This window comes from Rhinoderma darwinii, chromosome 1, assembly GCF_050947455.1.
Source record: "Rhinoderma darwinii isolate aRhiDar2 chromosome 1, aRhiDar2.hap1, whole genome shotgun sequence".
NCBI lineage: Eukaryota > Metazoa > Chordata > Amphibia > Anura > Rhinodermatidae > Rhinoderma > Rhinoderma darwinii.
The window spans coordinates 394,406,043-394,550,221 of NC_134687.1; the positions used below are offsets into that span (position 1 = coordinate 394,406,043).

At 42.8% G+C, this 144,179-nt stretch overlaps 1 protein-coding gene across 6 annotated transcripts; it reads right to left on the reverse strand.

The window, feature by feature from the left end:
- Positions 1-5,565: 5,565 nt before the first annotated feature.
- Positions 5,566-100,451, reverse strand: CDC14B (cell division cycle 14B). 6 transcript variants are annotated; one of them, XM_075828832.1, is made up of 14 exons: positions 58,107-58,661; positions 55,333-55,423; positions 42,809-42,884; positions 41,817-41,909; positions 38,752-38,828; positions 36,723-36,789; positions 35,723-35,785; positions 35,496-35,583; positions 29,443-29,673; positions 29,095-29,233; positions 25,262-25,424; positions 24,115-24,218; positions 8,009-8,116; positions 5,566-5,790 (listed from the first exon to the last, which is right to left on the reverse strand). In XM_075828832.1, the coding sequence occupies exons 1-14, from the start codon at positions 58,153-58,155 to the stop codon at positions 5,664-5,666; spliced, it is 1,476 nt and encodes a 491-aa protein (XP_075684947.1). In that variant the 5' UTR covers positions 58,156-58,661; the 3' UTR covers positions 5,566-5,663. The 6 variants fall into 6 exon arrangements, with proteins under 6 accessions (XP_075684947.1, XP_075684951.1, XP_075684946.1 ...); XM_075828836.1 differs by lacking the exon at positions 58,107-58,661 and adding an exon at positions 100,251-100,451 and having other exon boundaries at positions 5,567-5,790; XM_075828831.1 differs by lacking the exon at positions 58,107-58,661 and adding an exon at positions 99,981-100,451 and having other exon boundaries at positions 5,567-5,790.
- Positions 100,452-144,179: the final 43,728 nt, after the last annotated feature.

Below are 144,179 nucleotides of genomic sequence, written 5' to 3' on the forward strand. Positions count from 1 at the left end.
AGCCGAATATAAAGATTATGAAGACAATTTGCCTATGCATTACACTGCTCTGGTTCCAACAGTCATTCCTTAAGCCAATATAAAAAAAATGCATACTAATATGGGAATTTTCATTAAAGGAAAAAAAAATTTAAAAAAATATGCTGTGGAGACATTGTTTCTGGCTCCAGCAAGTCATGTCATATGTAATTCTAAAAGAAAAGAAATCTTTCCTAATAAGGGTATGTTCACACGCTTAGCAAAAAAGTCTGAAAATACGGAGCGGTTTTCAAGGGAAAACCGCTCTAGATTTTCAGACGTTTAAGCAACTAGCGCTTTTCATGGCCATATTTAGAATGGCTCCAAAGACGGCTCAAGAAGTGACATGCACTTCTTTTTCGCATGTGTTTTCTTACACGGCCGTTTTTTAAATAAGCCGTGTGAAGATACCCTCATAGTAATAAAATGTTTTTGTTTTCCTGAAATTATTAGGTCGGAAAGTGAGGCTCTTTTGAGGTGGAAATTTAAACACAGAAATGTATTTAAAAAAAACAAAAAAAACAACACACTACAAAAATATAGTGTAATGACCTTTCACACCCTGTGACACATTGCTATACATCGATTTAGTAGCATAGGGACCAACCATCCCCATATATAGAGTGCTGGTGAGGAATCTATATCTGATAAGGGGTTGGCATGCCAATACAGAGATCACATTAATAATTTTTCTGTACAATAAAATACTATTTTTCTTTATTGAAGTCTGGAGAGGTATATTTTATACATTTCAGGAAAATTTTGAATTTATGTAATTTTTAATCCTTGCAAGGTTATGGTTGCAGTCCAATTTGGGTACATGAAGCAATTCTGATCTGTTCAAGAGAGGGCAATCTTTCTATTGATCTTTCCTTCGTTGAGGATAGCTGGCCCTAATCTTCGGTTCTTGATCCTTCACTTATTTCCCTTATTTTGACATGCAAAGCACCTCGTTCCATGTGGAATGATAGAGGTGTATCCTGTATCATTCTCTGAGGACCTTATATGAATAATCCTTCTAAGAGTAGTCTGGTATAAGGGGTCTCTACAGAACGGAGAAGTTTATACTTCTTATAGTAACGGATATAGCAGAGCTGGTTTTGCCATTTATCCCAATTATACTAAGATGTATTATCTGTGGTTCGGGCTACAGACAAACACGCTGAATTATTTGTAGGCGTTGTTAAGGAGAACTAATAATAGAGGTCAGCCCCCCGCACACAGCCGGCTGTGGAGAATCATTCTAAAGTATGGGAGCACCGTCCGTAAAATCAAAAAAATAGGACATGTCTTATTTTTTACGGATGCTTTCTACAGCCCGCAGTAGCAGTCTTAAAAAAACAGTTGTAGGAGTAGACATCTTTGGCTACTTGTGGTGGGGAAAAGCCCATTTAAGCATTAATAGCATTTTAATGAGATCTATAGTCACTATCAGTGGGGTTTAATCTGTGGAACCAGCACCGATGCCCCTTTTCCACCTCAAAAGAGCCTCACTTTCCGACCTAATCATTTCAGGAAAAAAAAAAAAAAAAGGCAGCAGACACCGATATGCCGATAGGGTAGGGATGATCCCATCGAAGATCTTGTGCTCAAATGGTAGAAGGCTTTTACTTAAGTTTAAAGTTTCATGGGGCACATTTTCTTTGTGCATGGCCACCAGATTTATGCAGTAAATTTTAGTAACGCGGTGGTTGAGAACGCATTGTAGTTCCATAGTTACGCCTGCAGATCATACAGCCCTAGAGGATATTGCATTAGAGTAAGATGAGATTACTGCTTTTTAGTTTTCTTCTGTCATTATCACAAAACTATTTTGGCGGATTTAAATTGACAACATGCCTTACAATTCTAATGGTTAAAGCAAATGCTGGAAATGTACATAATCTAACACGCAAAGGCAAATAACAGGTCTACACCTCCGGCTAGATGTAATCCCTGTACCAACATTTCACATGCACCAAGGCTAAGCACACAAACACTTTGGATGCCAAAACCAAGTTGGCTTGTATATAAACTTGATCCTTTTTTTTAAATATATTTTTCACAATAAAAACTTAATACAAAAGGATCCAGAAAACCGTAACAAATGTACAAACAAAAGCCCAAATATAAGCATTCTAAACAAGGGTCTTCTGAAGGCATTTGCTTTATGCTTGGCGAGGGAATAAAAGTTATGACAATCATAACAACTACAATTAAAAGCATTAAAAAAAAATAAAAAGATGTTATAATAAATAATTATAATAAAATGACATACAAAAGGCAAGATCTACCGGTATCCACTTTGAATATTTTAAATACGAACTGGTGCTGACAATTTGGCATCGGATGTTTCCACAGAGGAGTTATTGTGGGTGTGATTGATCAAAATCTCTATTGTGCAATGACTGGACAAATTGGATGGTTCATGATTGGACAGGGAGGTCGAATTTGAAACTACCCCTTCAACAAAACAGATACTGCCCCTTGGCATTTTGCAATTATTCCAAAAGGCTGTATACAATATTGATTATGGATCACTTCCTGTGAGGTGCGGAATTGCCAACTAGAGAACACCCACAATCCAGGTAAATATAGCCTTTTCTATGTGATGTAATTATTATTATTTTTTTTTTTAAGGAGCCTTCTGGTTACTACAAGTTATCACTTATCCCCTGGATAGATAACGAGCAGATTGGAGGGGGTCCGATCATTGGGACCCACACCAATCGCCAGAACAGGTGTCGCGTGCACGCCCCCAAGAGCATTTTTAGTCAGTGCAAAAGACTTTGGAGCATTGGTCGAGCATGCTCCCTTACCGTTCCATTCACTCAACACTTCTGGCTACGGCTTGCGACTCGGGAAACGGGGGAAACAGGACCCCTCTTCTGGCGGTCAGTGAGGTTCCCAGCGGTCTGACCCCCCCACCAATCCTTTAGTTATCTAATCCATTGAATAAGTGATAACTTGTAGTATTTAGGATTACCCCTTTAAAAGTGAATGACATTGCCAAGCATAAAAGCAAATGACAAAGAAATAAAAAATTATTTAGTAAATGTTTTAGTAAATTGTATTCTCCATAATATAATAATTCTGAAACATCTTTTCTTAGAGCTCTATGTTATGCTGTTCCTCTGTTATTCCTCCTAGAAAGTTTATAAATTGATATAAACAGGTGTTACCAGATGGTGGTGTATTCCTACAGACTGTCAATGTCGAATCAGTGCTATTAGACTATGTAGGGACATGCCCCATGACAAGCGGAGTTGTAACAACCATTTGCCAATTTATTCATACGTTTCTAGGAGGAACAACAGAAGTCTGCATTGTGCCATTCCTCTAAGAAAATACATTCCAGAATTATTTCATGGGAAATACAAGCAGTTCCTAAAACAGACATGTCAGGGGAGGTGACTGGCCTTTAAGAAGATCCCTGGTGCCTTGGAAATCCGTCCATTGCGTTTATACACTTGTGTATAGGTAGAATACTACTCCATGTTGCACAGGTACTAGAGTGGTGCTGGGGACTGCATTGCATACACAATATAATAATTATGTATTGTTGGTTGCATTCCCTCTCCTAAAGAGGACCTATCAGCTCTCCTGACATGTCTGTTAGTAAATACTTGTATTGCCTATGAAAAAGACAATGCTGGAGCGCCCTTCTTTAATAAAAAGCGTGTGAATAAATGGATAACTGGGCGTTACCATTCCCTGTGCGAATAGGGTGTGTTCCTACAGTCTGTCCAATCAGCAGTGACAGCCTGCGTAGAGACACTATTCACGCAAGGAACGGTAACACCTACTTGGTAATTTATTCACACATTTCCAGGAGGAATAATAGAGGATCAGGACAACGCAGAACAAAGGATGCTTCAGCATGGTTGTATCTATTTTAGGAAATAAAATGTCAGGAGAGCCGACAGGTCCTCTGAATACCCAGTTTTCATTGCCATCAGGCCATCAATAAAAATGTAAAGAAGCAGAAACAAATCATATCCCATTCTAGGCATCTGAAATTCTAATACTACTGGGAACATGTTGAATGGCAGCCGTTTTATACATTTATATTTAGAATAATGCCCCATTGTTAAACAGTGAGGGCAGAGTAGTTATGTGTGTACACGGCTGTACTGCCGTTATTGCATCTGTATTGCGAGTGCAACACCCGGACCCTTCCCTAGATCTATTGAACCAAAGTTACCTCACAATAGCATCCTATGGTGATCGGAATTCCATGGAGTTCTACTGAACCGAATTTAGGTGTTGCAATCACAATATGGATGCTCAAATATGGCCGTAACTAGAAAGTGGTCGGAGGCTGAATTTTTAAACAGAGTAGGTAGCAGAGCGATTTGTTAGAGGGAATAAGAGAACATAAAATGTTAGAGCGATCAGATCTCTTTAGCGACCTTATAATTGGATACGAAGGGACATTGATCCACTTTTTAAACTCAAGTATCGGAATCAGTCATCTTACCAAATCCTTGTCACAGAGAAGACATAATGTAAAAATAAATTCAATAAAAAAAAACAAAACGCACATATCTGGACTTTACTTCACCATAACAGTAAAGCAGATTGAAGTGGGTAGGGAAAAGCCGGGACGAATAAAATCTTGTGCCCTTTTAAAAGCTCATTCTTTGATGAACAGCTCAACATACCAACTACATGATCGAAGAGATTTCCAGTTAGTTGGAATTCCAGTAAGGAGACCTGGTCCAGCCATCTTCGGACTTCCACAGCAATTGTAAGAAACCCTTTGGTTTTGCAAGCTATAAAGTATTCGGGTTACACAACGGAGATATATCTATATACACACACAAACTTATACAGAACGTTTCCTTTTAAAACAAGGAAAATCATCATTGGGTGAATGACAAGACCAGGGAATGTGCTGCATGAATTCCTAGTGAGATGTCCTACAGCATGGAAGTGCAGTGCTCAGACCTTCTGAAAGGATTGCCATCACAATGTACACGTCACGTAGGCATGACCTGCTGCATGCGCAAGACTCCACATCCGGGTACCGAACGGAAACCTAGAGAGCGCTAAACCACTAATCTGGTTTCTTCCTCTTGGTGGGGGAGGCAAAACATGGTCCAATGTTTGTTTTTTTTGGGAAGGTGGGTAAAAGGCAGATTTCAGTTACATTCTCTTTGAGAAGTCCATTTTCTTCTCCGTACATTTTCATATTATTCTGGGAAGACCATCTTCTGTTCCAGCTAATCTGATGACAATCCATGACGCTCTATTTACCGCAACACCGTCCGAGCACGTGGAACAGTATGGCTGTTAGAAAAAGGAAAAAAAAAAAAGAAGAGGTAAAAATAGATTCCGACACCAGCCTGCGATTTATACACAAACGAGGACAAGAAAATAAAATATATCTAAAATATCTGTGACTTCACATACACAAAACAGAAGTAAAACCAACCACACACACACACACACACACACACACACACACACACACACACACACACACACACACACACACACACACACACACACACACACACACACCCCAAGCCAACACACGGGTGACGTAAACGTAAAAAAGTCTAATGAAAGCAGCCAAGACACGGAGGTTTTTTTTTAAAAATTTTTTTGCGGATCAATCACGGCGTGCTGTGTTAGTGGTAAAGCGGTGCAGACAAGATGCTTTAATAAGAGTGAAAGAGCTGGTCAAGCGCATTTTGCAGGCAAAGAGCAGCAGAGGCCGGGGAGTACCATAATTTCATTAAGCGCATTTGGTGCAAAGCAATCCTTTTCTTCCGCTCAGGAATCACGCTGTGGGGAAAGTAGAAAGAATGGTAACAAGAAATGAAACAAGCAAGAGGCTTCATGTTAAGAGGAGTTAGAAGAGGAATGATTAAAGATCAAGGCATGAGGCACAAGAAGCACAAATTTGATTGGCTGTCATTACCGCTAAATAATCTTTAGTCTGACACTCGTAGATTGTTTATGGCGATCCGTAACTATTACCAACACTACTCATGTTATATTTCCTGCACACTTCTAGCTCTTCAAAAATATATAGAACTATCTCTGGTCTGAAAGCAGCAAAATACATTTCTAACCGGCCCTTTAGTGGACATCAAAGGGGTTTTCCCATCAGGGACATTTATGACATATCCACAGGATATACCATAAATGCGGTGCCCACCTCTGGGACCTGCATCTATCTCTAGAACGGGGCCCCCTAAACCCCGTTCTAGCTTTCTGTGTTCCCACTGACACTTGTGATTTTACGACCATATAAGAAGAAAACCACGTAGCTCGCTGAGTTACTCGGTTTCCGTGGCTTCAATAGTAGTGAATGACCGTTACGGAAAAAACGTAGCATGCGAGCTACACTGTGTCCGTAACTACCATTAAGTTCTATGGGACTTACGGAAATAACACAGCTCAGCAAGATACGCAGTTTTCTTCTTCATGGTCGGAAGTCACACGCTTCAGCCGAAACAGAGCGGTAGAACGGGGTTTAAGGGGCCACATTTTAGGGATAGGTGCAAGTACCAGAGGTGGGACCCGCATCGATCTGACATTTATGACATATCCTGTGGATATGTCAAATCTCCGTGATGGGAAAATCCCTTTAAATATATGAAAACGGTTTTCTAATATCTTATGTGTATTTCTACAAGCTACAGGCCCAAAGCCTGAGGCTGCACCACTGAAAGATTCTAATGACATTTCTTATTCCAATTTTCGGTGCAATGTGCAGTGTTGTTATGAAGATCTTGGATTCACATCACCAAATACATCAAAAGTCATTCTGTAATCTACAATTTATATAGATTGGTTTTAACAGACAAACAGGCTTTACATTTATAATATACACTAAAGCGCATAGTCTGCATTTCTTCTGGTAGGTTTTCTTTAAAGATTATACTTAAGAAATGCATAAAATAGCAATTCTCTAATATCACAATTTTTACCTTTACAAGAAGGATTACAACACTACAGGGCCAGGGGGAAATCAAATCCGCTGCCTACAGGCTCCACTAGCACAGTAAAGTCATTATATATAAAATGTCTAACATCTAAATATAAAACATTAAAGTAGCGTTAAACCAAAAGGTTTACATCTAAAGACCAGTAAAGGAAAAAAATCTATATATGAAAAAAAAAAAAAAAATCTTAATATGATTATTTTGATTTTGCTACACATTCCCAGATCCAACACCCTTTCTGTAAAAGACAAAACAATAAAAAAACAGGCTAACCAATTATCCATATACAACACCTAAAAATCTTATAGTCCTATGGGACAAAAAGAAAGATGCGGAGCTGGAACATACAGTAATTTTCATATAAAAAGCTGTTGAAATGGCTGAAGTTGTTAGACGTGTCTTTTTTTAACCTATGTAAACGACCAGGACTTGTACAGAAAGCCTGTGAGTCCTGCTTCCCCCGCCCACACAAAGTGATTGACATCTTTTCCTTGATTGGAGCGGTCAATCACTTTGTGGAGGGGGAGGGGACTCACAGGCTCTCTCTAGGAGTCCTGGCAGATATAACATGTAAATCATAGAAAACGATATATCCCTGAGCTCAGGATATCCCCCTCTACCCTATACTGCACTCCGATAGGGGAGAATAGGAGACCTTACAGATCAGCTGACTTTTGTAATATCAATCACTATAACTTTATAAGGCATTTCTGAATGTACCGCATCTTCTTATTGAATATATTCCGGATCAAGAAGACTGCTCGCTCAAAAGTACTACGCGTAACTACATACGGGAGTGAATATATCCAGAGGGCAGAATTCAAAGAGGTTACAACAAAAGTAAAAACAAAAAAAAAAACCTGGATACTTTGATATTTTTACATAACTTATCTTAGTAACGGAGTATTATACGTCAACTGGGCCAAGCTGTTTTTTCCGACAAAACATATCTGAAGACACTTTACCAGTGCCTTGGAATGACAATTAGCTGCATGGTTATAGACATAAATCCAATACGTACACCAGGTGCGGGTATGGCGGTACAAGCTTACCCTCTCAATGTGCTGTCTCCTGTAGAAGACCTGGTTGTCCTTTTAGTAATGCATGAGCTCTCAGATAAATCTGACCTGGGATTCTGCACACTGGACTGCAGAATTACTCTGGAAAGAGTTCAAAACAGAACAGATTGATGTGGCCTGTATTAAATACTCACATCAGTATGCAATGACCAAACACAAACATCACGTCATCCTAACAAATGGAGGAGGAGATCTTGTGGTCTCATGAAGGATTACTGATCGCAGATTTCACACAAAGTGGTCAATCTTATGTACAATAAAAAAAAGCAGCAGCTATGATGGTATTTTTCCTCTGAGATAGATAGATACAGAAGACAGATGGAGCAGCACTGTAGTGTCGTAAAAAAAATACATGAGTGCACCGCTTCACACAAGCGACCCCTCCTTATGAATTACAGAACATCAAGTACCGAAGAAGCAGCACTTTAAAAAAAAATGGATTTATTCACCAAATTTTCACCTTTTCCACGAAGGCATTTTCAAGTTTGAAAATGCCTTCATGGAGGAGGTGAAACATTGATGTGAAAATTTGGTCAATAAATTCAAACTTATTATTTGGAGGTGTGTGTGTGTGTGTGTGTGTGTGTGTGTATACACACACACACACACACACACACACACATACCTCATCAAGTAGCAAAGAGAAAGCACTCGGGAAAAAATAAAAAATTATATATATATATATCAGCAAGAATCAAGTTGAAAATGTTGGGTACTTTATTGCCCGTGCACCATTTCAGCTCTGTCCACTAGAGCCTTTCTCAAGCTCTAGCGGACAGAGCTGAAACGTTGCACAGGCAATAAAGTACCCAACATTTTCAACTTGATTCTTGGAGTTGCTGCTCATTTTTTTTGATTGCTGTATACTTGGGACATTGGTCTGTCCCACAGGGCCTGCACCCATATGCTTCTTATGTATGTATGTATGTATATATATATATATATATATATATATATATTTTTTTTTTTTGGAGTGCTGCTTTTTTGCTACATGATAACATCTGCCTATGTTTATTTATATATATATATATATATATATATATATATATATATATATAATCATTAAGTAGCAAAGCAGCAGCACTCCAATTTTTTTTAAAAAAAAGTACATACACATACACACACACACACACACACACACACACACACACACACACCTCAATGAATTAGAATACCGAAAAGTTTTTCAGTAATTCAATACAAAAAGTGGAACTCCTATTGTGTAGATTCATTACACACAGAGTGATCAATTTCCAGCATTTTTTTTTTCTTTTAATGTTGAAGAATATGGCTAACAGTTAATGAAAACCCCAAATTTAGTCTCCGAAAATTAGAATATTGGGTAAAAGTTGAAGATAGATTGTCGCCTCATGGTGTCACACTCTAATCAGCGAATCCACACAAAACACCTGCAAAGGTTTCCTAAGCCTTTAAATAGTCCAACATTCTGGTTCAGTAGGCTACACAGTCATGGGGGAAGACTGCTGACTTGACAGTTGTCCAGAAGACAATCATTGATACCCTCAACAAGGTGGGTAAACCACAAAAGGACATTGCCATATAAGCTGGCTGTTCACAGAGTGCTGTATCCAAGGATATTAATGGAAAGTTGAGAGGAAGGAAAAAGGTGCACAAGCAACAGGGATAACCGCAGCCTTGAAAGAATTGTCAAGAAAAGGCCATTCAAGAATCTTGGGGAAATTCACAAGGAGTGAACTGCGGCTGGAGTCAATGCTTCAAGAACCACCACACACAGACGTATCCAGGACATGGGCTACAACTGTCGCACTCCTTGAGACAACGTCAGAAGCGTTTTACCTGGGCTAAGGAGAAAAAGGACTGGTCTGTTGCTCGGTGGTCCAAAGTCCTGTTTTCATATGAAAGTAAATTTTGCATTTCATTTGGAAATCAAGGTCCCAGAGTCTGGAGGAAGAGTGGAGAGACACTCAATCCAAGTTGCTTGCAGTCCAGTGTAAATTTTCCAGAGTCAGTGATGATGGTTTGTGGAGCCATGTCATCTGCTGGTGTTGGTCCACTGTGTTATATCAAGTCCAGAGTCAACGCAGCCGTCTACCAGGAAATTTCAGAGCACTTCATTCTTCCCTCTGCTGACAAGCTTTATGGAGATGCTGATTTCATTTTCCAGCAGGACTTGGCACCTGCCCACACTGCCAAAAGTACCAATACCTGGTAATAACCAGTGTCACTGCGCTTGATTGGCCAGCAAACTCGCCTGACCTAAACCCCATAGAGAATCTATAGGGTATTGTCAAGAGGAAGACGAGAGACACCAGACTCAACAATGCAGACGAGCTGAAGGCCGCTATCAAAGCAACCTGGGCTTCCATAACACCTCAGCAGTGCCACAGTCTGATCACCTCCATGCCACGCCGCACAGATTCAGTAATTCATGCAAAAGGAGCCCGACCAAGTATTGAGGGCATATACTGTACATACTTTTCAGTAGGCCTACATTTCGGTATTAAAAATCTTTTGGGAAATTGGTTTTATAGAATATTCAAATTTTCTGTGAGACTAAATTTTGGGTTTTCATTAACTGTTCGGGTATGTGCATATGTAGTGCTTTGAGACGTTTTTCGGGCCATAAACTTCCAGAAAAATCGGAAGCAGAACGCCTCCAAACATCTGCCCATTGATTTCCATGGGAAAAACGGCGTTCTGTGACGACGGAGCAGTTTTTTTTACCCGGACGTTTTGAAAAACCGCCGCGTAAAAGAAGTGCATGTCACTTCTTGAGACGTTTTTGGAGCAGTTTTTCATAGACTCTATAGAAAACCAGCTCCAAAAACGCAGCGAAAAACCAGACTTTGAATTTAAAAAAACGTCTGAAAATCAGGAGCGGTTTTCCCTTGAAAACCGCTCCGTATTTTCAGACGTTTTTGATTTTGTGTGTGCACATACCCTTAGCCATAATCATCAACATGAAAATAAATGCTGGAAATAGATCACTCTGTGTGTAATGAATCTATATAATATACTATTTCACTATTTGAATTGAATTACTGAAATAAATTAACTTTTTGATGATATTCTAATTCATTGAGAAGGACTAGTGTATATATATATATATATATATATATATATATATATATATATATATATATATATATATACAGAAACAAAAAAAGGAAGGATCCAGCAGCACCGGTTGAAGAGTGTGGGTGCAGGCCCCAGGGAGCAGACCAAAGCTCTCAATATCTACAGCAATCAAAAAAGTAGGCAGCACACCATCGGAATTAGTGAAAAAGAGGGTACTTTATTAACCCTAAGCACTTAGGGTTAATAAAGTACCCTCTTTTTCACTAATTCCGATGGTGTGCTGCCTACTTTTTTGATTGCTGTATATATATATATATATATATATATATATATATATATATTGGTTTTTTTACAATACATTGTTTTATTTATTTATTTTTTGAGTGCTCCTTTGCTACTTGATGACACACACACACACACATATATATGTTTATTTTTTTCATCTTGGCGTTGCAAGGTTCACCACATCCTTAGGGCTCACATGAACTCTGTACAAAACAAAATATCTAAATATATGTATTGTATATGGAAAAATTCATCATTCTGGGCCCTCCTTTCAGTGAGGTTGAGGATTCTAATCAAATATGGATTTTTTTTTTGCACGCTCTACAGACAAACTAATAATAAACACAGACCGAAAAAACAATCTAATATGACTTAGAACCAAAACCAGATGAGACTTCTTGGATTCTATGCATATCCATTCTACGGTTAGGCCTTGTTCATACGGCGCTCAAAAAAACCCAAAAAAAGACAAACACATGAAAAACGCTAGCATTTTTAAAGCGCTTTTTGAAAAACAGGCGTTTACACACCAAAAAATAGCACACAAAACGTGTCAATTAGGACTCCTATTGACTATGGGAATTGGGTGCGTTTTCGGCGCCAAAGAATTGACCTGACTTCTCTTTTCACACGATGCATTTTTTTTAAACATTTAAAACAGAACGACTAAACTTTGGCTACTCGAACTTCTAAATTACTAATATATGACCAGGTTTACTTTTTGGGTAGAAACCTGGTTTAAACGAAGAACCCCTAGAATTAACCGCTTCCCGACCGCCCACAGTAAATTCACGTCGGCACTTGCTGGGCTCTGTGCAGCACCAACGTGAATTCACGGTGGGTGTTAAAAGCGCGATCCGGGTGTCTCAGAGTAGCGCTGACACCGGGATCGCGCTGTTATCCCCTACCTCTGGTCCTGGAGACATGAACGGGAGCTAATTGGTACAGGTCCCGGTCATGTGATCGCAGGGAAAGTTTGATGTAGCAACAAACTTTCCCAGGGACCGATTGTGGGTGCTGCAATCGGTTATAAGGCAAAACCGGAGGCCATACAACAGCCCCCGGGTCTGCCATGCACGGCAGCCTATGAGAACCAGCCGGAGGCCGGTCGTCATAAGCTTCCTGTCAGTGTGACTCTCAGCGTCACACTGACAGTTTATAATACGTTACACTACCTAGGTAGTGTAATGTATTATAGCAGCTATCAGTGCTGCAGGTCTTCAAGTAAAACAAGTAAAAAAAAAAAAGTTATAAAAATGTTTTATAAAAGTGTAAAAATAAGTTACAAAAAACGAAAAAATCTTTTTTCCTATAATAAGTCTTATCATAGTGAAAAAATGAAAATGTTAAAAAAAAGTACACATTTGGTATCGCCGCATTCACAACGACCCAAACTATAAAAACTATAATATTATTTTTCCCGCACGGTGAACAGCGCAAAAAAACAAAAACTAAAAACAATGCCAGAATCACTTTACACAGCTTTTTTGACGGAAAAGTAAAAAAGTTATGGCTCTCAGAATATGGTGACACAGAAAATAAATTATTTTATCAAAGTGATTTTATTGCACAAACGCCACAAAACATAATAAAACGATATACATATGGTATCGCCGTAATCGTATCGACCCACAGAATAAAGTAAAATGTCACATGTACTCTAAAATGGTACCAATGAAAACTACAGATTGTTCCGCAACAAATAAGCCCTCACACGGTTCCGGTGGAGAAAAAATAAAAAAAGTTCTGGCTCTCAGAATATAGCGACAGAAATTGTGCAGTGTCCAAAAGCAGATAAGATCAGGCGCCATTTATCAGCGCGACATCGGCCACATATCTGCGGATTATTATTTATGTACCCCATTATTATACCCTTATTATGCCCTGATGTTCTCCGCACAGATTACATATGCCCCCACATTATAAACTGAAATACCAGCAAAACCCCAAACAGAACAACTGCCAAGCAAAATCTGCGCTCCAAAAGCAAAATGGCGTTCCCTCCCTTCTGAGCCCCACAGCGTTACCAAACACCAGCTTACGTCCACATATGATATTTTATATCCGGGAGAACCCGCTCAACATTGTATGAGGTATTTGTCTTCAGTGGCACAAACTGGGCACAACATATTGTGCATTAAAATGGCATATCAGTGGAAAGTTTTAATTTTCACTTTGCACCATTAAGGCCTTCGCACACCACGACTTAATTGCATGTCGTGGTGCGGGGGGTTATATATGGAGCGGGCTCATGCGCTGCAGGTGTCAGCTGTGTATTACAGCTGACACCCGGGACTAATGGACAGGAACAGCGATCGCGCGGTTACAGAAGCCTGTAAAAATGATATTCTACTGCAATACATTAGTATTGCAGTGTATTGTACCAGCGATCTAATGATCGCTCGTTCCAGTCCCCTAAAGGGACTTTTGGGAGGTTTCCACTGTTTTGGTACCTCAGGGGCTTTGCAAATGCGACATGACACCCGAAAACCATTCCAGCTAAATTTGAGCTCCAAAAGCCAAATATTGTTCCTTCCCTTCTGAGTCTTGCCGTGGGTCCAAACAGCAGTTTATTACCACATATGGCGTATTGCTGTAATCAGGACAAATTGCTTTACAAATTTTGGGGTGATTTTTCTCCTTTATTCATTGTAAAAATTAAACATTTCTATGTTTTTTCAGAAAAATTCACCAAAAAACTGTGGGGTCAAAATGCTAACTATACCCCTAGAAAAATTCCTTGAGGGGTGTAGTCTTCAAAATGGGGTCACTTTCGGGGGGGTTTCGACTGTTTTGCACCCTCCAGGGTGTTGCAAACGCGACATGGCACTGAAAAACAATCCAGAAAAATCTGCGCTTCAAAATCCAAATGGCGCTCCTTCCCTTCTGAGCTCTGCCGTGGGTCCAAACAGCAGTTTAGTACCACATATGGGGTATTGCCGTAATCAGGAGAAGTAGCTTTACAAGTTTTGGGGTGCTTTTTATTCTTTGCAAATATTTTTTTTTAGATTTTTTCAGAAAAAAAGTAGATTTTCACTTTCACAGACAAACTCCAATAAATATAGCAAAAGACCTGTGGGGTCAAGATGCTAACTGTACCACTAGATAAATTCCTTGAGGTGTGTAGTTTCCAAAACCCTGTCACTTTTGGGGTATTTCCACAGTTTTGGCACTACAAGACCTATTCAAACCTGACATGGTGCCTAAAATATATTCTAAAAAAAAGGAGGCCCCAAAATCCACTAGGTGCTCCTTTGCTTCGGAGGACGGTGTTTCAGTCCATTATCACAATAGAGCCACATGTGGGATATTTCTAAAAACTGAAGAATCTGGGCAATAAATATTGAGTTGCATTTCTCTGGTAAAACCTTCTGTGTTACAAAAAAAAAAAAAAAATACAAAAAACTGTATTACAAATGAATTTCAGCAAAACAAAATAACATTTGTAAATTTCCCCTCTACCTTGCTTTATTTCCTGTGAAACGCCTAAAGGGTTAAGAAACGTTCTGAATGCTGTTTTAAATACTTTGAGGGGTGCAGTTTTTAATATAGGATGATTTATGGGGTCTATCTAGTACATAAGGCCCTCAAAGCCACTTCACATCTGAACTGGCCCCTGTAAAAATAGCCTTTTGAAATTTTCTTGAAAATTTGAGAAATTGCTGCTAAAGTTCTAAGCCTTGTAACGTCCTAGAAAAATAAAATAATGTTCAAAAAACGATGCAACTATAAAGTAGACATATGGAATATGTGAAATAGTAACTACTTTGTGTGGTATTACTATCTGTTTTACAAGCAGATACATTTAAAGTTAGAAAAATCATAATTTTTGCAAATTTTCTCTAAATTTTGGTGTTTTTCACAAATAAGCAATGAATTTATTGACCAAATTTTTCCACTAACATAAAGTACAATATGTCATGAGCAAACAATCTCAGAATCGCTTGGATAGGCAAAAGCATTCCAGAGTTATTACCACATAAATTGACACGTCAGATTTGAAAAAATGGGGCTGGTCCTGAAGGCCAAAATGAGCTCGGTCCTGAAAGGGTTAAGAATGCAGCTCGGGGTTAGAATTAGGTATAATGGACAAAGAGTCAGTCAAGAACAGCACAAGATAAAACATTTTAGGCTACATCCAAACTCCGTTCAGAACCAGAAATTTTCTGCATGCAGCACTATTCTTCCTGTCAAAACACTGCAAATTACACCAAAATCACTGCTAGAAATTTGAAATAAATAAATCCCCCACGATTGGCTTGCAGATAGATAGCGGGTGATCGACTGTCCTGGGCAGCCTGCCTAATCTAATAGTATGGGCGTGATTAATAGGCTGCAAGCCGACATGGTGCACTATATGTAACCGTGTGACTGGCACCCTTGTATAAGCTTTATCTGTATGCAATGATAATACGAAGCAGCCACCCCCATCATGAACAGCAGGCGTGAGAGGGTGTTCAACAGTATATTGCACCGCTGCAGTCTCCCTCTATGTAGCATTGTGGTTTGTCTGCATCCTGCTGAGATCTGGTGTGTACACCTGCCCTTGTATGCTTAAGTATGGCCTTTTTTTTTAGTGAATTGAAATAAATATAGTTTTTTTTTCTGTGATTTGTTTGTAATATTAGTGTAGGGACTCGCAATACGATGAGGACCCTTGATGCGGGCGGCGAGCTTGTGTATTTTGGACAAAATAACATGTTTATCATGAATTCTCTTTTCAGGATGCAGCCAGACCTTGTAATGCTGGGGGAGAATAGTGTGTCAGTACTTTGTGTGGTGGTCGAGCCCGCCTGATGGAATACTATGGGCGTAACTAATAGGCTGTATACCAGCATGGTGCATTACACATAACCATGTGGCTGGCACTCTTATCATTGCATACAGATATAGCTTCTATAATAAGCAGTCTCATGAATAGCAGGCGTGCGAGTGGCTGTTCAGTATTTTGCACCTGTGTAATCGCCCTCCATGTAACATTGTGGTTTGTCTGCATCCTGCTGAGATCTGGTGATTAAGCCTGCCCTTGTATCAGTAAGAGTGTGTTCACACGCAAAGTCAAAAAAGGCTGAAAATTATGGAGCTGTATACAGAGAAAACAGCCTCTGATTTCCAGCTGTATTGGAGGCGTTTTCTGGAGCAGTTTGGCTCTGTTTTTCCATTGACACAATGAAAAACAGCTCAAGAAGGGACATGCTCTTTTTTTACAGGGTGTTTTTTTTTTTTTTAAACGGCAGCATAAAATAACGCTGTGTCAGAACGAAACGCTGTTTTTCGAATTGGATTCAATGGGCAGATGTTTGTAGGCGTTTAGCTAGCGTTTTTTCAGGCGTATTTCGTGGCGTTTTTTGCCCCGAAATACGCCTGAAAACACAGCATGTGAACAATTCCTAAGTATGGCCTTTTTTTTCTGTGATTTTTTTTTAAAGCAAATATATGTCCCTTTTTCTGTGGTTTGTAATTAGAATGTGTAGGTCTAGCCCCAGCCCAACTGGGCTATATATATATATATATATATATATATATATATATATATATATATATATATATATACACACACACAGTGAAGGAAATAAGTATTTGATCCCTTGCTGATTTTGTAAGTTTGCCCACTGTCAAAGACATGAACAGTCTAGAATTTTTAGGCTAGGTTAATTTTACCAGTGAGAGATAGATTATATAAAAAAAAAAACAGAAAATCACATTGTCAAAATTATATATATTTATTTGCATTGTGCACAGAAAAATAAGTATTTGATCCCTTTGGCAAACAAGACTTAATACTTGGTGGCAAAACCCTTGTTGGCAAGCACAGCAGTCAGACGTTTTTAGTAGTTGATGATGAGGTTTGCACACATGTTAGATGGAATTTTGGCCCACTCCTCTTTGCAGATCATCTGTAAATCATTAAGATTTCGAGGCTGTCGCTTGGCAACTCGGATCTTCAGCTCCCTCCATAAGTTTTCGATGGGATTAAGGTCTGGAGACTGGCTAGGCCACTCCATGACCTTAATGTGCTTCTTTTTGAGCGACTCCTTTGTTGCCTTGGCTGTATGTTTCGGGTCATTGTCGTGCTGGAAGAACCAGCCATGAGCCATTTTTTATGTTCTGGTGGAGGGAAGGAGGTTGTCACTCAGGATTTGACGGTACATGGCTCCATCCATTCTCCCATTGATGCGGTGAAGTAGTCCTGTGCCCTTAGCAGAGAAACACCCCCAAAACATAATGTTTCCACCTCCATGCTTGACAGTGGGGATGGTGTTCTTTGGGTCATAGGCAGCATTTCTCTTCCTCCACACACGGCGAGTTGAGTTAATGCCAAAGAGCTCAATTTTAGTCTCATCTGACCACAGCACCTTCTCCCAATCACTCTCAGAATCATCCAGATGTTCATTTGCAAACTTCAGACGGGCCTGTACATGTGCCTTCTTGAGCAGGAGGACCTTGCGGGCACTGCAGGATTTTAATCCATTACGGCGTAATGTGTTACCAATGGTTTTCTTGGTGACTGTGGTCCCAGCTGCCTTGAGATCATTAACAAGTTCCCCCCGTGTAGTTTTCGGCTGAGCTCTCACCTTCCTCAGGATCAAGGATACTCCACGAGGTGAGTTTTTGCATGGAGCCCCAGATCGATGTAGATTGACAGTCATTTTGTATGTCTTCCATTTTCTTACTATTGCACCAACAGTTGTCTTCTTCTCACCCAGCGTCTTACTTATGGTTTTGTAGCCCATTCCAGCCTTGTGCAGGTCTATGATCTTGTCCCTGACATCCTTAGAAAGCTCTTTGGTCTTGGCCATGTTGTAGAGGTTAGAGTCAGACTGATTCATTGAGTCTGTGGACAGGAGTCTTTTATACAGGTGACCATGTAAGACAGCTGTCTTTAATGCAGGCACCAAGTTGATTTGGAGCGTGTAACTGGTCTGGAGGAGGCTGAACTCTTAATGGTTGGTAGGGGATCAAATACTTATTTCTCTGTGCACAATGCAAATAAATATATATAATTTTGACAATGTGATTTTCTGTTTTTTTTTTTATATAATCTATCTCTCACTGGTAAAATTAACCTAGCCTAAAAATTCTAGACTGTTCATGTCTTTGACAGTGGGCAAACTTGCAAAATCAGCAAGGGATCAAATACTTATTTCCTCCACTGTACATATATATATAGCGCGGTTTTAATGAAAGTAGAAAACGGAGACAAGATGGTGAGAAGCTGGAAATCTTTGTTTAATCTTTAGTTCAACTAAATTAATTTCATTTCAAAACTGCTCCACTAGCCAAAAAAATTTATAAAATAAAATTTGCCTAGTGTCCAATTTCCAGCAAGACCGCATTTTCTTCAGTATATGCAAAACCGCTCACACCAGACAAAAAAGTAGCCCTTTATTTCATGTATTTGTATGGCGTCCTACAGGGCGTTGTAAAGAACATTTTAGTGTATATTTGACGCTATACTCATATGTACTTGAAGTCTACATCTCTTCGGCACCACAGCTAGAGGGAGAATAGAATTGTTCAAAACATCTCAAACTGTACTTTACAGTTCACGCGTAAGGGAAATAAGAGACAAAAAGCAGATACGATTTTATAGTGGAGTTCAGTACATTTACAATAGAATTAGTTTACGTTCTCATTGAATATAAATTTGGCTCCGGAACACCGCAAACCAGGGAAGCAGCAGACATGGCCCATGCACTTACACACAAAACACAGAACATGACGAGACACTTACACTGGCCAAGGGCCACGGTCCTGAAGGCTATTATGCTCTTAAACCATCAAGACAGATTAGCACGAAGGGTAGAGGGGAGCCACATACAATCCACCAGGTGACAATGGCACACAATGCAGAGAACAGCATAGCTAGGGCCCATCTAAAAGAAGGGGAGAAGATGAAAAAAAAAAGCAAAAGAAAAAAAAAGCAAATGGAGAAGCAAAGCTTGGTAAGCTATAGAGCGCGCGCGCGCATACACACACACAACTGCAGTGTCACATAGCAGATCACAGGCTCCAGAGGTCATGCAGCATCCTCCTTCACTGGACCAGGCTCAAGGGAACGCAGAAATGCAACAGAACAATTGTGAAAAGGGCAAAGTACAGCATTCTCTTGGAGTACGCCTTATGAGAGTCTGTAACAGGACCCAACCTCCACTGGCAGAGGGTGAACTACTTCGATATTTTCCCAATAGATGAAGCCATTAGACCTAGAGATGGTCATACGTCTATGTTCAGGAAGTGTTCAGGATTACAATAAGAAATCCAAACTCATACACCCCAACGTTACTTCCAAACTGAAAGGGTTTAGCTAATGTACTTTTGTAGAAATAAAACTATACAGAGGATATGTTTGCTCTCCTGACATGTCTGTTTTAGTAAAAGAATTGCTTTCCCCATAAAAAAAAAACAATCATGGAGAATCTTTTCTTAGAACTCTGCATTATGTGATTCCTCTGTTATTCCTGCTGAAAATGTATGAATAAATTGGCAATTGGGCATTTCCATTCTCCTTGTCAATAAGTTGTACCCCACACAGTCTGACATGGTCAGCACTGATTGGATAGTGTCCGACTCTGTGGAGACACACCCCATTGACAAGGGGAATGGTAATGCCCAGTAGTCAATTTATTCATACATTTCCAGGAAGAATAATAGAGCAATCACATAATGCAGAGTTGTAAGAAAAGAATCATTTCATATGGGATACAATTATTTACTAATACACAAGTCAGGAGTGCTGCAGGTCATTTTTAACATCTAAACAAATAACTGTGGCACTAGGGATGCCTCTGTGGCCAAAATTCATTCTATTTACGGAGACCATGAAAAATAGAATCAATCAGGACTACACTTTATGGTCTTGCAGGACACTAGACATAACATTGCTTAAAGGGGTTGTCCGGTTTCAGCAAATGAATACTTTTTTTTTGTATAATGTAAAGTTATAGAATTTTCCAATATACTTTCTGTATTAATTCCTCCTGGTTTTCAAGATCTCTGCTTGTTGTTATTCAGTAGGAACATTCATTGTTTACTTCTAGTGGATAAAAGTTTGTCCATGGTCATGTGGTGGGATAGTTACAGTACAGATCTCAGATCTGTGTCTTCTAATGAGCTGAGCACCTGTGTATCCATTTATCACATGACCATGGACAGAATTTTATCCACTGAAAGTAAACAAATGTTCCTACTGGATACCAACAAGCAGAGATCTTGAAAACCGGGAGGAATTAATACAGAAAGTATGTTAGAAACATTAGCAACTTTTAATTACACAAAAAATAACATTCATTTGCTGAAACTGATCAACCCCTTTAAAGATGTGTTTATAAGAGGACACTGACAGCCCAGAAAATAGGAGCATTTTAGTCAGAGTTTGTAAACTAGATCATTGATAGATCTACTATAGAGGCGTTACTAATATGTTCTCGTCATACATTTATACATTTCTGAGGAAAAATATCATCTATAGATCATGATTAGTGCAAACACAGCTATTTTACGTCAGCTTTCATTCTACGATTGCAAAACAGGGATTGGAACAGAAAGCTTTTCACTTTTTCATTTTTGATCCTTGCCCTGGCCGGTCCTCCGTTTTTAAACGAGGAACAAAACAAACCACACACAACACGTGACATTTGTGTTGTGTGAACTGCGCTTTACCAGGCAAATGCAGATCATCGTACAATACAAAAGGTTTACTCTATCATAGAGCACAAAGTATTACTTTTATCCTCTGTTCACAATGGCTTCATAGTTCAATTCCATCGGATTTCCATTGTGCGCTTAGCTATTTTGTCCAACGGAAAAAATAAGCCGAAAACCTGATGGCAATGTAACCAGAGCCTAAGGCTTCGTTCACATCTGCGTCATGGCTCTGTTCCGACTGAGCTTTCCGTCGGAACGGAGCCCTGACTGACACAAACTCAAACCAAAGGCTTCGGTTTCCATCAACATTGATTTCAATGGTGACGGATCCGGTGCCAATGGTTTCAGTTTGTCTCCGTTGCGCAAGGGTTCCGTCGTTTTGACGGGATGAATAGCGCAGTCTACTACGGTATTCATCCCGTCAAAACGACGGAACCCTTGCATAATGGAGACAAACTGAAACCATTGGCACCGGATCCGTCACCATTGAAATCAATGGTGATGGAAACTTTTGCTTTCAGTTTGTGTCAGTCAGGGCCCCATTCTGACGGAAAGCTCCGACGGAACGGAGCCCTGATGCAGATGTGAACGAAGCCTAACTGGTAGTTTCTGTTGCTTGTACAACATTCAAGCACAAATATTGTAAGCTGCAAGAACAAGCAATGAGTGTTGCAAGACTGATCAGAAGATTAAGATAAATATGATCTATAACTGGAGTTTAAAAAGTTAGAAATATATAAAACATGAACAAGTTTTCTTGAACTTTATTACATATATAGTGCTTAAAAGGGTTTTCACATCAGAGACATTTATGACATATCCACAGGATATCCAGAACGGGGCCCCCTAATCCCCATTCTACTGCTTTGTGTTGTGGCCGAATCGTGCGATTCATGAATTCATGATAAAGAAACCGCGTAACTCGCGGAGCTACGCTGTTTCCGTAAGTCCCATAGAACTGAATGGTAGTTACGGTAACAGTGTAGCTCGCATGCTACGCTGCTTCCGTAACGGTCATTCACTACTATGGGAGTTATGGAACCAGCGAGTTACGCTGTTTGCTTAATTCATGGTCGGAAATCACACGATTCAGCCCCAACACAGAGCAGTAGAACAGGGTTTAGGGGGCCCCGTTCTAGAGATAGGTGCCGGTCCCAAAAGGTGGGACCCGCATCTATCTGACATTTATTATATATTCTGTGGATATGTCTCTGATGGGAAAACCCCTTTAATGTACCAAGCAAACAGTCTGTAAAAACAAGATATTGAAAGTATTTATTCGATGCACCAAGATGCTAAAAAGGTACATAGACACTGGACAAAAGCAATGGCAAAATTAGCAAATTTTGTAAGAAAAATTAGTCGGAATGTCTGATTTCTGAACAGACTTCCACACAAACTACATCAGATAAATTGTATTTTTTCACTGGTGTATTGGCCATTATTGTGTTTAGTCAGATTGCCAATTGAGAACGCCACAACGTGGGTTACAAAATATAACTTTATTTTGACCTCATGATGTATTTTTTCACATGCAACTACAATGCTGTTCTTTGCGGCGTTTGCAAGACAAAACGCCCACACCATCTGCTTTTTTTTTTTATCTTCAGTCTATAAGTACCTTACATGATCAATAGCCAAGCAAATAGCAAATAAGTGGCCAGATATAATTTATAAGAGCAAATGATAATACGATATCAAACGTGACGGTCATTAGAAGAACTCTTATGTGTGTCAACTTGTATTTTTGGTTTATTAGTTCTTCAGGAGAATCATAGAAATTCTAAATATCATATCAACTTACTGGCAGATATTACATGACAACATTTAGGCTATGTTCACACAGAGTTTTTTGCAGGCAGAAAATTCTGCCTCAAAATTCTGTATGGAATTTTGATCTGCCTGCACGCCGTTTTTGCCCGCGGCCATTGAGCGCTGCGGCAAAAAAAACGCAGTGAAATACGCTTTCTCTGCCTCCCATTGATGTCAATGGGAGGTCAGAGACGTAAGCTCCCGGGCACATCGCTTCTTTTTCCCGTGAGACGTTTTTTCTGCTCGCGGGAAAAAACTGCCTCCCATTGAATACAATGGGAGGCATTTTCTGAAGTTTTTTGGCGCGTTTCCCGACGTAATTTAGTAAAAAAAAAAAAAACTGTGTGAACTGGCCCTAAAAGTCACTACAGAAAAGTGAAAGAACAACTCAATGCAGCAAAGTATAGGGTTACCTCCAACGAAAATTAGTGTATCTGTTCTCTGCTTAGAACGAAAGGTTTATTACTACTATCAAATGTCACGGCATACATGTATAGAAAAAAATTATTATCCTAAAAATGAAACTTTAGTGTAATTCTAGTTAATGGCTAGGTGTTGAATAAAGTGGGTGCTGCAAAAAAAATTAAAAAAATTTCGCAAAGCAAATATAACAATTAAAAAAAACTAGTATGGGAGATCTATTCCTTAAAATGTTGAACACTTATTTGCATCCTGTGAATGGAAACCACCATCTTGGACATATCCACAGGATATACAATGAATGTCTAAAAATAGGTGGGTCCCACGTATTTTTAGAACGGGCCCCCTAAACCCCGTTCTACCTTGCACGACTCCCGCTGCCTCCCAGCCACTTCCTGATTAGGTGGTTGAGTTATGGTAACAGCCGAACTCGCTGAGCTACAGTATGGTTTCCGTAACTCCCATAGAAGTGAATGGGAGTTACAGAAACAGCGTAGCATGGCGAGCTATACTGTTATCGGACCTCGGGAGCTACGGAAACCACGAAGTTTGCCACGTTACGCAGTTTCCAGAACTCTTATCCACTTCTATGTGAAGCAGCGTAGCTCAGCAGTTTCCGTATCTCCCGACCACCTAATCAGGAAGTGGCTGGGAAGCAGCGGGAGACTAGCGAGGTAGAACAAAGTTTAGGGAGCCCCGTTCTAAAGAGAAGTGCGTGTCCCAGATGCCATAAGTGTCCAAGATGGGGAAACCCCTTTAAGCAACAAACAGTTGACTGCCCTGTTTTGAGTAGTCCATCAATGTACAGGGGACTACATTTTAATCCACATCCGCATTAATACAGGTTTACTTACGATAATGGAGCTGCAGAGGATGTTCTTGTCTGTCTCTTACTTTTCAAGACACGAAGTTTATCACCCTGTGTCACGCTGATGGTCTCATCATCATCGTCACTGTACTGTTTATGAAGACATTATTAAAAGTAACCATTAGATAAAGAAAAAAAAAAAAAAAAAAAGATAACAATATCATAGTATATCAACCGGAACATTTTCACACTATATTTCACACTGTAACGCAGCTTTAAAGAGGCTCTGTCACCAGATTTTGCAACCCCTATCTCGTATTGCAGCAGATCGGCGCTGCAATGTAGATTACAGTAACGTTTTTTTTTTTTTTTAAAAATGAGCATTTTTGGCCAAGTTATGATCATTTTTATATTTATGTAAATGAGGCTTTCTAAAGTACAACTGGGCGTGTTTAAAGTTATGTACAACTGGGCGTGTTTAAAGTTATGTACAAGTGGGTGTGTACTGTGTTCGTTACATCGGGGCGTTTTTACTACTTTTACTAGCTGGGCGTTAGGAATGGGAGTGTATGATGCTGACGAATCAGCATCATCCACTTCTCTTCATTACCACCCAGCTTCTGGCAGTGCAGACACACAGCGTGTTCTCGAGAGATCACGCTGTGATGTCACTTCCTGCCCCAGGTCCTGCATCGTGTCGGACGAGCGAGGACACATCGGCACCAGAGGCTACAGTTGATTCTGCAGCAGCATCGGCGTTTGCAGGCAAGTAGCTACATCGACTTACCTGCAAACGCTGATGCAGAATCAAATGTAGCCTCTGGTGCCGATGTGTCCTCGCTCGTCCGACACGATGCAGGACCTGGGGCAGGAAGTGAGTGACATCACAGCGTGATCTCTCTCGAGAACACGCTGTGTCTTTGCACTGCCAGAAGCTGGGCGTTGTGAACAGAAGTGGATGATACTTCTATACACAACGCCCAGCTAGTAAAAGTAGTAAACACGCCCCGATGTAACGAACACAATACACGCCCAGTTGTACTTTTACTTTAAACACGCCCAGTTGGACTTTTGCAAGCCTCATTTACATAAATATAAAAATTGTCATAACTTGGCAAAAAATGCTCGTTTTAAAAAAAAACAAAAAAAACGTTGTGAAGTCTTTGACATGTGCACTCTATCCATAGACTTACTAGCTCAATGTCTTCTTTGCCAGTAGCTTTGTCCAGATCATCACGAAGTGAAATATCATCCACCCCGGAGAGAATAAAGGTTACTGCTACGGTGTTGCCATTTTCTTGCTCGCTCCTCTTTTTACGATAAATGTCACCTTCATTCCAAAGACTCATTTGCTTGCTGAAAAATGAACATCATCACAGATTATTTCAACTTCATATTAAATGAATGCAATTGAACAAGTATAATTTTTAGTGAAGGGAGCAGTCTATATGCGCGCTAAAAACCTTAATAGAAACAACTAATAGGCTGGCACAGCTGTTTAACGATATAATGGTGTCTGTTTTTTTTGCCACACCGAAAATAATCGTATTACCTATAGAGAAAGTAGAGTGGCAAAAAGAACTCAAACAAACAGGTATGTAAAAGTAGTAACAAATGCTTTATTTGAATAAGGCTCTGTTCACATCTGTGTCGGACAGCGTTGGTGCTGGTCATGTGACGGTTGTGGGGCGGATGTGTTTATTTGCTGGTTCTACTAGAACAGCAGCACACTTCTCTGATCCGGGATGCAGACATTTGTTACTGGAGGCTGAAGATGCTCCAGAGTGCAGTATTTTATCCGCGCATGTCATGGACGTCCAGGAAACGAGTGCATGCGCAGATTACCATGGACAAGCCTCATCACATGACCCTCCATCTACTGCCATTTTATGGACAGAGCAGCGTGCTGACGAGGAGGAAGGCCTCTCTGTTACCAGGGAGCGTAGCTTGCTGGACAAAGGAAACCATGCAGAACTTCTAAAGAATATATATTAGCAAGTGGTCTATATTCCTGCCTCACACACATTTAATAGTAGTAGATACAAAAAGCCAACCCCTTTAAATGGCCGCAATAAAATAAAACAACTAATTTGTTTATATACTAGCAATATTACCAAGGTCTGATTTTGTGCAAACCATACATTAACCCCTACCCAACATTTGAAGTATCCATACAGTACGTCACAGCCAGGTAGGGGGAAGTATAGAGCGGGCTCGCGGGCTGAGCCCGCTCCATACAATGCGGGTGTCGGTTGTATGTTACTGCCAATAATTCCCAGTAATGAGCGGGATAGCGCTAGAGCGCGATCCCACTCGTTTAACCCATTAAATGCAGCAGTCAATAGCGACCACAGAATTTAAATCGTTAGACAGGGGGGGGGGGGCCATCTATGAGCTCATCGCGCCCCCTGTAATGCAATCGCGTGGGTGGCGATGGTAGCTATGGCAGCCTGGGGGCCTAATGAAGGCCCCCCAGGTCTGCCATCTTTGTACTCCTATTAAGCCCCCTTTTCCCACTAAAGCATTGTTAAAAAAAACAATAAACATAATTGGTATCGCTGCATCAATAAAAGTCTGAACTATTACAATATATCATTATATAACCCGCACAGTGTACGCTGTAAAAAAAATAAATAAAAAATAAAAATATGTAAAATGCCAGAATCGCTGTTTTTTGGCCACCTCATCTCCCACAGAAAATGGAATAAAAAGTGATCAAAACCTCGCATGTACCCAAAAACGGTAGCATTAAAAACTACAGCTTATCACGCAAAAAATAAGCCCTCAAATCGACAAAATAAAAAAGTTGTGGCTCTCAAAATTAGGCGACACAAAATAATTTTTTTTTTCAGTTAGTAGTTTCCTTGTAAAAGTAGTAAAATACAGGGAAATTTTTTTTATAAAATATATATATATATATATATATATATATAAAAAATTTGGTATCGCCGTAATCTTATTGACCCACAGAATAAAGTTAACACGTTGTTTTAATTGCACAGAATCGCAGTTTTTTTCATTTTCTACAATTTTTTTCCAATTTCCTAGTACATTATGTAGTACAACAATTGCACTATGAAAAACGACAACTCGTACTGCAAAAATCAAGCCCTCATAGGACTATATCGATGGAAAAATTTAAGAGTTATGGCTTTTGGAAGGTGGGGAGGCTGTGGCGGGAAGGGGTTAAAACCTAGATAGAAAGGACCAAATAAGAACTGGGTTAAAGGGCCACAGAAGTTAACGTCGTGTCGACGTGCGCCATAATGCGAAGTCTCCAGCAGGAGCATATTTCCACTCACTGATGTATTATTATGGAGCCGCCACTGCGCAGGCACAGGGTGGGTATACAGCGGACGACCGTAGTCACACTCCTGCCTGAACAGTGGAGATCAGTGAAACCTCTTATGTCCATCACATACACCGTGATCAATTCTTTCTCTGCCTATTAGAAGTTAAAAGACTAACATATTTGTACACAAACTGCTAGTCTGCATACAGCTACGTCAGTATAAAATGAAAAAACAAGTGGCGATACAAATTAAACCAAAAAACGGTTTGGATCCTCAAAGGGTTAAAAGACTTGCCTTACAATTATGTAAAACCAGAATACCGTATCTTTCGGACTATAAGACGCACCCAGGTTTTAGACAGAGAATAGGAAAAAAATTGTTTGTTAAAAAATTTTTTATTCTGTTTCACCACATTGTGAGAGCCAAAATGTTTTTATATATTTTTTTTTCATCGATTGAGCGGTGTGAGGGCTTACTTTTTGCGGGACGAGTTGTAGTTTTATTGCCACCATTTTTTGGTCCATACAATTTTTTTGATCACTTTTTTTATTTTATTTCATATTTTAAGCACTAAGGTGACCAAAAAACTATTTTGATGTTTTAAACTCCGAGTAGTGAAGGGCAGTTACGGAAGCAGCGTAGCATGCAAGCTACGCTGTTTCTGTAACTACTGTTCAGTTGTATGGGAGTTACGGAAACAGCGTAGCTCAGCGAGTTACGTTGTTTCAGTAACTCCACATGTAATCAAGGGGCCGGGAGAGCACAGAAAGCTAGAACAGGGTTTAGGGAGCCCTGTTCTAGAGATAGGTGCGGGTCCCAGAGGTGGGACCTGCATCTATCTGACATTTATGACATGTCCTGTGGATATGTCATAAATGTCCTTCATAGAAAAACCCCTATAAATGCTGCGGTCGCTATTTAACAGGGGCTACATGTGAGATCGCTGGGACCGCCAGCAATAAGGAGAACAGGGGAGCGAAAGTCACCCAGAGCGCTACACGAGAAGCCTGGACTTCCAGGTTCTGTGTCCGGCTTATCTGTTCCGCAGCTCCATAGAGATCAATGGAGAGCCGCTCGCGCATGCGCAGAAGAATCCCATTGATCTCTATGAAGCTGCCGGACACAGAACGCGGAAGTCACAGCTTCTCATGCAGCGCTCTTGGTGACTTTCGGTCCCCGTTCTCCTTATCGATCACACATGTATCCTGTGGATAGGGGATACATGTGTTTTATGGCACAAGCCCTTTAAACTGCCAGGAACAGCGAAATTGCTATTCCTGGCCGTTATAACAGCGTGTCAGAAGCTGACACCTGCAGTGTATGGAGCGGGCTCAGCGCGTGAGCCCGCTCCATACATCACCCCCCTCCAGCTCCATGATGTGCCTGCACGTCATGGGTTGGGAAGGGGTTAAATAATGAAGCGGTCATTGCGCCCGGGCGATGCCAGGTCCCTTGACTGCGGGCTATAAGACGCATGGACTTTTTAGCAAGATTTATTCTTACTAAAAAATGCGTCTTATAGTCCGAAAAATACGGTAATACAAGTTGTAATTCCTGTGTAACGGAGTAGAAAATGCTAAATTATGTTATGCCCTTTCAGGCTTGGGAGAGGCTGCATTTATCTATATTGAACACGGATTAGTGGTCTTACTTTTACAAACACTAGGCAAATATGTTGTGGCAAAAAAAACAAAAAACAAAAACAAAAACAACTTTCCACTGGAAGAACTTACTCAACGAGGAACTGTTGCTGAGGTCCAATAACGGAGCCGGGTCTACATATTCGTATCCAAGCGATGGTTTCTGCAGCAGTCATTCTATAATGCTTCATCATGTAACATGCTATCAGCGTGCCTGTCCTTCCTAGACCGGCTGAAAAAACAGCAGAGGCATATAGACTCAAAACGGGCAAAAATAGTCCTTCAAGGACCACACGATTATTTACAGAAGAAAAAAAAAAAGTAAAAACTTTCACTAAGGAAACGATATGAATATGCAATGGACCCTTTCCTCAAGCTGAATATATGGTACATTAGCACATTTACCAGAGGAAGTCTAGAGCTTGGAGCACTCGTACGCACCTTTGCAATGTACCGCTATGGCGCCTTCTGCATTTTCACAGATATTCAGGAACTTCTTCACAATGGGGTCGCTCGGTGTACTTCCATCAATAAAGAACAGGTCATGATGTTCAAAACCAGCATCTGTAAATCGCTTTGCATCGTACATCTTTTTATTCAGGCGAACTACGGTAGAAACTTCATGTTCTCTGAAGTACGGGAAGTAAGCATCTGGAGCGTGATGAGGGTACCCTATGTGAAGAAAGCACAGTTGTAGCATTATCAAGTCCTGTCTAGATTCAGGATCACAGCATGCAGCTCTTTATTATGGAAGTCATTATACAAAGCTTTCCTTTAGCGCACCGTGATGTAATAGTACGACACGGGAGGGCCGTAATTCCCACTTTGTTCTGTCGAAATCCAATTTTAATCTTGGCACAAAATATACAGCTCCTGTTCAGAACCGTATCACTGTATGCGGCCTTACGAACCTTAGCTCTGCATAGGAGAAGAACTATTTTCCCCAGTTTGAATGCACACTGGAGGATCTGTTTTCTCATAGATACTCTGTATTTAAAAGCTGGAGTACTACTTAATTTTTAAACTAGCCTGGTTTATAAAAATTAATAAAATCTCTGTCCATAAAACTAAACGCACACAGGAACCATGATGCTGTGCCGCATCCTTTGTATAGCGGATCCAAACGGCGACCAACCCTAACGACTAATAATGGGGTTCCATCATAGTTTCAAGCACTAAATAGCAGATGCCTTGGCTCCAGCAATTCAAATTTTATCAATTTCCGTATGCTAATCCCGTTCTTACTGACGCCCGCAAGAACTGAAAGATACAAGAGTGAAAAGCACTCAACCAAAACACTGAGATAAGCCACTTAGATTGTTATTGCAGATTAATCCCTTCCCCCACTACGCCGTACATGTACGACACGGTGATGGCGTGGGCTCCGGAGCAGAGTCTGCGCCATTAATAGCCAGGTTCCCTGTAACGGCCGGGATCGGACCTAGCTTAGATTGCCGCCATTTAACTCTAGATGCTGGAGCCAATAGTGGTCGCGGGGTGCCGATAGGCCACCTGCTGCCATGGCAACCTAACAAAGGCCCCCATGTCCGCCATGAAGGTGGGTAAAATACGGACAGGCAGGTATAATACACTGCACTACACTGTAGTGCAGTGTATTATGTAAGAAACTGTTCACATCTGCGTTGGGGGGGGGGGGCGGTCCCCATCACAGAACCAGTTCAAAATGGTGTCCGTCATGCAACAAATCCAGCGCTTCCGGTATTTTTGTTTAAATGAAAAAATTCATAAATATAAAGAGCAAACTTGAAAGCACACCACACAAATCACCTATTTTACACAACATAAAAAAAATTTGGTATCAGCACGTCCACAACACCACGTTCCATAAAATTATCACGTTATTTATCTTGATTGTAAACAGTTTCTAAAAAAAAAAAAAAAAGCAAATGGCAGAAGTGCTTTTTTTTTTCAAGTAATAAAAAGTGATCAAAAAGTAATATGTACAACCACGGAAATACTGGACCCAGGTAAATGGCAAGCAAAATGAATCACCAACACCACCTAATTGAGAGAAGGCAAATTAAGCCCCTTTTCCAAAATGAACCAATTACACGTAGGTGCTTTATAAGTAAGATTATAAAGAGCCACACACATTCAAAAGTCCATTTCAAATCGGATACGGAAAGTGGTCAGTGCTTCTGAGTGGACTAACAACTGCTGAGGTCTATAAAGTAGCCCCAATACCCCTGGGGTAGCGATATATGGCAAAACTTGTCTTTGAAGAATTGATCTAAAATTTTCTGGAAAGCCCCCAATCTGAGAGTTGCGTTCCTACTACGTAGCGGACTGCAGCCGCTATCTCCAATACCACTCAGCGTGGCTTCTTTATAGATACTGCAGCCACTATCTCCAATACCACTCAGCGTGGCTTCTTTATAGATACTGCAGCCACTATCTCCAATACCACTCAGCGTGGCTTCTATATAGATACTGCAGCCGCTATCTCCAATACCACTCAGCTTGGCTTCTTTAGGCTGGATTCACACGACCACATTACGTCCGTAATGGACGGAACGTATTTCGGCCGGAAGACCCGGACCGAACACACTGCAGGGAGCCTGGCTCCTAGCATCATAGTTATGTACGATGCTAGGAGTCCCTGCCTCGCTGCAGGACAACTGTCCCGTACTGTATCATGTTTTCAGTACGAGACAGTTGTCCTGCAGCGAGGCAGGGACTCCTAGCATCGTACATAACTATGATGCTAGGAGCCCGGCTCCCTGCAGTGTGTTCGGTCCGGGTCTTCCGGCCGAAATACGTTCCGTCCATTACGGATGTAACATGGTCGTGTGAATCCAGCCTTATAGATACTGCAGCCGCTATCTCCAATACCACTCAGCGTGGCTTCTTTATAGATACTGCAGCCACTATCTCCAATACCACTCAGCGTGGCTTCTTTATAGATACTGCAGCCGCTATCTCCAATACCACTCAGCGTGGCTTCTTTATAGATACTGCAGCCGCTATCTCCAATACCACTCAGCGTGGCTTCTTTATAGATACTGCAGCCGCTATCTCCAATACCACTCAGCGTGGCTTCTTCATAGATACTGCAGCCGCTATCTCCAATACCACTCAGCGTGGCTTCTTTATAGATACTGCAGCCACTATCTCCAATACCACTCAGCGTGGCTTCTTTATAGATACTGCAGCCGCTATCTCCAATACCACTCAGCGTGGCTTCTTTATAGATACTGCAGCCGCTATCTCCAATACCACTCAGCGTGGCTTCTTTATAGATACTGCAGCCGCTATCTCCAATACCACTCAGCGTGGCTTCTTTATAGATACTGCAGCCGCTATCTCCAATACCACTCAGCTTGGCTTCTTTATAGATACTGCAGCCGCTATCTCCAATACCACTCAGCATGGCTTCTTTATAGATACTGCAGCCGCTATCTCCAATACCACTCAGCGTAGCTTCTTTATAGATACTGCAGCCACTATCTCCAATACCACTCAGCGTGGCTTCTTTATGGACACTTCAGCAGTTGTTAGGCCCCATGCACACGACCGTAAAAATCGTCTGTAATTACGGATGACAATTACAGACCAATTCACTTCTATTGTCCACGGACGCCTTCCCGCTTATTTACAGGAAGGTGTCTGGGCCGTAGAAGTGTACCGCAAAAGATGGGACATGTCCGATGTGTTGCTTTTACAGGTTAGTGGGAGTGGCTATCATTATTTAAACACACCTGGGCACTTCCCTTCTTCAGCATTCTCTGACCTGGTCGCGTCCTGTTTGGAACGGGTTTTTTACCCTCCTCCTAATCTGTGAGTATGGCCTTTTCTGTGGTTTTAATTACATTCTATGTCCCATTTTTTTGCATAGCTTTTACAGTCTGAGAACGGGCTGGAAATGCGGACGGCGGCCGTGCCCGCTATCGCGGCCCATGATTACAGGCACAGCCGTGTGCATGAGGCCTTCGTCAACTCAGAAGCACTGACCACTCTCCGTATTAGAGTGCATTGGACTTTTAAATACGTGTGGTTTTTTATAAGTAATATTCAATAAAAGTTATATTTTATTAATGCACCTACATGTATAATTGGGTAATCTATGAAAAGGGCAATTCGGTGTGATCAAAAAGTAATATGCACCCCAAAGTGGTACCAACGAAGACCACAGGAAATCCCACAGAAAACAAGCCCCTATACAGCTCTGTTGGCAGAAATAAATAAAAATTATGGGTCTTGGTATGCCGTTACACAAAAACGAAAAATCGATGTGTCCTTAAGGAATCACAATATTTTTTTTTACATTTTTTACTTGGATCTACTATAGGCATGTAAGACCCCCTGCACACTGCCGTAGCCGTGCGTACAATCAGTGATTACGGAACAGACGGGCCGCGGGCTGTCATTTGCAGGCCGTTCTCACATTATAAAGTATAGGAGCACGGTCCGTACATGCACAAAATAGGTCATGTCCTATTTTTTTGCGAGTCATTTATGCGGCCCGGACACTTACCCGTAAATATACGGGAGGGTGTTCGTGGTCCATACAAATTAATGGATAAGTATTTTTATCCTTAAATTACGGATAAAATTGACGGTGGTGTGCACGAGGCCTAAATCTCTAGAAACATCAAGGGACTAAAACCTCAGCTTTCCTCATGCTGACACAGTTAAATGTTCTTCATTAGCCCCTCCCCCAAGAATTCTTTCCACAAGCATGTACTCAGAAATATGAAGACACACCTGAACCCAGGGCTAAACAAATTACTGTAGACTGAAGGAGCCAGTTAGATGCGGTTAGTAGCCACGTATATTCACTCCCATAGGCATCAATAGAAAACAACCAAAAAATTAGACACCAAATTTTTAGGTGGATTGACATCTGGCATATTCCTTTTAGGCACAGACTTGCGTAACACGACAGCTTCAAGAGCAACAGTAGTAAAACTCGTGTTTCAACTCCACATCTCTCTCCTTAAGATCTTGTCCTTCATAGGTAGAACGTACAAATCGCTGTCAAAGCACTCCGTGCAGAATATTTTTTCCAATGCAATTGTATCAGAAAGAATGACGTTTAGGCTGAACGCCATGTTCACCAACCCTCAAGCCATTTTTTTCAACACTTGCAGAGTATTAGGCTACATTCACACGACAATGATGTTCTATGGGTGTATTCACACGGCCGTTTTTTCAACAGCCAGTGACTATTGGCCGTCAAATAATAGGACATGTCCTATTTTTGGCCATTTTCACGGCCAGACGGCCCCCATAGAAGTCAATGGATAAGTTTTTAATGGCCGTCAATACATGTAACAACCGTTAAAAACGAATGGGTGACATGGGGATTCAAGAGGCAAGGGAACTATTGGCTCCCTTGCTGGCTATCTGCGGCGCGATGACGCTGAATGCCCTTCACACTAACCGATGCAGCGCCGTCTTATTCAGGTATGTCTTATTCAGGTATTCTGAATGCAGCGCCGTCTTATTCAGGTATTCTGAATGCAGCGCCGTCTTATTCAGGTGTGTCTTATTCAGGTATTCTGACTGCAGCGCCGTCTTATTCAGGTGTGTCTTATTCAGGTATTCTGAATGCAGCGCCGTCTTATTCAGGTATGTCTTATTCAGGTATTCTGAATGCAGCGCCGTCTTATTCAGGTATTCTGAATGCAGCGCCGTCTTATTCAGGTGTGTCTTATTCAGGTATTCTGAATGCAGCGCCGTCTTATTCAGGTATGTCTTATTCAGGTATTCTGAATGCAGCGCCGTCTTATTCAGGTATGTCTTATTCAGATATTCTGAATGCAGTGCCGTCTTATTCAGGTGTGTCTTATTCAGGTATTCTGAATGCAGTGCCGTCTTATTCAGGTGTGTCTCATTCAGGTATTCTAGTCTTTACGGGATCTGCAAAGGTGGCTCAATGACATCATCGCTCCGTCTTCACAGAACCAGTGAAGACTAGAGACCACACCTGAAAAAGACGAGGCTGTGTGGCATCGTATACAGGGGAGGCTGTGTGGCATCGTATACAGGGGAGGCTGTAAAAAGGGTCTAGGTGAACATGTGACCTTCCTTTTGAGTGTTTTCAGGGGGCTGGGACAAAAAAAAGCCTGACAAATGAAATTCATCGTTTTTTTTAACAGACCAAGAAAAACGGACAGACGGACTGGAAATGGATGAAAATTAGGAGACACTGATGCAAAACGGCCAGTTTATCCGTTTTTAATGGCCATTTTTTTCCACTGTCATGTGAATGTAGCCTAAGTATGTCATTATAAAGCCATGCCTACCTTTACCACAAATGAGAACATGAGGTAGGACAGGAAACCTCAGTAACTGCGACATGATGGGAAAAAAAAAAAATCTTATGTGTTGCCCCAGCATAATAGGTATTATTGTAGGCCGAGCCCAGGATGCTATATAAATATACTGTATATAGCTCAATGTGTATTACTTAGGAAAAAAATATCCACTACAGAAACCAGGAGAAAAAAAAAAAAAAAAAAAAGACATACCATTTTCAATTTTACTTTTTTGATGGGGTCCGCTAAAAGCTAGAAATTTTTCTGGTACTATCCAGTTGAAATCTCCATTTTCAGCTCTCTGACAGAGAAAAAAAAAAAAACAACCAAAACATGCGTTAATGAAAAAACAAAAGTGTTTCCTTCAGGCGCTTCATGTGATTTAAGTTACAATTTAATACAATTCCAGATTTTGTAAAAATCTTTTTATCAAACCTCACCTCATAGTGTTGGTATTCCTCCAGATCAAATATTCTAAAATCAAAGAATTCATACTGCACAGCCTACAATAAACACAAGAAACAGTGTAATAACACAGGGAAAACATTAAGGCCCTGTTCACATGGCGGATTTTGCGGCAAAATCCGCTGTGGAACTATCCCTGCTGTCAGCCTACCTCCCTTTGACTTCAATGGGAGGTTTGGGCGGAATCCGCCCAAAGATCGAGCAGGACACTTTTTTCCCGCTAGCTGAAAAAAAAAATTAGCTAGTGGGAAAAATAAGCATCCGAGTCCCATTGAAATGAATGGGAGGCGGAATTTTGTGGCGGAATCCACCACAAATTTCCTCCGTGTGGTCATACTCCAAGAAAGGCAACTGCATTATAAGAATTCTGTTAAATAAGACATCTAAACCAAGTTTCCCCAGCGTAATAAAGGTGTACAGGGAAGGATGATGTGAATCTCATGAAATAAACCAATACAAATTGTAAAAAAATATCTATTTCATACATTGTTTCATTCATATCGGAACCAATTTATATTCACAGCTATTGAAAGCGTTTACACATGATTCCTCTTTAGAATTATGGGGGGAATTTATCGAACATTCTGCTGAAAAGTCGTTAAAATGGCCCAAAACGCCAAATTTGTCAGATAAATGTATAATTTACGCCAGAAAACTGAAATAGAGATTTCACTCTGTGGTGTGTAACAAGGTAGAGGCCCATAATGAACCCCGTGCCTTGCCCCTCAAATTAACCTGCCCCCCAATGAGACTACCACCCCGTCCGCATTACGTTATATGTGACGCAGCACTCAGGATGTGGAGTAAGCGGCGCATATAACGCCCTGACCTAGTATAAGCCACCCCTTGCTGAGGGGACCCGGTAGAGGGAAGTGAAGAGGAGCAGTGAAATGAGTTTACTTTTATATCCGGAAGTGGGGAACGGAGGTTCAGCCACCATTCACATCACAGTACTAAAGATTTTTGACAGCTCACCTTGTGTAAAGCATGAAAACAGTCAAGAAGCGTTAAATGAAAACTACAGGTACCAAAAGAAGCATCCCTGGAACATAAAGCAAGAAGTCATTAATAGTCCACTGCACCCAGATCTACTCCAAAGTATTAAAGGCAATGTAAAGCTTTCTTCTTATAAAAAGGTCAATCAGTGTGCTTGGTGCAATTTTATAAGTAGATTTTTTTAAAAAACAATTTTTACTTTTTGAGATACAGATGCTTTGTATTCTGTATCCAGAGCAGCTGTACCTTACGCTGAATCCTGTACCGTTCAAGTCCGCGGGGCTGACGGGTTCAGTGTCAGCGGGTCCCGCGTGTCTCTGACTTAGACGTGATCGATTACTGATGGATCCTGCGTGTCAGACAGATACAGGTTTCATCGCACGATACAGCTGCTCTGTATACAGAATATCTGTATACCACGATCTCAAACAGTTAAATTAAAATTTCAAAGGCGTACAAAGCCTTTACTGGTGCAAACATTTTGTTTTGTCTGCTTTAAAGGCCACCCAGTAGAAGGCCTTATTTACACGAGCGCTGCGCATCTCCGACGTGAAAAACGGCAGTTTTCCACGTCCGAGCTGCATCCGTGCACTGCGCTGCAAGACGCGATGTCTCGCATCCCCCATGGATGAGTCTTTTGAGGTAATTATTTTGTTTGTTTCATTCAGTTTTTATTTACTATTGAAATCAAAGAGAATTCCAATGGAACCGTTGCTTTCCGTTTAATGTTTCGATCCTCTCTACCTCCGGCGGAAGAGAGGTAAATGTATAGTAACTGTAGTAACTTAGCCTGAACTTTAAAAGAGCATTTTTTTGCGCAGTAAAAACCGCATAAAAAAAAAAAGTTTAAAACCGGCACACATTTTACTGTGAAATGCAGCGGTTTTGCATGGCAGCTATTAAATGTGTTTTTTTTACAGATGAGATTTTTTTTTTATTAACATGTTCCATCTATAAAAAAAAAAAACCCCGAAAGTGTGGGGCAACTGGCAATCGCAATAAACCGCTTGCAGTGTTAAACACATTATTTTTTAGACAGTTTTTACAATGCGGTCAACAATGCATGTAAATGCACTCCAAGGCCTTGTTCCCACAGCGTGTATTTGATGCCAAAAAACGCATGCTTTAAGCTTCCCATTGACATCAATGGGAAAGCGCATTGCCGTGAATACGACGCGGCTTTTTACACGCACATGTTTCAAAAACGCGTAGTGTAAAAAAAGAAGCATGAGGTCAATTCTTGGCGCACCTAATTCCCACAGTCAATGGGAGTCCTAATTACGTGCCCAAAAAAACACATCAAAAACACCTGTATTTAAAGAGATTTACAAAACCGCTAGCGTTTGAGACGTTTACACTGCGTTTTTTTTAGTGCAGTGTGAACAAGGCCTTATAAGATCTGACAGCTATACAAAGTAACGATTCATTAAAGAGTGCCGTGTTCTTGAGAGATCACGCTGTGTCGTCACTCACAGGTCCTGCATCGTGTCGGCCACATCGGCACCAGAGGCTACAGTTGATTCTGCAGCAGCATCGGCGTTTGCAGGTAAGTCGATGTAGCTACTTACCTGCAAACGCTGATGCTGCTGCAGAATCAACTGTAGCCTCTGGTGCCGACACGATGCAGGACCTGGGGCAGGAAGTGAGTGACGTCACAGCGTGATCTCTCGAGAACACGCTGTGTGTCTGCACTGCCAGAAGCTGGGCGTTGTGAAGAGAAGTGGATGATACTTCTCGTCAGAACGCCCAGCTAGTAAAAGTAGTAAAAACGCCCCGATGTACGCACATAATACACGCCCACTTGGACTTACTTTAAACACGCCCACTTGGACTTTTGCAAGCCTCATTTGCATAAATACAAAAATGGTCATAACTTGGCCAAAAATGCTCGTTTTTTAAAAATAAAAACGTTACTGTAATCTACATTGCAGCGCCGATCTGCTGCAATAGCAGATAGGGGTTGCACAATCTGGTGACAGAGCCTCTTTAAACATAACATTATGGTTACCTAAATGGAAGGTAAGTCACATTTCCCATCTGCAAAATTCTGTACGTTTCTTCTGGGAGTTTCTTCAAGTATAGTATCTATGTAATAAAAGTACAGAAACAGAGCGTACATAAACTTTGAGAATACTTTTCAGAATAACCTGTTGTGTGTGTGTACATAGGGAATAACACGATTTGTGGCAATTATAGGACTTGTATTGTATTCTGTATTATTTAGCAGTTTTCCTCTCTTAAAGGAACAGTGTCACCACAATTTTTTTTTTTTAATATGTTAAAGATGTTAGTGCTTTATTAAAAACGTTTGGATTAATTTGTGTGTTTGTGTGTTACTTTTTCTTATTTTTACACTTTTTCTTCCCTATGGGGGCTGCCATTTTTTTTTCCATTTCTGTATGTGTCGATTAACGACACATACAGACATGGAATACGGCAGCTCCAGTCCCATAGGGACTGCGAACGGGGCCCGTTCCATCCACTAACATGTACGCCGCTGTGTGGGAACGGCGCATGCGCCGCTCCCACACAGTTCAATTTGAAATGCGCGCCGTCCGGCGCCATTTTCCTGTGGACCGGAAGTCGCGGCCGGACAGTAAGATTACTACTTCCGGTCGCGGCTTCCGGACTTGTGCACATGGAGCAGCGGCAGCAGACGGAGCGGATGGACCGGAGGGAGCGGCGGCGACTGGATCAGGTAAGGGATTTCTATGTATGTTTGTGTTTCAGTGTGTGTTTACTACTGTATGTAAACCTTCTACACTGTGTGTTAGCTCAAAAAATGGCGACACACAGTGTAGGAGGTTAGACCGTTCAAACCCCTCGTTTCTCCCGGCACTAGCCAGGATAAAGGAGGGGGGGGGGATGCTGAGAGCTCACTAGAGCGAGGGCTTTTTACCCAATTTTGCAGCATAAAGCAATGTGGTTGCTTTACCACATGCAATGCTGCAATTTTGGGAATGGCTCCATCTAGTGACCAGCAATGGGAAATATTATAAATTAGAATCCAATTTATAATATTTCCTGACTCGTGAAAAAAAAAAAAAATTAGAACAATGTTTAATCACCTACACACTAATTGTTTAACTAAAAAAAAACAAACATGTTTTGCTGGCAACACATTCCCTTTAAGGCTCTCTCTCTCTAATTCTCAGTTGTCTCTGAGCTAGTGGGTGGAGCCTAACAGCTATCATGTCTTCTATACACTGAACAAATAGAAGAGAGCATAGAAGAGAAGTAGTAATGAGCAGTGTAGCTGTGAATCCAGCACTGGCGTGAGATTTAAATCTAACTATGAGCAGCTGCAGCACATCCGTGTGTGGGTCTTTCTCCTCTCACTCTGTTCCTGCTCCCCCTCCTCCCCTCTCTATAGAGTTCTATGGGCAGCTGTGACCTGATCCCTCAGTGAGCCCGTCTTGTCTAAAGGTCCTTTGACACAGCTTGATATTGGCCGTGAAAAGGAGTGCTGATCGATGACAGCTCAGCGTTTTCCGCTAGTTTCCGATCATAAGGAATTCTGATCGGTTATGTATGGGGACAAACCATCATTACTACAATAGTTCGTCCCCATACAATTCCAGTACGTTTGCAGCAAATCTCCCTGTTTACACAGGGAAATGTGCCGCTGACTAGCGACCATTTTATTGGTCACAAAAGCAAAAAAATAAAAAAAGGAGCAGATCAGCCAATGAACGAGCATTTGCACAGGTCCATGATCGTGAACGATCGTACATATAAATGCTCGTTTGCCCGATCATTGGCCCGTGTAAAATTTACTTCAAAAGGGGTGATCCGGGGGACCAAAAGTTGCATTGCAATAATATATTTAAGTGAAAAGTAGTAACTTACTAATGTACTTTAGTTTAAAATTCGGTACTAAATCGTGCAGTTCAAACCTCGTGAATTGTTCCCGGAAGTCCTGGAGCTTTTCTAATAATGACGTACCAACACGGCTCCACGTGACGGAGGGCTTGCTTCCTGTGCTGTTCGTGTCGGCGTGTTATCAAGAACATGACCGCAAGGGGCTGTCACATTGCCTATTGCTGGAGTCTCCGAGCAGAGCATCAGCTAGCGCTTTGCTCGGGATTCCATTACTGCTCCATACGTCCATATTTGGTCAGTGAATTCTGGGGTTTCCCATCACTGGAGTTCACAAGCAGAGCATCAAGTAATGCTCTGCTCGGGCACTCCAGCGATAGAAAACCCCTGAAGTCACGGACCATATATGGACAGTGACGTTGGCAGAAGTGCTGGATTCCCCGGGTAGAGCATTAGCGGATGCTCTGCTCGGGAACTTCAGCGATGGGAAACCCCAGAATTCACTGACCAAATATGGACGTCGGGAGCAGGGCTGGAGTCCCACGGAAAAAGAGCTAGCTGATGCTCTGCTCGGGGACTCCAGCAACAGGCAATGTGACTTCCCCTTGCGTTCATGTTCTTGATAACACGCCGACACGAACAGCACAGGAAGCAAGCCCCCAGTCACGTGGGGTCCATGTCGGAGTGTCATCAACAATAGAAAAGCTCCGGGACTTCCGGGAACATTTCACGAGATTTGAACTGCACGATTTAGTACCGAATTTTAAACTAAAGTACATTAGTAAGTGACTTCTCTTCACATAAATACATTATTGCAATGCAATTTTTGTACCCCGGATAACCCCTTTAAACAAGATGGAGAAAAAAGTAAAGTAAGTGAACAGTTTAGGAGGAATGTGTGTGGTGTGGGGGGGGGGGGGGGGGGTTCATAATTGAAGGGGCATTTTTTCTCGAATATGATATATTACATAGTTTGATAATTATACTATTAATTTATGCAAAGTTTGTGGAGAGTGCAGTGCTTATATAACGGCACAGATTTTTTTTAACTTTATTTAGGCAGGGGTTATGTTGTGTCCTATTAAGAAGCCACTTATTCTGTTGATAACTTGTATCTAAAGTCTTATGATTCCACATATTTTTATTTTTTTAAATTAGAATAAATATGTACAAGGCAAACAAAATTATTTACAACATTGTCATTATAAAAAATCTTCCAACACGGTGTCCATCATGTGTAATGTTAGTACTTACAGCAAAACTTCCTATTAAAAAGGCAGCGTTGGCTTGTTTTTTTTTGTCACAGCTGGTGTAATGGACAACTTTCTTCTTTGTCAAAGAGAAGGACTATATAAACAAAACAAAGTTACATTTGTCATTTTTAACAGAAATCCTTTATTTTCATATGTGAATGAGACTATGAAAAACTAGAAAGGTGAAAAATGAAGCAATGTATTACAGAATCGAAAAAAAGTCATCCAATAATGTAGGGGAGCAGCTATAAATAGTAAAACATGCAGAACGTAAAAATAAATCACAGGAAAAACGTCAAATCATAGAAAATAAAAGCCTATTAGGACTGTCCTGATTCTATAAACCAGGACAGCCCTATGTAAGAGCAGCTCCCACTTTGGTGGACTCAGCCCATCGACGCGTTTCATTATAAACCATTCATTTGAATAGCTGGCATGTAACGTTACACTGAAAATGTATGGCCAGACGCAGCTTCTCATGGTGTTGGCGATACCGAGCCATAGAATTTGCCATCCAAGATCATTACATTAGAGAGCGCCTCCGCCATTTCATTCAGAGCACCAGCTAGGGCCCAAAATCACTATAACTATTTTTTAGGAAGGGCTTTACCCCCCCCAGAACCAATTCCCCTAATAAAACTTCACTTTTTATGTTCAGTGTATCATAAGGACACCCTATATACACCAGTGACATATCAAACTTTAATTTAGGCAAGCAGTTCAATAATACCCCCACTTTATCACAAATACAACTACAGTAGAATAAAAAAAAATAACAAAAACATAAAAGTAAAATATATCTAGCATTTCGGCTTTGTGTTATGTAATACTTTACATCTCTGTGCTGTTCACCAACCCCTATAGTGAGATCACAAAAATGGTGGTTTTCAAAGGAGCGCACATAAAAGCCTCATGAGAAGCCCGCTACCATGCTCAGAAAGAACCCCACCCAGTTCAATGCAGAACTACGGTCATCTCAGTTCTGCAACTCACCTTCAGTTTTTTATTTAGCTTGCAGCAGTATTTGTACAGCATGGCCAGGTTAAGAGGTCCAAAGTCAGAATAGAAGCTAAAAGAGAAAATACAAAATCACTGACAAGTGAACTTAAATCGCATTCTAATAAACCGTTAAAAAGTAACTAGACCTACACCGTGTCCCAAATTATTGTGCACATTGGATTTAAGTGTCATAAACATTTAATTATTAGTTTTCAATTAAACTCATGGATGGTATTGTGTCTTAGGGCTCTTTGGATCATTGTAATCAATCTCAGAAACCTGTGATAATTAGTTTGCCAGGTGTGCCCAATCAAAGGAAAACTACTTAAGAAGGACGTTCCACATTATTAAGCAGGCCACAGGTTTCAAGCAATATGGGAAAGAAAAAGGATCTCTCTGCAGCCGAAAAGCATGAAATAGTGCTTGGACAAGGTATGAAAACATTGGATATTTCAAGAAAACTTAAGCGTGATCATCGTACTGTGAAAAGATTTGTGGCTGATTCAGAGCACAGACGGGTTCGTTCAGATAAAGGCATAATGAGGAAGGTTTCTGCCAGACAAATTAATAGGATTAGGAGAGCAGCTGCTAAAATGCCATTGCAAAGCAGCAAACAGGTATTTGAAGCCGCTGGTGCCTCTGGAGTCCCGCGAACCTCAAGGTGTAGGATCCTCCAGAGGTTTGCAAGTGTGCATAAAGCTATTATTCGGCCACCCCTAAACAATGCTCACAAGCAGAAACGGTTGCAGCGGGCTCAGAAATACATGAAGACTAATTTTCAAACCGTGTTGTTTACTGATCAGTGCCGTGCAAACCTGGATGGTCCAGATGGATGGAGCAGTGGATGGTTGGTGAATGGCCACCATGTCCCAACAAGGCTGCGACGTCAGCAAGGAGGTGGCGGAGTCATGTTTTGGGCTGGAATCATGGGGAAAGAGCTGGTAGGCCCCTTTAGGGTCCCTGACGGTGTGAAAATGACCTCTGCAAAGTACGTAGAGTTTATGACTGACCACTTTCTTCCGTGGTACAAAAAGAAGAACCGTGCCTTCCGTAGCCAAATTATCTTCATGCATGACAATGCACCATCTCATGCTGCAAAGAATACCTCTGTGTCATTGGCTGCTATGGGCATAAAACCCTATTGAGAACCTTTGGAGCATCCTCAAGCAAAATATCTATGAGGGTGGGAGGCAGTTCACATCAAAACAGAAGCTCTGGGAGGCTATTCTGACATCCTGCAAAGATATTCAAGCAGAATGTAATGACGGGGTAGGGAGACAGACAGGTGAGCCCTAATATACCCGCCACTCAGTCCCTGCCTACTTGCACGACTCGTCCTAGGCGACGGCGTACAACTGGGCGATGGTCCCTACGCTCAATATGTGCACGACAAACAAACAGACAAGGGTACACAGAAGTTAAGGGAAATGGGGCAGTTGCCCACGGCAACACCGTGAGCAACAAGAGTAGTGCGCGAGCCGAGTCAAACCAGGAGTGCACGAGGTACCAAACGCAGAGCAGGAGTGTAGTCAGTAAAGCCAGGGTCAATATGAAGCAGAGGTCAATAGAAATAGCTGGAACAGCAGAGCCAGGAAACAAGAGAGAATCACAGGCAAAGACAAGAAGCAAATGAAGGTATAAATAGACCGAGGGCGGGAGCTAGAACAGTCTGGCCAGGCTGCGATAGGTTCTCCCACTCCTCAGCCTACCAGCCTGAGTGGTAGCAGATCGAGTCACTCTATCAGACCTAGGGCAGATGCAGACTGATTAACCACTGGCGTCAACACAGAAGCTGTGTCTGGTAAATCCTTTACACAGAAACTGTCCAAATACTCACAAATTCAATGGATGCAAGAATTGTGAAGGTGATATCAAAGAAGGGGTCCTATGTTAACATGTAAATTGGCCTGCTAAGTTTTTTTTGGATTGAAAGAGCTTTTGATTTCTGCAAATATGACCTCCTGATGCTGAAAATTCAACAAATTACCATTTTAGTTCTCTTTACAAACTTTAAAATGTTTTGATCTCTGTTGTGCATAATAATTTGAAACAGTGCATTTCGAGATTTGTTCAATAAAATTTGCATTATACTCCAACGGTTGATGGCTTGAAGATTATACTGACTGTCATTTGCATCGACTATTTAGGAAAATCAGCGAAAAATAACATTTGCATAATAATTTGGAATGCGATGTAGAAATGAATAAGGAAAAAATTGCGGATAGTATATAATGCATGCTTTCCTATTGGCCAATGCACACGACTGGTTTCCATGGTCCGTGCATTGACCAGACCGCAACAAAATAGGACGTCATTATACGGTCCAGGTTCATTGAAGTCAATGCACATCATCTGTGTGCACAGTCCGCGATTGCGGACAGCCCGCATTAATCACGAACCGTAGACACAGTACGGCCGTGTGCAGGAGGCCTAACAACTCCCCTGCTAGTGCATGCAAGAGGACCGGGAGCACACACGTCTTTTATTTGATTTTTTTTTTTACTCTCTATATTAGGAGATCGACAAATAACTGTATTAAAAATACAGTTAACCCCTTAAGGACGCAGCCTAGTTTAGGCCTTAAGGCTCAGAGCCCATTTTTCAAATCTGACATATTTCACTTTATGTGGTAATAACGTCGGAATGCTTAACCCCTTCCCGACATTTGACGTACATGTACGTCATGGAAAGCATTGACTTCCCGCAAAATGCCGTACATGTACGTCAAACGTTTGGCACCGGCTCAGAAGCTGAGTCGGTGCCATCATCGTCGGATCTCAGCTGTATCTTACAGCTGACATCCGACTGTAACGGCGGGGACCGAAATTAGCTTCGATCCCCGCCATTAACCCCTTAAGTGCAGCGCTCAAACGCGATCGCTGCACTTAAGGTGTTTGCAGCTCATCGGAGCCCCAGCAATGAAATTGCCGGGGTTCCGGTGGCTGCAATGGCAACCGGAGGCCTAATACTGGCCTCCCGGTCTGCCTAGCACCGAAGCCGGTCAAGATCCGCCCGGCGGCGGATCCTGATCGGCTTCCGTAGCTGCCGGCAAGATGGCGCCGGGTCAGGAGCTGATCCGGCGTCATCAGCGGTGGAGGTCAGCTGTACTGTACAGCTGACATCCACCTGTAACGGCAGGAACCGGAGCTAGCTCCGATCCCTGCCATTAACCCCTTCGATGCAGCAATCGAAAGCGATTGCTGCATCGTAGCGGTTACAAGCAGATCGCCAGCCCTGACAGGCAAGCGGGACTGGCGACTGCTGTTATGGCAACAGGAGACACAATGGTCTCCTGCTCTGCCATTACGGAAGCCGATTTAGGCCCCGCCGGGTGGCGAAGCCTAAACGGCTTGCTGTCAGTGAATGACTGACAGATCTAATACATTGCACTACATAGGTAGTGCAATGTATTAGAAAAAAAAATATCTGACCGTTGGACCTTCAAGTCCCCTAGTGGGACTTGAGAAAAAGTGTAAAAAAAGTATAAAAAAAGTGTAAAAAAAAGTGCAAAAAATAAAAGTTTTAAAACAATAAACGTTTCAAGTAATCAAATAACACACAATCCCCCTTTTACTCTTATCAAGTCCTTTATTATTGAAAAATAATAATAAACCATATGTATTTGGTATCGCCACGACCGTAACGACCGGAGGTATCAAAATATTATATTATTTATTGCACGCGGTGAACAGCGTAAAAAAACCCCGTAAAAAACGTTACCAGAGTTTCTGTTTTTTGGTCACTTTGCCCTACAAATATTACAATAAAAAGTGATCAAAAAGTCGCACGTATCCAAAAATGGTACCTATAAAAACTATAGCTCGTCCCGCAAAAAACAAGCCCTCATACAACTCCGTCGACAAAAAAATTAAAACGTTATGGTTCTCACAACTTGGCGACAGAAAAAAGACATTATTTTTACAAAAGTAATTTTATTGTGCAAAAAGTTGTAAAACATAAAAAAGTTCTATAAATTAGGTATCGCCGGAATCGTACTGACCCACAGAATAAAGATAACGTAATTTATAACGCATGGTGAACGCTGTATAAAAAAAACCTAAAAAAGCTGTGCCAGAATTGCGTTTATTATTTTTATTTTTTTATACCACCTGACTATGCCCCTTATATACTCCGCCCCGCTTACATGTACCCCCACATTATAAAACACCAGCAATACTCAAACAAATATAGTACCAAGCAAAATCCGCTCTCCAAAAGCCAAATGGTGCTCCCTCGGCCCTGAACCCTACAGCGTCCCCAAACAGCAGTTTCCTTCAACATATATGGCATCGTCATACCCGGGAGAACCCTTTTAACAATTTTTGGGGTGTGTGTCTCCAGCGTCATAAGCTGGGCATGACATATTTGCCACTGAATGGCATATCTAGGGAAAAATATACATTTTTAATTTGCACCATCCGCAGCGCATTCATTTATGGAAAAGACCTGTGGGGTGAAAATGCTCACTACACCCCTTAATTAATGCCTTGAGGGGTGCAGTTCCATAGTGGGGGTCACTTGTCAGGGGTTTCTTTTTATTATTTCACATCTGAGCCTCTGCAGTTGTGAACCAATACTTTGTAAATCGCCAAATTAGGCCTCCACTCCGCATGGTACTCTTCACTTCTGAGCCCTGTCATATGTCCAGACAAAAGATTAGGGCCACATGTAGGGTGTTTCTAAAACCGGGAAACACCGCATAATAATTAGAGGGCTGTCTTGTTATGGTGGCACAAGCCGGGCACCACATATTGGCATATCTATGGAAAAAAATCCCATTTTCACTCTGCAACATTGAGCGCACACTAATTTCTACAAAACACCTGCAGGGTTAAAATGCTTACTACACCCCTTGGTAAATGCATTGAGGGGTGTAGTTTCCAAAATGGGGTCACTTCTGGGGGGTTTCCACTGTTTTGGGCCCACAGGTGCCCAGAAACCAATCCAGCAACATCTGCACTCCAAATGGCGGTCCTTCCCATCTGAACCCTGCGGTTTGCCCAAACAGCAGTTTATGACCACATATGGGGTATTGCCGTACTCGGGAGAAATAGCTTTACAAATGTTGGGTTCTTTTTTTCCTTTATTTGTTGAGAAAATAAAAAAATTTGCGCTAAAGCTACGTCTTATTGAAGAAAAAGGACTGTTTTTATTTTCACTGCCTAATTCTAATAAATTCTATGAAACATCTGTGGGGTCAAAATGCTCACTACACCCCTAGATGCATTCCTCAAGAGGTGTAGTTTCCTAAATGGAGTCCCTTTTTGGGCGTTTTCATTGTTTTGTCCCCTCAGGGGCTTTGCAAATGTGACCTGGCCTCCGCAAATCATTCCTGCTAAATGTGATCTCAAAAAGTCAAATAGTGCTCTTTCCCTTCTAAGCCCTGCCGTGTGTCCAAACAGCCGTTTATTACCACATGTGGGGTATTGTTTTACTCGGGAGAAATTGCTTTACAAATTTTGTGGTGCTTTTTCTCCTTTAGTCCTTCTGGAAATGAGAAAAAATTAGCTAAACCTACATTTTCTTTGAAAAAATGTAGATTATTATTTTCAGGGCCTACTTCCAATAATTTCTGCAAAAAAACTGTGGTGTCAAATCGCTCACTATACCCCTAGATAATTTCCTCAAGGGGTATAGTTTCCAAAATGGGGTCACTTGTGGGGGGTTTCCACTGTTTTATCCCCTCAGGGGCTTTGTAAATGTGACATGGCCTCCGCAAACCATTCCTGCTAAATTTGAGTTCCAAAAGCCAAATGGCGCTCTTTCCCTTCTCAGCCTCGCCGTGTGTCCAAACAGCATTTTATTACCACATGTGGGGTATTGTTTTACTCGGGAGAAATTTCTTTACAAATTTTATGGTGATTTTTCTCCTTTAGTCCTTGTGGAAATGAAAAAAAATTAGCTAAACCTACATTTTATTTGAAAAAATGTAGATTTTCATTTTCACAGCCTACTTGCAAAAATTTCTGCAAAAAACCTGTGGGGTCAAAATGCTCACTATACCCCTAGATAGTTTCCTCAAGGGGTATAGTTTCCAAAATGGGGTCACTTGTTTGGGGTTTTCACTGTTTTGGCACCGCAAGAGCCCTTCAAACCTGACATGGTGCCTAAAATATATTCTAACAAAAATAAGGCCCCAAAATCCACTAGGTGCTCCTTTGCTTCTGAGGCCGGTGCTTCAGTCCAGTCGCACGCTACAGCCACATGTGGGATATTTCCTAAAACTGCAGAAACTGGGCAACAAATATTGAGTTGCATTTCTCTGGTAAAACCGTCTGTTATAAAAAAAATTGTATTAAAAATGTATTTCTGCAGAAAAATATGGAATTTGTAAATTTCATCTCTACTTTGCTTTAATTCCTGTGAAATGTGTAAAGGGTTAAGACATTTTCTAAATGCTGTTTTTAATACTTTGAGGGGTGAAGTTTTTAAAATGGGGTGACTTTTTTTGGGTTTCTAATATATAAGGCCCTCAAAACCACTTCACAACTGAACTGGCCCCTGTAAAAATAGCCTTTTGAAATTTTCTTGAAAATGTGAGAAATTGCTGCTAAAGTTCTAAGCCTTGTGAGGTCATAGAAAAATAAAAGGATGTTCAAAAAACTATGCCAATCTAAAGTAGACATATGGGGGATGTTAATTAGCAACAATTTTGTGTGGTATAACTGCCTGTCTTACAAGCAGATACATTTAAATTGAGAAAAATGCTAATTTTTGCAATTTTTCGCTAATTTTTGGTGTTTTTCACAATTAAATACTGAACATATCGAGCAAATTTTGCCAGTAACATAAAGTCCAATGTGTCACGAGAAAACAATCTCAGAATCGCTTGGATAGGTGAAAGCATTCCGGAGTTATTACCACATAAAGTGACACATGTCAGATTTGAAAAATGAGGCTCTGTCAGGAAGGTCAAAAGTGGCTAAAGAGGGAAGGGGTTAAACCTATCCATGCGATTCTGAGATTGTTTTCTCGTGACACATTGGGCTTCATGTTCGTGGTAAAATTTGGTCGATATATTCAGTCTTTATTTGAGAAAAATTGCAAAATTTAGAGAAAATTTAGAAAAAATAGCATTTTTCAGAATTTAAATGCATCTGCTTGAAAAACAGACGGTTATACCACCTAAAATAGTTATTAGTTCACATTTCCCATATGTCTACTTTAGATTGGCATCGTTTTTTGAACATTATTTTATTTTTCTTGGACGTTACAAGGCTTAGAACATAAACAGCAATTTCTCATATTTTTAAGAAAATTTAAAAAGCCTTTTTTTTAAGGTACCTGTTCAGTTCTGAAGTGGCTTTGAGGGGCCTATGTATTAGAAACCGCCATAAAGCACCCCATTTTAAAAACTAGACCCCTCAAAGTATTCAAAACAGCATTTAGAAAGTTTTTTAACCCTTCAGGCATTTCACAGGAATTAAAGCAAAGTGGAGGTGAAATTTGCAAATTTCGTTTTTCTTTCTGAATTTCAATTTTATTCTATTTTTTTTCTGTAACAAAGAAGGTTTTACCAGAGAAACACTACTAAATATGTATTGTCCAGATTCTGCAGTTTTTAGAAATGTCCCACATGTGTCTCTAGTGCGCTCGTGGACTAAAACACAAGCCCCAGAAGCAAAGAAGCACCTAGTGCATTTTGGTGGTGCTTTTTTATTAGCATATATTTTAGGCAGCATGCCATGTTTGGAGAGGTGTTGAGGTGCCAAAACAGTAGGAATCCCCCAAAACTGACCCCATTTTGGAAACTGCACCCCTCAAGGAATTAATTTATGGTTATTGTTACCATTTTGACTTCGTAGTTTTTTCACAGCGCGTATTTGAATTGGGCTGTGAAATTAAAAGAATGACAATTTTTCCAATAAGATGTCATTTTTGATCAGAATTTCTTATTTTCACAGGGAACAAAATGCCCCATTTTGTTGCCCAATTTGTCCTGAGTGCGGCAATACCCCATTTGTGGTGATAAACTGCTGTTTGGGCCCATGGGAGGGCTCAGAAGGAAAGGAGCGCTATGTGTTCTTAGGAGCCCAGATTTTGCTGGATTGGTTTTCGGGTGCCATGTCGCATTTGCAGAGCCCCAAAGGTATCAAAGCAATGGAAACCCACCAGAAGTCACCCCATTTTGGAAACTACACCCCTCAAAGAATTTATTTATGGATGTTGTGACCATTTAGACCCCACAGTTTTTTCACAGAATTTATTTGAATTGGGCTGTGAATTAAAAAAAAAAATATTTTTTCCAATAAGAGGTAGTTTTGGCTCAAAATTTCTTATTTTCACAAGGAATAAAATACCGCATTTTGTTGCCCAATTTGTCCTGAGTGTGGAAATACCCTATTTGTGGTGATAAACTGCCGTTTGGGCCCATGGGAGGGCTCAGAAGGAAAGGACCACCATGTGGCCTACTGGGAATTTTCTGGTGCTAAGTCGTGTGTGCAGAAGCCCCTGAGGTATCAGTACAGTTGAAACCCGCGAGAAGTGACCCCGTTTTAAAAACGACACCCCTTAAGGAATTCATCTAGAGGTGTAGTGAGCATTTTGACCCCACAGGTATTGTGTAAAAGATAATGCGCAGCAGATGGTGCAGAGTGAGATTTGCAATTTTCTATATATATATGCCATGTCAGTGTCCGATATATTGTGCCCAGCATGTGCCACCGGAGACATACACCCCATAAACTGTAATGTGGGCTCTCCCGGATACGGCAATACCCTACATGTGGCTGTTATTAGCTGCCTGGGCACACGGCAGGACTCAGAAGGAAAGGACCACCATTTGGCCTACTGGAGCTTTTCTGGTGCTAAGTCGTGTGTGCAGAAGCCCCTGAGGTATCAGTACAGTTGAAACCCGCGAGAAGTGACCCCGTTTTAAAAACGACACCCCTTAAGGAATTCATCTAGAGGTGTAGTGAGCATTTTGACCCCACAGGTATTGTGTAAAAGATAATGTGCAGCAGTTGGTGCAGTGAAATTGGCAATTTTCTATACATATATGCCAATTCAGTGTCCGATATATTGTGCCCAGCATGCGCCACCGGAGATATACACCTCATAAACTGTAATGTTGGCTCTCCCGGGTACGGCAATACCCTACATGTGGCTGTTATCAGCTGCCTGGGCACACAGCAGGGCTCAGAGGGGAAAGATGAGGAGGGGTAAGCTGTGCGAAGTGGATCAGAGCGAGTAAAACTGGGGTAAATTAAAAATAAAGGGATGGATGATAAATTTTAAAACAATCTTTCATACAGAGCTCTGGTTTTTCGGGACACGCGTCACATTGATATATTGTGTCCTTCCTTATCCCCCTCTTATAGCAGACTCTGCACCTCTTTTGACTTTTTCCCTTCTTGCCAGTTTGGGGAACTTCTCCTAAAAAGTGTTGCCCTGGTACGATGCCTGTGGCCCCGCTTCCAGAAGTACTGTAAGGCTTCAGGACTTGATCTGACAAGTCCACCACTCCCATGTACCTATTGTAGTCCAGGATGCAGTCTGGTTTGGGGGTCTCTGTACTGGTACCTCGTACAGGTACATGGGTATTGGTGTGGCATCTCCCTGGTCTTGTACTTGACACACAATATGTTGCTGCTAGATTGTGCCCTGCTCTCACCCCTTCTGAGCGTTTGCCCTGCAGAGTCTTAGGGAGGCCTCTCAGGTTTCTTCTAGCAGTGCCGCATGCCGCAGGACTTCTGGAAGCGAGGCAGTTGAAGAGTGGGAAGCTGGTATAAAAATTATCCAGGTAGAGGTGGTAACCCTGGTCCAGCAGTGGGTGCACCAAATCCCACACAATTTTTGTATTAACTCCCAGTAAGGGGGGGCATTCTGGGGGCTGAGCACTGGTGTCCTTCCCTTTATATATCCTAAATTTGTAGGTATACCCTGATGCACTCTCGCACAGCTTATACATCTTCATGCCATACCTTGCCCTCTTACCCGGCAGGTACTGGCGGAATTGAAGCCTCCCTTTCAAATGTACCAGGGATTCATCTATAGAAATACACTTCTCGGGGGTGAATGCTGGGAAAACCGGCTCATTATGAGTATAATGTAAGAAGCGAAGTATTGCCTCATTTTTATTTTATTCTTTCGTTTCCAGCTCAGTTCTGAAGTTGCTTTGAGGGGCCCATATATTAGACACCCCTATCAAACACCCCATTTCAGAAACTAGACCCCTCAAAGTATTCACAACAGCATTTAAAAAGTTTATTAACCCTTTAGGTGTTTCACAGGAATTTAGAGCAAAGTAGAGGTGACATTTAATTAATTTAATTTATTAGGCACCATGTCAGGTTTGAAGAGGTCTTGTGGTGCTAAAACAGTGGAAACCCCCCAAAAGTGACCCCTTTTTGGAAACTAGAGACCTTGAGGAATCCATTGTAGTTTTCTTGGGGTGCATGCGACTTTTTGATCAGTTTCTATTCTATTTTTAGGTGGCGTGGTGACTAAAAAAACAGCAATTCTACTATTGTTTTTTATTCAATTTTTTTTACAGCGTTCACCGTGCGCTATAAATGACATTCACTTTATTCTGCGGGGCGATACGAATACGGCGATACCAGATGTTTATAGTTTTATTTTATGTCTTATGGCGTTTGCACAATAAAATACATTTTGTAAAATATCATTTACTTTGTGTGTTACCTTATTCTAAGAGCCAGAACGTTTTTATTTTTCCATCAGGAAAGTCGTGCGAGGACTTATTTTTCGCGTAACGAACTGTAGTTTCGATCAGTATCATTTTTAGGTACATGCGACTTTTTGATCTCTTTGTATTCCATTTTTTGGGAGGTGAAGTGACCAAAGAATTGTGATACGGTTTATTATTATTTTCTCTTACGGCGTTCACCGCGCGGGATAAATAATGACATCGTTTTGTAGTTCAGGACGTTACGGACGCGGCGATACCAATTATGTATAGTTTATTTGTTTGTTATATATTTTTATTAATAATAAAGAACTGATAAGGGAAAAAGGGGGACTTTTACTTTTATTACTTTTAAATCTTTTATTTTCTTATTTTTACACAACTTTTTTTTACTTTTTTACACTTTTTTTACTTTGTCCCACTAGGGGACATGAGAGCAGGAGGCTCTGATCGCTATTCTAATACACTGCACTACATACGTAGTGCAGTGTATTAGAGCTGTCAGCTGTTCGCTGACAGCAAGCATAGTGGGTCCTGACTTTGTCGGGACCCACTAGGCGTCCGTCGATGGCGTAGCCAGAGTCCATTGTTAGGATTCTGGTTGCCATAGTAGCCATCACGGCCCGCTATCGTGTAGCAGGCCGGCGATGGCAGCTTAACCCCTAAGAAGCCGCGATCGCTATTGAACGCCGGCTTCTAAGGGGTTAATCGGCGGGGACCACCGCGATCGGTCCCTGCACACTAAGCTGTGAGAAACAGCAGTTATCACAGCTCAAGCACGCGCCGGGATTAAATGGCGCCGTGTTTACTCAGGTCAGTAATAGTACTGACCTGAGCGCGAACGTTCTACTTAGCAGGACGTACTATTACTGACCTGAGCGCGAAGGGGTTAAACAATCCAAGTAATTTTTGCTTACTTTTATCCTTAGCGCCGGGAAAAATCAGCTGTTTTTTTTTTTTTTAAAGTGGTTTTGCACCACACACTTTTTTTGCGGCAATTTTTTCCCCCTATTTCTTCAAGAGACAAAGTGAAATTCCGCATGCGTTTTTGCCGAAAAACGCGTCAAAAAATAAATAAATCAATCTCGCAGCAAAAAAAGTGTTTATTTCCATCTCCCATTGATTTCAATGGGGTTTTTGAAGCTTGAAAACGCCTCAAGATAGGGAATGTCGATTCTTTTTCCCGTGAGCGTTTTTTTTTGCTCACGGTAAAAAACACCTCCACCTCCCATTGAAATCAATGGGAGACAATTTCGGCCGTTTCTTGCCGCTGTAAAAACCGCAGCAAAAAACTGTGTGAACAGGGCCTTCGACTACTACATATGATTCAATATGGACTGGGGAGGTGTCCGTTCATGCAACATTCTAATATACTTCATAGAGTACCTTCAAGCCAGAGGTGGACTTTCAAGGTCCTTCCATATGAATGGTCCTCAAACACATGTTGAAGCAGTCTGCACAAGCCAATGGTATTATTTGTACAAACCGTTTCAAGACAAGTTCTATCTGCAAATTGGCGTCATCGGACAAGAAACAAACAGGTGCAACAAAAGTCATTACTCCGCTGTTCCTGCAAGGATCGGTCTTACTCATTTTATCAAAGCAGTAATCCAACATGACAAGTAATAATCCTGATATAATGAATTCTAGACTTGACATCCATTTCTTTTTAAACATTAGTTTGACTGTATGAGCGTGCTGCGGACATTTGTCTTTTTGTGAGCGTTACAATGTCGGTTTGGTCTGTACAGAAAACTATAATGATGAGAGGAGAATAATAATAAGTGCAAATGAGGGTGCCATCTTCTGAACCATACTAGATTCTGTTGCTGGAGTACGACAATATAAAAGAATCCCTGGGTTGACTTACTTTTCATACAGTAGCTCATCGTCGATGGAGAAATAATGTGTACTCGGAGTGGTCTTTGGTTTGCCGCAAAGGATGGCGAAGTAGAGACGCTCTGAAAAGTAGCAGAGAGGAAAATGGGTTACATGGCATCAGAGTTAAATGGTGACGTTTTATTGGAATCTCTCAGAGTGGCATGGTTCTACAAATACATGCCATCACACTTCTTATTCTAGGTCTTCAGGTGGTGGATAAGAGGGCCATACATGCCATACGCACTACTTCAACAGTGCGCTATATCAGAAGAGGCAGCATTTCCTACCGAGTCGCTGTACTGTAGCAAAGAACACAACATTTATTCTAAGTACAGTGCGCCCATGACACACCTCGCCACACTCCCGGATTCCACAAACCGTACAAGATAAACAAGGCGCACATCATGAAACAGCCTATTCATGTCGGTGGAGGCAACTACTGTTCACTTTACTTCTGCAATGCACTGTTGGCCTCGCGTATAAAGCCAGAGACCGTAAAAAATTATAGCCGATCCCTAGGAAACCAATGAGATCACAGCGGATCGGAAAACAAACAAGCGCGGCTCTGCTGAACCCAATGTACAGCATCATAGATCCCTGTAGTGGTCCTGGTGTTACATGCAGAATGTGAACAGTTAAACATACGTACAATACGCTGTGAAGTTATGGTTTTAAGCCAAAGCCAGTAGCGGTAAATACGAAAGTGTTACATTTCTATTTTTGTTTTGCTCAAACCAAAAACTGCACCTTTGACGATTCACAGACTCGCCTCGAGCCATATAGCTTTAAACAAGGTAAAAATGGAAGCAGTAAAAATTGGACCTTACATACACCAAGTAATGCGGTTACTGTGGAACTAGAATAACATAGAAATGAGTATTTTCCAGTGAACAGAGAGAATACAATGTTACTATTGATTTACAAAATAAAAATAGCCGGTGTGTTTACACAACACGATTACAAAAGGGAACAATGATCAAATGCAAAAAGGATGAATAAACTGAAGAGGAGAACCTGAGTGACCTCCGCAGGACACTGGGGATAGTGTTAGGCCCCATTCACACCAGCGGGAATCACGTCCGTGTGCTGTGCGTTGAAACAACGCTCAGCACACGGACCCATTGATTTCAATAGGGCCATTCACACATGCGTGATTTTTCATGCAGCCAAAGTCCGTTGCGTGAAACTCACTGCATGTCCTATATTGGTGCGTTATCACGCGCCTAGCCGCCCATTGTAGTCAATGGGTGCGTGAAAACCACAGATAGCACACGGATGTGGTGCGTGATTAGCGCATCAATTCGGTTGAAAACGATAAAAAAAAAAAAATGGATGTGCTTTGTGAGTGTGTGAATAACGCATGCCCCTTGCAAAGCACCCGGATGCATAACACACCCGGACCAGATTCATGCGCGTTTTTTACACTCGTGAATTGGATACGCTTGTGTGAATGAGGCCTTAGAGGGGTTACCAATGGCTCATTTATATTTTGGCAGTTTATACATTTCATCAGTGAGTTCTATTACACAACACTAGATTATTATGGAAGTGCGTGTTATATTTGTAGTTGTTGCTTCACCCTCCAACTCCTCAGGTAAACTTGTTAGCACTGTGAATTCCCCCCTCTTTCAGTGGTCTGTGTGCCACATAGTAAATCATTGCTTGTAATTCGGGTGAACGCCACGTACACGTCGTACCTACACGCCCGATCCACTAAGGCCACGTATACAGGTTGTGGAACCAGCAATTCATGTGAGTGGGGTATTTTATGAAAATATCTGTCCAGTATAATAACGAGGCCAAGTTCATTATGGATGCTGAAAATCCACACATCAGCTCCATTGGACTTCAATAGAGGCAATCCGCACGCCAATTTGTGGCGAGATTCAGCTGGGGGATTAGCTTCAAAATCCACGGTGGAATGGCTTAGTGCAAATCTAAACCAAGTTAGCATACCCTGAGGGTTTCATCTGATCAGAAGTGGATCTTTGGGGTCATACACAAATACGGGTAGGGCGGTTTAGAACGATTAGTAGTTTCTAATGGAGAAATGCTGGGTCTGGAGGCTGCGTTACTATGGAAAAGATGTGTCAGAGAGAAAAAAACAGCACAATATCCTCCTCCCAACACACAAAGTACTAAAATACACAACCGACATAATCCCCCTCCACGTACACACATAGGTAAAGAGTGTCAGGGGGTTAATGGTGAGAAATGTACAGTTTATGGACCTCTAAAAGGCCAAGTATGATGAATATGGGACCCCGCAAAAGAACAAAAAAGGAACCATAGTAACAGTAGAACAAAACAAACATAAAACACAACTATGGCGCTCAGTCACCAGACAGTACAACAGGCCATGTGCAGGTGACCTTTACTACCAGAACAGCACAGTGGCTTCAGGTACAGCCAATCACATTCCAGCTTTTATTTCTACACTGCAGGTAGGAAAACTCAAGAAGCCATCTGATTGGTTGGTTTTAGAATCAACACTTGCCTGTGCTAGTTTATATACAGCAGCCGCCATCTAATCACTGGGTGACAACACTCATGAAGGGTGAAGTTTACCACCCATCCCCCTCACCAAGCTTATCTTTCTACACATCAATGTATTTTACCCCAATCGATATAAAAATGGCACGATGATAAAGCGATTTAGAATGTCTTATCCACACACATAAAATGACATATACAGAGATAAATGTACCATCTGATCTATGACAATGGCGCCCAGCCAGCAGATCTAGTGACACCACTGCTTACCATCGAATAGGTCCACCGCACCAGGCGGGAGGTCGTGCTCGTCACCCATGCTGAGACGTAAGGTACAGGCTAGAGTGTCCTGAATTCTAATGCTGCTTAGCAGTGGGGGGTGGAGAGTTAAGAAGTAGGACTGGCTGGCACAGAAGCTGGCCACAAAGCCTCCCCAGCCATGGACTCCTCCTGTAGATCGCTAGTGACCTTTGCGCTGAGCCTCTCCTTCCAGCCAAGAAGCGGTTAGTAGAACGGCTTCCGCTCAAGGTCCGTGCCAATAGTAGGTGGCACACAGCGCCTATGCTGCACGGAGCCTTCTAAACGGGAGGCAACTTTTAGCACGCACTTGGCAAGTTGCCAGTGTGAGGATCAGTGCCACGCAATATACAGCGACGATCAGGAACACAGATGAGGGTGCGGGGAGGACCACAAGACAACGGCGATGCCAGCACGCCCTGGTAACACCAGTCCAGTTTGTTATGGATCCGAACCTAGGGTACGAGGTGGTGTAGGGAGGCGGGGCTGCTTGGTAACCCTGCCCGACCCCCGCCCGTTGATTGGACTTCGAGCCAGCCGTTGTTAAAAGGAATGCGGCTCACAGCCAATAGTGAGCGCACAAAAGTTTAAATGCCCTGAAAAGAGGAGGAGCCTGTCCCGCCCACGTATAAAAACGCTCCGAACTCGCGTACTAGTCCGTACTGACAACTGAGGTCGCACAGCCACTTATAGTGCCAGCCTCCACCACATTACCAGTCCAACAGGTAGAAATGTGGTCCAGTGCAGATCTATCTCCAGTTCAATGTACACTGCGTATCTGGATAGGTCTAGGGCCACATTCACACAGAGCAGGTAATGTGGTGAACATTTTACATTCTTATTTTTTAAACCAAAACCAGGAGTGTAACCTAAACACAGAACAGGTATAAAGGAAAGATTTACACTTTTTCCTCAATGCAGGAGTGCATAGAAGTGTCAATATTTGTATCGTGCTTGTTCTGGGTTTAGGTTCCACTCCTGGTTTTTGCTTTAAAAAAAATAGAACTGTACATATTTAAAAAAAAAAAGAAATCACCAAATTAGGCCCCATTCACATCACGTTTGTGCTATCTGCCGGGCATATACGTTTTTAAACACTAAGAGTATTGAAACGTATAGCTGGGCATATACGTAGACTATAAGGGGTCAAACGTAGATCAAAATAGCATCCGTTTGGTCTATGTTTGTCATGGTTTACGTTGGAATACTGTTGTTTGGTAAGTACTGAAAAGCGCAGTCTGCTACGCTATTCTGTACTTCAAAAAAAAGGTATACGCGACGTAACGTTTTTTTATGGCATTGATATCAATGGACAACGTATGCAAACGTAATGCTATACGTTTGTATCGGTTTACACACAGTAAATCTATCTTTTTTTTTTTACTATCCGTATTCACTTAAAAAAACAAACTTTTTTTTTTAGGTAAAAAATGGACAGAAAAAGTATAACGATGTATGAATATACGCTAAATGTACACGCTATAAAAAATAGATGTAAACAGAAAGTGTTATACGTTTTCAATGGTCCACGTTTTTTATTTAAAAAAAAAAAAACATGCACCCAGTGGATAGCATAAACGCAATGTGAATGGGGCCTTATCTGTTCCGTTTGATTTATTTTTTTTGTTATAAAAATATTGACCAAAGCGGCCTATAGAAATAAACACAACAGTGGTCCATGATATCTGCACATATATCAGCAGGCCCCATGCAGACAAACGTAATAACGCCCGTAATCACGGGCCCATAGACTTCTATTGGCCACGGGTACCTCCCCGTATGCTTACGAGAAGCTGCCCGTGCCGTTGAAAAATATAGAACACGTCCTATTTTAGGCCATAATGACAGCACGGGCAGGCCCATAGAAGTCTATGGGGCTCCCGTAATTACGGGTGACTACGTGTGTGCACCCGTAATTACGGGAGTGTTGCTAGGCGACGTCAGTGGATAGTCACTGTCCAGGGTGCTGAAAGAGTTAAACGATCGGCAGTAACTCTTTCAGCACCCTGGACAGTGACTTCCGATCCCAATATAGATCAACGTGTAAAAGAAATAGGTCATACTTACCCAGAACTCCCTGCTTCTTCCTCCAGTCCGGCCTCCCGGGATGACGTTTCAGCCCATGTGACCGCTGCAGCCAATCACAGGCCAATCACAGGCTGCAGCGGTCTCATGGACTGCCAAGTCATCCAGGGAGGTCGGGCTGGATGTCGAAAGAGGGACGCGTCACCAAGACAACGGCCGGGTAAGGGCTTATTTAGATGAACGTGTAATACGTCCGTGCAACATGCGTGATTTTCACACGCCTCGCACGGACCTATGCTAGTCTATGGGGCCGTGCAGACTGTCCGTGATTTTCACGCAGCGTTTGTCCGCTGCGTAAAACTCACGACATGTCCAATATTTGTGCGTTGTTCTCGCATTACGCACCCATTGAAGTCAATGGGTGCGTAAAAATCACGCAGCCACGCATCATACGGGGATGACACACGGAGCTGTTAAGTACCTTTTGGCGCGCAAAACACCAAATTTTTTGCGCGTGCAAAACGCACACGCTCGTGTAAATCCGGCCGAAGTATGAATTTCTTTTACTACGGAAAGGGCTGCCCCTTCTCTCTATCCAGCACTGATCGAGAGAAGGGGCTGCCGATTAGTGCAGTGCAATTTTGCAGCGAAAACGTGCCCGTAAATACGGGTGGAATACTGGTGACACCGGACCCGTATTTACGGGCACAGGTCCGTAAATACTGGTGCAATACGGGTCGAATACGTGTGACCAAGGACCCGTATTTACGCCAGGAAAAAAATACGTTCGTGTGCATGAGGCCTTAGGCTATGTTCACACTACTGTCACTCCTCCATTTTCATCCATCAAGTTGAATGGTAAAAACATCATAATGGACTGCTGGACACAAAAAAAACAAAAAACAAAAACCTTGTTGATAAAACATGGGCATCTGATTTGCTATTAGAAAAACTCCATTGAAATCTGCATGAAGAGCAGCCGTTTTTAACGGGGAGGGTTTTCTGGGACCACCAACAATCGGCTGATATTTACCCTGCAGCAGAAGATGCCATGGCAGCCATTCAGATGGAGTTTTTCTTTCATAAGTGAAGTTTCTATTGGGTTTTCTCCCTTAGAAGTTTACGGTATATCCACGACACCATGCGAACGGACTCTACTGTTTCTGTAGCTCCCATAAGAATCAAAACAGAGACCCACGCCAATGCTTCGCCCCATCCAGGTGGAGAATGAATGGATAGGTAGCGGCCACCTCAACAGGTGGGGCAGGGGTTTGGATGACGCCTGTTCTTGTGATAGGTGCCAGAGCTGGGACCCACATCTATCTGACATTTATGGCTTATCCTGTGAATATGTTTAAGGTGTGGATACCCCTTTAATACTAATAAAGAGAACGCCAAATAAGAAAACATACATTAATAATGGAGTTGGCACCCATGCCCTCCTACAAAGTAAATCATGCACAATCAGGAGCAATCCATGGCAAATCCACAACCAAATCACATTGAAGAATCAATGCTCGTGTGATTTTGCGGCAAGCCCTGAAATCTGTGGATTGTTTTCTGCAATGTGTAATGCACCTAACAATCCGGCACTATGCATTGCAACCCTGAGGATTAACTTTAAAGCGCTTTTTTTTTTTTTTGTAGGATTTCATGTTAAAAGATGGATTTAGCCTAATATGGACCTAAACTCGCTCCTCATTTAAGCCGAAAATAGATGATCCAATATAAAGAAAAAAAAGCTTCCAAAAATATTTTCATAAAAAAAGAAACTGCTTTTCCCCTTGTATCGCGCCAGTGTAAAAGCGACCCGAGTGCTTTTTCGCACCCATATTACAGACGCAACACCGGGAGCTGCCGCGGTTCATTAGAAGCGGAGTCCGAGCGCCACAGAAGTCCAGGTTGCATCCGTATTACGCTGGTCGGAAAGCGGCCTCAGGGCTACGGTCAATGAAACGCAGTTGTACATTGTAGCCTATGGGCTACGTGTAATACACAGAGCGGCTCTGGATGCGGTAAGTCAGCTGCACCAGTATCATCTTCTGTTCAATCAGAACAACCAAAAGAAAAGAGGAACACAATCTCCGCAGACAATATTACCAGTAGAATGGAAAACACACAAAACGTTTGCCGAGTTCAGCGTGGTAAAACCCATTCCGTATAGAAGTCTTCGTATCTTGACCCCAGTAAAAACTTTAAGGCCAGGTTCACCGAACGGTGTATTCACACATGCAGGTTTTAATCAGTTTTTTTATGCAGTTATTGAAGCCAAAACCAGGAGTGGATTATCATTGAGGGAAAGTATAAGAGGACAGATACTACGTCTTCTCTTATGTGAATCCACTCCTGCTTTTGGCTTCAAAAGTTGCATAAAAACCCCCAGAAAAAAAACAGTTTAAAACCTGCACATGTGAATACTCTTAGGCCACCTGCCCGCACGGGCAGATTTTGTTGTAGAAATTTCTACGACTGAAAATCAGTTCCATTCAACCGAATAGGGTTGTTTCTGCAGCAAAAACAAATCCTGGTAAATCTTCCGTGTGTGTATGGGGCCTTCGGGTCTATTCACACAGTGCGGTCAAATTGTGGTTTATTGCCACAATTACAACAAAATGCAGCATTTTGTTTTTTTGCAAAATTATGGCAAAGCCTCTGCATTTTGTCTATAATCATGGCAATAAACGGCAATTTGACTACACTGTGTGAATAGACCCGAAGGTTTCTTTTTTGGGTTTAAAAAAAAAAAAAAAAAAAAAGATACACATGGAAAGACACCTGCAATTTTCCAGCGTTTTTATTTAATGATGTCTTAGGGAACATGCGTTTTTTTAAGTTATATTTAAAAGCCTATAGAAGTCTATTAAGAGAAAAAAAAACCAATATCAAACTTCAAAAAGCGGACCAGCCAATCCACTGACCACAAAAAAAAACAAAAAAAAAAAAAACTTTGTGTGTCTACCATTCTCATTTTAGACTGCATGCAAATGCTGAGTTTTAGCAAAAAAAAAACACAAAAAAGGAAAAACTGCCTATGGCCGGGTTCCCACGGGTTGGATACGCTGCATAAAATTATGCAGCGTTTCTGACCGTGCATTGTCAGAAAAATCGCACCACATTGTGGTGCGTTTTTTTTTAACAGAATTTCCACTGCGGAAGAAAGCCGTTCACACTTACCCCCTCGGTCTTCTCTGCGCATAGTCCGGCCTCCTACGATGACGTTGCAGCCTGTGACTGGCTGCAGCGGTCACATGGGATGAAACGTCATCCCAGGAGGCCGGCCTGCAGCAAGGAGGAGAGCGTTCTGGGTAACTGATTTTTTTTGTTTGTTTTACGGAGTTGGGATTTTTGCGGCGTAATGGCTGCAAATACGCTGCAAAAGTCGCAACACTTGTGTATTTGTTGTGGGAGTTCCATCCCCATTGAATTTCATGGGGGAAAACTTTTCAACGGAAAACCAACAAAAACGCTGCATAAATTGACACGCTGTGGAATTAATAAATTTACCTGCGGTGCAGAATTTAACGTTTACGCTGCGTTTTTTTTCCCCGCAGAGTGGGCATGAGATATTCTAAATCTCATCCACTTTGCTGCTATTGTAAACGGCTACGCTACATGGGAACCCGGCCTAAACGGGGTGTGTGCACCTTTAGGGCACATGCACATGATGCGTATTACGTGTGGATTTGCTGTGCATTTTTTTCTGCAGCATAATACAGCACCGGCAAAATAAATGAGATTTCGGCCGAGTTCACACGGGGCATAAAGTTACACTGCAGATACCCCCCAGTGGCCGCAGGGAATTCTGGGCAAAAACCTGCACCAAACTGTGGTGCAGTTTTTCGCCTGGAATGTAGGCTGTGGAAAGCTGCAGCATTTAGCCAGCCTGCTAGCAGACTAGCCTCCTGGGGTGACGTTTCATCCCCGGACATCGCTGCAGTCACATGGGATGAATTATTATCCCAGGAGGCCGGCCCTCTGACATTATCCAGGCCGGCTTCCTTGGATGACGTTTCATTCCATGTGACCGCCGCTACAGCCTGTGATTGGCTGCAGCGGTCACCTGAGATGAAGCATCATCCCAGGAGGCCGGCCTGGAAGAAGACACAGACTGCTGGATAAGTATAAGATTTAGTTTTTATGCAGTTTTGCGTTGCGGTTATTTCAGGTTAAACATTTTTCAACATGTGTCACCTATAAAAAAAAAAACAAAAAAAAAACGTGAATGCCTGCTAGGCTATGCCAGAGGCATGACCTAGCAGATGCCTGTCCGTTTTACACGGACAGGCAGTAATACACTGCAATACAAAAGTATTGCAGTGTATTATAATAGCGATCGGAGGATCGCATATTAAAGTCCCCTAGTGGGACTAGTAAAAAAAAAAGTTTAATAAAAAGTGAAAAAAAATAAAAAAAATTAAAAACCCACTTTTGCCCCTTACAAACTGCTTTATTTTTAACAAACAAAAAAAAGTAAAAAAGTTACACATATTTGGTATCACCGTGTCCGTAACGACCCCAACTATAAACTTATTACATCATTTAACCTGCACGGTGAACGTCGTAAAAAATAAAATAAAACATGCGAAAACTGCTGTTTTCTTTGAATCCAGCCTTAAAAAATATGTGATAAAAAGTGATCAAAAAGTCGCATCTACTCCAAAATTGTACCGATAAAAACTACAAGTCGTCCCGCAAAAAAAAAAAAGCCAAACAATAGCATCGGCGAAAAAATAAAAAAGTTACGGCTCTTCAAATACAAATAATTTTGAAACAAGCGTTTTTACTGTGTAAAAGTAGTAAAACATACAAAAATTATACAAATTTGGTATCGTTGCAATCGCAACAACCCGCTGAATAAAGTTAGTGTTATTTATATCACACGGTAAACGGCGTAAATTTAGGACGCAAAAAGAGTGTGGCGAAATTGCTGTTTTTTTTTCTATCCCCCCCAAAAAAAGTTAATCAATAAATCCTATGCACCCCAAAATGGTGCTATTAAAAATTACAACTTTTCCCGCAAAAAACAAGACCTTATACAGCTATGTAGACGCAAAAATAAAAAGGTTATAGCTCTTAGAATGTGATGATGGAAAAACGTAAAAAATGGCTTGGTCATTAAGGTCTAAAATAGGCTGGTCATTAAGGGGTTAAGGTACAAACAGGCCCGGTCATTAAGGGGTTAAAGTGCCAGTCTCAGCCGAAGAGTAATGTTTTTCAATAAAGGTACGCCAAGTTTTAAAAAAAATTTGTGGATTTTTCTTTGTGACGTTCTAAATCAATTTGATCATATACTAATAAGGTTTTGAGAGTAGTAAGTACCTCCGATAGCTCTGGAACAGGTCTGTAACCAATGGCGCAAGATGCATTTCTTGACAACCAGTAAAGCAATATGAAAATCACTTTTTTAGCTAATAAAGGCGGTCCGCCAGTATCCGTGTCCAAAGGTATATAGTGGAACAGTAATTCTTGCGGATCAGGCGGCAACACCACATCCCAAGTATCCTTGATAAATTGCAAGGAAGTTCTCCAAAATTCCCCTATTTGTGGGCAAAGACACATTCCATGCAGGAGATCTGCTTTATGCAAGTCAAATCTAGGACAGCTACGTAAATAATGTGCCGATGCGTCTTTATATGAGGAGTTAAAAGCATACGTTGCCCTGTGCATAAGGCGAAAATGCATCTCGCGCCACTGTTCATTCCCCATTGCCTTTCTCACTTTCTCCCATCCCTCTAAAATTTTATTGGAAAGTTCCGGATCATCTAGCTCCAAGTCCGAAAACAAGCAGTGCGAAAAGAATTGAGATATGGCAAACTAACAAATCAAAGACTTGCAAGGGATATTCCCATAGCGACCTGACCCACCAACCCATCAAATGCTCCACGTACCTCCACCGCACCTATAGTGCGAACTTTGGATTTGCAAAACGGTCACCTGAACAAATTGCAGAAACTGGTTATTTCCCAAATTATATTTACTAGAAAATTTGTCATCTCCCGTCATCTACATTCATGAGAGCACCCAGGACATGGATTCCCTCAGATTTAGAAAATAATTTATTCTGATGCCCTTGCAGAAACACAGTATTATCCCATAGCGGAAAATATTTAGAAAGACAATAAGGAAGGCCATACATCTTCCGGATCGCCTTCCAAGCACCAAGTGGTAGCTGTATACCCCCGTCAAATTTAGGTAAGGACAATTTCTTATATGCAATCCTCTGTCTTTTCTTCTGCCACAAAAACTGTACGAATGCAGTTTGTAATTTTTGACTATCTAGATGTTTAATCAATAAAAGGTATAGGGATAGAGAAAGCGAGCAAAACGTATCATCTTTAGGAGAGCAGCTCTCCCAAACAAGGACAACGGCAGTGACGACCAGCGATGTAATTCTTTGTGAATTTTCTCAAACAGGGGTAAATAGTTGAGCTTGTACAATGAGGAGGACAATTTCCCTATATTAATTCCCATATACGTTATATGAGATCTGGCCATTTCCACCGACGTGTGTAATGACGGTCTCGACCGTGAGTCCGTCAGATAAAGTAATTGACTTTTTCTAGCATTTATTTTATAACCTGACAACGTGCCGAAATAATGCAACTTCTCCGGTACTCCTCCCAGGTGACCTTAGAAATAACAGAAGATCATCTGCAAAACAAGTCAATTTGATTTCCTGATTACCTACCAGAATACCTTCATAATCATTGGGGGACAGAAAACGTCTTGCCAATGGCTCCAAGGCCAGGTCGAATAAAAGTGGTGAAAGGGACAACCCGGTCTCCTACCTTTCTGTAAGTGAATAGGAGCTGATAAAAATCCCGAGGTAAACACCTCCTGGGCTTGCGGGTCTAAATATAGCGCTTCTAAATAATTCCAAAACGGTCTAACATGGAATCAACCAATCCCAGTGCACATTATCAAAAGCCTTTTCGGCATCTAGCGTTAAGAGTGCTGGGGAATTATTGCCATCAGTAATACTAGACTTTAATGCATCTTGTACAGCAAGAACTGTACGTATATTTGTGACCGCTGACCTACCTTTAACGAAACCCACTTGATGCGGCCCAATCAATTTAGGAAGGAACTGAGCCAACCTATCAGCCAATATCTTCGATGATATTTTAACATCTTGGTTAACCATGGATGTGGGGCAATAGGAGTCTGGGTTAGCCGGGTCTTTGCCTTCTTTATGTAAAACTTTAATATAAGCTACATCGCCCGATTTCAGAAATTCTTTATTCCTTAACATGCGGTTATAAACTGGCAATACGATTGGTGTGACCTCGTCATTCAGAGTTTTATAAAAGTCACTAGAAAAACAGTCTGGCCCTGGCGCTTTATTATTGGACAGTGACTTGAATGATCGATTTTATCTCCTGCTCCGTAATTAAAGCATTCAAGGAATCCCTATCCGAATCCGAGGGAAGGCAAGGTGAGAGAATCCAGAAAAACCTTACACTCCTCTATATTCGAAGTGTTGTGCGTGTATAGTGCAGTGTAATAATCACGGAATATGTCATTAATTCGCTTAGGATCTTTCTGAAATTCACCTTTCCCATCTCTCATACTACCTATATGGGTCGGTTGAAACTGACCTTTCGCCAGTCTGGCCAATAGCGAACCCGTTTTATTACCGTACCTGAAAAAGTGCGCCGTTGTCTGTTCTCTCAAATCTTTCTCTTCTATCTAACCACATTTCAAAGTCAGACTTGGCCCTAAGCCAGTCATCCCTAAGCGCTAACGTGGGAGTGTTGATATACGCAGTGTATTTCGCGCGAAGATTACAGCTCTATTCTTTGTAGGACTTATTAGTTTTAGCTTTTAACGACGCAACAAAGGAAATAATCCTCCCTCTGAATCAGGGGCATAACTAGGAAAGACTGGGCCCCATAGCAAACTTTTGACTGGGGCCCCACCCTCCGCTGGGTATCACACAACCCCCCCCTTGTAGATAGTGCCTCCCTATAGATTCCACCACACAGCCCCCCCGGTAGAAAACGCCACACAGCCCCCCCCCCCCCCCCCCCCGGTAGAAAACGCCACACAGCCCCCCCCCCCGGTAGAAAACGCCACACAGCCCCCCCCCGGTAGAAAACGCCACACAGCCCCCCCCCCCGGTAGAAAACGCCACACAGCCCCCCCCCCCCGGTAGAAAACGCCACACAGCCCCCCCCCCCCGGTAGAAAACGCCACACAGCCCCCCCCCCCGGTAGAAAACGCCACACAGCCCCCCCCCCCGGTAGAAAACGCCACACAGCCCCCCCCGGTAGAAAACGCCACACAGCCCCCCCCCCCCCCCCGGTAGAAAACGCCACACAGCCCCCCCGGTAGAAAACGCCACACAGCCCCCCCGGTAGAAAACGCCACACAGCCCCCCCGGTAGAAAACGCCACACAGCCCCCCCGGTAGAAAACGCCACACAGCCGCCCCCCCCCCCGGTAGAAAACGCCATACAGCCCCCCCCGGTAGAAAACGCCATACAGCCCCCCCCCCGGTAGAAAACGCCATACAGCCCCCCCCGGTAGAAAACGCCATACAGCCCCCCCCGGTAGAAAACGCCATACAGCCCCCCCGGTAGAAAACGCCACACAGCCCCCCCCCCCCGCTAGAAAACGCCATACAACCCCCCCGCTAGAAAACGCCATACAACCCCCCAGTAGAAAACGCCACACAGCCCCCCCCGGTAGAAAACGCCATACAGCCCCCCCGGTAGAAAACGCCATACAGCCCGCCCCCGGTAGAAAACGCCATACAGCCCCCCCCGGTAGAAAACGCCATACAGCCCCCCCCGGTAGAAAACGCCATACAAAAGAGATGTATCCCCTATCCACAGGATAGGGGATACATGTGTGATCGCTGGCAGCGATAGGGAGCACGGGGGACCGAATGTCCCCCGAAGTTCTCCATGCGAAACCTTGGAATTCCAGCGCCTGCGCAGTTCAATAAAACTGAAAGGAGCGCTGGTCACGCATGCGCACAAGCGCGAACTGTGCGCAAGTAATTTCTATGGAGCTGCAGACAGACCCCGGAAGTCCGAGGTTTGTCATGGAGTTACTTCAGGGGACTTTCGGTCCCCCGTTCTCCCCATCGCTGCCAGCGATCACACATGTATCCCCTATCTTGTGGATAGGGGATGCATGTCTTTTGTAGGAACACCCCCTTCAGTGGCGTCGCGCTGTAGCAGCCATAGCGGCTGCTAGCGGAACCTCTGGCCAAGACACGGGCCCCCTCATGCTGCGGGCCCCGTAGCAGCCGCTACGGCTGCTATAGCGGTAGTTATGCCACTGCTCTCAATACTGCCTTTGCTGTATCCCAAAATAGGTGGATGTCATCCCTATGAGCCTGGTTCTTCTGGCTAAATTCTAAGAACCAGCCCTTTAGTTGAGACTGAAAGGACTCATCAGTCACCAAAAAAGAGGGAAATCTCCATAATATGTCACAACCCCTTCTATAGACTGGTGTTTTATATGCCAGTCTTAATAGAAATTTGGAGAAAGATCTGACAAATTAAGAGGTGAACGCCTCATAATAAATGCGTCACATCTTCTGACCGGCAGTGCGCCACAATTATGGTGCAACAACCGCGGCCATGTTCCATCAATTCCCCCCTTTCCCTTTGGCAACGAGCCCGAGGGTACCCAGAGGGAAAAAAGATGAGCGGTGAGGTGAACATTTCATTATTATTTTTTTGTTAAAATGTTTTTATTTTATTGAATGGTCTGATCAAAGGAAGAGGAGGGTCGTCTGATGAGGGGGTCAAGGTATGGGGCCTGGCACGGGCCTCTACCTTGCAACGCCCCACAGAGTAAAATAGATTTAAAGTTTTTTCGTTTTCTGGCATAAAATTATAATAATTTGTCGGACATCGGTCACCCCACCCCCTTTGTGAAACCACACCCCATTCCTACTAAGGTGGCGATGGCGGCGTAAAGAAGGTCAAAGGCCACAATTTGCAACACAAATTGCACCTTTTGCTGCTTTTTTCTATGGCAAAAAAACTGGTGTAGAAAGGTTGATCAATTATATCCTGATTTTCAGTTGAAAAAAATTTCGCCAACAAAATCTGCTGTGTGTTTGACTGCACTGGAATTCATTGTCAATCAATGAAGAATGGACATGGCTTTTCTATACAACTATTTACATAGTTCCAGGGCCTTGGGAAATCCAACTGCATGAGAGCTAGAAAAAAACCTGGAAAGACCTGCTCCACTTGTTTCCACACTTACTATTTCCAGACCACCAAGAAGTACGCAGGTTTAACCCCTTCCCTTCATTTTCGTTTTTTCCTCCCCACCTTCCAAAAGCCATAACGCCTTTATTTTTCCATCGATATAGTCCTATGAGGGCTTGATTTTTGCGGGACGAGTTGTAGTTTTACGTTGCACCATTTATTTGCCATATAATGTACTAGGAAAGGGGGAAAAAAAAATTATTTGTGGGGTAGAAAATGAAAAAAAAACAGTGATTCCTCCATTGTTTTTTGCGCAACGTTTTTACGGAATTCACTGTGCAATTAAAACAACATGTTAATTTTATTCTGCGGGTCAATACGATTACGGTGATACCAAATATATATAGTTTTTTCTATATTTTAGAAGTAAAAAGTGGCGACAAAATAAATTTTTCATTTTTACAAATTCTGAGAGCCATAAGTTTTTTATTTTTCCGTCGATTAAGTGGTACGAGGGCTTATTTTTGCGGGATAAGCTGTAGTTTTTAATAATATCATTTTGGTGTACATGCGACGTTTTGCTCACTTTTTATTTCATTTTTTGTGGGAGATGAGGTGACCAAAAAATAGAGATTCTGCCGTTTACATTTTTTTTTTTTTACGGAGTTCACCGTGCGGGTTAAATAATGATATATTGTAATAGTTCAGACTTTTACGGACGTGGCGATACCAATTATGTTTATTTATTAAATTTTTTACTATGCTCTAGGGGGAAAATGTTTTTTGTTTTTTTTAACTTTTACTTTTTTTTTTACATAAAAAAACAAAAACAAAAAACTTTAACTAATTTGCACATTTTTTTATTAGTCCCTCTAGAGGACTTCAACCAGCGATTGTTAGATCGCTTGCACGATATACTGCAATACTAATGTACTGCAGTATATCGTGATTCTGACAGGAAACTATTATGACCATAATCGGTGCACAAAGATGGCGGACCTGGGGGCCTTCATTAGGGGGGCGCGATGAGCTGTTAGAGGGGGTCGCCCCCACTTTCTAACGATTTAACTGTTGCAGTCACTATCGACCACGGATTTTTAACGAGTTAAACGAGCGCGATGCCGCTCGTTACTCTGAAGTGTCGGCTGTAACAAATCCGTGAGCCCTTCCATACGTCCCCTACCCAACCTTGGCATATGGATATGTCAAATGTCGGGAAGGGGTTAAAGGGATCCTGTCATCAACATCTTACCTGCTAAAATCGCATGACCCATCAATGGCCACAGCTGTCCAATGTTCATTTCTGTGCTCTTTTCTCCTGAAGTCCTCCTCTTGCCCTAAATATTGTTGTTTAAACTTTTCGCACCTTCTATGGTAATTTCTTTTTACTCTATGATGCAGGAAGTTAATCCCGCCCACAGCCGCCGCCTGTCCAGCCCCAAATGCCGAAATCTTGTTCCAAATATCGCGCATGCTTGCTTTACTACCCTTCCCTGCTTCTGCTGCTTTAGTGTCTCAATGCGCAAGTACGGGATTTCATGTGCGTTGGAGTGAGAGAAGCGGTCAATCAAAAAGAAGGAGGCGGAGTCAACTCTGAAATGCTGGAGGAATGAAAATGTGACTCTTTTTTGCTCATTTGCATACGGCTCAGGACCGCTGAAAAACGGAATACTAAAGGTACAGAGCTTACTTAGAACATATTTATAGGTTAGATAACAATGAATTTTCACCCACTTTCACAGCGGATTTGCTACATGAAGATACGCGTGCCAAATCTGAACGTAATATGCATCATGTGCATTTACCCTAAGGGTCCATGCACGTGTTGCAATTGAAGTGCAGTGAAAACCCGCATCCAAAAACACATGTGTTTTTACAACGATTGGATGCGTTTTTTTAATGTGGTTGCAGTAAAAACGCGCTTGCATCAAAAAACGCACTAAAATCGAAGTTAAAACAGATGCGTTTTTCGGATGCAGTTTCCCAATGCGGTTATAACCGCACCTCAACCACAACGTGTGAATGGACCCTAAGGTTACATGCACACGTTGCGTTATTTGGTGCAGGAACTCCACATCAGAACCGCAGATGAAAGCAGGTAATTCCACAGGTAAAATCTGCTCATAATGGTGTCCTTTTTTTTTTTAAATACGTTTTTAGGTGCGGTTTTTACATTGTGATGCAAAAACAGGTGCAGATTTTTTTGCTGCGGATTTTGGTGCATTTTTCTTTTTTATAAACTCGTCAGGTACAATTCTGAGATGGAAATGCAAGGTGAATTGACATGCTGTGGATTTTATAACAGCATGCAGTGACAATCAGCTGCTTCAAAAGCCAGCAGGATATTGTCGTGTATTAAAAGAGGCATGGACTCACGGGACAGGGATGTAATATTACCACTTTACAAAGCATTAGTGAGGCCTCATCTAGAATATGCAGTTCAGTTCTGGGCTCCAGTTCATAGAAAGGATGCCATAGAGTTAGAAAAAATACAAAGAGCAACGAAGCTAATAAGGGGCATGGGGAATCTAAGTTATGAGGAAAGATTAAAAGAACTAAACCTATTTAGCCTTGAAAAAGACTACTAAGGGGGGGGGGGGGGGACATGATTAACTTATATAAATATATTAATGGCACATACAAAAAATATGGTGAAATCCTGTTCCATGTAAAACCCCCTCAAAAAACAAGGGGGCACTCCCTCCGTCTGGAGAAAAAAAGGTTCAACCTGCAGAGGCGACAAGCCTTCTTTACTGTGAGAACTGTGAATCTATGGAATAGTCACCGCAGGAGCTGGTCACAGCAGGGACAGTAGATGGCTTTGAAAAAGGCTTAGATAATATCCTAGAACAAAAAAAATCTAAGCTCCTATGTGTAGAAATTTTTCCTTCCCTTTTCCCGGCCCTTGGTTGAACTTGATGGACATGTGTCTTTTTTCAGCCGTACTAACTATGTAACTATATGTAACTATGTAACCGCAGGTCAATTTACGCGCAGAAATATTCTGCAACGTGCAGGTGAAATTACTTAAAATCTCATTTACATTGCTGGTACTGTATTAGGGCTTATTCAGACGAACGTGTAATACGTCCGTGCAACGCGCCTCGCACGGACCTATGTTAGTCTATGGGGCCGTGCAGACAGTCCGTGATTTTCACGCAGCGTGTCAGCTGCGTAAAACTCACGACATGTCCTATATTTTTGCGTTTTTCGCGCATCACGCACCCATTGAAGTCAATGGGTGCGTGAAAATCACGCGCAGCACACGGAAACACATCCGTGTGACGCGCGTGATTCGTGAAACAGCAGTAAAAAGTATGAATGAAAACAGAAAAGCACCACGTGGTTTTCTGTTTACAAACATACAGTGTCATGATGGCGGCTGCGCGAAAACCACACAGCCACGCATCATACGCGGCAGACACACAGAGCGGTTATGTAACTTTTGCACGCGCAAAACGCACAGGCTCGTGTGAATAAGGCCTTATGCTGCAGATTTCTCGTAGAAAAATCTACAATCACAAATCCACATGTAATTTGCATTGTGTGCATTAGGTCTACAGCCTTCACACAATTTTTCGGGCAACTTAACTTTTTAAAAGCATTTTTTTGATGCAGGATAGTTATTTAGTGCCTGTTCACATCGGGTTCTGTTCAACCTTTCCGTCGGAGGAACAGCTGAACGAAAAGCCGATGGTAAACTATAGCTTCTGTTTGCATTACCATTGATTTCAATGGTAATGCTTCAGTTGGTTTCAGTTTGTTTCCGATCCGCACAGTTTCCGTTTTGTTTTTTTCCACAGAAACAATAGTGTAGTCGACTACGCTATTGTTTCCGTGAAAAGAAACAGTAAATATCCGGAACGGAAACAAACTGAAACGAAAGCATTACCATTGAAAAAAAAACAAAAAAACTGCACCACAATTTAGTGCGTTTTTTGGGCCGGAATCCCCTACGGCTTCCAGGAGGGATACACTGTGTACTTTTACGCAGCGTATCCGTCCTGTGTGTTCGTACCCTAAAAGGTAACATCAGGGCGCATTAAAAAAAAACAAAAAAAAAAAAACTTTAAGAAACGCAATTAAAAATAACGCACTAAAGCGCAACAATACACTGTGTGTGAATCCAGCCTAAGGTTAGATTCAGACGGCCGTTTTTTACATCCGAGGTGTATCCGTGCTCTGCGGGACGCGATATCACGTATCCACTATAGACTAGAGTCTACAGAGGGATGCGTGGAAAAAAATAGGACTAGTCCTATTTTCTCACAGACCCTTCACAGGGTCTGTTGAAACAATGGTAGTGTGAATAAAGATTTTTAGTCCTGTTTATCCATTAGGCCTTCGAGGCTCCTGGAGGTGGAAAAACCAGCACTTCAAGAAAATGTCCAATTACACATACGTCATAGTTGTCATTAATGCCTTTGTTGTGGATTCTGCGACAAGTACGTGATGTGCAACTCCATCCTTAACCCCTATCCGCACGAGGACGTAACTGTACGTTATTGAGTTTTTCCCGGTGCACACTGTCGGCGACAGTGTGCACCGGGAGGTCAGCTGTTGCCGACAGCTGACACTCCACTCTTGCCGGCCAGCGGTCCTTTGCCGCTGATTTCGGCGAATTAAGCCCTTAAATTCGGCGATCGGTTGCAATCGCCGAATTTTAGGGGTTTCTAGCATATCGGCAGACCCCGGTACGAAATCACAGGGTTTGCTGATAGTCAGTATGGCAAACGGAAAGCCAAACAATGGTTTCCGGGTCTGCCATAGACGGAAGCCCATCAGGACCAACCTTCGGCTGGTCCCGATAGGCTTCCTGTCAGAGTGACAGGAAGTCACTGTGTTGTTCCCGATGCACACTGTCGGCGACAAGGTGTGCATCGGGAACTGGGAGATCAGCTGTCCCCGACAGCTGACACTCCAGTGTTGCCGATCAGCGGCTCATCGCCGCTGATTTCGGCAATTAATCCGTTACAGGCGGGGCTCGATTGCGATCTCTGCATGTAGGGGGTTTGTAGCGCATCAGCAGCCCCCATGCAATCGTGGGGGCTGCTGATGCTTGTGATGGCATCCGGAGGCCAGGCAACGGCCTCCGGGTCTGCCATGTATGGAAGCCTATGAGGACCAGCATCTGCTGGTCCTCGTAGACTAACTGTCAGAGTGACTGTGACGTCACACTGACAGTTGGAATACGTTACACTACCAAGGTAGCAGCGATCAGAGCTGCAGGTAAAAAAAAAGATAAAAATGTTTTATAAAAGTGTAAAAATAAAAGTTTTTGTTTTCCTATAATAAGTCATTTATTATAGGGAAACTGAAAACGTTAAAAAAAAAAGTACACATATTTGGTATCACCGTGTTCGTAACGACCCAAACTATGAAACTATAATGTTAATTTTTCCACACGGTGAACGCCGCAAACAAAATAAACGTAAAACTGTCAGCATCGCTATTTTTTGGTCACCAACCCTCCCAAGATAAATAAAAAGTGATCAAAAAGTCACATTTACACCCAAAATATTACCAATAAAAACGACAACCTGTCCCGCAAAAAACAAGACCTCCCACAGCTTCCACTAAATTCTGCAAAAAAACTGTGGGGTGAAAATGCTAACTATACCCCTAAAAAAATGCCTTGAGGGGTGTAGTTTCCAAGATGGGGGTCACTTTTGGGGGGGTTTGACTGTTTAGGTACCAGAAGACCTCTTCAAACCTGACATGGTGCCTAAAATATATTCCTAAAAAAAGGAAGCCCCAAAATCCACTAGGTGCTCCTTTGCTTCTGAGGCCGGTGTTTCAGTCCATTAGGACACTAGGGCCACATGTTGGATATTTCTAATAACTGCAGAATCTGGGAAATAAATATTGAGTTGCGTTTCTCTTGGAAAACCTTCTGTGTTACAGTTTTTTTTTTTTATTACAAATGAATTTCGGCCAAAAAAATGAAATTTGTAAACTTCACTTCTACTTTGCCTTAATTCCTGTGAAACGCCTAAAGGGTTAAAATACTTTCTGAATGTGGTTTTGAATACTTTGAGGGGTGCGGTTTTCAAAATGGGGTGATTTATGGGGACTTTCTAATATATAAGGCCCTCAAAGCCACTTCAGAACTGAACTGGTCCCTGAAAAAATGGCCTATGGAAATTTTATTGAAAATATGAGAAATTGCTGCTAAAGTTCTAAGCCTTGTAACGTCCTAGAAAAATAAAAGGACGTGAAAAAAAGATGCAAATATAAAGTAGACATATGGGAAATGTTAACCAGTAACTATTTTGTGTGGTATTACTATCTGTTTTACAAGCAGATACGTTTAAATTTAGAAAAATGCTAATTTTTGCTCAAATTTGAAGTTTTTCACAAATAAATATTGAATTTATCAACCAAATTTTTTCACTAACATAAAGTACAATGTGTCACGAGAAAACAAACTCAGAATCGCTTAGATAGGTAAAAGCATTCCGGAGTTATTACCACATAAAGTGAAACATGTCAGATTTGAAAAAAATCATCTGTGTCCACAAGGCCAAAACAGGCTGTGTCCTGAAGGGGTTAAAAACCTCTGCAGTTAAGTTAGGAGATCCCAACCTTCGGCTCCGATGTAATGGTATAACGGATTATTATTAGTTGCTTACAACAGAGGTAATGAAAGCTTCTTCTCATCGTACCTGTATTTAGATGACATCCTGATGTTTGTTCTATTACATAAGCACATGTAGTCACACAGAGCGGGGACACACGTGAAGTTTCTTGATGATCTAATGCTATAGGAACATGTGTCCTATTATTAAACCGCTTTACAAAACAACTGGCATTGCAGCCTTTTCCTGTCCTTGATAAACTGGTTAGAAGACATGAATAGTCAAGTCAATAATAATACGAATACAATGAACCACGTGAGAACACTTCATACAGTAACATTCCTTCAACCCAGTATCAATGGGACCTGACGGACGATGGATTAGGAGGATTTTTTGGAATATCGGAAGTTCATTTAAAAAAGACAAAATGTACTTGTAACAATAGAGAACTTTAAGACCCTGTTCACACAGTTTTTTTTAACACTGTTTTTGCAGCGGAAACCGTGGCAAAAAATGGCCGAAATTGCCTCCCATTGATTTCAATGGGAGGTGTGGGCATTTTTTTCCCGCGAACGGAAAAAAAAAACGCTTGCGGGACAAAGAAGCTACATATGCCCTATCTTGAGGCGCCTTAAAAACCCATTGAAAACAATGGGAGACGGAAAAAAATGTCGAACGGCTGCTGCGGTTTTTGATGCGTTTTATGGCAAAAAAAACGCTCGCGTTTTTTTTCCTTTGCCTGTTGAAAAAAAAAAAAAAAAAAGGTAAAAACACGTCAAAAAACCGCCTGTGGTTAAAAAACACTTAAAAAAAAACGGAGCGGATTTTTCCAGGCAGAATTTTTTCTGTCTGCAAAAAAACTCTGTGTGAACAGGGCCTTAGGAATTTTTTTTATTCAAATGTAAAAACAAGATATGCTGCTAGAACTTTGTTTTTGCCTTCTGTATCAATTGCTCATAGGTCACAAGATCTCTGCCTCCAATCATTCAATAGGAACTCTCATTAATTACTCCTAGGAGATAAAAAGTCTGTCCATGGTCATGTGATGGACACAGGTGCGCAGCTCATTAGCAGACATAGCTCTGATGAGTCGTGCACCTGTGTGTCCATACCATGACCGGGGATGATCTTTCAAGGAAATAAAGGCGCCGTGGATGAGCACGCCGGCTAGGGCTGGGCAGGGCAATTAGGACCTAAATCAAATTCACAATTAATTGAACATGTAACCTCGATTACGATTATTTAACGATTTAGGCCACGCCAATTTTTTCATACCACGCCCTCTATTTGCCTGCTACGCCACTGAATTTAATTTATCCCCTGAGCCTGCTGTATACTACTGTAAATAATATAAAAGTAAGAGAAAAAAAGAAAGACCTCCAGCTCACCTTGTTGCTGATGTGGAAATAGAGATAGTCGTGCACGGATGTTCGTGTCGGCACACGGTAGACAGGACCAGAGAAAGGAAGTTTAGATCCGGCACAAACGATTCAAATAAAATGGAAAAAGTTTTTCCAAGTTTAATGGGCCAAGAACGTTTTGGCTAATAAAAACAGGGATGAAGAGCACAGCGTGCTATCCTGGTGGTGTAGGGAAAAATGGCTGATAATGATAAGTGAGAAGCCTACGCGTTTCAGACGCTTCAAGCGTCCTTAATCATGGCTGAAGCTTCAGCCATGATTAAGGACGCTTGAAGCGTCTGAAACGCGTAGGCTTCTCACTTATCATTATCAGCCATTTTTCCCTACACCACCAGGATAGCACGCTGTGCTCTTCATCCCTGTTTTTATTAGCCAAAACGTTCTTGGCCCATTAAACTTGGAAAAACTTTTTCCATTTTATTTGAATCGTTTGTGCCGGATCTAAACTTCCTTTCTCTGTAAATAATATACCCGACACTGCCCCTATACAGTATAACGCCCCCATAGTGCTCCCCACACACTATAAAGCCTCTCTAACTGCCTTCCACACAATATAATGCCCCATAACTGCCTTCCACACAGTAAAATGCCCACATAGCTGCCTCTACATAGTATAATGCCCCTATAACGGATTTTCATGCAGTATAATGCCCATATACCGTCCCTCACAAAGTATAATGCCCCCACAACTGCCCCCATATATGCACCCCACACAGCATAAAGTCCCCCATAGCTGCCCCCACTCTGTATAATGCCCCACAGCTGCCCCCAATAGTGCCTGATAAAAATAATATACATACTCATCTAACCCTGTTTCAATGACAAGTGGAAGAGATCCCTCTGCTCCTCGGTTCTGTGCGGCTCAGCGCAGACAGGCGCGATTACATCACTGCCTCGTGTCCAATAATACATTACGAATGGTAGAGCAGGGACCATTAAGTCCCCTGCTCTACCATTGGATTCAACTAGATCTGCGTCCTGAATATGCAGCTACAGTTTAAACCGGGAAAAAATAATTGATAAAACCAAAATTACATAGATTAATTTAGCAGAATTTCGATTTAGAATATTTTTCGATTAATTGCCCAGCCCTAGCACCGGCGTCCCACACCGTACACATTCAATGTATAGATCATCTAATACTACTCCTGGCTGCAATCGCCTTCTGGTATGTTGTAGGGTTGCACGATGCATCGAAACTTTGATACTGTTTCAATGCCGTGCACCCTGAAACGGTCCGATACAGTTATTTCATGTATTTCGATACTAAGCTGTGCGGTTGCACAGATTAGCATAGTAACACATGAATGTATGAGAGCGAGGCTGCGGCTGTGTAATACGTCCTGACAAGTGCGCGCGGTCAGCATGAGGTGATGTGGCCGGCACTGCACTAATCAGCGCCAGCACTGAAGACAGAACATGGCGGGTGCACTGCAAAACACCCCCATGTTCTGTCTTTAGTGCCTGCGCTCATTAGTGCAGTGCCGGCCACATCACCTCATGCTGACCGCGCCCGCACACTTGGTTGTCAGGAGCGGGTCAATGGCTGTATCACACAGCCGCAGCCCCGCTCTAACGGCAGAGATCAGAAAAACCTCTCATCTCCGCCGCTATTCCCCTGAATGCTGCGATCAAAGCTGACCGCAGCATTCAAGGGGTAAATGAGAAGGGGGGGATGCCCTTTGGATCGCGTCACGGGGAATCCCTGTGACACGATCGAGGGACATACCATATATGGGCAGACAGCCCAGGGTCCATTGAAGGACCCCAGGGTTGTCGGACTATATTTCCTGTTGTTAGGGCATGCTGAGGTATGTCCTCACAACTACCTGTGTACTATCAGTATATAGATATATGTCAGTATATTAAAGTAAAAAAAAAATAAAAATACATATATATATATATATATATATATATATATATATATATATATATATATATATATATATATGTAATGGGGCGGATGTTAAATTTAATTTTTTTACAATAAACATAGTCTCAATGCATAAAATATAAACATTCATTATCGTCGTGACCGTAATAACATTTATAACGTCATTCACGCTTACGCGGTTATAAAATAAAAAAACTGCCTTCTTTCACTTATTAATGTGAGGCATGAGGTATTATTAATTTTGAACCTCCATGAGCCCCACATTAATAGTAATTAACCCCATGATGTACCTCATTAACCAAATGTTGTCCATTATGACTGAGGAACATGATGGGGTTAATTACTATTAATGCGAGGCACATGGAGGTTAAAAATTCATCACACCTCACATCAAAAAATGGAAGAACTTTTTTTTTTTTGTATTATTGTTGGCAAAGTATCGTTTTGGTATCAAGTATCGCAATACTACACGAAGTATCGGTATCGAAGTCCAAATTCTGGTATTGTGACAACCCTAGTCTGTACCCCGTTTTCCTTATTCTTCTGCACTAGACACCCCCTGATGTCTACCCTATGGGCTCTATATGCCTGCACACAACAGATCTGGTTTAACCCCTTAACGACCGGCGTATAGTGTTTTTACGTCGGCCGTTCAGGGTAGTTCTTCTGAAGCGCCGCCTTTTCACGTCGGCACTTCAGAAGAACTTTCCCCGCATCGTGCGGGGATCTCCTGAAGCCCGGGCTGTTGCCAACAGCCTCGGGCTTCAGGGCAACGATCGGAGACCACTAGCAGTGTTCTCCGATCATATTTAACCCCTCAGATGCGGCGCTCAATAGCGAGCGCCGCATCTGAGTGATTTTAGAGGGAGGGGGCTCCCGCTCTCATCCCACTGGCATCCCTGCGTGCATCGCGTGGTGCCAACGGGTTATATGGCAGCCTGGGGGCCTAACAAAAGGCACCCAGGTCTGCCTTTAGTAATTGCCTGTTAGTTTTCCATATCTGGTCAACCCGTAAGACTAGCAACAGCTTCCTGGTTGCCATAGCAACCATCGCCACATACGATCCATCGCCGATGGGGGCCCGGGGGGTACAGAGGGAGCCCCCTTCATCAACCACTTCAATGCGGCAGACGCCATTGACAGCCGAATTGAAGGGGTTAAACGGCGGCGATCGGCGGTAACTGCCATCGCCTCCATCGCAACGAGATGTCTGCTGTGTATGACAGCTGACAGCCGCTGTAAATGAAGCGCGCACAGCTCCTGTGCCGGCTTTATCTACAGGGCGTGACTGTACGCCCTTGTGCGGGTAGCGGGAAGGGGTTAAGATTGTTATTGTTTTTTTGAACGTCCTTTTATTTTTCTAGGACGTTACAAGGCTTAGAACTTTAGCAGCAATTTCTCACATTTTCAAGAAAATGTCAAAAGGCCATTTTTACAGGGGCCAGTTCAGTTGTGAAGTGGCTTTGAGAGGCCTTATATATTAGAAACCCCCAAAAAGTCACCCCATTTTAAAAACTTCACCCCTTAAAGTATTCAAAAAAGCATTTAGAAAGTTTAACCCTTTAGGGTATGTGCACACGACCACTTTTCAGACGTAATGGAGGCGTATTACGCCTCGAATTACGTCTGAAAAGACGGCTCCAATACATCGGCAAACATCTGCCCATTGCTTGCAATGGGTCTTACGATGTTCTGTACAGACGAGCTGTAATTTTACGCGTCGCTATCAAAAGATGGCGCGTCAAATTATGCCAGCGTCAAAGAAGTGCAAGTCACTTCTTGGGACGTAATCGGAGCAGTTTTTCATTGACTCCATTGAAAAACCGCTATAATTACATCCGTAATTGTAAAAACGTCTGAAATTCAGGAGCCGTTTTCTCCTGAAAACAGCTTCGTAATTTCAGACGTATTTTGCGTTGCCGTGTGAACATACCCTTAGACGTTTCACAGGAATTAAAGCAAAGTAGAGGTGAAATTTAACAATTTCATATTTTTTTGCGGAAATTCATTTTTAATCCATTTTTTTTGTAATATAGAAGGTTTTACCAGAGAAACGCAACTCAATATTTATTGCCCAGGTTCTGCAGTTTTAGGAAATATCCCACATGAGGTCCTAGTGTGCTAATGGACAGAAGCAAAGGAGCACCTAGTGGATTTTGGGGCCTTATTTTATTAGAATATATTTTAGGCACGATATCAGGTTTGAAGGGCTCTTGCGGTGCCAAAACAGTGGAAATCCCCCAAAAGTGACCCCATTTGGGAAACACCTCAAGGATTATTTAGGGGTGTAGTGAGCATTTTAACCTCACAGGTTCACTGCAGAAATTATAGGAATCTACATTTTTTCTAAGAAAATGTAGTTTTATCAAATTTTTTCTCATTTCCACAAGGACTGAAGGAGAAAAAGCACTGCAAAATTTGTAACGCAATTTCTCCCGAGTAAAACAATACCCCACATGTGGTCATAAACGGCTGTTTGGACACACGGCAGGGCTTAGAAGGGATGGAGTGCCATTTGGCTTTTGGAGATCACATTTAGCAGGAATGATTTGCGGAGGCCAGGTCACATTTGCAAATCACCTGAGGGGACAAAACAATGGAAACGCCCAAAAAGTGACTCCATTTAGGAAACTCCCCTTGGAGGAATTCATCTAGGTTTTTCTAGTGAGCATTTTGACCCCACAGGTGTTTCATAGAATTTATTAGAATTGAGCAGTGAAAATAAAAACAATCCTTTTTCTTCAATAAGACGTAGCTTTAGCTCAAAATGTTTCATTTTCTCAACAAATAAAGGACAAAAAGAACCCAACATTTGTAAAGCAATTTCTCGTACGGCAATACCCCATATGTGGTCAGAAACCACTGTTTGGTCACACAGTAGGGCTCAGAATGGAAGAAGCGGAATTTGGCTTTTGGAGTGCAGATTTTTCTGGATTGGTTTCTGGGCGCCTGTGGGATCAAAACATTGGAAACCCCCCAGAAGTGACCCCATTTTGGAAACTACACCCTCAATGAATTCACCTAGGAGTGTATTGAGCATGTGAACCCCACAGGTGTTTTGTAGAAATTAGTGTGCACTCGATATTGCAGAGTGAAAATGGGATTTTTTCCATAGATATGCCAATATGTGGTGCCCAGCTTATGCCACCATAACAAGACAGCTCTCTAATTATTATGCAGTGTTTCCCGGTTTTAGAAACACCCTACATGTGGCCCTAATCTTTTGCCTGGACATTCGACCAGGCTCAGGAGTGAAAGAGTACCATGTAAAATTGAGGCCTAATTTGGCGATTTACAAAGTATTGGTTCACAATTGCAGAGGCTCAGATGTGAAATAATAAAAAGTGACCTGAGAAGTGACCCATTTTGGAAACGACACCCCTCAAGGCATTAACGGGTGTAGTGAGCATTTTCACCCCACCGTTTTTTTTCCATAAATGAATGTACTGCGGATGGTGCATATTAAAAATGTATATTTTTTCCTAGATATGCCATTTCAGTGGCAAATATGTTGTGCCCAGCTTGTGCCACACCCCCCAAGAATTGTTAAAAGGGTTCTCCCGGGTATGGCGGTGCTATATATGTGGAAGTAAACAGTTGCTTGGCTCGATGTAGGGTTCAGAGGGGAGGGAGCGCCATTTGGCTTTTGGAGGGCGGATTTTGCTTGGTTGTAGTTTTGTTTGAGTATTGCTGGTGTTTCAGTTTATAATGTGGGGGTACATGTAAGACGTACATCAGGGCATAGTCACGTGGTATAATAATAAGGTAAACAATAAAATAATCCATAGATGTGTGTTACGCTGTGACACAATCCTTTCTGCACAGGCCAGTGTCGCACTGATAAATGTCCTTTCTTATCCCCTTTGTGGTCCACACTCCGCATCTTTGCAGTTTGGGGAATTTTGCTGGGAAAGTGTTGTCCTGTTATAATACGGGCACCGTCGCTTCCAGCAGATATGTTTGGGCCCTCCGCTTCCTAGTTCCCTAATTTTAGGGCCTTGATAAATCGCCTCTTGAAACAGAAGAAATGTTCCCCTTGGGCTGCACAACTGGATATTTTTCTTTCCTGACTTATTGGAGCCTTAACTAATTTTATTACAGACGTAGTGGTATGAGGGCTGTTTTTTTGCGGGACGAGCTGTAGTTATTATTGGTACCATTTTGGGGTACATGCGACTTTTTGATCACTTTTTATCCTATTTTTTGGGAGGCCAGGTAACAAAAAAAAAAAAAAACTGCAATCCTGGCAGTTTATTTAATTTTTTTTATACAGCGTTCACCACGTGTTATAAATTACATGTTAACTTTATTCTGCAGGTCAGTACGATTCCGGCGATACATAATTTATAGCACTTTTTTATGTTTTACAACGTTTTGCACAATAAAATTACTTTTGTAAAAAGAATGTCTTTTCGGTCGCCAAGTTGTGAGAACCATAACTTTTTAGTCGACGGAGGTGTATGAGGGCTTGTTTTTTGCGGGACGAGCTATAGTTTTTATAGGTAAAATTTTTGGGATACGTGCGACTTTTTGATCACTTTTTATTCCAATATTTGTAGGGTAAAGTGACCAAAAAACAGAAATTCTGGTATAGTTTTTTTACGGATTTTTTACGCTGTTCACCGCGTGCAATAAATAATATAATATTTTTATAGCTCAGGCGGTTACGGTCGCCATGATACGTATGGTTTATTATTATTTTTTCAATAATAAAGGACTTGATAAGGGAATAGGGCGATTGTGTTTTATTTTATTACTTGAAACTTTGATTATGTTTTCAAACTTTTATTTTTTTCACTTTTTTTTATGTTTTTCTTTCTAATACATTGCATTACCTACCTGGTGCAAATGTATTAGATCTGTCAGTTATTCACGGACAGCATGCCGATTAGGCTTCGACTCCCGGCAGGGGCCTAATCGGCTTCCGTAGTGGCAGAGCAGGAGGCCATTGTGTCTCCTGTTGCCATAGCAGCAGTCGGCAGCTCTGATTGCATGTCAGGGATGGCGATGTGCTAGCAACCGCTAAGATGCAGCGATCTATTTCAATCGCTGCATCTAAGGGGTTAATGGCAGGGATTAGAGCTAGCACCGGTTCCTGCAGTTAAAGGTGGATGTCCGCTGTAACATACAGCGGACATCCACCGCTGATGACGCCGGCTCAGCTCCTGAGCCGGTGCCATCTTGCCCGCGGCTACGGAAGCCGTTCAGGCTCCGCCGGGTGGGTCCTGAACGGCTTCCATGCTAGGCAGACCGGGAGGCCAGTATTAGGCCATTGCAGCCACCGGAACCCCCGTCAATTTCATTGCCGGGGGTTCCGATGAGCTGCAAACACCGTAAAAGCAGCGATTGCTTTTGAGCGCTGCATTTAAGGGGTTAATGTGGGGATCGAAGCTAATTTTGCTCCGCGCCATTACAGCCGGATGTCAGCTGTAGGATACAGCTGAGATCCGGCTATGATGGCACAGGCTCAGCTTCTGAGCCGGTGCCAAGCATTTGGCGTATGGATATGGCAAAATGTGGGAAGCACTAGCTTTCCATTACGTATCCCTACGGCAAATGTCGGGAAGGTGTTAAACTGCCGGGTGAGTACGGTACAAAAAACCCACACGAAAAATTATTTTTTACCATTTCCCCCCCCCCCACTAGAAAATTAAATAAAAAAAGTTAATCAATAAGTCCCATGTACCCCAAAATGATATCAATGAAAACTACATCTCGTCCCGCAAAAAACAAGTCCTCATATGGCGACATTGACATACAAAATAAAAAGTTACGGCTCTTGAAAAGCGGCGATGCAAAAACAAATAATTTTTGTTTAAGTGTTTTAATTGTGCAAACGTAGCAAAACATAAAAAAAATAAAACTATACATATTTGGTATCGCCGTAATCGCGCTGACCCATAGAATAAAGTTAACATGTTATGTACACCGCATAGTAAACACTGTAAATTAAAGACGCTAAAAACTATGCTGGAATAGCTGGTTTTCTTTTTCAATCCCTTCCCTAAAAAAAAAAAAAAAAATTCATAAAAGATGAGCAATATAATATATACACCCAAAAATTGTGCAATTAAAAAATACAACTCGTCCCACAAAAACAAGCCCTCATATGGCTATATCGACATAAAAATGAAAAAAAGTTATGACTCTTGGAAGGCGGGGAGGAAAAAAAACGAAAAAGAATGGTTGGTCCTTATGGCTGAAATAGACCTGTTCCTTAAGGGGTTAAAACTTTTATTCAATAGCTACGTTGTTGCTGCCCTTTATTCCAACCCTCTATAGTTAACATTTCCACGACAGTTTTCTGGCATAGAAATGTCGCAAACGGCCCAAAAGACGCAACCAATTAAGACTTTTAAAAAAAGTGGCCAGAGCTTAGTAGAAAGGAGCAAAGCCACCACGGGCCGACGCATTTACTATAATTTACTTAAAGAGGCTCTGTCACCAGATTTTGCAACCCCTATCTGCTATTGCAGCAGATCGGCGCTGCAATGTAGATTACAGTAACGTTTTTATTTTTAAAAAACGAGAATTTTTGGCCAAGTTATGACCATTTTCGTAGTTATGCAAATGAGGCTTGCTAAAGTACAACTGGGCGTGTTGAAAAGTAAAAGTACAACTGGGCGTGTATTATGTGCGTACATCGGGGCGTGTTTACTACTTTTACTAGCTGGGCATTAGGAATGGGAGTGTATGATGCTGACGAATCAGCATCATCCATTTCTGTTCGTTAACACCCAGCTTTTGGCAGTGCACAGACACAGCGTGTTCTCGAGAGATCACGCTTTGACGTCACTCACTTCCTGCCCCAGGTCCTGCATCGTGTCGGACGAGCGAGGATACATCGGCACCAGAGGCTACAGTTGATTCTGCAGCAGCATCAGCGTTTGCAGGTAAGTAGCTACATCGACTTACCTGCAAACGCTGATGCAGAATCAAATGTAGCCTCTGGTGCCGGTGTCCTCGCTCGTCCGACACGATGCAGGACCTGGGGCAGGAAGTGAGTGACGTCAAAGCGTGATCTCTCGAGAACACGCTGTGTCTGCACTGCCAGAAGCTGGGCGTTGTGTAGAGAAGTGGATGATACTTCTCATCAGAACGCCCAGCTAGTAAAAGAAGTAAAAACGCCCCGATGTACGCACATAATACACGCCCACTTGGACTTTTACTTTAAACACGCCCACTTGGACTTTTGCAAGCCTCATTTACATAAATACAAAAATGGTCATAACTTGGCCAAAAATGCTCGTTTTTTAAAAATAAAAACGTTACTGTAATCTACATTGCAGCGCCGATCTGCTGCAATAGCAGATAGGGGTTGCAAAATCTGGTGACAGAGCCTCTTTAAATTATAGCGGAAATCTACGCCAGCTCCTGGCTTGCGTAGATTGAATTTAGTGTTGCACAAGCAGCCGAAGATGCAACAGATTTATTAAGAGGCGTGTTCCTTTTAATAAATTTGTTGCATCTTACTCTAGATAACGTTTTATTGAGACTTGCGCAGTCTTCATACATATCCCCCTATGTTCTACACCTCAATTACGGAGTTTATGCGGAATATACATCAATACTTAGTAATTATGCCAAATTCAAATATGTCCGTGCGCAATCTCTGTGAATATCGGCCAATAACATCTGTGCGATTATTGCAAATAGAAATTTTACAGCAAAATTGCCCATTCTGCCGGGTCTAGTGGTCACTTATACACGATATGGCTTCCTATTGAAACCACCTCACTCTGCTCTGCCTCATACACACAACTGTATTTACAGATCAGTAGTGGTTTGTGTGGTGCGGACCCATCGTATGGTGCCACGGTTATCTGCACCTCCATGTGACGCGGCCATTTTGCACAGAGATTTCTTTATACACGGTTTGTGTGCTGCATATAAAACATGGCATGCTCCATCTAATGCAGTATGAACCCTCATAGAAGTCAATGGTACTGAACAGAAAACGGAACAAATATGGTTACTGTACTCAACACCGTAAAGAAATGGTACCTCAGAGACCACGAGTGCGTTACGGCAAACTTTTTCATAAGGTCATGTGCATGAGGTAACTAGTGTGTCTCCAGGTTTTAGCTGTCGGAAATAAGCGGTGTTATCAGTTGGAAATGCTTTTCTTCTCAATTCAAAAATAAGACAAAATGTGGAATTTCTGATTCATTTTCCTGCGACACCGTGGGAAGAATGGAAATATACATAATTGTTGATTCACACTATCCAAATTTCTTCAGGGGAATGGCTCCACCTAGTGGCAGTAAATAAGTAGTCAGTATAATTGTGCACACACATAAGACTCTGTGCACACTAGGTTTTGGCCCTACATTTGGCGTGTACATTGAGAAAGCTCCCGCCGTATATGCCAAACGTGTCCATAGTGTTCCATTAGCCCAGCGGAGGCTAAAAGAGTTGACCTCCGTCGGGATGGTATACTTTTTTTTTTTTTGGAAGATGGAATCTATGGGTAACGATTGTCATTGTACAGCATACGTCACAGGTATATGTTTAACGTATATATGTCATGGGCATTTTGATAGCGTTTTATAACTTAAACGTATACCATTATAGTCTATGGGCGACGTATGCGTTTAACAGATGCCCAACAGTGACATCCATCACCCATAGACTAATGGTATCCGTTTTATGTATATGTCATAAACCAAGTCATGGTATACGTTTAATGACCTCTTCAAACCGGACATGGTGCCTAAAATATATTCCTAAAAAAAGGAGGCCCCAAAATCCACTAGGTGCTCCTTTGCTTCTGATGCCGGTGCTTCAGTCCATTATCACACTAGGGAAACATGTGGGATATTTCTAAAAAAATTCAGAATCTGGGCAATAAATATTGAGTTGTGTTTCTCTGATAAAAACTTCTGTTATGCAGAATTTTTTTATTACAAATGAATTTCGGCCAAAAAAATTTAATTTCTAAATTTCACCTCTACATTGCCTTAATTCCTGTGAAACGCCTGAAGGGTTAAAATAATTTCTGAATATGGTTTTGAATACTTTGAGGGGTGCAGGTTTCAAAATGGGGTCATTTATGGGGACTTTCTAATATAGAAGGCCCTCAAAGCCACTTCAGAACTGAACTGGTCCCTGAAAAAACAGCCTTTTGAAATTTTCTTGAAAATGTGAGAAATTGCTGCTAAAGTTCTAAGCCTTGTAACGTCCAAGAAAAATAAAAAGGACTTGAAAAAAAACTGATGTCAACATAAAGTAGACATACGGGAAATGTTAACTAGTAACTATTTTGTGTGGTATTACTATCTGTTTTACAAGCAAATAAATAAAAAAAAAAATGCAAATTTTTGCAAATTTTCCACAAATAAATATTCAAATTATTGACCAAATTTTTTCACTAACAAAGTACAATATGTCACGAGAAAACAATCTCAGAATCGCTAGGATAGGCAAAAGCATTCCGGAGTTATTACCACATAAAGTGACATGTCAGATTTGCAAAAATCATCTGTGTCCACAAGGCCAAAACAGGCTGTGTCCTAAAGGGGTAAAGGGCCTGACATTGTTATTGCATGTACTTAGAACAACTCTTTATAGTGTATGCGGATGATGTTATCACCAGATTAGCATTTATTTTAACAATAGATAAGGGTTGGGTCCCCAGCAAGTGCCAGGAAACATGAACTAAATGACTTTAACATGATGACCTCCATCACTGAGATGCGGCAGGCGCAGCCTGAGCCAATACAACAAGCTTGTCATGAACTGAGGGCAGTGCCACAATTCTAAGCAGCCGTGCAGACAAGTAACTTGCTGGAGGAAGAGGACCGATGCGGAGGGTTTGTGGTAGTCACAATAAAACGCCACTAATCCGTCTAAGTGGGAACTCGCCCCAGGCTCACAGTATGAGGCGCTGTGTACAGCCCATTGACGTATACTAACAAGAGACGGTGACTGACAGATGAGAAGGACCAAACCAAGTCCTGATGACATCAGCATTTGTCAAAGTAAGGCCAAATTCACACGAGCACAAAAGCTCCGCGTGTCATCAGCATATGATGCTTGGCTGCGTGATTTTCGCGCAGCCGCCATCATTATGACACTCTGTTTGTATGTTTGTAAACAGAAAAGCACGTGGTGCTTTTCTGTTTACATTCATAGTTTTTACAGCTGTTGCGCGGATCACGCTCGTCACCTGGAAGTGCTTCCGTGTGGTGCGCGTGATTTTCATGCACCCATTGACTTCAATGGGTGCGTGATGCGCGAAAAACGCACAAATATAGGACATGTCGTGAGTTTTACGCAGAGGACACACGCTGCGTGAAAATCACGGACAGTCTGAACGGCCCCATAGACTAACATAGGTCCGTGCGAGGCGCGCGAAAATCATGCGCGTTGCACGGACGTACTACACGTTCGTCTAAATAAGCCCTAAGAGCGACAGTCAGTGAAGAGCAGAAAACAAAAAGAAAAAGAGGACGATGATGATGATGTACAGGACTGGCAATGAACTGATGGGCCCCAAACCTGAGGGTGATAGCATGAGATTGGTGATGGCATTATATTATTAGTTGAGGTCCTATTGTTTATATTGTCTGAGGTTTATAATTATAATGTGTGTAAATATGCCACGGTACTGCAAATTACAATCTGAGGTGTTTTATGTGGAGGTGTGAGGTGAAGGTCACTGGTTTTTGTCACTCATAAGTAAGAAGTACATGGCAGCAATGAGAACCCGGAGGTTATGTTACCCGGGGGTCTTTAGCTTTGAGGAAGATGCTGCCCATGACCTGTTATATCTGCACGGGTAAAGGTCCCATTAGGACAGGTGCAACACAATTATGACCAATACAAGTGCCATGGCCGGAGAAGTTTTGATTATCGCCAACATTAGTAGGTTTAACAGTAAATGAGGCAAATAATACAGAGAAATTAGCGGAGATGTTTGACAATGTTACAGATTATAGGTTTGATGTTTTGAATGTAACTTCTGTATTTGTTAGATAATTCATATACAATAGTGTCAGATGTTTTGAATGCTGCCCAATGGGGGATGTGCCAAGTAGTTGGCCCAGCATGTAGCCACTATATAGACCTTTTTGGCATTATGCAGGACAAGTAAGACCTAGATAAAGCTGAGAAAATAAAGGAAGAGTTCAGGAAAGCCAATTCCAAAGATGATGGAACCTGGAGCGGCCGGATTGGTTGTCATGGCTAAACCCCTCTAACTGGTTTGAGGGTATAGGGGGATGGATAATGTGTTTGCTCCAGAGTGTCCTGCAGGTTGTGTTATTATGTATTGCATTATTTTAGCTTCTGCGCCTCATATTTTGAGGCCTGACAAAAATTTTTGCAATGCTTCGCAGCAAATGCCCAGATAATTACCCACCAGCCTGGATCCCTTGATCAAGTATATTTTATGAGTGAAATCAGTATGGGTTAACTAAGTCTACAATGGGGGATAAGCTCTTTAAATATCTGGCTTGGATACAAAATTTCTTCAAATAAACAAAAGGTGGGAAATGTGAAAGTGATTAAAATAATGTTTAAATGATTTAATTTTGTGCAGCGGCCATCTTGCCTGGAGCCCCCATCTTGTTTCTTTTGTAATGAAGAAGAAAGTCATTGCTCCTTTAAGACAGGTTTTCATGTTAGTTATCTTTGGCCTTGGTTCTCATGCAAAACTCAAGGGAAGAAGAAGACTGAGTGAGATGGGAGGAGGGCAAGTATGTATGTGAGAAGGTCTCCCCCATCTTACAGGAATATTCTTGCCAAGAGAGATAAGACACCTACAAACCTGATGTGTGAAGAATTATAATGATGCATCTGGAATGTATCGTATGTCTGTAATTGGCTGAATTTGAAATATTGTCACATTGCCTCTGATTGGTTAACCTCAAGCCTACACCCCTTCTGAATGATATTATTGTAATTGAGTTTGGCAACAAACGTCAGAGAAGGATTTTGAGCATACAAAGCATGGGCTCGTGATAGATAGATAGACATAGAAACTTCTATACTGTTTCGATACTCTGCATCCCCAAACGGTTCGATACCGTTGTTTCATGTATTTCGATACTAATCTGTGCGACCGCACAGCTAAGTCTAGTAACACATGAATGTATGAGAGCGGGGCTGCGGCTGTGTAATACAGTCATTGCCGCGCTCCTGAGTCCTGAAAAGTGTGCACCGTCAGGATGATGCGATGCGGCCAGCGCTGCACTAATGAGCGGCGGCACTGAAGACAGAACATGGCGGGCGCACTGCAAAACACCCCCATTTTCCGTCTTCAGTGCTTGGACCGCGGCTCATTAGTGCAGCGCCGGCCGCATCACCTCATGCTGACCGCGCGCGCACTTCCTGTCAGGAGCGGGGCAATGGCTGTTCTACACAGCCACAGCCCCGCTCTATAACGGCAGAGATCAGAGAAACCTCTCATCTCCGCCATGAATTACAGTGAATGCTGCGATCACAGCTGACTGCAGCATTCAGGAGAAAATGAGAAGGGGGATGCCCCTTGGATCGCTCACAGGGAATTCTTGTGACCCGATTGAGGGACATACCATATATGGGCAGACAGCCCAGGGTCCATTGAAGGACCCCAGGGCTGTCTTACCATATTTCCTGTTGTTAGGGCATACTTAGGTATGTCCTAACAACTGCCTGTGTACTATCAGTACACAGGCTAATGTACTGGCACATAGATATATGCCAGTACATTAAAGTTTAAAAATAAAGTAAAAACAAAGTAATGTTAAATTTTAAAAAACAATACACATACACCTTTTTTACAATAAACATTAAAATAAGTCTCAATACATAAAATATACATGTTGGGTATTGGGGCGGCCGTAATAACCTTCACAATTTTTTTGCATCATTTATGATGTGTACGCTGTAAAAAAATAAAATAAAAACTGCTTTCTATCACTTAGGCCGGATTCACACGAGCGTGTGCGTTTTGCGCACACAAAAAACGCTGCGTTTTGCGTGCGCGAAAGGCACTTAACAGCTCCGTGTGTCAGCCCCGTATGATGCGCGGCTGCGTGATTTTCGCGCAGCCGCCATCATTATGACACTCCGTTTGGATGTTTGTAAACAGAAAAGCACGTGGTGCTTTTCTGTTTACATTCATAGTTTGACAGCTGTTGCGCGAATCACGCGCGTCCCACGGAAGTGCTTCCGTGTGCTGCGCATGATTTTCACGCACCCATTGACTTCAATGGATGCGTGAAATACGCCCAAAGAACATACATATCGTGACTTTCTTACAGCGGACACCCGCTGTGTAAAAATCACGGAATGTCTGCACGGCTCCATAGACTAATATAGGTCTGTGCGACGCGCGTGAAAATCACCCGAGTTGCATGGACGTATATCCTGTTCGTCTGAATAAGGCCTTATTGTGAGGCACGAGGTGCAATGAATTTAACCTCCATATGCCTCGCATTAATAGTAAATAACCCCATCATGTACCTTGCATATTAACCCATTATGACTGAGAAACATGATGGGGTTAATTACTATTAATGTGAGGCACATGGAGGTTAAATTCTTCATCACACCTCATGCCTCACATCAGAAAATGGAAGAATTTTTTTTATTTTTTTATTACTGTTGGCAAAAGTATTGAATTGTTATCGAAATCGCAATACTACACAAAGTATCGGTATCGAAGTTCAAATTCTGGTATCGTGACATTATATATATATATATATATATATATATATATATATATATATATATATAAATAAAATTAACGGTTCAGAGAAAAAATAAATATTTTCCCATTTCCCCCCAAAAAGTCATGACTATTATAATATAACATTATTTAACCTACACGGATAACACCGTAAAAATAAAAAAAAAAAAAAAACGCCAGAATTGCTGGTTCTTGGTCACCTGGTTTCCCACAAATTTTTTTTTCATATAAAAGTGATCAAAAACTCTTATGTACCCCCAAATGGTACAAATAAAAACTACAGCTCGCCAGAAAAAATACAAGCCCTCAAACGACAATCGACTGAAAAATAAAAAAGTTATGGCTCTTAGAACATGGCAACACAAAACAATGTTCTTTTTTAACTCTTTCCCGACCGCCCACGTCCTTTGGCGTCGCTGCAGATGAAGCTGATGAGCGCTCGTGAGAGCGCTCGTCCTCTAAGCAGGAACTGTTACTAACAGCTCCTGATCTCAGAGCAGCCTCCTGAACACAGCTGGGGTCGGCAAACATTCGGACCCCAGCTGTTTAACCCTTTGATTACCATGGTCCGCGACCGTGGCATGATCAAAGGGAATTCCCCTCTTTGATCGCATCACCGGGGGATTCCAGTGATGCGATCAAACACCGGGGAATCCCTCTGCAGTCAGCCCTGGGGACCTACAAAGGACCCCAGGGCTCTCTGTTCCGTTTGCCTGCTGTTCGGGCACACTATGTGCTGCCCTAACAGCAGCCTGTGTCATAGTGACACAGTGTAATGTGGGGAAAAAAAAATACTATTTCTCTCGCATAAAACAAGCCCTCATACAGCCACGTCAGTGAAAAAATAAAAAAAAGTTATGGCTGCTGAAAGCCAGAGAGGCAAAAACAGAAAAATTGAGCTGGTCATTAAAGAGGCTCTGTCACCAGATTTTGCAACCCCTATCTCCTATTGCATGTGATCGGCGCTGCAATGTAGATTACAGTAACGTTTTTCTTTTTCAAAAACAAGCATTTTTGGCCAAGTTATGAGCATTTTTATATTTATGCAAATGAGCCTTTCTTAAAGAGGCTCTGTCACCAGATTTTGCAACCCCTATCTGCTATTGCAGTAGATAGGCGCTGCAATGTAGATTACAGTAACGTTTTTATTTTTAAAAAACGAGCATTTTTGGCCAAGTTATGACCATTTTTGTAATTATGCAAATGAGGCTTGCAAAAGTCCAAGTGGGTGTGTTTAAAAGTAAAAGTCCAAGTGGGCGTGTATTATGTGCGTACATCGGGGCGTTTTTAATACTTTCACTAGCTGGGCGCTCTGATGAGAAGTAACATCCTCTTCTCTTCAGAACGCCCAGCTTGTGACAGTGCAGATCTGTGACGTCACTCACAGGTCCTGCATCGTGACGGCCACATCGGCACCAGAGGCTACAGTTGATTCTGCAGCAGCATCAGCGTTTGCAGGTAAGTAGCTACATCGACTTACCTGCAAACGCTGATGCAGAATCAAATGTAGCCTCTGGTGCCGATGTGTCCTCGCTCGTCCGACACGATGCAGGACCTGGGGCAGGAAGTGAGTGACGTCAAAGCGTGATCTCTCGAGAACACGCTGTGTGTCTGTGCACTGCCAGAAGCTGGGCGTTGTGTAGAGAAGTGGATGATACTTCTCATCAGAACGCCCAGCTAGTAAAAGAAGTAAAAACGCCCCGATGTACGCACATAATACACGCCCACTTGGACTTTTACTTTAAACACGCCCACTTGGACTTTTGCAAGCCTCATTTACATAAATACAAAAATGGTCATAACTTGGCCAAAAATGCTCGTTTTTTAAAAATAAAAACGTTACTGTTATCTACATTGCAGCGCCTATCTGCTGCAATAGCAGATAGGGGTTGCAAAATCTGGTGACAGAGCCTCTTTAAGTACAACTGGGCGTGTATTGTGTATGTACATCTGGGCGTTTTTACTTCTTTTACTAGCTGGGCGTTGTGAATAGAAGTGAATGATGCTGACGAATCAGCATCATCCACTTCTCTTCGTTACCACCCAGCTTCTGGCAGTGCACAGACACAGCGTGTTCTCGAGAGATCACACTGTGACGTCACTCACTTCCTGCCCCAGGTCCTGCATCGTGTCGGACGAGCGAGGACACGCTGTGTGTCTGCACTGCCAGAAGCTGGGTGTTAACGAAGAGAAGTGGATGATGCGGATTCGTCAGCATCATCCACTTCTATTCACAATGCCCAGCTAGTAAAACAAGTAAAAACGCCCAGATGTACGCACACAATACACGCCCAGTTGTAACGAACACAATACATGCCCAGTTGGACATAAGATTAAAAACGCCCAGTTGTCCATAAGAAAGGCTCATTTGCATAAGTATAAAAATGCTCATAACTTGGCCAAAAATGCTCGTTTTTGAAAAAGAAAATTGTTACTGTTCTCTACATTGCAGCGCCGATCACATGCAATAGGAGATAGGGGTTTGAAAATCTGGTGACAGAGCCTCTTTAAGGTCTTTTCAGGCCCGGTCATTAAGGGGTTAACAACTAGTTTTTTTCCTTGTAAGTAGTAAAACATAAAAATAAAAAATATGATATACCAATTTGTTTTTGCTGTAATCATATTGATCCACGTGGTCAACGTCCTACAATCTAAACCCAAAAACCAGTAATGGAATCAGGTTGTTTTCTCCTAGTCCACAAAGACATTTTCTCCAGTTTCCCCGTACACCATATGGTACAATAAACGGTGTCATGAAAAACTACAACTTGTCCCACAAAAAACAAGTCCTCAAATAGCTATTTTTCAACAAAAGAAAAAAAAAAAAAAAAGATATTGCTTTTGGAAGGTGGGGATGAGATAACAAAAATGAAAAATTAATAATTTTAATAGGGGGGGGGGGGGGGGGATGGGGGTGGAAAGGGATTAAAGTTAAATCTGGCTGCACCAAAAAAACACAACGAAGAAAAATGCTGTGAAGATTGCAATAAAAAAATGCAAGTAAACCTGCTCAGACATAAGTAACGTAAGCATTACAAGAAATAAAAGTTGTAGTTATATAGTAGAAGAAGGGATTAAACTATTTTTTACTATTATAATAATTTTTTACCTATTCACAGGATAGGTGATAAATATCTGATCGCAGGGCCGGCGTCTGGGCCCGGCGAACCCGAGCAAGTGCCGGGGCCCACTCGGCCGCCGGGTGCTTTATGCTGCCCACCTGCTTAAATGAACTGTAGCCGTCCGTGGTGTGCGGTGGCAGATTGCAGGGAGGAGCAGAGCGGCGGCCCCGCCTTTCGCATCCATAATAACAATGCGTTGGGGTGCAGATGACGTATTCATGTCACGCTGACGCGATTACGTCATTTGTGCCACTGTTCCGCACCGCTATGTTATTGTGGATGCGAGCGACGCCAAGTACCAGTAAGAAGACAGTGGCGGGACCGTTCAGCTCGTCGTGGGAATGTGATAGGTGAGTTTTTTTTAAAAACATTTTTATTGGAGCAAAGGCACGAAACCGGGGGCACAAACATATGATCTGAAACTTTTACATGGGGGCATAAACTGGGGGCCTAACTTTTAAATGTTAGTAGGGCAGAAACTGGGGTCTTGACTTTTACATGGGACCACAAACAACGGACTAACTTCTATATCGGGGCATCATAGATAGATATGACATGGATGTTTTCTGCCATTTTACTGCCGCCGTGAGTTCCCCCGCAAAGGGGCCTACTAAGTCTGTGTCGCACATAAACCTGGAGCTGGCACGGTCTGATCGGACCCCCACCAATCACGAGAAGGGGCTTACCTTGCCATAAATCTAGTGTTGATATAGGAAGAATAAAAACTTTGGAGTATATAATTCTGGCTGATCAGTATTTACAGTATAAGAGGGTAGGAACACACACCGCGGAATCAGAACGAATACGCTGCGTAAAACTACACAGCGTATCCGCCCTGGACAGCGCAGGGAAATCCAGGCCAAAAAACGGTACCAAATCATGGTGCAGTATGTCGGCCAGAAAAAATCATACCCGTAGCCATGGCAACACATCCTTCTGACGTCCTGCAGCCCGGCCTCCTGGGATGGCGTTTCATCCTATGTGACCGCTGCAGCATGTGATTGGCTGCAGCGGTCACATAGGATGAAACATCCTCCCTTGAGGCCGGGCTAGATGCAGTAGCAGAGCGTTCTAATCAAGTATAATATATATTTTTTTCATCTGCTTTTTGTTGCAGGTTTTACCTAACCATTGAGAATCGCAATAGAAAAGCGGCGATTCCGCAGCATAATAAAAACAAGTTTTAAAAAAATTATTCCTTTTCCAAAAACAGAACATCAGAACACAGTAATAAACAGAGTTGTGCTGTTAGCTGTGGATTTTCCGCAATGAAATACGTTGCAGAAAATCGGCAGCATTTACGCTAACTGTAAATCCGGCCTGTAAAAGTACATAGGGTATCCGCCCTGGCGGCCGCAGGAAATTCCAGCCGAAAAACTGCACCAAATTGTGCGCAGTTTTTCAGTCGTAATGTCCGCTGCAGAAAACAAAAGAGAAAACAAAAAAATGTGCATACTTACCCTCTGACGTCCTGCAGACCGGCCTCCTGGTCAGTTTCTGAGCGTTTTTTTTCCCACTTCTTTATGCAGCGTCTGGATGAGATTTCTTCAAATTGTATCCACTCTGCTGCTTCTGTATTATGCTGCCGATTTTCCACAACTAAATCTGTTGCTGAAAATCCGCAGTGTTTACGCTACGTGTGTACCCGGCCTTCATAAAGTGACCTGCGGTGCGGTTTTTAAGTCCCTGCTCTTCTGTTGCGACAGGAACGCTGCGAATGCATCGCAAACAAAATTAAAAAAATATATAAAGTCGCATATATATATATATACACACACACACACACACACACACACACACAAAAAGATATTTTATATTTAAAATCAAAAAAAAAAAGTTTATACTTACCCCTGCCCATAGTCCTAGTGACGCGATCCTCTCTTCTGAGCGTAGCTCCGCCTCCTGGGATGACGTTTCATCCCATGTGGCTGCTGCAGCCAATCACAGGCTGCAGCAGTCACATGGAATATGACATGCCACCCGAAAAACGGCACCACATTTTGGTGCGGCATTTCGCACGGAATTCCTTGCGGGTTCCACAGAGAATACACTGTGTAGTATTACGCAGAGTATCTTGTCCTGAGCGTTCTACCCTTAGGAGGTCCAAATCCCTGGACCCCATACCTGCACAGGGAACGAGGGTCCTGATTCACAACACGAGGTCTTCATTCTAAATGTAGTTCTCCACCATGATACATCTTTAATTGCATCCCCAGTTGCAATATTGGCATTTACTGCCTCGTTCACACGGTGCAGATTTGCTGCAGATTTTGCCTGCATTTTTTAAGCCATAACCAGAATCGGATCCAGGAGAGCAGACCTATAAGACCTTCTTTTATGTACTTCTTCTATTTTAGGTCCCGGATTTGGCTTAAAAAAAATACATGCAAACTCTGCAGCAAATCTGCACTGTGGGAACAAGGCCTACAAGTCACTATTATCTTATTACTGTACATGTTTATGAGGCAACAAATCAGCAAACTATACTGCACACCATCCTAAATACTGGGACTACGTACAATTTTTATGGAAGAAAACGGTGCAGCATACTTGTAGCTGCGTATACACCGCAGGCGCGACTTATCAGTCGGAATATCATGACATATGGAGAATGCCGGCCACGCAACCCCATCAGGTATCCGGTTCATATACGTTTTTAACACACCAAATGACTGGGCAGATCAAAACCAGTGCAAGAGAAAAGTGGAGTTGCCCTTAGCAACCAATCAGATTCTGGTTCTCATTTTCAAAGCACCCCTGGAAGATAAAAGCTGCATCCTGATTGGTTGCTATGGGCAATTCGTCCACTTCTCCGTTCCACATTCCTCATCACAACAAATACCAAACGATTGTCCTATTAGCACGTGACCCCGCTATGAGCCGTGCAGTGTTAGTACTGGCAGCACCTTCCATGGCCTGCAGCTGCCATCACCAGTACGGGCAGTGCCACACTCTCACCTGTCACATTAATGTAGATGTCATCGTCCATACACTCCACATCCTCCATGTCCTCATCTTCTGCCCACAGCTCATCTCGGGGTTTCTTCCGCCAGCCAAAATTCCTCCTCCTGTTGCTCCCTGGGCTCTTATCAGTTCTCCTCTTCATGGCACAGGGCTGCAGTGCTGGCACATAGTGGGCAGCCAGTGATGGGTCGCAGTGTGCTGTGAACTTAATAAAGGGATGATGACTACTCCCCTCGTCCTCACTGTAAGGTGACTCCCGGTTACCTGGCGCTAGATCTGCAGCAGGCAGCTGCTCTCCGCACTCCCTCCTCCCCCTGCTGGCTGTTATTTTGCTGCGCTTGCTCTACATGGACGCAGCCGTGGTTTTCTGGCCGGCATAGCACACACATACACGCCCCTGTGCTGGTGATGGGAGGGCGGAATAATCCTGGGCCAGGGCAGGAAGGCGGACGTTTGACACGCGGCGTGCTGATTGGACGCAGAACGGTGACGTCACAGACAGCGTGCTCACTTTGTTGTGTATGTCGCCTGCAGTGCTGTGCCTGTGTGTGCTTAGTCTATACACCTGAAGTCTATCTGTTCTGAGGCTATGTTCATACGCTTAGCAGAAAACGGCTGAAATTAGAAAACAGCTCCTGATTTTCAGACGTTTTTTTTAGCAACGCGCGTTTTTACGGACGTTTTTGGAGCTGTTTTTCTATAGAGTCAATGAAAAACGGCTTCAAAAACGGCTCAAGAAGTGACATGCACTTCTTTTTCGCGGGTGTCTTTTTACGCGCCATTTTCTGAAAATGAGACATAAAAAAACGCCCCATTGGAACAGAACTCCGTTTTTCCCATTGCAATCAATGGGTAGATGTTTGGAGGCGTTCTGCTTCCAATTTTTCAGCCATTTTTGCCCTGAAAAACGACCGAAAATAAACCGTGTGAACATACCCTTAGGGCCATTTTTGATGTCCGAGACGCGCGACCTCCTTCTGAATCTAACCTAAGGCTGGATTCACACACGGGCTTGAGTGCGTTTTTTTTAATTGCTTTTTTTAAGCCCTCTTTTTTATGCACCCTGATGTTACCTTTAGGCTGTGTTCACACGACCTATTTTCAGACGTAAACGAGGCGTATTATGCCTCGATTTACGCCTGAAAATAGGGCTCCAATACGTCGGCAAACATCTGCCCATTCATTTGAATGGGTTTGCCGACGTACTGTGCCGACGACCTGTAATTTACACGTCGTCGTTTGACAGCTGTCAAACGACGACGCGTAAATTGCCTGCCTCGGCAAAGAAGTGCAGGACACTTCTTTGGACGTAATTTGAGCCGTTCTTCATTGAACTCAATATGAAGAGCAGCTCAAATTTACGGCCGTCAAAGACGCCCCGCAAAATGCGAGGACGAGCAATTACGTCTGAAATGAGGCAGCTGTTTTCTCCTGAAAACTGTCTGTCATTTCAGCCATAAAAGCCTGCTAGCGTGTGAACATACCCTAAGGGTACGAACACAGGACAGATACGCTGCGTAAAAGTACACCGTGTATCTGTCCTGGGAGCCGTAGAGAATTCCGGTGATATCAATTTTATATAGTTTTTTTTCTATATTTTACTACAAGGATAAAGCTAACTGAAAAATAAAATTTATTTTATGTCGCCAAATTCTGAGAGCCATAACTATTTTATTGTTTTCCGTTGACTGAGCGATATGAGGGCTTATTTTTTGCGGGATAAGTTGTAGTTATTAATGCTATCATGTTGGGGTACATGCGACGTTTTGATCACATTTTATTCCATTTTTTTGTGCGAGATGAGGTGACCAAAAAAATTGCGATTCTGGCGTTTAATTTCTATTTTTTTACAGCATTCACCGTGTGGGTTAAATAATGATATATTGTTAGGGTATGTTCACACGCAGTAGCAAAATACGTCTGAAATTTGGAGCTGTTTTCGCCTGAAAACAGCTCCTGATTTTCAGACGTTTTTTAACAACTATCGGTTTTTGTGGCGTATTTTACGGACGTTATTGGAGCTGTTTTTCAATGGAGTCAATGAAAAACTCCTCCAAAAACATCCCAAGAAGTAACATGCACTTCTTTGACGCGGGCGTCTTTTTATGCGCCGTCTTGTGACAGCGACGCGTAAAATTACACCTCGTGGGAACAGGACATCGTAAAACCCATTGAAAGCAATGGGCAGATGTTTGTAGGCGTAATGGAGCCGTTTTTCAGGCATAATTCGAGGCGTAAAACGCCCGAATTATGTCTGAAAACAGTGCGTGTGAACATACCCTCAAGGTAAGTTCACACATGCACGTCCGCTACGGCTGAAATTACGGAGCTGTTTTCAGGCGAAAACAGCTCCTGAATTTCAGACGTAATGGCACGTGCAGCCGTTTTTTGCAGCGTCCATTACGGACGTAATTGGAGCTGTTATTCTATGGAGACAATGGAAAACGGCTCCAATTACGTCCCAAGAAGTGACAGGCACTTCTTTGACGCGGGCATCTTTTTTACACGCTGTCTTTTGACAGCGGCGCGTAAAAAAAATGACCGTCTGCACAGTACATCGTAAAACCCATTCTAATCAATGGGCAGATGTTTGCCGACGGTTTCAAGCAGTATTTTCGGCCGTAATTCCAGGCGTAAAACGCCTGAATTACGTCCGTAAATAGTGCGTGTGAACATACCCTAATAGTTCAGACTTTCCGTTTGGAATTTTGAGGCACAATTTCCTCTGCCTGCACGCCGGCTTTCTCTGCCTCCCATTGATGTCAATGGGAGGCACTTTAGACCGTTTTTGGCGCGTTTTCTGACGCGGTTTAACTCCTTCCCGACATCCACCGTATATATACGGCGCACGCCGGGTGGGGGAATATGGAGCGGGCTCACGGGCTCCATAGAGCGAGTGTGTCGGCTGTGTGTTACAGCCGACACTTCCGGGCTACGAGCGGGATCGCGCTTTAGCGCGATCCCGCTTGTTTAACCCGTTAAATGCCGCGTTCAACAGAGATCGCGGCATTTAAATTACTAAAAACAGGGGGGCGACCCCCTGTAACGTCTCAATGGCCCCTCTCCGCGGCGAGATCGGGGGGAGCCGTTGGTTCACATGGCTGCCTGGGGGTCTGACGAAGTCCCCCAGGTCCGCCATCTTGGTACTCCTATGAAGCTCTGCCTCCGGCAGGGCTTCATAGGAGACTGTCAGAATCACGATATACTGCGATACATTAGTATTGCAGTATATCGTGCAAGCGATCTAACGATCGCTGGTTGAAGTCCCCTAGGGGGACTAATAAAAAATGTAAAAATGAGTTAAATAAAGTTTTTTTTTTGTGTAAAAAAAATAAAAAATTAAAAGTTCAAAAAACCCCCCTTTTTCCATTTTCCCCATAGAGCATAGTACAAAATTTAATAAATAAACATAATTGGTATCGCCGCGTCCGTAAAAGTCTGAACTATCACAATAGATCATTATTTAACCCGCACGGTGAACGCCGTAAAAAAAATAAAAATTGTAAAAGCCAGAATCTCTATTTTTTGTTCACCTAATCTCCCACAAAAAATGAAATAAAAAGTGATCAAATCGTCACATTTACACCAAAATGATATTATTAAAAACGACAGCTTATCCCTCAAAAAATAAGCCCTCATACCACTTAATCAACGGAAAAATAAAAAAGTTATGGCTCTCGGAATTTGGCGACACAAAATAATTTTTCTTTTTTATACTTAGGTTTTTACTTGTAAAAGTAGTAAAATATAGAAAAAAACTATATATATTTGGTATCACCGTAATGGTATTGACCCATAGAATAAAATTAACATGTTGTTTTAATTGTACAGTGAATTCTGTAAAAATGGCGCACAAAAAACCATGGCGGAATCGCAGTTTTTTTCATTTTCTACCCCACAAATAATTTTTTTCCCGTTTCCTAGTACATTGTACGGCAAAATAAATGGTGTTACGAAAAACTACAACTCGTCCCGCAAAAATCAAGCCCTCATAGTACTATATCGACGGAAAAATAAAGGCGTTATGGCCTTTGGAAGGTGGGGAGGGAAAAACGAAAATGAAAATCTGAAAAAGGGCTGCGGCGTGAAAGGGTTAAACTCCGTGTGAACCCAGCCTTACAGATGAGGCGATTTCAATTATGTTTGTTTATTTTTTTACAATGCTCTAGGGGGAAAATGGGAAGAGGTTTTTTTTTTAACTTATAATATATTTTTTTGTACATAAAAAAAAACTTCATTTCACTTTTGTTTTTTCATTAGTCCCCCTAGGGGACTTGAACCAGCGATCATATAATCACTTGCATTTTATACTGCAATACTAATCTATTGTAGTATATCGTCTTTCTGACAAGGCTCCTATTAAGCGCTGCCGGAGGCAGACAAAGATGGCAGACCTGGGGGCCTTCATTGGGCCACCAGGCTGCCATAGCAACCATCGCCACCCCGCGAAAATGGCTGAAAATACAGAAGCTGAACGCCTCCAAACATCTGCCCATTGATTTCAATAGGAAAAATTAAGTTTCGTTCCGACGGAGCGCTTTTCTACGCGGCCGTTTAAAAAAAAGGTGCGTAAAAAAACGCCCTGTAAAAGAAGTGCATGTCACTTCTTGAGATGTTTCTGGAGGCGTTTTACAATATCCCAATAGAAAAACAGCTAAAAAAACTTCTAAAACACATAAAAAACGCTTGATGCTTTAAAAACAGCTGAAAATCAAAGGCTGTTTTTCCTTGAAAACAGCTCCGTATTTTACGGCCGTTTGCAGTGATTTCAGATGTAATTCGGGCCGTTTACACCTCGAATTACGCCTGAAAAAACGTCACCATTACGCCTCCAAACATCTGCCCATTGCTTGCAATGGGAATTACGATGTTCTGTTCCCACGAGGCTTAATTTTACGCGTCGCTGTCAAAATACGGCGCGTAAAAAGACGCCCACGAAATAGAAGTGCAGGACACTTCTTGGGACATTTTTGGAGCCGTTTTTCATTGACTCCATTGAAAAACAGCTCCAATAACGGTCGGAAAATACGCCGCAAAAAAAACGCGAGTTGCTACAAAAACGTCTGAAAATCAGGAGCTGTTTTCGCTTGAAAACAGCTCCGTATTTTCAGACGTTTTTGACTTTGCGTGTGAACATACCCTAAGGGTATGTTCACACGCACTGTTTTCAGACGTAATTCGGGCGTTTTACTCCATGATTCTCAGACATTTTTGTAGCAACTCGCGTTTTTCACGGTGTTTTTTACGCCCGTTTTTGGAGCTGTTTTTCAATGGAGTCAATGAAAAACACCTCCAAAAACGTCCCAAGAAGTGTCCTGCACTTCTTTTGACGAGCCGTGATTTTACGCGCCGTATTTTGACAGTGACGCGTAAAATAAAGGCTCGTGGGAACAGAACATCGTAATTCCCATTGAAAGCAGTGGGCAGATGTTTGTAGGCGTATTAGTGGCATTTTTTCAGGCATAATTCGAGGCGTAAATCGCCCAAATTACGTCTGAAAACAGTGCGTGTGCACATACCCTTAGGCCTAATTCACACGAGCGTATTTCACGTCCGTGCTACGCGCGTGAAAATAACGCACGTCACACGGACCTATGCAAGTCTATGGGGCCATTCAGACATTCAGTGTTTTTCACGCAGCATGTGTCCGCCGCGTGAAACTTACTGCATGTACTATATTTGTGCGTTTTTTGCGCATCACGCACCCATTGAAGTCAATGGGTGCGTGAAAATCATGGACAGCACATGGACGCACATCCGTGTGCTGTGTGTGATTCACGCAACAGATGCTAAATAAATTATGAAAAATAGTAAAACACCATCAATTTATTTTGCTGACGTGATACGTAGGACATACTGATGACATACGCGCGTAAAAAAACGCAGACACGCACCATACACTGATATCACACGGAACTGTAACGCAGGAAAAACGCTGCACTTTTTACGCGCGCAGAACGGACATGTTTGTGTGAATAACGCCTTTCTGTGAAGTGTCGGCTGTAACATACAGCCGACGCCCGCATTGTATGGAGCGGGCTCAGCCCGTGAGCCTGCTCCATACTAGCCCTACCCAGCTATGACGTATGGATACGTCAAATGTTGGGAAGAGGTTACATGATCAATAAGGCTGGGTCCACACGACCTATTTTCAGGCGTAATCGAGGCGTTTTACGCCTCGAATTACGCCTGAAAACACGGCTCAAATACGTCGGCAAACATCTGCCCATTCATTTCAATGGGTTTGCCGACGTACTGTGCCGACGACCTGTAATTTTACGCGTCGCTGTCAAAAGACGGCGCGTAAAATAACAGCGTCGTCAAAGAAGTGCAGGACACTTCTTGGGACGTAATTTGAGCCGTTTTTCATTGACTTCAATGAAGAACAGCTCCACATTCCGGCCATAATTGACGCCTCGCAAAACGCGAGTACGAGCAAATACATCTGAAATGCAGGAGCTGTTTTCTCCTGAAAATAATTTCAGCCATAATTGTCGATATCGTGTGCACATACCCTTAAAGTGGTTGTCCAGTTTGGGAGTTGTTTTTTAAGCGTTAGGTTCAGATCTCCTATAATAATAGGACCTTCCGCAAAGGCTCTTAATTCTTCCAAAATGTGAAGTAGCCATGAGACCTGAGACGTTTTAGGTACATACAAATTCGCTAGTGTGCAGGGAAGTATTCCTAATTTACCTTTTATAAATAACGCTCTACCATCCCTCGAGTCATGTCTAGCCGAAACAATGAACGGTAGATCCTTATGAAGTGCAATGGAGACTCCTCTGGAAGCAGAGCCCGAGCTACAGCTATGGAACCAGGAAGAAAAAAAGTTAGTGGGTCATTTTGGTATCTTATGAGTTTCCTGCAAAAAAGCTATAGACACTTGTTCCTTTTTTAACAACGTTATTACCTGATTACACTTCTGAGGGGAAGTTACCAGCTTCACTATCGCCATTTTTATGTAGGGAATACTATCCTATTCAGTGTTCTAGGATGTTGTGTAGGGTAAGTGGGGGTATAAAATAATGAGAAAGGAATAAAAAAGGGGTAAAAATTAGGTACCACAAACAACATATAAAGTTTACAAGCATTATAGAACTGCAGCATTTTGATGACATATATGGCAATGTAAATTGAATTACACAATGTATCAAGGTGAGAAAATATCCCACTACCAACCTAAATCCGTTGCCAGTGCATCGCTGCATGGGGGAAGGAGAAAATTCCTGAGCCGGGGCCGGGCTCAGATCCATAGTATAATACTAAATTGAAAAGACTATCATGTACAGGCACTAAATAAATAATAATAAAGAGTATACCCGGTTGCGAAAAAGAAAAAACCTACATGACACTTTTGGTCAAGTGTTGTTGTCTTTACGAACAATCGATGAATCACACCCAACTCAAGAACATACATACATATTCTTTCACTCGGAAAAATAAGAATATGACTCATCAATCCCCAGCAAACCTTATTCGCAACCAAGCAACTCCTCCCTATGATTCTGGAGACAAACAGATCTCCTAGGTGTACATACATAACCATGGTATATGGCGTCATATAACTAGGAAATTGAATGTGAATGACGAACATAACCTGTGAAAACAAACTGTCATTCATCTAACGTTGTCAATAAAATGTATCAGTAAAAAGAACCACATGGATTAAGGACTTTCGTAAGAGAAAACCATTCGCTATACAAGTGCTTGGCCGTTCAAGTGATGACATCTCACAATGCTGCTGTACGCGGTAGCCAAGTCGGTATATGTATAGGTTGGATTCCTAAACGTTCCCAAGCCTCTTCAAGATCATTTGGAGTATGAATCTGGATTTGTCTTCCGTCTTTAACCCCTTAAGGACGCAGCCTTGTTTTGGCCTTAAGGCTCAGAGCCCATTTTTCAAATCTGACATATTTCACTTTATGTGGTAATAACGTCGGAATGCTTAAACCTACCCAAGCGATTCTGAGATTGTTTTCTCGTGACACATTGGGCTTCATGTTCGTGGTAAAATTTGGTCGATATATTCAGTCTTTATTGGTGAAAAATTGCAAAATTTAGAGAAAATGTTGAAAATATAGCATTTTTCAGAATTGAAATGCATCTGCTTGTAAAACAGATGGTTATACCACCCAAAATAGTTACTAGTTGACAGTTTCCATAAGTCTACTTTAGATTGGCATCGTATTTTGAACATTCTTTTATTTTTCTTGGACGTTACAAGGCTTAGAACATAAACAGCAATTTTTCATATTTTTAAGAAAATTTCAAAAGCCTTTTTTTTAAGGTACCTCTTGAGTTCTGAAGTGGCTTTGAGGGGCCTATGTATTAGAAACCCTGATAAAACACCCCATTTTAAGAGGTGTTGAGGTGCCAAAACAGTAGGAATCCCCCAATAGTGACCCCATTTTGGAAACTACACCCCTCAAGGAATTCATTTATGGTTGTTGTTACCATTTTGACCGCACTGTTTTTTCACAGCACGTATTTGAATTGGGCTGTGAAATGAAAAAAATGACATTTTTTCCAATAAAATGTCATTTGTGATCCAAATTTCTTATTTTCACAGGGAACAAAATACCTCATTTTGTTGCCCAATTTGTCCTTAGTGTGGCAATACCCCAATTGTGGTGATAAACTGCCGTTTGGGCCCATGGGAGGGCTCAGAAGGAAATTAGCGCTATGTGTTTGTTGGAGTCCAGATTTTGCTGGATTGGTTTTCGGGTGCCATGTCACATTTGCAGAGTCCCAGAGGTATCAAAGCAATGGAAACCCACCAGAAGTGACCATTTAGACCCCTTAGTTTCTTCACAGAACTTATTTGAATTGGGCTGGGAATTAAAACAAAATTATTTTTTTCAAATAATATGTAGTTTTGGCGGAAAATTTCTTATTTCCACAAGAAACAAAATACTCCATTCTGTTGCGCAATTTGTTCTGAGTGCCGCAACACCCCATTTGTGGTGAAAAACTGCAGTTTTTGCCCATGGGAGGGCTCAGAAGGAAAGGACCACCATTTGGCCTACTGGGGATTTTCTAGTGCGAAGTCATGTATGCAGAAGCACCTGAGGTACCAGTACAGTTGAAACCCGCAAGAAGTGACCCCGTTTTAAAAACTACACCCTTAAGGCATTCATCTAGAGGTGTAGTGAGCATTTTGACCGGAGACATACACCCCATAAACTGTAATGTGGGTTCTCCCGGGTATGGCAATACCCTACATGTGGCTGTTATCAGCTGCCTGGGCACACAGCAGGGCCCAGAGGGGAAAGACGAGGGGGGATAAGCTGTGCGGAGTGCATCAGGGTAAGTAAAATTGGGGTAAATTATAAACCAAGGGATGTATGATAAATTTTAAAACAATCTTTCATACAGAGCTCTGGTTTTTCGGGACACGTGTCACATTGATATATTGTGTCATCCCTTATCGCCCTCTTATAGCAGCCTTTGCACCTCTTTTGACTTTTTCCCGTCTTGCCAGTTTGGGGAACTTCTCCTGGAAAGTGTTGCCCTGGTACGATGCGTGTGGCCCCGCTTCCAGAAGTACTGAGTGCCCCCCCTTCTTGGTCCCTAAAGATTAGGTTCTTGATAATCACCTCTTGAAATTCCAGGAAAGTTCCCCTCTGTCCTGCACATCGATGTAGCACGTACGCATTGTACAATCCCATCTGTATGATGTGCACGGCCAGCTTCTTATACCACACCGCATGGCGCAGTAGGGCTTCAGGATTTGATCTGACAAGTCCATCCCTCCCATGTACCTATTGTAGTCCAGGATGCAGTCTGGTTTTTGAGGTGGCTTTTCCTTCATATATCCTAAACTTGTAGGTATACCCTGATGCACTCTCACATAGCTTTTATATCTTCACGCCATACCTTGAACCCTCCCTTTAAAATGTACCAGGGACTCATCAATAGAAATACACTTCTCGGGGGTGTATGCTTGGGCACTGAAACGGTCTAATAGGGGTCTCCGTTTATACAAACGGTCAAAACTGGGGTCATCTCGGGGTGGGCACGGCTCATTATCAGTATAATGTAAGAAGCGAAGTATTGCCTCATTTATTTATTTTTTTAGGTTACAGTTCAGTTCTGAAGTTGCTTTTAGGGTCCCATATATTAGAAACCCCTATCAAACACCCCATTTTAGAAACTAGACCCCTCAAAGTATTCACAACAGCATTTAGAAAGTTTATGAACCCTTTAGGTGTTTCACAGAAATTTAGAGCAAAGTAGAGGTGAAATTTACATTTTTTTTTTGTCAGAAAATCCTTTTTATTCCATTTTTTTTTATAACACAAAAGGATTTATCAGAGAAACGCAACTTAATACGTATTGCCCAGATTCTGCAGTTTTGAGAAATATCCCACATGTGGCCCTAGTGCGGTAATGGATTGAAGCACCGGCCTCCGAAGCAGAGGAGCACCTAGTGGATTTTGAGGCCTCTTTTTTATTAGGCACCATTTCCGGTTTGAAGAGGTCTTGTGGTGCCAAAACATTGGAAACCCCCCAAAAGTGACCCCAATTTGGAAACTAGACCCCTTGAGGAATCCATTGTAGTTTTCTTGGGGTGCATGCGGCTTTTTGATCAGTTTTTATTCTATTTTTAGGTGGCGTGGTGACTAAAAAACAGCAATTCTACTATTGTTTTTTTATTCTATTTTTTTTACAGCGTTCACCGTGCGCTATAAATGACATATTCACTTTATTCTGCGGGGCGATACGATTACGGCGATACCCTATGTTTATAGTTTTTTTTTTATGTCTTATGGCGTTTGCAAAATAAAATACGTTTTGTAAAAAATCATTCACTTTTTGTGTTACCTTATTCTAAGAGCCAGAACTTTTTTATTTTTCAATCAATAAAGCCGTGCGAGGACTTATTTTTTGCGTAACGAACTGTAGTTTGATCAGTACCATTTTTCGGTACATGCGACTTTTTGATCTCTTTTTATTCCATTTTTTGGGAGGTGAAATGACCAAACAATTGTGATTGTGGTACGGTTTATTATTATTTTCTTTTACGGCGTTCACCGTGTGGGATAAATAACGAAATAATTTTGTAGTTCAGGCCGTTACAGACACGGCGATACCAATTATGTATAGTTTCTTTGTTTGTTTATATATTTTTATTAATAATAAATGACTGATAAGGTAAAAAGGGGGATTTTTACTTTTAATACTTTTAAAACTTTTATTTTCCTATTTTTACACATCTTTTTTTTCTTTAAGGGGTTAAGGATGGCCAGCCCAAAAGGGAAAAGCCAAGTGTAGGGCAATTTGAGTTCACGTAGTTTCGCAAGCAACGGTCTCATTATGCGTCTTTTTGCCAGTGTGGACGCTGCTATATCTTGGTATAACTGAATAGCAGATCCTTCAAATATTAGACTTTGTTGCTCTCTATTAGCTAATAAAATAGCTGCTGTGCCCACGTAACTTAAAAGTCCACAAATTATGTCCCGTGGAGGATCAGTCGGTCTGGGTTTGGGGTGTAGTGCCCTATGAATCCGTTCTATCACCACTTTTTCCGCCCTCTCTGCACCCAGTAGTAAGGTAAAAATTTGCAGCTCAATAGATGCCAATGCCTCATTAGCATAAGATTCCGAGAGGCCTTTCAGCCTGATATTTTTTCTGCGGCTTCTATTTTCCATGTCCTCAATCAGAGTGAATGCTCTGTTTAACTGCGACTCCTGGGCCTGTAAATTATGCCCCACTGAGTCAGCGTGGTTTACCGTCTCAGACACTGCAGTTTCTAAGGTATCAAGTCTTTGCCCCATAAGCTTAAAATCTGACCTGAATTCAGTTAGCTCTTTCATCACTGATGTTATGGCTTGTTGAAGAGTTTTCCTCAGGAATGACTTGTTAATCATACCAGATTCTGTGGCAGACCCTGCTGAAATCGGTCTCCCTGACTTGCTAGTCTCCCGAGATAACTTTGGCACTGCTCAACCCAGAGACCCTACATTAACCCATGCCAGGGAAAATGTAAAAGTAATAAATGGGGTACCCTAAGACCCCGGGGCTGAGAAAATATTTCCCCATTTTGCCATGGAAAGGGACCTACTATATAGAGTCAGTGAAAGTAGGGGGCCAAGTGGTGGAACAATTGGTAGTGCCTAAGACTTATCGCCATAATGTGTTAGATCTAGCTCACTCACATGTGCTAGGGGGACATCTGGCCTATGACAAAACAAAAGACCGTATTTTGTAAAGGTTTTATTGGCCAGGGGTACATGAAGAGGTAAAAAGATATTGTGAATCCTGCCCAGCTTGTCAATTACACAACCCTGTGAGCCCTCTCGTGCCTCTACCGATTATTGAAACCCCCTTTGAGAGGATTGCAATGGATCTGGTAGGACCTCTGGTGAAGTCCGCCTGGGGCCTGTAGTCGAAGGCAAGGCAGGCGCAGCTGAACAGGATTGATGGCCTTGGGCAAAACAAGGAAAGAAATCAGTTCAGAATGAAGAACTCCAACCTGGAGCTTCAACGGCTTGGTTTTAGAATTGATGGGATCAGGCGGAGGCAGTCCATTAACTGAGGCAACAGCCAAAGATGTCTCCAGGGGAACTGTGGGCAACTGAAGATGATCCACCAGCTCCTTTTGGATGAAGTTTGCCGCAGACCCAGAGTCAAGATAGGCAGAAACCCAATGTGTCCTCTCGCCGGATACTAGGGTAACAGGAATAGTCAGCTTGGAACAGAATGCTTAATTAGGTACCTTTCCACCTAGGGTTGTCTCTCCAACCAATCCTAGGCAATGGGGTCTCTCTGGCCTCTGGGGACACAGACGCACAATATGGCCTCCGAGGCCGCAATACAGACAAAGTCCAGAAGTGTGTCTGCATTGTTTCTCCTGGATAGACAATTTGACAAGGTTCCTATGCACAGGATCCTCTGGTGGGACGACTGAAGAGGATTGCTATAAAGTAGAATCTAGCCTAGGAAGTTCTCTCTCTTGGAGAACCTCTTGGGAACGCTCCAGAATCCTCATGTCAACCCAGGTGGCGAGTAGGATAAGATTGTCCAGGGTAGATGGCAGATCGCGAGCAGCCAGCTCGTCCTTAATCCCCGAAAACAGTCCCTGCCACAATATGGCCACCAAAGCCTCGTTGTTTACCTGTTCCTGGGGCTGTGGGAGAGAGATCTTTTTCAGGGTGGGCGAGATGTCTCGATGGACCAGGTCATCTTTTGGGCCAGGTACATCGATGACATTCTTATCATCTGGAAAGGCACATCGGAGTCACTTGAGACTTTTATGGGTGATTTGAATAAAAACTGTTTTTTTAAATATTAAATTGACATACCATTATGACAAATACCAAGCCGAATTTCTGGATGTTAAGCTATCCAGAGATTCAAATGGCTTTCTTCAGACCGACGTGTTTCGAAAAACTACTTCAGTTAACTCATTTCTCCATGCTTCTTCCTCTCACCCTATACAGACCATACGAGCAGTCCCAATAGGTTAATTCCTGAGGATCAGGAGAATTTGCTCCTCAGTGGAGGTATTTGAGAAACAAGCATATGACCTTACAAACCGTTTTCTTGCTCGTGGATATAGTAAAAGGTCGATAAAAAAAGTATACCATGGTGCTAACAATACCTCTAGGGAAAATCTTCTATTCCCTAAACCAAAAAATAAATCTGAAGTGCAGGTAAGATTCACTACTGAATACCATTTACGTTGGTTTCAGATGAAAGAAATTTTAAGACAGTTTTGGCCCATTTTACTTACAGATCCTACCACTGGCGTAGCTATAGGGGTCGCAGTGGTCGCAGTTGCGACCGGGCCCCTAAGCCTGGGGGGCCCACGGGCCCCCATTGGCAAACGTAGTCGAACAGATTTTTAAAAACAATTACTTGCGGTGAGCGCACTAGGAAGGGCCCTCACGTGATATCACGATCACATGGTACACTAAGTGTACCATGTGACATCACGTGAGGGGCGTTCAATGCATTCAGGAAGAGGACGCAGCATGGTGCGGACGGAGGAAGAGAGCCTGGACGCAAGTTGGAGCCGATCACCAGAACACAACGAGACTTGGTGAGGAGGTGTGTGTGTGTATATGTAATGTATTGTATTGTATTGTATCGTATTGTGCATTCTATGTTTAAAATTGTGGGTCGCGACTCCCTTGGGGCGTCGTGTGAAGACCTCTGGGGGGTCGCGAGCTACTAAACGAGGTTCATGTTCCAAGTACTGTATCTGTGCAGGACACAGATACAATTTAATTCAATGCTGGAGCAAGGAGCTGACGGCCCCTTGCTCCAGAATTCACTGTGCCGTGCCCTTCAGTATTACACATTCCATCACTTGCTCAACTAAGGCAGTAGTTTACTACGCCACATGTCCTTTCCCCAAAATATACGTCGGCCTCACTACTAGAGAGCTCACAGTTCGGGATAGAGAGCATGTTCGAGATATTGTGGCGGCAAAAGAGATGGGCACTCCTGAAACATTGAAACCTGTAGCAAGACACTACAAGGTTCACCACACATGTGACCCAACAAAATTGAAAGTAAGGGGCATTGACTGTATTGAACCCAATATTCGAAAGGGTGAAATCTCTAAAAACTTGGCATAATGTGAATCCAAGTGGATTTGGACTCTGGGGACGATGCGTCCTCTTGGATTAAATGAAAATTTACATTTCGCTCCATTTCTTTGACCATTGACCTCCAGCGGGTCATTTTAAGTATGTTTTATGTATTTACCAACAACTTTTTGTGATCCAACATGATGTCAATGTTCTCTAATGGCCTCCCTCTTCATTATAGATTATGTCGATTTCATTACATCTGGAGAGAATTGAGCTGTGAATGCTGCGATGCAAATGATTGATTAATCTAATGAAGAATAATATACCAGTGCTGATTTCTCATCCGTCACTTGTTTTTGATCATTTTATTTGCTATTTACTCTATTGTCTGTATGATATGCACATGTAGTATTGTTCTTTTATTTTTTGATTCATATCTTTATGAATCTCTTCATTAATTAACAAAAATGTATTGAATAAATATGTGTATATTCAAGTTTGGTATCTATATATATTTTTACATATTTACATCACACTATATTATTATGTATTTTTTGTCACTTTCATTTTTTCATACACAGCTTATTTAGTTTTCGTAATCATATAGTAAATATTTTCACTTACACACATATGTTCCCATATGTTTATTCTAGCAGAATATTCACATATAATATGTTTTTTGACTTAATTCACACGGTTTTCACTTTTTGCTTTGTTTGATAATTTTTTCACTTATTTCTCACATATTCTTGATCACTATGTCATATTATCAGAGTGCCAACACCAATGATGTTTTCAGCAGTTGTATTAATACCCTAAACGGGCATTCCATTTCCTCTGACTCTTCATATATTTTCTCCTGGGTTCAGCTATCCAATCAGGTACTTTATGTACACACATATTAACTTACCTCACGCTGCAATGTGGGCTTTGCCGAGCGCTTACGTCAGGGGGAGTGGCCTGGCTGTCTTGCGGCTCGTGCGTCTACATCGTGGTGGGCGTGTTTCTGCGGCGTCAGACGCCGCCGATCCACGCCCATCTTGATGCCGCGCGGCCGGACGTACGCTGTCAGCCATCTTCATACCTGGCGCATAACACCAGAACAGGCAAGACCATCTAGACATGCAATTAACTTCATCTGTAAAGGATCTGCCAGGCACAACTTCTGTGTATACTCCCATAGGTAATCAGTCTGCACCTGAGTCTATGTCTCTGAGTCTGACTCCATCTTCCACCACTCAGGATGGCAGGCTTAGGAGTGGGAGAGCCTATCGCAGCCTGGCCAGATGGAGCTAGCTCCCACCCTCTGTCTATTTATACCTGCCTTTCCTGTTCCTCCTTTGCTTGTGATTCTTCTCGTGTGGTTTCCTGGCCCTGCTACAGCTCCTAACTATTTGACCCTGCTCCATACTGACCCTGGCTTACTGACTACTCTCCTGCTCTGCGTTTGGTACCTCGTACTCTCCTGGTTTGACTCGGCTCGTTCACCACTCTTGTTGCTCACGGTGTTGCCGTGGGCAACTGCCCCATTTCCCTTAGCTTTGTGTACCCTTGTCTGTTTGTCTCGTGCACTTACTGAGCGTAGGGACCGTCGCCCAGTTATACCCCCTCGCCTAGGGCGGGTCGTTGCAAGTAGGCAGGGACAGAGTGGCGGGTAGATTAGGGCTCACTTGTCTGTTTCCCTACCCCCATCATAACATAATCACAAGCCCATATACCTAGTCTGCCCTGGTCCCTGACACTACTATGGACCCCCTTGAGACCCTGGCTCAGCAAATGCAGGGTCTCTCCCTACAGGTCCAGGCCCTGGCTCAGAGGGTCAACCAGCCTGACGCTACCATGGTAGTGCCCCTCACCTCACCTCTTGAACCCCACCTCAAGTTGCCTGACCGGTTCTCAGGGGACCGAAGGACTTTTCTCTCCTTTCGGGAGAGTTGTAGGCTCTACTTTCGCTTAAAGCCTCACTCCTCAGGTTCTGAGAGCCAGCGGGTGGGTATAATTATGTCCCGGCTCCAGGAAGGGCCCCAAGAGTGGGCCTTCTCCTTGGCTCCTGACGCCCCTGAACTTTCCTCCGTTGATCTTTTCTTTTCTGCTCTCGGACTCATTTATGACGAGACTGACAGGACTGCCTTTGCCGAGAGTCAGCTGGTGACCTTACGTCAGGGTAAGAGACCTGTTGAGGAGTATTGTTCTGACTTTAGGAAGTGGTGCGTAGCTTCTCGGTGGAATGACCCTGCCTTAAGGTGCCAGTTTAGGTTGGGTCTGTCAAACGCCCTGAAAGACCTGCTAGTTAGCTATCCCTCTTCTGACTCCCTAGACCAGGTTATGGCTTTAGCGGTACGACTTGACCGACGTCTCAGGGAACGACAACTTGAACGTTTTTGTGTTTTCCCCTCTGACTCCCCCATGATGCCTCCCGAGGTCCCGTTGCTTCGCTCTTCCACGGCAGACTCGGAGGTACCTATGCAACTCGGGGCCTCCGTGTCCCCCCGACAACGAAGAGAGTTCCGCAGGAAGAATGGTCTCTGCTTCTATTGTGGGGATGACAAGCATCAAGTGAACACCTGTCCTAGGCGTAAGAATAAGCAGCCGGAAAACTTCCGCGCCTAAGTGATCATCGGGGAGGTCACTTGGGCGCACAGGTATTTCCCGTAAATATGAAATGTAATAAAATCTTGCTTCCCTTTCAGGTCTCTTTTGGTGGTAGGTCTGCTACCGGCAGTGCCTTCGTGGATTCAGGGTCTTCTGCTAATATCATGTCTGTGGAATTTGCTATGTCTCTAGCTATGCCTTTGATTGATTTGCCTAAACCTGTCCCGGTAGTGGGTATCGACTCCACTCCTCTTGCTAATGGTTATTTTACACAGCATACCCCTGTTTTTGAACTCCTTGTTGGCTCCATGCATTTGGAGCAGTGCTCTGTACTGTTGATGCAGGGATTATCGTCCGATTTGGTTTTAGGCCTTCCCTGGTTGCAGTTGCATAACCCCACATTTGACTGGAATACTGGGGAGCTTACCAAATGGGGTAATGAATGCTTGACGTCATGTTTTTCTGTTAATTCTATTTCTCTCCCTGAGGAGGTGAACACGCTACCTGAGTTTGTTCAGGACTTCGCTGATGTTTTCTCTAAGGAGGCCTCCGAAGTGTTACCTCCTCATAGAGAATACGATTGCGCTATCGAATTGGTACCAGGAGCTAAGCTCCCTAAGGTTAGGATATTTAATCTTTCTTGTCCCGAACGTGAAGCCATGAGAGAGTATATCCAGGAATGCCTGGCCAAGGGTTACATTCGCCCCTCTACTTCTCCGGTAGGTGCTGGCTTCTTCTTCGTAGGGAAGAAAGATGGTGGTCTTAGGCCATGCATTGACTACCGTAACTGCGTTTAACACGCCCGAAGGTCATTTCGAATACCTCGTCATGCCCTTTGGGATGTGTAATGCTCCCGCGGTCTTCCAGAATTTCATAAATGAGATTTTAAGAGATTACCTGGGGGTATTTCTTGTAGTGTACCTTGATGACATACTGGTGTTTTCCAAGGACTTGTCCTCCCACATTGAGCATGTCAGGAAGGTGCTCCAGGTCCTTCGGGAAAACAAACTTTGCGAAAACCCAAAAATGTGTGTTTGGGGTCCAGGAGATACCATTTTTGGGTCAAATCCTCACTCCTCATGAATTCCGCATGGACCCCGCCAAGGTCCAGGCTGTGGCGGAATGGGTCCAACCTGCCTCCCTGAAGGCGTTACAGTGTTTCTTGGGGTTCCCTAATTATTACAGGAGATTTATTGCTAACTTCTCGGTCATCGCTAAGCCTCTTACGGACCTCACTCGCAAAGGTGCTGATCTCCACTGGCCTCCTGAGGCTGTCCAGGCTTTTGAGGTCCTTAAGAAGTGCTTTATCTCGGCCCCGGTGCTGGTTCAGCCCAACCAAATGGAGCCATTTATCGTGGAGGTTGACGCATCCGAGGTGGGAGTGGGGGCTGTCTTGTCCCAGGGTACCAGGTCCCTCACCCATCTCCGTCCCTGTGCCTACTTCTCCAGGAAGTTTTCGCCCACTGAGAGTAACTATAATATTGGCAACCACGAACTCTTAGCCATTAAATGGGCATTTGAAGAGTGGCGCCACTTCCTGGAGGGGGCTAGGCACCAGGTAACGGTCCTTACCGACCACAAGAATCTGGTTTTCCTAGAATCTGCCCGGAGGCTAAACCCGAGACAAGCTCGATGGGCGCTATTTTTTACCAGATTCAACTTTTTGGTTACCTATAGGGCTGGGTCTAAAAATATTAAGGCCGATGCACTGTCGCGTAGCTTCATGGTCAGCCCTCCTTCGGAGGAAGATCCTGCTTGTATTTTGCCTCCTGGTATAATCATTTCTTCTATTGATTCTGATCTAGTCTCTGAAATTGCGGCTGATCAAGGTTCAGCTCCCGGGAACCTTCCTGAGGACAAGCTGTTTGTTCCCCTGCAATTCCGGCTAAGGGTACTTAGGGAAAATCATGACTCCGCACTATCTGGTCATCCAGGCGTGCTGGGTACCAAACACCTCATTGCCAGAAACTATTGGTGGCCTGGGTTGCCTAAAGACGTTAAGGCCTACGTCGCCGCTTGTGAGGTTTGTGCTAGGTCCAAGACTCCCAGGTCCCGACCAGCGGGCTTACTACGTTCTTTGCCCATTCCCCAGAGACCTTGGACCCATATCTCCATGGATTTTATCACCGATTTGCCTCCATCTCAAGGCAAGTCGGTGGTGTGGGTTGTAGTAGACCGCTTCAGTAAGATGTGCCACTTTGTGCCCCTCAAGAAACTACCCAATGCTAAGACGTTAGCTACCTTGTTTGTCAAACACATCCTGCGTCTCCATGGGGTCCCTGTCAATATTGTTTCGAACAGAGGGGTACAATTTGTTTCATTGTTTTGGAGAGCCTTCTGTAAAAAGTTGGAGATTGATCTGTCCTTCTCCTCTGCCTTCCATCCTGAAACTAATGGCCAAACCGAGAGGACTAATCAATCTCTAGAAGAATATTTAAGGTGTTTTATCTCTGACTGTCAATATGATTGGGTCTCATTCATTCCCCTTGCCGAATTTTCCCTTAATAACCGGGTCAGTAACTCGTCAGGGGTCTCCCCCTTTTTCTGTAATTTTGGGTTTAATCCACGGTTCTCCTCCGTTTCACCTGGTAGTTCCAACAATCCTGAGGTAGAGGTCGTTCATCGGGAACTGTGCACAGTCTGGGCCCAGGTTCAGAAGAACCTAGAGGCGTCCCAGAGCGTACAAAAAACTCAGGCTGATAGAAGACGTTCTGCTAACCCCTTGTTTATGGTCGGAGATCTGGTGTGGTTATCGTCTAGGAACTTGCGCCTTAAGGTCCCGCCAAGAAGTTTGCTCCCCGGTTTATAGGGCCATATAAGGTCATTGAAGTCCTCAATCCTGTCTCCTTCCGACTGGAGTTGCCCCCATCTTTTCGAATACACTACGTGTTTCATGCCTCCCTCCTTAAACGCTGCTCCCCGTCCTTGGCTCCCTCGAGGAAACCTCCTGTTCCAGTTCTCACCCCTGAAGGGGTGGAATTCGAGGTGGCCAAGATTGTGGACAGCAAGATGGTCCAAGGCTCCTTCCAGTACCTGGTCCATTGGAGAGGATACGGGCCTGAGGAGAGGACTTGGGTACCCGCCCGGGATGTTCACGCTGGGGTATTGGTCAGGAAGTTCCACCTTCGTTTCCCCAATAAACCAGGTCCACTTAGAAAGGGTCCGGTGGTCCCTCATAAAAGGGGGGGTACTGTAAAGGATCTGCCAGGCACAACTTCTGTGTATACGCCCATAGGTAATCAGTCTGCACCTGAGTCTATGTCTCTGAGTCTGACTCCATCTTCCACCACTCAGGATGGCAGGCTTAGGAGTGGGAGAGCCTATCGCAGCCTGGCCAGACGGAGCTAGCTCCAGCCCTCTGTCTATTTATACCTGCCTTTCCTGTTCCTCCTTTGCTTGTGATTCTTCTCGTGTGGTTTCCTGGCCCTGCTACAGCTCCTAACTATTTGACCCTGCTCCATACTGACCCTGGCTTACTGACTACTCTCCTGCTCTGCGTTTGGTACCTCGTACTCTCCTGGTTTGACTCGGCTCGTTTACCACTCTTGTTGCTCACGGTGTTGCCGTGGGCAACTGCCCCATTTCCCTTAGCTTTGTGTACCCTTGTCTGTTTGTCTCGTGCACTTACTGAGCGTAGGGACCGTCGCCCAGTTGTACCCCGTCGCCTAGGGCGGGTCGTTGCAAGTAGGCAGGGACAGAGTGGCGGGTAGATTAGGGCTCACTTGTCTGTTTCCCTACCCCCATCATTACATCATCCTTACCTGATTGGACAGACGATCTCTAAAAGGGAGGCTTCCGCTGTAGAGACGACACCCCCGGACGAAGGCATCCCGCCGAAACGCGCGTTGGGTCTGACGTTCTCTCTCTGCAGAGGTGTTAACATGGGTATGTTTCTTCTTTCACCCTCAGTGTGTCGCTCTGTCTAGGCCTTTAAAGGCATTTACTCATTGTATTCTATTGCTATTTTAGCATTACATGATGGCATTTTTTGTCACAGGGTGTTTCATGTCACTGAGGTCTCATTCAGCTTTCTGGATAGACTAACCTTGTATGTGTATATTATTACACTGTTCATGCCCTTCTCTTACCTAAATGTTTATATATGCTCTCTGCATTTGACAGACGTTTTTATTCATGCTTTGCATGACTCATTTTTTAATATTGTGATTTTCAATAAAATTTTTATTTTTTCTACCATTCATGTGTTGTGTTAATTGTACCCCACACTCTGTAGGTTGTATACGAGGTATTTTGAGTCAATGCACCAAGGTATACTTAGTTTAACCATGGTCTTGTCCTAAAGTTGGTCAATAGTATACACTCTTTCCACGTGTATACTGGCAAGATCGTTTCCTGTATGTACCAATAGGTTTATATAAGATCGTCCAGGGTAGATGGCAGATCGCGAGCAGCCAGCTCATCCTTAATCCCCGAAGACAGTCCCTGCCACAATATGGCCAACAAAGCCTCGTTGTTCCAGGTTAACTCAGCAGCCAGGATACGGAACTAAATGGCATACTCGCCCACGGAGAGGTCTCCCTGGTGTAGGATAATCAGAGATGTAGCAGCCGAAGAAACTCTCCCAGGTTTCTCAAAAATCGAGCAGAAGGTCTCCAAGAAGCACTGCAAGTCACGGGTCTCTGGTCAATGATGTTCCCACAGAGGATTAGCCCTTGCCAGGGCTTTGCCAGTAAGGAGAGAGATGATGAAGGCGATCCTGATGTCATCCGAAGAGAAAGACCTGGCATGAAGTCTGAAGTGAATCAGGCACTGATTCAAAAATCCCCTGCAGGACCTCGGGTCTCCGACATAGCGTGGAGGTAGCTGCAAGAAGCACAGGGGGTCGGCACTGGTACAGACAGGAAGTGTAGCAGGAGGAATAGCAAGAATAAGTACGGTGACGACCGTGGTTGGCGCAAGCAAGCGATGAGCTATGGCGTTCACCGACAGGAGGAGTTGTTCTTGCCGTGACTGGAGATCCTCCATCTCGGCCAGCATGGCTTGTGTCATCAAGGTCTCAGGTTGACCAGCGGGGTCCATGGCCTGAGCGTACTGTCACAGTTTGTGGGTATGTGGACCCACTAGGCCACACCGCCATAGCAGGGAGGCAGATGACCAAACAACAGGAACCCCAGAAATACAAAGTCCCGCACAAAGGTACCTGGATAGTCCAGACAATGGCCGCAGCTCTGGCACGGATGGAGGTGGGTGCAGCAGGTAACGCCAGACGTGGCGGATGACAGCAGGTGCCGCAGGTTGCGCAGGCGTGGCGAATCCCTCAGGACGTGGTCAGATGACACAGGACGTGGGGGATGACAGCAGGTGCCACAGGTTGTGCCAGACGTGGCGAATCCCTCTGGACGTGGCAGATGACACAGGACTTGGCAAAGCAACAGCAGGTGCAGTAGACACGACTCCAACTAGAAGGCACAGGAACAACAACACAGCACGGGATACAGGAACAGGTAACAGGGCACGGGTAACAACTGAAAAGGGAAACACTAAGGGACCATTTGCAAGACAGACTTGGGAATTACTAACAACGCTCAGGCAAGGATCAGAAGGGCTGTGGCCTTCTTATAGACCAGGAAATCATGTGGTTGATAATGATGATTGTCTTACAGGTGCAACCTACTCCCGCAGCAGACCGGAGCGGAAGTGAGCGCTGGCGTCTCCTAGGAAGGAGATGGGGACCAGCGCTCACGGTTCCATGGCTGCGGGCGTCTGGAGGTGAGTAAACCCGACAGCCTGTGGCCATGGACGCTACATATGGTATGAACATACTTAAAATGTTTGTATTCTCATACAAAATAAAGTAAATTTTGATGCGCTTCTCACATCTAGCACCTTTTGCAGCCTTCTCTTTGGTGTCCTCCGCTCATTGAGAAAGCGCTATGTATACCTAATTAACATATTAATACACCTAATTTACATATGATTAAAACATAGTCACACTCGTAGCGGCAGTTCACAGTATTATAGCTTCCACCGATTTGAGTGACTGGGAGAAGGCTGTAATACTGTGAACTGCCGCTATAAGTAGCGGCAGCTCACAGCCCCTTTAAACAGCTGATCGGAGGGGTTGTCCAGGGTCGGTACCATAATAAACTGATACCAAAAGAATATTGAAAAATGTTAGAAATTTTTATTGTACATAGAACAAAACATTTTCTCCACAAGATGGCAGCATAAAACTGGCATCCCCACACAAGCTTGATTTCTATATCGTGAATTTTTTTTTTTTATAATTGTAATATCTAGATTTTCAGACATGCTTTGTTTTACAAACGCACTTGTTATAGTTGGTCCTAAAATGGTTTGAAATCAGAGATGCTTGAGGCCTTATTCACACGAACGTGTTATACGTCCGTGATACGCGCGTGATTTTCACGCACGTCGCATGAACCTATGTTAGTGAATGGGGCCGTTCAGACTGTCCGTGATTTTCAGGCAGCGTATGTAGATGCAGATGCCACACGGAGCTTTTGCGCGCGCAAAACACAACGTTTTTACGCACGCAAAACTGACACGTTAGTGTGAATAAGGCCTTAGTGTAGATGATACATTACTGTCATAGGCAGCTGTTTTATAAACTAGTGTTGAATATACCATCAGTTACTGGGAAGCTCATCTTTTTTTTAAAAAAAATATTTTGCATCTAAATAAAAAATAATATTGAATAATAATACAAAATGTAACCTAAGACAACCTGACGCAAACTACAGTTTGTAACTTTATTTCATTTGTTGAAGAAAAAAAAAAGTTAGCACTTTTCCACAGTACTGTTTATGGATGTTTATAAGTTTTGGGTGGAAACCTATTTTAAAAAAAAAGAATATATATTTTCCACTCACATTTAAAATATTGGCCGTGGGACATAAGTTATACAGTGAAGGAAATAAGTATTTGATCCCTTGCTGATTTTGTAAGTTTGCCCACTGTCAAAGTCATGAACAGTCTAGAATTTTTAGGCTAGGTTAATTTTACCAGTGAGAGATAGATTATATTTGAAAAAAAAACAGAAAATCACATTGTCAAAATTATATATATTTATTTGCATTGTCCACAGAGAAATAAGTATTTGATCCCCTACCAACCATTCAGAGTTCAGCCTCCTCCAGACCAGTTACACGCTCCAAATCAACTTGGTGCCTGCATTAAAGACAGCTGTCTTAAAGAGGCTCTGTCACCAGATTTTGCAACCCCTATCTGCTATTGCAGCAGATAGGCGCTGCAATGTAGATTACAGTAACGTTTTTATTTTTAAAAAACGAGCATTTTTGGCTAAGTTATGACCATTTTTGTAGTTATGCAAATGAGGTTTGCAAAAGTCCAAGTGGGTGTGTTTAAAAGTAAAAGTCCAAGTGGGCGTGTATTATGTGCGTACATCGGGGCGTTTTTAATACTTTTACTAGCTGGGCGCTCTGATGAGAAGTATCATCTACTTCTCTTCAGAACGCCCAGCTTCTGGCAGTGCAGACACAGCGTGTTCTCGAGAGATCACGCTGTGACGTCACTCACAGGTCCTGCATCGTGTCAGACGAGCGAGGACACCGGCACCAGAGGCTTCAGTTGATTCTGCAGCAGCATCGGCGTTAGCAGGTAAGTCGATGTAGCTACTTACCTGCAAACGCTGATGCTGCTGCAGAATCAACTGTAGCCTCTGGTGCCGGTGTCCTCGCTCGTCTGACACGATGCATGACTTGTGAGTGACGTCACAGCGTGATCTCTCGAGAACACGCTGTGTCTGCACTGCCAGAAGCTGGGCGTTCTGAAGAGAAGTGGATGATACTTCTCATCAGAGCGCCCAGCTAGTAAAAGTATTAAAAACGCCCCGATGTACGCACCTAATACACGCCCACTTGGACTTTTACTTTTAAACACACCCACTTGGACTTTTGCAAGCCTCATTTGCATAACTACAAAAATGGTCATAACTTGGCCAAAAATGCTCGTTTTTTTAAAATAAAAACGTTACTGTAATCTACATTGCAGCGCCTATCTGCTGCAATAGCAGATAGGGGTTGCAAAATCTGGTGACAGAGCCTCTTTAAATGGTCACCTGTATAAAAGACACCTGTCCACAGACTCAATTAATCAGTCTGACTCTAACCTCTACAACATGGGCAAGACCAAAGAGCTTTCTAAGGATGTCAGGGACAAGATCATAGACCTGCACAAGGCTGGAATGGGCTACAAAACCATAAGTAAGACGCTGGGTGAGAAGGAGACAACTATTTGTGCAATAGTAAGAAAATGGAAGACATACAAAATTACTGTCAATCGACATCGATCTGGGGCTCCATGCAAAATCTCACCTCGTGGGGTATCCTTGATCCTGAGGAAGGTGGGAGCTCAGCCGAAAACTACACGGGGGGGGGGAACTTGTTAAAGGAACAGTGTCATCACAATTTTTTTTTTAATATGTTAAAGATGTTAGTGCTTTATTAAAAACGTTTGGATTAATTTGTGTATTTGTGTGTTACTTTTTATTATTTTTACACTTTTTCTTCCCTATGGGGGCTGCCATTTTTTTTTCCATTTCTGTATGTGTCGATTAACGACACATACAGACATGGAATACGGCAGCTCCAGTCCCATAGGGACTGCGAACGGGTCCCGTCCCATCCACTTCTGTGTACGCCGTCTGTGTGGGAACGGCCACTCCCACACAGTCCAATTTGAAATGCGCGCCGTCCGGCGCCATTTTCCTGTGGACCGGAAGTCGCGGCCGGACAGTAAGATTACTACTTCCGGTCGCGGCTTCCGGACTTGTGCACTTGGACCAGCGGCAGCAGACGGAGCGGACGGGCCGGAGGGAGCCGCGGCGGCAGGAGCAGGTAAGAGATTTCTATGTATGTTCGTGTTTTACTGTGTTTACTACTGTATGTATACCTACTACACTGTGTGTTAGCTCAAAAAATGGCGACACACAGTGTAGGAGGTTAGACCGTTCAATCCCCTCGTTTATCCCGGCACTAGCCAGGATAAAGGAGGGGGGGATTCTCAGAGCTCACTAGAGCGAGTGCTTTTTTCCAAATTTTGCAGCAAAAAGCAATGTGGTTGCTTTACCACAAGCAACCACATGCAATGCTGCAATTTTGGGAATAGCTCCATCTAGTGACCAGTGCTGGGAAATATTATAAATTAGAATCTAATTTATAATATTTCCTGACTCGTGAAAAAAATAAAAAAAATGTGAACAATGTTTAATCACCTACACACTAAATGTTTAACTAAAAAAAAAAATACATGTTTTGCTGGCAACACATTCCCTTTAATGATCTCAAGGCAGCTGGGACCACAGTCACCAAGAAAACCATTGGTAACACATTACGCCGTAATGGATTAAAATCCTACAGTGCCTGCAAGGTCCCCCTGCTCAAGAAGGCACATGTACAGGCCCGTCTGAAGTTTGCAAATGAACATCTGGATGATTCTGAGAGTGATTGGGAGAAGGTGCTGTGGTCAGATGAGACTAAAATTGAGCTCTTTGGCATTAACTCAACTCGCCGTGTTTGGAGGAAGAGAAATGCTGCCTATGACCCAAAGAACACCGTCCCCAGTGTCAAGCATGGAGGTGGAAACATTATGTTTTGGGGGTGTTTCTCTGCTAAGGGCACAGGACTACTTCACCGCATAATGGGAGAATGGATGGGGCCATGTACCGTCAAATCCTGAGTGACAACCTCCTTCCCTCCACCAGGACATTAAAAATAGCTCGTGGCTGGGTCTTCCAGCACGACAATGACCCGAAACATACAGCCAAGGCAACAAAGGAGTGGCTCAAAAAGAAGCACATTAAGGTCATGGAGTGGCCTAGCCAGTCTCCAGACCTTAATCCCATCGAAAGCTTATGGAGGAAGCTGAAGATCCGAGTTGCCAAGCGACAGCCTCGAAATCTTAATGATTTACAGATGATCTGCAAAGAGGAGTGGGCCAAAATTCCATCTAACATGTGTGCAAACCTCATCATCAACTACAAAAAATGTCTGACTGCTGTGCTTAACAACAAGGGTTTTGCCACCAAATATTAAGTCTTGTTTGCCAAAGGGATCAAATACTTATTTCTCTGTGCAAAATGCAAATAAATATATATAATTTTGACAATGTGATTTTCTTTTTTTTTTTTTTTTATATAATCTATCCCTCACTGGTCAAATTAAACTAGCCTAAAAATTCTAGACTGTTCATGTCTTTGACAGTGGGCAAACTTACAAAATCAGCAAGGGATCAAATACTTATTTCCTTCACTGTATCTCATAAGGTAATCTTGGATTTGTCAACAAAAAGTAAACTTTTTTTTTCTTATGGTTCCTGAAAGGAACACTGAAAAGAGCCAAAGTCCTGTTCACGTCAATATAACATCTGGCAGTTTTCAAAATAGTTCGTGGTATTTTTAGCCCGCGGCGCTCAATGGCCGCGGGTGATAAGCACCGTGATATACTCTGTGAAAATCGGCGTGCAAGCAGAGCAAAATTTGCCTCAAAATTACAAACGGAATTTTGAGGCAGATTTTCCGCCTGCAATAAACTCTGTGTGAACCCAGCCTTACGATTCCTCTTGTCAAAGGGCTGTGTCCCTACATACTGGCAGTCTCCAACCATCGCTGACAGTATCACACTGTGTACGGATCTTCTTGACAATGGGAATGGTAGCATGCATTTGTCTATTAGTCATGGGTACGCAAAGACTTTATGTGGAATACAAAGATTTCCTACAACAGTCATATCAGGAGAGCGGACAGATCCTCTATAGATCCAGTGACTCACAAGTGACGTCTTCTCTGATGGGAGTCATTCTCTTTTCTTCTCCATCTGACACAGACCGGTATGGCGACTTCCCCTGATGAGACATCTTTGCTCCTCGCTTCTGCAAACATTTCCAGCCTCTAAAAAAACACAAAAATTCAGACACCCCTAAACTAATACAGACCCCCAGATCAGGCCCCCTAAATACAGACCCCATAAATCAATACAGACCCCAGACCAGACCCCTAAATACAGACCCCAGACCTGACCCCCTAAACTAATAATGACCCCAGACCTGACTCCCTAAACTAATACAGACCCCAGACCAGACCCCCTAAGCTAATACAGGTCCCAGACCTGATCCCCTAAACTAATACAGACCCCAGACCAGGTCCCCTAAATAGAGACCCTATCCCCCTATGAGGGGATTATAATGTATGTGGGCACTATGGGGAGTTATACTGTGTGGCGACAGCTATGGGGCATTATACTGTGTGGGAACAGCTATAGGGGCATTATACTGTGTGGGGACAGTTATAGGGGCATTATACTGTGTGGAGACAGCTATAAGGGCATTTTACTGTATGGAGGGCAGCTATGGGGGCATTATTTTGTGTGGAGAGGCACTATAGGGGCATTATACTGGGTGGGGCAGCTAAAGGGGGGGGGGCACTAAGGGGTCATTATACTATGTGGGGGCACTAAGAGGTCATTATATTGTGTGGGGGCAGCTATGGGAGCATTATTCTGTGTGGGGGCAACCATAGGGGCATTATCCTGTGGGGGCAGCTATAGGGGCATTATACTATGTGGGGTCACTAAGGGGTCATTATACTGTGTGTGGGGCCCACTGGGATGGTGCCCACTCAGATTTTTTTGCCCCCCACGTGCTAAACCCCTAGCTGCGCCTCTGGATAGAATGAAGTATTATCAAGTAAAGATGATTGTTAGAAGTCTCCCAGCAATTATCATTAGATTTATTGAGAATTAAAAAGTGAGCGACTACAGTGGGAAAAAGCATCGGCCATGAGTCATTGGATTTATTTCTTTGTTGCACTTTGCCCCTGACTATACCTGATCAGTACTGTATTCACGTGTCCGATCTGGAACTAGTCAGCCACTATTTGGTGGTAATATGAGTTATGGAAATATTTTGTTGTAATGTTTGGTCACTCTATGGTGGTTATATTTGGTCACAGTATTGTAATATTTGGTCATGTAATGGTGTTATTATTTGGTCACTATATGACTATATTAACTTTAGGCATACTAATAAATACAGATTAAAGTGTCTCTGACTGGGGAAAATTATTTTGAGTGAGTGGGTCTAATGTGTGATGCATACCTGCTGAAATTTTTAGTTATAACTATTTTGCATTGTCCAACAAGTGTATTCACACTCTAGCCCAGGGGTCTCAAACTCGGCAGGGTAAGTGGGCCGCATATAGAAAAAATGGGAAGTTGACGGGCCACATTACTTTCAAATTTGATACAACACAAAATTATTGTTAATAAATTACTTATTTGAACTACTATAACACTATATTACTATAATAATAATAATAATACTACATTACTATAAAATTAATACTACATTACTATAATAATACCGCTAGGTTTAAAATTTGAGAGATTTCTCCACGTGCTTATTTCAACAATCCAGTTTTCCAGTTTAAGTGTCGCTAAATGCAGTTCGGCGGCTCAGTTGGCAGCGTTTGGCAGACACACATGTCAAGATTGGGCAGCCCCTTTTTAGATAGTGCCACAGTGCCCTCGGTGGATGCTGCCGCAGTGCCCTCTGTGAATGCTGCCGCAGTGCCCTCTGTGGATGCTGCCACAGTGCCCTCTGTAGATAATGCCACAGTGCCCTCTGTAGATAATGCAACACACCCCTAGATATTGCCACAGTGTCCTCTGTACATACTGCCACAGTGCCCCCTGTAGATGCTGCTACAGTGCCCTCTGTAGATGCTGCCACAGTGCCCTCTGTAGATGCTGCCACAGTTCCCTCTGTAGATGCTGCCACAGTGCCCTCTGTAGATGCTGCCACAGTGTCCTCTGTAGATGCTGCCACAGTTCCCTCTGTAGATGCTGCCACAGTGCCCTCTGTAGATGCTGCCACAGTGCCCTCCGTAGATGCTGCCACAGTGCCCTCCGTAGATGCTGCCACAGTGCCCTCCGCAGATGCTGCCACAGTGCCCTTCGCAGATGGTGCCACAGTGCCCTTCGCAGATGCTGCCACAGTGCCCTTCGCAGATGCTGCCACAGTGCCCTCCGCAGATGCTGCCACAGTGATGTCAGGGGCTTGCCCAGAGCTGGAGTTCCGGAGCAACGCCGCTTCTAGCACTCTGCCTGGGATTCCAGCTCTGCTCCTGACATCACTGTCCATATATGGACAGAGATGTCAGGGGCAACCCCAGAGCTGGAGTCCCAGGCAGAGCGCTAGTAGGCTCTTCCTGGGACTCCAGCTATGGTCCTGACATCACTGGGACTCCTGCTCTGGAGAAGCCCCCGACATCATTGTCGATGTATGGACAGTGATGACAGGGAATTCCACAGAGTCCCGGAGCAGAGCCTATACTAGCGCTCTGCCTGGGACTCCGCTCTGGGGAAGACCCTGCACACTGTCCATATATGGACAGCGATGTCAGGGATTTCCACAGAGTCCCGGAGCAGAGCCTGTACTAGAACTCTGCATTGGACTCCAGCCCTGGGGAAGCCCCAGACATCGCGTGTCCAAACATGGACACCGATGTCAGGGAATTCGACAGAGTCCCGGAGCAGAGCCGATACTAGCGCTCTGCCCGGGTCTCAGCTCTGGGGAAGACCCTGACACACTGTCCATATATGGACAGCGATGTCAGGGAATTCCACAGAGTCCCGGAGCAGAGCCGATACTAGCGCTCTGCTCGGGACTCCGCTCTGGGGAAGACCCTGACACACTGTCCATATATGGACAGCGATGTCAGGGAATTCCACACAGTCCCGGAGCAGAGCCTGTACTAGCACTCTGCTCGGGACTCCGCTCTGGTGAAGACCCTGACACACTGTCCATATATGGACAGTGATGTCAGGGAATTCCACAGAGTCCTGAAGCAGAGCCTGTACTAGCGCTCTGCCTGGGACTCCGCTCTGGGGAAGACCCTAACACACTGTCCATATATGGACAGCGATGTTATGGAATTCCACAGAGTCCTGGAGCAGAGCCTGTACTAACGCTCTGCTTGGGACTCCGCTCTGGTGAAGACCCTGACACACTGTCCATATATGGACAGCGATGTCAGGGAATTCCACAGAGTCCCAGAGCAGAGCCTGTACTAGCGCTCTGCTCGGGACTCCGTCCGGGGGAATACCCTGACACACTGTCCATATATGGACAGCGATGTCAGGGAATTCCACACAGTCCTGGAGCAGAGCCTGTACTAGCGCTCTGCTCGGGACTCCGCTCTGGAGAAGACCCTGACACACTGTCCATATATGGACAGCGATGTCAGGGAATTCCACAGAGTCCCGGAGCAGAGCCGATACTAGCGCTCTGCATGGGACTCCGGCTCTGGGGAAGCCCCAGACATCGCTGTTCATATGTGGACAGCGATGTCAGGGAATTCCTGAGTCTTGGAGCAGAGCCGATACTAGCGGCTCTGTGTCCCGCGGGCCGCAGATGACAGCCCCAGGGGCCGCGTGCTTGAGACCCCTGCTCTAGCCCCTGCCTGAAGTCATGCCTTATAAGGCTCAGGGTATGTGCACACAAAGTGTTTTCAGCCGTTTTTCGGGCCGTAAACGTCCCGAAAAACGCCTGAAAAATCGGGAGCAGAACGCCTACAAACATATGCCCAATGATTTCAATGGGAAAAACGACTGTTCTGACGGGGCGTTTTTTTACGCAGCCGTTTTGAAAAACAGGCGCGTTAATAAACACCCGCAAAAAAGAAGTGCATGTCACTTCTTGAGCCGTTTTTGGAGCCGTTTTTCATTGATTCTATAGAAAAATAGCTCCAAAAACGGCCGTAAAAAACGCAGCGAAAAACGAATGAAAAACGTATGAAAATCAGGAGCTGTTTTTCCTTGAAAACAGCTCCGTGTTTGCAGACGTTTTTTTAGTAAGCGTGTGAACATGCACTTACCAATGTCCCAAGAATCCTTAAAGCGGTTATCCGGAATGTGATTTTTTTTTTTTATTAGGGGCCGGAAAATTAAATAAATAAACCAAAAAGCAATACTTACCTATCCTTGCCCCCAGTGATCCAGCACTGACGCTCCGGCAGTGCTACCAGTGGTGGCTTACATGCACATAGCATGTGACTGCTGCAGCCAATCAGAGGGTTCAGCTGGGCTCAGTGGTGATGAATCGTATTACTGGCATAATGCCAGAAAGCCAACACATGAGCCCTGAGCCCTCACATGGTACGTGCATGTAAGCAACCACAAGGAATGCCACCAGAGCAATAGCGCTGGTTCGACGGAGGGCAAGGATAGGTAAGTATTGCTTTTTTTACTTATTTCATTTCCATAATTTCACATCCCGGATAAGCCCTTTAAATGCAGTGGCTTCGTTTTTCCTACTTTAGTTTACTTTTTAGTGTCTGTGCAAAGACAGCACTTTCCGGTATGCAAATCACCAGAGCTAGCTCTTTGCAGACATTGACCAGCAAGAAATGTTTGGAGATTTCAGTTCTGATCATCTTTTAAGGCAGATTAAGGCTGGGTTCACACGAGCATGTTACGTCCGTAAAGGACGGAACGTATTTCGGCCGCAAGTCCCGGACCGTACACACGGCAGGGAGCCGGGCTCCTAGCATCATATTTATGTATGACACTAGGAGTCCCTGCCTCGCTGCGGGACAACTGTCCCGTACTGTAATCATGTTTTCAGTATGGGTTCCACGGAGAGGCAGGGACTCCTAGCATCGTACATAACTATGATGCTAGGAGCCCGGCTCCCTGCAGTGTGTTCGGTCCAGGACTTACGGCCGAAATACGTTCCGTCCATTACGGACGTAACATGCTCGTGTGAACCCAGGGTAATTCTTTATGTTAACTTTAAAAACGTTTTTCAAAGTTGGAATTACATAACCCCACTAGGTGCGAGGGCATTCACTGAATAAGGTTTACACATAGCATTTCTTGAAATTTGAAGATTTATACTTTCTAAACTGAAGCAAACTTTGCAGAGTGGACAAGACCTACTGAAATCTAGTCCTGATGTCCCAGGTAAGTTCTTGTCCTCCACATAATGCAATTAATATTTTTTCTCTCTGTTTGTAAGTGTAATACAATGTTCAGCTATATTGATGTATTGCAGGACTGGGAGATCCTCAACTTCTCTACACAGTTTTGTACTGTGCACCGTTATTGCACAGTGCACTCTACCATATAAAAAAAATGGAAAGCTTTACATACCAACATTTCTATGTCCTGTACCAACCATATTGTAACGTCTATGGCTGACTTACCGTCGTCCTGACTTACCCTCTGACGGGCGTGGCCATGGACAAGCGAGTTCCCGGCGGAATCTCCCTCCTGGTAGATGCCGGCACTAACTTCCTGGTCCAGATACTGTCTCCCGAAGGGCGCGCCCACTCGCGCGTGCACGGCCTTAAAGGGCCTGTACGCACACAGTTGCAGAATACTGCAATTAGCCCAGAATGCTTCGGGACTATAAAAGGGGCTCTGCCCTCTCGATCTTTGCCTGAGCGTTGTTGTGTTACCTTAAGTTTGTCCTTGCAAATGGTCTCCTAGTGTTTTCCAGTTCCCAGTGTTACCTGTTCCTGCTGCCTGTACCCTGTATCCCGTGGTACCGTGCCTCTGTGCCTTCTAGAGTTGGAGTCGTGTTGTGCCCTCCTCTGCATCTAGTGTGTCGCACCCCGCCGGGTGTCTGTCTACTGTCGGAGCTTCATCTTAGCCTGAATCTACCGCTACTGTCTACATTGCCTCAGGTGCCCTTTCTGAACTATAGACATTGCATTGTACCTGTTTGGCCAGCTGCTATCCCGCTACATGGTACGGCCCAGTGGGTCCGCAGCTCGCGCCGTGATACATATGATACTAACACTAGCTTCATAGAAAATTGTAGGTTCTCAGGTGACAGTGAGATGTACTGTACAGGGGCCTTGTACAGATGTAGCCAAGTTTATCTTAACTCTGATAACTTGTTGTAGCGTGATATCGCACAATAAAAGTAATTGAAAAGCCATTAAAAAAAAGTCAAGTTAAAGTTTCCTGCCACTGTGTATTTAAAGTGTAGCTAAACGTTCGACAAACTTCTGACATGTCATAGTGACATGTCAGAAGTTTGGATTGGTGGGGGTCCGAGCACTGAGACCCCCACCAATCTCTAGAACGAAGCAGCTGAAGAGTTCATGTGAGCGCTCAGCTGCTTCGTGTCTGTTCGGCTATTTCCGGAAATAAATGTATCAGTGTACGGACTTAATACAAAGTCTATGAGTCCGTAAACCGATACATCGGCTTTCTGGAAAAAGCCGTACAGACACGTAGCGGCTGAGCGCTCACATGAGAACTTCAGCTGCTTCGTTCTAGCGATTGGTGGGGGTCTCTGTGCTCGGACCCCCACCAATACAAACTTCTGACATGTCTCTATGACATGTCAGAAGTCTGTCGAACGTTTAGCTACACTTTAATGCGTTTAACGTCGAGATGAAGATGGCTACATCTGAACCTCATTGTCACCTGATAACCTACACATCTATGCATGCCCTGCTCTATATGCCATATATCCTAAGTGTCCAGAAACAGTGGGATAGTCCTCGATTTCAGGCATTGTCATACTTTTGCTACTGCCATCCTACGAGTATGAAAATTCATAATTAGTACCAAGAGCTTGTAGAGGGACATGGCACATAATCTTGTGTTTTCCGGTCCGTAAAACACAGAAAACAGAGCTACTAGTGGAAATCTCAGTTCGACATACCGCATCTGCAAAACAAAAAATGTCTGTATTCTGCATTATTATTATATAGGCCCGTGGAAATGCATTACCACCGTACTTGGGATTTGTGTGATATGGATCCCGAATACAGGTGTGTGCATTAGGCTTTAGTGTGCATTCGTGTCCATTAGGAAAAAACATTCTATTGGTATGCAGGGACGGGCACAGACAGCTGAGGGCCCTGTGCAAAAACAGTATATGGGCCTATTGCTCTCGAATATCTCATTATTAATCACCTCCTTATGTTTCTCAATCAGTACTTGTAAAATTAATTATCTCAGGTATTTACATGCAAACGAATAGACAGAAGAAGGCTACTTTAATGTGACAGTGGGCCCCCTTACCTACTGGTCCCCTGTGCAGTTGCACAGGTTGCACCAATGGTCTGTCCGCCCCTGACGGTACTTTTAGTGGATACTATGGGGCAAGGATTTCCCATCTGTATGTTCAGATTACTTTGGCTAATAACAATATATGAGGAAATTGCTCATTATACAATTCCCTAATATTTCAGTGAAAGTCTCGCAACACTAGAGGATTTAAACCTTAGTTACTGGTTTCCATTATGGACTAGTTTACACACAAAATCTCAATGAGGCGCGTGGCCATCTTTCACATCTCCGAATGTTGAGAAGTATGGAAAGCAGTTTTTATATGCTTAGCATCACGGCCCTTCGTTGTGAATTACTCATTACCCTGCCACATTAAAGATGAGATTTAGTCACCTTTTTAAGTCACTATCATTTTCAGTAAACCTAGTTTAAGCTCCGGGCTGTCTCCACTTCAGTCATGCAGTGCTATAATTGCGGGAATTTTTTTTAAAGTCTTGGCACCTACTGTTTCTTAATAAGAATAGGAAAGGGGTCATGAATTGAAAAGACAGGCTGATTATCATATCTATGAAAATAACATGTCACTTGGGCAATGGCAAGGCATTTACATTTTCCATGAAGTGAATTTAATTTGCATGTAACATGGATGACCACCAGAGGGCAGGAGTGTACAAGAACTGCGAAAAATTTGCTTCAATCTGGCAGAATTCAGTCAAACCATATGAATGAAACGCTAATCTGGTTTGCATTTAATACGAAGCTGAAGGTAAAATATATTTTATCTCTTCTTCAAGTTTCTTGCATCATTCTGCTTTATTGTATCTTTGATTTGAGCTGTTAATTTTATGTAGCTCCTGTTATTTTTATGCATATCTTTACACACAAAAATATTGGCGTAATAAAACAGACCATTCTTCAAAGTTTTCAATGATAGTTAGTTGTTTCCTGAAGTACTTATTAGCTTGAAAAGAGAAAATTATGTTCTAAATTCTTAGCTTTGGTATATTTGTAAATCATATAAAATGGGAGAGAAATATATATATATATTTTTTTACAAATAGTTATTATAAGTATTGTTTTCAAGCAGCAATGAAAAAATCTGCATTACTAAATCCAAAGTTTTCACATTGTCACATATATTTAGCCATGTACCATAGAGAATCCCCAGCTCAAGCTTGCTAGGTTGGCATGGGGTCATGCCAACCTTCATTACTACAAAGTGTTGGAAGAATGGGTTCTATAAACTGTAACGCCTCATGCACACGACCGTTGTGCCACTCGGGCCGTTTTTGATGGTATTCGAGTGGCACCCGATAGTCTTCACGGACCCATTCACTTTAGCGGGTGAATCATGTCCGTGAAAAATGATCCGAGTCTCCGATCCGAGGAAAGATAGAACATTTCCTATCTTTCCTCGGATCACTGACGGGACTCAGCCGGCGCACACGGTCGTGTGCACGAGGTGTAGTCCGGTAGCGTACGTACTGTACAAATTAGGGGGCAACATGGTAAAGATCAAAATAGACCCAGATTATGGTTCCTTTTTTTGCCACACATGACAGAATGGACCTGATTTCCATGACCCTTGGGGCAATTCCCGACCTTTTCCCAAAAGTTTCGCTGATAATAGTCAAAGAATTGCAGACAACATAATGGGGCACATATATATATATATATATATATATATATATATATATATATATATATACAGTGCAGGAAATAAGTATTTGATCCCTTGCTGATTGTGTAAGTTTGGTCACTGTCAAAGACATTAACAGTCTAGAATTTTTAGGCTAGGTTAATTTTATCAGTGAGAGATAGATTATATTTAAAAAAAAACAGAAAATCACATAGTCAAAATTATATATATTTATTTGCATTGTGCACAGAGAAATAAGTATTTGATCCCCTACCAACCATTAAGAGTTCAGCCTCCTCCAGACCAGTTACACACTCCAAATCAACTTGGTGCCTGCATTAAAGACAGCTGTCTTAAAGAGGCTCTGTCACCAGATTTTGCAACCCCTATCTGCTATTGCAGCAGATCGGCGCTGCAATGTAGATTACAGTAACGTTTTTATTTTTAAAAAACGAGCATTTTTGGCCAAGTTATGACCATTTTTGTATTTATGCAAATGAGGCTAAGTGGGCGTGTTTAAAGTAAAAGTCCAACTGGGCGTGTATTATGTGCGTACATCGGGGCGTTTTTACTACTTTTACTAGCTGGGCGTTCTGACGAGAAGTATCATCCACTTCTCTTCAGAACGCCCAGCTTCTGGCAGTGCAGACAGCGTGTTCTCGAGAGATCACGCTGTGACGTCACTCACAGGTCCTGCATCGTGTCGGACGAGCGAGGACACATCGGCACCAGAGGCTACAGTTGATTCTGCAGCAGCATCGGCGTTTGCAGGTAAGTCGATGTAGCTACTTACCTGCAAACGCTGATGCTGCTGCAGAATCAACTGTAGCCTCTGGTGCCGATGTGGCCGACACGATGCAGGACCTGGGGCAGGAAGTGAGTGACGTCACAGCGTGATCTCTCGAGAACACGCTGTCTGCACTGCCAGAAGCTGGGCGTTCTGAAGAGAAGTGGATGATACTTCTCGTCAGAACGCCCAGCTAGTAAAAGTAGTAAAAACGCCCCGATGTACACACATAATACACGCCCAGTTGGACTTTTACTTTAAACACGCCCACTTGGACTTTTGCAAGCCTCATTTGCATAAATACAAAAATGGTCATAACTTGGCCAAAAATGCTTGTTTTTAAAAAATAAAAACGTTACTGTAATCTACATTGCAGCGCCTATCTTCTGCAATAGCAGATAGGGGTTGCAAAATCTGGTGACAGAGCCTCTTTAAATGGTCACCTGTATAAAAGACTCCTGTCCACAGACTCAATTAATCAGTCTGACTCTAACCTCTACAACATGGGCAAGACCAAAGAGCTTTCTAAGGATGTCAGGGACAAGATCATAGACCTGCACAAGGCTGGAATGGCCTACAAAACCATAAGTAAGACGCTGGGTGAGAAGGAGACAACAGTTGGTGCAATAGTAAGAAAATGGAAGACATACAAAATGACTGTCAATCGACATCGATCTGGGGCTCCATGCAAAATCTCACCTCGTGGGGTATCCTTGATCCTGAGGAAGGTGAGAGCTCAGCCGAAAACTACACGGGGGGGGGGGGGAACTTGTTAATGATCTCAAGGCAGCTGGGACCACAGTCACCAAGAAAATCATTGGTAACACATTACGCCGTAATGGATTAAAATCCTGCAGTGCCCGCAAGGTCCCCCTGCTCAACAAGGCACATGTACAGGCCTGTCTGAAGTTTGCAAATGAACATCTGGATGATTCTGAGAGTGATTGGGAGAAGGTGCTGTGGTCAGATGAGACTAAAATTGAGCTCTTTGGCATTAACTCAACTCGCCGTGTTTGGAGGAAGAGAAATGCTGCCTATGACCCAAAGAACACCGTCCCCACTGTCAAGCATGGAGGTGGTAACATTATGTTTTGGCGGTGTTTCTCTGCTAAGGGCACAGGACTACTTCACCGCATCAATGGGAGAATGCATGGAGCCATGTACCGTCAAATCCTGAGTGACAACCTCCTTCCCTCCACCAGGACATTAAAAATGTCTCGTGGCTGGGTCTTCCAGCACGACAATGACCCGAAACATACAGCCAAGGCAACAAAGGAGTGGCTCAAAAAGAAGCACATTAAGGTCATGGAGTGGCCTAGCCAGTCTCCAGACCTTAATCCCATTGAAAACTTATGGAGGGAGCTGAAGATCCGAGTTGCCAAGCGACAGCCTCGAAATCTTAATGATTTACAGATGATCTGCAAAGAGGAGTGGGCCAAAATTCCATCTAACATGTGTGCAAACCTCATCATCAACTACAAAAAACGTCTGACTGCTGTGCTTGCCAACAAGGGTTTTGCCACCAAGTATTAAGTCTTGTTTGCCAAAGGGATCAAATACTTATTTCTCTGTGCACAATGCAAATAAATATATATAATTTTGACAATGTGATTTTCAGTTTTTTTTTAAATATAATCTATCTCTCACTGGTAAAATTAACCTATCCTAAAAATTCTAGACTGTTCATGTCTTTGACAGTGGGCAAACTTACAAAATCAGCATGGGATCAAATACTTATTTCCTTCACTGTATATATATATGTATATATATATATATATATATATATATACACACTACCGTTCAAAAGTAGTTTAGGGTCACTTATAAATTTCCTTATTTTTGCAAGAAAAGCACAGTTTTTTTCAATGAAGATAACATTAAATTAATCAGAAATACACTCTATACATTGTTAATGTGCTAAATGACTATTCTAGCTGCAAACGTCTGGTTTTTAATGCAATATCTACATAGGTGTATAGAGGCCCATTTCCAGCAACCATCACTCCAGTGTTCTAATGGTACATTGTGTTTGCTAACTGTGTTAGAAGGCTAATGGATGATTAGAAAACACTTGAAAACCCCTGTGCAATTATGTTAGCACCGCTGTAAACAGTTTTGCTGTTTAGAGGAGCTATAAAACTGACCTTCCTTTGAGCTAGTTGAGAATCTGGAGCATTACATTTGTGGGTACGATTAAACTCTCAAAATGGCTAGAAAAAGAGAGCTTTCATGTGAAACTCGATAGTCTATTCTTGTTCTTAGAAATGAAGGCTATTCCATGCGAGAAATTGCCACAAACCGGCTCTAATCAGAGTAGAAAGAGAAGTAGGAGGCCCCGCTGCACAACTGAGCAACAAGACAAGTACATTAGAGTTTCTAGTTTGAGAAATAGACGCCTCACAGGTCCTCAACTGGCAGCTTCATTAAATAGTACCCGCAAAACGCCAGTGTCAACGTCTACAGTGAAGAGGTGACTACGGGATGCTGGCCTTCAGGGCAGAGTGGCAAAGAAAAAGCCATATCTGAGACTGGCTTATAAAAGGAAAAGATTAATATGGGCAAAAGCACACAGACATTGGACAGAGGAAGATTGGAAAAAAGTGTTATGGACAGACGAGTCGAAGTTTGAGGTGTTTGGATCACACAGAAGAACATTTGTGAGACGCAGAACAACTGAAAAGATGCTGGAAGAGTGCCTGACGCCATCTGTCAAGCATGGTGGAAGTAATGTGATGGTCTGGGGTTGCTTTGGTGCTGGTAAAGTGGGAGATTTGTACAAGGTAAAAGGGATTTTGAATAAGGAAGGCTATCACTCCATTTTGCAACGCCATGCCATACCCTGTGGACTGCGCTTGATTGGAGCCAATTTCATGCTACAACAGGACAATGACCCAAAGCACACCTCCAAATTATGCAAGAACTATTTAGGGAAGAAGCAGGCAACTGGTATTCTATTTCTAATGGAGTGGCCAGCACAGTCACCAGATCTCAACGCCATAGAGCTGTTGTGGGAGCAGCTTGACCGTATGGTACTCAAGAAGTGCCCATCAAGCCAATCCAACTTGTGGGAGGGGCTTCTGGAAGCATGGGGTGAAATTTCTCCCGATTACCTCAGCAAATTAACAGCTAAAATGCCAAAGGTCTGCAATGCTGAGAATTGCTGTAAATGGAGCATTCGTTGACGAAAGCAAAGTTTGAAGGAGAAAATTATTATTTCAAATAAAAATCATTATTTCTAACCTTGTCAATGTCTTGACTATATTTTCTAGTCATTTTGCAACTCATTTCATAAATATAAGTGGTGTGAGTTTTCATGGAAAACACAAAATTGTCTGGGTGACGCCAAACTTTTGAACGGTAGTATATATATATATATAAAAAAAGTGTCATTTTGCGGAACGAGTACCAAACTCATAAAAGTGGTGCACGTAAATTTGCAAATTTAATGCAATTACTAAATATTGGGAATAAAGATTATAAAAAGATCTTCCCGAATAAAGCAAAGTCATTGAAATCTTGCACCTGTCCATTTAATCTCCTACAATGTACGCCTGTCTGGATGACAGACTGCAAAATTGAATTAAATTGCAACTGGACTGAAAACTGTTGACCATACTGAGGACACTACATATGTATACAACTTAAGGCTAGATTCACACATCCCGTTTTGATGCAGTTTTTGGTGCAATTTTTGATGTAGTCTTTTGAGCCAAAGTCAGGAGTGGATACAATAGGAAGGAAAAAGTATACAGAAAATTTCTGGCTTTGGCTTAAAAAACGGCATTAAAAACGACACCATAAACTGCATCAAAACTATGTGCGACGCTGGCCTAAAGGGGTGCTCCAGGAGAAAGTAAATAAGGTTTGGTTCCCATGCTCTGATCTTGTGGACTGCCATCTAAGGAAGGGGTAGGGTAAAACATAGGAGTCTCTCTCCATATCGCTGACAAAACAAAACAATCAAACCCATTACAGCCACCGTCTACAAGGATGGGTTCTATAAACTGGAATCCAGTAGCGTACATACTGTAGAAGTGAGGGGGCAACATGGTAAAGATCAAAATAGACCCCGAATATGGTTCCTTTTTGCCACACATGACAGAATGGACTGGTGTTTGTTTCCCCGCCACCCTCTTTCCATGACCCTTTGGGCCATTCCCGACTTCCTTTCTAGTTAGCAATGCTGTACCTTTGGAGTGGAAAGTCCTACACAGGTTCTCACCATCCAGCAGAAAAAGGGATAGAATTATTTAGGCAGGGCCGGCCTTAGGGGTGTGGGACATGTGCGGGTGCACAGGGTGCTTCAGCCTCCCAGCATATAGGGGGCGCCACTGTGCAGGCCATGTGAACTCTATATTCTCTGCTCCTCGTTACACAAGAGCAAGAAGCTCTGCTCACAGCCCGTCCTACAAGAAACCTGTGCAGCAAGGAGAGATGGTATGTTCCTTTCTGTGTACAGATGTCTGTGTGTATATGTTCCAGAATGTGTGTGTCTATATGTGTATATATGTCTCTGTGTATGTGTATAATTTTCTATGTGTGTGTCTGTATGTATATGTGTTATTTGCGGTGTTACATAGGACTACAGCTAACACTATAACATTATCTGTACTCACAGAGCTATCCCTGTATGTTATCTGTGGTGTTACATAGGACTGCAGGTAACATCTACACTATCTGTACTGTGTGTGTTTATGTGTGTATATGTGTGTATATGTGTGTGTGTGTACATGTGTGTATATGTGTGTGTGTACATGTATGTGTGTGTGTATATATATATATATATATATATATATATATATATGTGTAGGTGCGTATATATGTGTGTGTGTGTGTGTGTGTGTGCGTATATATATGTATATATATATATATATATGTGTGTGTGTATATGTATATATGTGTGTGTATATACTAGTATATGTCTGTGTGTATATGTGTGTGTGTATGTTTACATGCCTCCTGTGTGTATACATGCCTCCTGTGTGTGTATATATGCATACATGCCTCCTGTGTGTGTGTATACATGCCTCCTGCGTGTGTGTGTGTGTGTGTGTGTGTGTGTGTGTGTGTGTGTCTGTTTGCCTGTATGTCTAAATATATATTTTTGTACAGCATATTTGTGGTTACTTCTTTATTTGTGGAGGGCAGCAATAGAGAGTCCAGCACAGGGTGCCATCCAACCTAAGGCCGTCCCTGCATTTAGGGCGGGGGTCCCCTCTCCTGAAGAGTCCCATAGCAGCCGCATGGCCCTGTTTCTATGTTATGCACACCCTTGCCCTGAGACCTTCTGTCCTAGATGCGGGAGGTTTGGATAGGAAACGAGCCCATTTGATATTTGCTATGCATATTTCTTTCCTTCTCTACATTTAGTTCAGTGAATCTCATCTATGGAATGATGACAAGTGTGTTCAATACCTAAAAAATAGTCACCGTTCTTTGATTTTTTTAACAACATTGAATCCCAGTGGACTTCATTAGGCTTTTTTGACAATGCTCAATTGAACAGGAATCTATTATATCAAAATAAAAACAATTTGAAAACAAATGTCAAACGAAATTCATTACCAATGTTAACCCCTTAATACCGCACATATTTTTCTACTTAATGACCAGACACTTTTTACATATTCTCTATTTGTGCATGTTAAACGGCTTAAACTATTTAAATTTTTTTATGCTATTTGCATTTTTTTGTGACAGCTAGAGCTTTGTTTTTATCACACATAGTCCCACATTTATCATGCAGTTATGCCAGATTGAGGCCTAAACTGTGACAAAAAAGTTGCAAATCGCAACGTGAGAAATATTTATGGTAAGATTTACGACTTTTATTGTCACTTGCCAAATTTGGAATTTGATAAGAAAAGTAGGTGTGGTCTCCACCGAGATGTAGTTTTAGTCAAATTTATTATGTAGAAAGCCTGAATATGACACAAATTGTGTCACAAATTTTTGCCTGATATGAGCATTTGATTTTCTGCCTCTCAGACAATGCAAAATGTGCGCCTCCTTTTAATAAATTTGGTACAAATAACTCCAGCTGTCTGCTTCACTTAGACTCACTTAAGATATGCCAGTCTTAGTAAATGCTGGCCATATTATTTTGCTTTCAATGTTTTTTTTACACATATGGAAATGAATATTTGTGTATTCATATTTGTGTCCACTAATGTCTATCATTTATTTTATGATGTAACATGGCCTGTTAGGAGAATTGCATTGAGATGAGGGCTCCAGACATGGTTGGGCAGTATATACGGTTTTCCCCCCATATTTTTTTATGATTTTATAATTTGTTTTATATTTACTTATTTTTTTTACAACTCCACCTAGGACTGGGCGATTAATTAATTTGATTAATTCGCCCTCGAGGGCTCTTACGTTTCTGTTTTTTAACAAAATCGTTGAATCGATTCTTTAGTGGTGCCGTGCTGCAGGAGGAAGCTCCGCCCCGCCGCCTCGTCACTGCCTGCTCTGCCCCGTCTGACAAGCTGCTTCCCGTTCTGTCTCTGCTTTCCCATGGAACTGCTGTTCTGAAGTGAACAAAATGATACAGCAGGAACAGGAGTTCTCTTGGGGAAGCAGCGATTCCTAATATAGTGCCAC

Bases quoted from the DNA above. Each gene is read 5' to 3' on its own strand.
- CDC14B (XM_075828831.1), bottom strand. From the start codon at position 100,128: ATGAAGAGGAGAACTGATAAGAGCCCAGGGAGCAACAGGAGGAGGAAT. The intron at 35,786-36,722 runs GTGAGCTGTCAA...TGTTTATTGTAG, and splicing joins GTTTTCATGCTTTACACAAG to GCTGTGCAGTATGAATTCTT. The intron at 35,584-35,722 runs GTGAGGTTTGAT...TTTCTCTGTCAG, and splicing joins AGGAATACCAACACTATGAG to AGAGCTGAAAATGGAGATTT.